General features: G+C 41.0%; 2 protein-coding genes across 2 annotated transcripts; one reads left to right on the top strand and one right to left on the bottom strand.

Moving 5' to 3' along the window:
* Positions 1-42,561: 42,561 nt before the first annotated feature.
* CDH17 (cadherin 17) lies at positions 42,562-127,473 on the bottom strand (the record flags this gene model as incomplete). The annotated part of the gene is made up of 18 exons (XM_082601163.1): positions 127,448-127,473; positions 115,936-116,006; positions 110,254-110,352; positions 99,174-99,308; positions 98,093-98,231; positions 95,770-95,928; positions 95,463-95,662; positions 91,331-91,462; positions 90,860-91,010; positions 85,721-85,936; positions 82,037-82,113; positions 79,455-79,646; positions 57,115-57,359; positions 53,932-54,062; positions 51,547-51,786; positions 45,920-46,036; positions 45,672-45,785; positions 42,562-42,662 (listed from the first exon to the last, which is right to left on the bottom strand). Exons 2-18 carry the CDS (start codon positions 115,981-115,983, stop codon positions 42,562-42,564), a joined length of 2,496 nt encoding a protein of 831 aa, XP_082457289.1. The 5' UTR covers positions 115,984-116,006; positions 127,448-127,473.
* Positions 100,761-103,084, top strand: LOC309791799 (formiminotransferase N-terminal subdomain-containing protein-like; the record flags this gene model as incomplete). The annotated part of the gene is given in 5 exon segments (XM_082600912.1): positions 100,761-100,770; positions 102,205-102,554; positions 102,558-102,620; positions 102,623-102,720; positions 102,877-103,084. Coding segments are annotated over 5 exon segments (729 nt in total).
* Positions 127,474-144,179: the final 16,706 nt, after the last annotated feature.

The following is a 144,179-nucleotide window of genomic DNA, read 5'->3' as shown; positions in this document are numbered from 1 at the left end:
ATAGGAGATGGATCAAAAAAGATCTTGCTGCAATTTATGTCAGAGAGTGTTCTGCCTGTGTTTTCCTCTCAATCCCATTTACCAACACATCAAAAAGAATAAAATACCTAAGAATAAACCTACCTAAGGAGGCAAAAGACCTGAACTCAGAAAACTAGAAGATACTGATGAAAGAAATAAAAGATGACAGAAATAGATGAAGAAATATAATATGTTCTTGGATTGGAAGAATCAATATCATCAAAATGACTATACTACCCAAAGCAATCTATAGATTCAATGCAATCCCTATCAACTTACCAATGGCATTATTCACAGAATTAGAACAAAACATTTTTACAATTTGTATGGAAACACAAAAGACCATGAATAGCCAAAGCAATCTTGAGAACAAAAAACGGAGCTGGAGGAATCAGACTCCCTAACTTCAGACTATGCTACAAAGCTACAGTAATCAAGACAATATGTTACTGGAACAAAAACAGAAATATATATCAATGGAACAGGATAAAAAGCCCAGAGATAAACACACGCACCTATGGTCAACTAACCTATGACAAAGGAGGCAAGGATATACAATGGAGAAAAGAGAGTCTCTTCAATAGTGGTGCTGGGAAAATTGGACAGCTACATGTAAAAGAATGAAATTAGAACACTCCCTAACACCATACACAAAAATAAACTCAAAATGGATTAAAGACCTAAATATAAGACCAGCCACTATAAAACTCTTAGAGGAAAACATAGGAAGAACACTCTTTGACATAAATCACAGCAAGATCTTTTTTGACCCACCTCCTAGAGTAATGGAAATAAAAAAATAAATAAACAAATGGGACTTCATGAAACTTAAAAGCTTTTGCACAGCAAAGGGAAACCATAAACAAGATGAAAAGACAACCCTCAGAATGGGAGAAAATATTTGCAAATGAATCAACAGACAAAGGATTAATCTCCAAAATATATAAAGAGTTCATGCAGCTCAATATTTAAAAAACAAAAGAGCCCAATCAAAAAATGGGCAGAAGACCTAAATAGACATTTCTCCAAAGAAGACTTACAGATGGCCAAGAGGCACATGAAAAGATGCTCAACATCACTAATTACTAGAGAAAAGCAAATCAAAACTACAATGAGGTATCACCTCACAACGGTTAGAATGGGCATCATCAGAAAATCTACAAACAACAAATGGTGGAAAAGGTGTGGAGAAAAGGGAACCCTCTTGCACTGTTGGTGGGAAAATACATTGATACAGCCACTATGGAGAATAGTATGGAGGTTCCTTAAAAAACTAAAAATAGGATTACCATATGACCCAGCAATCCCACTTCTGGGCATATACCCAGAGAAAACCATAATTCAAAAAGACACATGCACCCCAATGTTCATTGCAGCACTATTTACAATAGCCAGGACATGGAAGCAACCTAAATGCCCATTGACAGACAAATGGATAAAGAAGATGTGGTACATATATACAATGGAATATTACTCAGCCATAAAAAGGAACAAAACTGGATCATTTGTAGAGACGTGGATGGACCTAGAGACTGTCATACAGAGTGAAGTAAGTCAGAAAGAGAAAAACAAATATCATATATTAACGCATACATGTGAAATCTAGAAAAATGGTACAGATGAACCAGTTTGCAATGCAGAAATAGAGATATAGAAGTAGAGAACAAACGTTTGGACACCAAGGGAGGAAAAATGTGGGGGGGGGGGGCAGTGTGGTGGGATGAATTGGGAGAATGGGATTGACATATATACACTAATATGTATAAAATAGATAATGAAAACCTGCTGTAGAAAAAAAATTTTTTTAATAAAGTAATGACTTTCAGGTCCTTGTCGTAGGGTATATATATGTTATATGTATATATACATCTGAAAAAGTCAGAAGGATTATAATTGTCAGCTTTTTTTTTTTGCAGTACGCGGGCCTCTCACTGTTGTGGCCTCTCCCGTTGCGGAGCTCCGGACGCGCAGGCTCAGAGGCCATGGCTCACGGGCCCAGCCGCTCCACGGCATGTGGGATCCTCCTGGACTGGGGCATGAACCCGCATCCCCTGCATCGGCAGGCGGACTCTCAACCACTGCGCCACCAGGGAAGCCCAATTGTCAGCTTTTTAAAAATAAATGCTCTAAGAGAGGGGAGTCAAGGACCTATCTTTAGGTTTGGCTGAAACAAATTCGTTTGACAGCCCTGAGCTTCTAGACAGGAACTCAGGGGGTGCTGGTGGCTGCTAGAAGCCACGCTAGAGTTTGGTCAAGTCTCTTAGTGCAGGGGTTTGGATGGAGCCATCATGCTGAGAGTTTTTGCCGTTCTCAAGCCTCTCTGTACATGGTATCTCATCCTCCACCAGGCTCAGCCAGGGTAGTCCACATGGTGTCAGAGGATTCCCAAATAAAAGAGAAGGCAAGCTCCAGAGCACAAGCATATTTTAAACCTCTGCTTGCTTCATGTTTACTAATGTCTCGTTGCCCAAAAAAGTCAGATGGCCAAGCCCAGATCCAAGGGGTGGAGACATAGATTCCTCCTCTGGATGGGAGGGGCAGCAAAGTCACATTGCAGAGGCGCATGCGTACAGGGTGGGAGGAATCTTTGCAGCCATCTTTGCAAACAATCTACCAGAAATTTCAGTCTATCACCAATCTGACCTTTCTCCCAAGTCCCTATTCTTTAAGCAGGAAAAATAAAAATTTTAATCATATGGCTATCTCAGCTTAACGCTTAGTGAGTCCTGGTCATTGAAATAGTCCATTTAGGTAAATTGAGTTTCTCTGGAATCCAAATGCTCATAGATAGCCTCTACTCCTCCTAATTCTAAGCTGATATCTGGGGGTAAGGAGGTAGCCAAGAAGAGGTGGGGGTCTAGCTGCTGTGGTCAGTCCATTTGTGTCTTGAACAAAGGAGCCTCAGTGTGCTTGGGGTGTTTCGTTATAGCCCATGCCCTGCTTGCCAAGCCCTGACTGGCTGGAACTGCATCAGCCTGGAGAAGGGGCGATTCTTCCAGCTGAGCCTCCCAGAGGGGTGCCTTTTGCCTTCCCTCTGCCCATAAATGCACCTTATTCTAATAAGCACAAAGTCACCATGTGTGCTAGCAGAGGCCCAGGAAACACGTTCTCCACTAGTCCCCTGGGTGGCATTCCTTAATTAGCTAGTTACATCCTGTTCTCTTGGCCCTTGCAGTGGAACCGTGCAGCTGGAGAACCCAGCTGCTCATGACCCAGCCTCTCACAGCCTGTGGGACCCAGCAGCATGTGCTGACCTGATTGGGTACACCCCTCACCACCACCACCACCACCTCTTGCAGGCACTAAAGACTTCTCTGAGGCCTGGCTATGATCTCGAACTAGAACCTTTCTTGGCCTTTTGCTCAATCCTGGATAGTATTTTCTGAAGAGCTATGTTGACCTTGCTCTGGTGACCAGTCTCTCAGATACTTCTGTGTCCCATCTGTGCTACAGCAGAACCCCAACATATGATTGTGTGCTTCCAGTTGATGTGGCTGCTCCCCAGACAATTCAGGGCAGGCCCCTGCCAGTGGGCTCTTCCCATCATCCTTAAAAGCAAGTGTTCCCTGCCTTGGGTGCTCCCCCTAATTTATTCTACACTCTAGTCTGGAGCTTAGAGAGGGGAAATCAGGGACACACTGTTAAAAAACAAAATTCATCTGAGAAAATATGAAGATCTAATTGGTTTTATTCAACAATTCATCAATTAGGGAGCATCCCATTTAGCAACTAGAAGGGCACATCTCTGAGGGGTTGTACAAAATGAAGGTTTTTATAGGCAGAAAGAGAGTGGGGCAAGAAAATATTAGCAAAAGAAAAGAAAGGATTACTCCAGGCCAGGCCATCATCTTTTGGGAGAAGGGAATGGCAGGGATCTTTATCATGCAAATCACCTCACTAGTGTTGATCAAGAAATTTCAGATTCACTGTTTTAAAGGTCACATTTCTGGGAGGGGTTGAAACTGCAATTGTCTTGCTTTGCTGTAGTGGGGGATGGGAGGGAGGACAAATGATGTCATTTTGAGCTAGTTATTTCTTTTTACCAACACATATCTCTCAATTCCCAATTTCTTTCTACAGTTGAAACTGAACCGGACCCTGTGGTGCCCTCCCAGGTACAAAATCCCCTCCATGTCCCTTGTTTCTTATTTGTTGAAAAATGCTTTAGTCTCCTAAGCCTTCCCTGAGTTCCAAAGAGCAAGCTCAAGCAGTTACTAATTAGGGAAGTGAAGGAATGCAAAAACAAAGGAAAAGCAATCAAACAAGAAAAGTAATAATAGCTTAAACAATAGTTCAGGGATAAAACATAGTCCTACTTCCTCCTCAAAGATATACATAACAATCTGATGCATGTCTTTGAGTTGTTTGGCAAGAACTAAGACTCCCCCACCCAGGTGGAGGATGGTGACTGCACACAGACAACAAGCACGTAGACCCCAGACTGGTTGGAACCAGAAGGGTGATGGTTAAGATTCCCAAAACATCACCCTTTACCTCACCACCAACCAATCAGAAGAAATTTCATGAGCTGCAACCCTTACCCCAAAGTTGACTTTAAAATCCTTCCCTGAAAGCCATTGAGGATTTAGGGTCTTTTGAAAGTTAGCTGACTGCCCATTCTCCTTACTTGATGCCCTGCAATAAATGCTGTACTTTCCTTTACCACAACCCAGTATCAGTAGATTGGCCTTGCTGCTCATAGGCGAATGGACCCACGTTCGGTTTGGTAACACAATCCCTGGGTCAGATAATGGGCAAGGCTTCCCTATGTCATATCCTCCTTGCTCTCTGATTCCACCTAAGTCTTCATGGTGGTTATGGCAATTCCCTCTATTCTATAGACAGGTATATCTGCTAAGGGCTTCAAGTTTGATTTTACTTTTTATGTGCTAACAGCAGGTCGTAAGACTGCTGTCTTGTTACATGATTGTACTTTGCATAGTGGAAGCTTACTATGACTGCCCTCTCTCTTTAAATCTCCATCATCCTCTCTCCTGGGAGATGGATGGTGGATTAGAGGAGTGCTACTATAAGTGAGGTCCAGGGACAAGCAGCGTCTGTATCACCAGAGAGCTTGAAGGAATGCAAATTTTCAGGCCCCACATCAGACCTACTGAATCAGAATCTTTGGAGATAGGGCCCAGGAATCTGTTTTAACAATTCTTCCAGGAGATTCTGATGCCCAATATAAAGTTTGCGAAACATTGGACTAGGATATAGGACTTGTACTATGCTCAAAAATGCAAATGAGAAAAATGCATTAACCATGCAAATAAGGAGAGTTTGGCAACTCTCATAGCAGCATGACACAATTGCAGGTTTGTTGCTATACATACTCAAATGGGAATGAGTACCACACTGGGAATCCAGGATCCCAGAACCCCAGCCTCCAAGCACAAAATGAGATGCAAATTGTCAAGGAAAGGCCACTTCTCTCAGTGGCTGACACACGTAAGTGAATAATTTCCTTATTATCAATGGAACTAGGGACTTGCTCATTCTCATTGAGATCATAGGTGGAGCCTCGTTTTAATTTGGTGCTTCAAAGATTCTCATACTCTGCTCATGGAAAATGCTGGATCATTCGGGATGAGGATCAGTACAGTGCTACTTGTTAGTGACTGTCTACTCACAAATATACCACCTCTCAATAACTGATCCCAAATGGCAAATGCAATAAACAAAGGATCTTTCTCTCTCTTCTGTGCAAAGTTCTCTCTCAGGACAAAAGGTGATACAAGAAAAGGAGGTCAGACCATAATCTAGGGGATTTCTGTTATTCAGAGAGGAGATTATGGTCCCATGATGACTCATTTGCCTCCTACTCTTCTATTTCTGTCCTGCAGAAGCATGTATGGGAGGGAAGTGGCTGTGGGCCTATCAGGCCTTATGCAGTGTTTATGGAGCACCAGTGCAGGAAGGACCCAGGTCCCACGACGCTGCCGTCTCAGGCCAGAGTGGTGCTTTTAAGCAAACCTAGTGAGAAACAGCTGGGCCTGCACAGGAACCTGGATCCTGGTAGGCCTTTAAAAGATGGTCCAGCTCCCAGGAGTTAATTGTGCATCCTGGTGCTTCAGTGTCATTTGGGGTGACTAGGGGGCAGAAGAGGAGCCGGTGTCCCCCAGAGGGCTGGGATGTGTAGGACCCCACTGTGGGAGGGGTTTGCAGCCCAGGGTAGCAGAGCAAGGTGAGAAAAGAGGGCAATGACAAAGAAAGAGGTCACATTTGACAAGTCAAAACACAAGAGTCAGGACCTGGTGCTGAAATACCATTAAACTCAGGGGAAATTTTAGAGGCCAGAGCAAGAGCCTCCAGGATAAGAGAAGCCAGAACCGAGGTTAGAAATGCAGAGGGAGGAGGAGACCTGTCAGCCAGAGGGAGGCCGGGGCCAGAGATAACAAGCTAACTCCTGTCCCAGATGATGGGCTGTGTGCCCTTGGGGGGTCTCTGGGAAACCCAGCTCTAAGAACATGCTTAGTTCCTCACACAACCTCTGCCTCTGAATTTATCCTTTTCTTAGTTTGCTCTCTGACAATATGCTGTGTTCCCACTGCCAACTCGTCTGTTTCACCACAAGAAGTCTTAGAACTTAGTGATGCAAAGCTCTTTAGCAGATCTGAAATGGAGGTAACCCACTGTCAGAGGCTGCCCCCAGCCAGCCGGTGCCAGGCAGAAGGGTGGTACCAACACGGGATCTGTCTTAGGGTCAAGATTAGGGGAAAGACCTCCAGGGAAGCTGCAGCTCTGCTGCTGTAGAGGCGCTCCCCAGAAAGGTGGCGCAGTGGTTAACAGCACATACTTGGAAGGCTAGGGAGGTAAGTGTACAAAATATAACCCCTGTGTAGATGTGTCACTGTGCTGCAGGGTGACAGGCTGTGAAACATCAGTCTCAGAGGTGTGGCCATATGCAGCACAGCCTTCCTGAGTCTCCTTAAAGGGAAGATGCTCTTTCTTGAATCAAAAGCTCTAGCAAACACTCCTGTTTTCTCTTCCATTCCCCTCAACAGCCTAAGAATAGTATGGTAAGCAAGGAAGCACTGTCTTACACATTGGCTAATAGAACAAGAAAGAAAACTGAGAAAGGCACTATTCCTAAATATTACTGCCAGGAAGCCTCCACAAATGACAAAGAATCATTTCAGTGACAAGATGAAGTCTGTTCAAGGAGAAAGCACCCAGAGGAGCAGCAGGCTATAAGTGCCTCTCACCTCCTGCACCCTCCCTCCCACGTCTAATGACTTTGCATGGTCCCCAGAACGTAAACAAGGCTAACATTCCAGCCAGCATGCCAGGAAAAGCAAAGCAGACAGCTCTGACTCTTGGCAGGAAAACCTACATCAAATGTTTATCTAATATTTTTGTTTAGCTTTTCAGGAGCATTTAGGATCTATGCACAGAACCTCAGAGCTACAGACCAATTAAGTTAATGCAGTAAAAAAAGGTATTGGTCTCGGGGAAAAAGTAACCAAACCAATTATTTGATATACCACTAGGAAAACAACCATTAAAATTTTTTTCTTTTTTACGTTTGCCAGCTAATCATTTCAATGTCTGCTTTAATATGACATCAGAACATAAAGGCACCTACCATACGTTTAAATGTAAAAATAGTTGTACCCACATAGTGGAATACTACTCTGTTATACAATTATGAGTGATAGTAGTATATTTCCAGATATAGGAAGACATTTACTTGAATATTATTAAATGCAAAAAGCAAATCACAAAATAGTTTGCATTATATGAACCCTTTGTAGGGAGAGACGAAAAGATTTAGAAGGACATGAACTAGTGTATTAACTAGGCAGATAAGATTATGTTTCTTGTTTTCTTCCTTTTACTTGTTGACTTCTAAGTTTTGTAAAAGATCATATATACTTTTGTAAAGTTAAAAAAATCATTTTTTAAATAGTCAAAGCATCAGGGAGAGGGCTGCTGCAGCAGAATTTTTCACTCATGACAAGGTCTAGGATTGCTTCACAGGCCCAAGTCTCAACTATCAGCAGGCGTTCAGATATGAAAAAAATTACTTCTGGAATAGCAGGAATACTTCTTGTGATAGCCAGAAGCTCAAGGATCTCCGAGAAGAATTTGAGAAAGAGAGAGCCTGTGTTTTGAGAGAACTCTGACATGCAGCATGTACTCTGAGAAATGCCAGCCAAGTGGCACAGGAGGGAGCCTGGAAGCACCGCCTGCCTGCTGCCTGTCGCTCTTGGAGCGAACAGTGCCTGGACTCCTGGGACATGCCCTCAGACAGTGTCTTCATTCTTTTGGTCTGTTTCTGCTTCACTGTGGCAGTTCACTCTCATTGTTCTTAGGACTTCAACGAGACCAGTCCACCAGATGTGGAGCTAGAAGTGGCAACAGAATGGGCCCGGAGTTAACAAGAGCACCTGAGGGTGGACTGAGCCCCCTTCAGTTGCTGGGTCGGACCCTGGGCCAGTCCTCTCCTTACATGTGTTATTGGGCTTCATCCTCTGTGATCCACATGGACCAGGGTGGCTTTTGCTCCCCCATTCTATACTCAAGACCATAGAGGTGGAATTTTAAAATTGTAATGCATTATTGAAAAATACCTTGTAAACTGCTGAATGGAAAATTCTAGAAGTAGCTCAGAGATGGTATATCTGCCTTATAAGGATGTTGGGAAGATTAACTATTTCATATAAAGCATTTAGCATAGTACCTGACATATAATAAGTATTTTATAATAAATGCTAGCTGCTAATCATTTCTAACTCAATTTTCCCCTTTTTTAACATAAAATAAATGTGCTTGTATCCCAAATCCTATTTATTTTGAATAGTTAAAAAGTTAGTTTGATTAATTCTTGTCTTTTGGAGATAGAAAGAATTCTCAATCATCAACAAGAAGATGATGAAGCATCTCAATCAGGCCTAATTTGGTTCTGCAAGCATAGATGCCTTTCTTTTTCAAACTGATTACTCCACTTGATTTCATTCAGGGTTCAGAAATTTGAAGATTCCTTGCAGTGCTACCTGGCTCTACTAATCTTAAAACGGGTCTTTTGTGTGCTAGGACCCAATGAGGTTCATTCTTAGTGCTTTTATCCTTTTAAATTTCCATTAATGTCTTTATTCCTTTGGAGATCCTATAGTTGTATTCTACTAGATTTTGCATATTAACCCAGAGAAGTTTGCTCCAGAAAAGAGCTGTGGCCGATGGTTTGCTTTCTTCTGACTGCTGAATGACAGAATGAGACTTCTAGAGACAACAGGGGAAGCTATAAAAAAAAATCTGAGCAATTACCAGCATGGCAATCCATTCCAAAGACGACTCCAAATGACAGCTTTATGCAGGTGATGGATATGTTTTTTGTTTACTGAGGTCTCTTGAGAGAAATATCCCACCCATTCTCCATCCTTGTGGTTTAACCACATGTGACCTGGGCCCATCCAGTGTTCTCCACACCCCACCACAATTATTTTTACCCGGGATAAATCAAAGCTTTACACTCGGTTTTTTCTGGAGCTAGTAAGGAAGAAGCACTCCTTTCTTTTTTCATTAGGATCCTTAACTGCGAGAATTATGTAAGCCTAGAGCTGCTGGTGACTCTCTTTGCCTTTACAAGGAGAGATGGGAGAAAGGTACCCACGAATAAAGCTAACATGGAGCTGAAAAATGGAAAGACAGTCCCCTGCGAGCATCTTCTGAGTCCCTGGGTCTGACCCTGCCAGAAACAAGCTGTGTCCCAGTCTTCACAGTTCTGTGAGCCCATAAAAGTAAGTCTAAATCGGCTTCTGTTGCTTGACAACTGAAGGAGACCCATCTACTGCAAAGCTTATTGAGCAATATTTATTGATCTCTTTCTTTGTGCCAGGCACTGAGCTGTGCCCTGTCTTGAGAGACTTTCATTCTCCTTTGAGGTAAATGAAACAGAAAGTCTTCAACAGGAATGAGTCAGCTCCTAAGAGCCCATGGAACTCAGAATATTGTTTGACCTAATCCTTGAATATTTAGTGAATCTTGAAATATTAATGATGTACTTCTCATCAGCACCATCTTATTATTCGGTTTTACCCAAAAAAATCACACCTGAAGCGTTGCTATTTCCACTGCAGAGCGTCTACACTATTGCACCACATTGGGGCACCTTTAAGAATTCTTAGCTGACTCTGCTCCATTACCTTGGGTATGAAGGTCTCCATTAAGCCATCTGTATTAGTTTCCTAGGAATGCCATAACAAATTAGCACAAGCTGAGTGACTTAAGACACCAGAAATTTCGTCACTTACAGTTCTGTGGGCTAGAAGTCTGAAATCAAGGCGTCAGCAGAGCCGTGCTCCCTCAGAAGGCTCTAGGGAGGAATACTTCTTTGCCTCTTCCTAGCTTCTGGTAGGTCCCAGGGATCTTTGGTGTTCCTTGGCTTGTAGCTGCATCACTCCAATCTCTGCCTCTGTCTTCGCATGGCCTTCCTTCCTCTGTATATGTCTGTGTCTTTGCATGGCCTTCTTATAAGCATACCCACATTGGATTTAGGGCCCACCCTAATCCAGTATGACCTCATCTTTACTAATTACATCTTCAAAGACCCTATTTCCAAAAAGTCACATTCTATAGTTCCAAGTGGATATGAATTTGGGGGTAAGTATATTCAACCCAGTATACTAGCTTACAAAAGCTCTCTTGGAACCAAACTTTCAGAAATAATGGCCCCAGGAAAATTCCTTCTACTGAGATGATTTCTCTTCATGTCTCAAAAAGTAAAGGTAAAATTTCTAATAGAAATTCTATGCTTTTTAAAGTTCACTTTAAGTAAAGAAAGAACTTTAATAAACTGGGCCAGCAGAATGCAGGAAATATGATACCTGCATCTATTTTAGTCAAACTAACTCTGGTCAACCAACAAATAGTCTACTTACAGATGTGGGAAAGAAAATATCATCTGGAAGGAGATTTTCATTTCATAATTACTCATCAGGGAAATACAAATTAAAACCCCAGTGAAGTACCATTACACACCAGACAGAATGGCTAAAACCAAAAGACTGACAACACTAAGTGTTGATAAGGATATGGAGCAATAAGAACTCTCAGTCACTACTAGGGGAAGTTGTAATGGTTCAACTATCTTGGAAAACTGCTTAGCAGTGTATACTAAAGTTAAACATATGTCTACCCTATGACTCAGGAATTCTACCCTAGGTATATACCCCAAAGAAGCGAATGTGTTGTCATCAAAAGACTCCTATAAGATACTTTATTCATTGTGACTAAAACTAGAAATGACTCAAATGTTTATATACAGGAAAATGGTACATAAATTGTGATATATTCACATAATAGAATATTATATACTAGTATAGGGGAAAAACAGCTGGAGACATAGAAAAATATGGATGAATCTCAAAAATATTTATACTGAGTTTTTTTAAAAGTCAGACATAAAAGAGTATATATACTGTATATCTCCATTTACATGAAGTTCAAGAACAGGCAAAATTAACCTGTAGTTATATGTCAGAATACTGACCTGAAGTGACATTAAAAAACTTTCTGTAGTGATGAAAATGGTCTATATCATGACCTAGGTGGTAGATATGTGGGTGTATATGCACATAAAAATTCATCAACCTGTGTAATTAAGATTTGTGTATTTTTATATAGGTAAGTAATACCTCAAAAACAATAACAATAATAGTGAAGGATAAGTTTCCTGCCCTCTTGGAGCTTTCTGATGAGTTGGGGAGATGAACTTTAACGAATAAGCATTCAAACACATCATTAAAATTATAAATGCTCTGATAGGAAAGAATAATGTACTTTGAGAAAGTAACAGAAGAATACAATTTGAACTGGAGTATTATTTTCCAAATAACTCATATGTTACTATTTCTATATCAGATCTCTACTGCAATCTCAGATGGTGTCAGTTATCTGCAGGCATAATAGGAAGTTATTGAAATCCAGCTGACCCCTGCCTGTTTATTGGATCCCAGGAATCCTGGATCTAAAATACAGGATCATTTCTAACAATGAGTCATCCTTTCATTCCAGGAAGTTGAAGAAACTTGCAAACAAGAATTTTACACCAGTTGTCACTGGCCCATCTTCTCTCCTTGAGCAGAGGTTAGATAAGAGGGAAAGGTCACTTGACTGAGAGCCATGATATGGACCTTTGGAAGAAACTGGAAGAAATTATTTCCATTAAGCTCTTGTTAAACATGCTCATCTATACTCAACAAAAGGATTAAGTTCCATTGAATCATTCATGGAGCAATATCTTAAGACTTAACTACTTCCAAGAGTATCCATGTTTCAGGGGATGAAATGGTCACTGACTTACTTGACAAGAAGTTGTAGATTATTAATTACATTAAATGCTTAGGTGAAGAAATAAAAAGCACTACATAATTGAAGTTTTAAAAGGATACCTCCTCATAAAATGTATACAGAAAAAGAAACAAAAATGCTAAAGCTAGAGAAGAACATACCCCTGTAAAGTGTTTGGCTAAAAGAAAAAGACACTTTAAAAATATCAGATAGAAAGTCCCCTCAGACGGGAGAAAATTTGGAAAATCCTGTAGGCATGACAGGGTAAATCTGTCTAAAAGAAGATACCCAATCCAAAAATGCTACTCTGATTATAATGTCTGGAGTGGAAGCACTATGGAATCTCAGTCAAAAGTCTGTTATCTGACAACTTCAGTATCTCCTAATCCCAGCTATTCTAAGGTGCCCCTTTGGGTTTGGTGAGTAATTCCTGTGAATTAATCACAGTATATATTTGGTGTTAGCTTTAGAAATGGATGGTGTCCTTTTAAAATTTTGTGTAATCTCTTGTATATTTTTGAGAATATTGAAAAAATTGGTTACACACATATATATATGTAATATATGAACACTTGTTATTACAAGTGTTCACTAATGGCATTAAGTGGGCACCCCAAGGGAAAGCTAATGAATCTGTGACATAGACTTTTGGGACCAAGAAAGATGCATTCTGGAAGGTATCTTGATTATAATACACTGCTTTTTATTTTTCTGCAGGTGTGAGGGTTTGCTCTCAATCACAGAGTTAGATTAAGAAAAAGGCTTCTTGCCTCCACAACCAATACTGCTTGCTAGTGTTATACAAGTCAGAACACTAATGATGATGTGATATCACCACACTGATCAACTTCAAAAGCGAGAGTGACCTGCCCACAGGAGAATCATTGAAAGCAACATATCTTGATGAGATTTCTGTTGGTTGGTTGGTATGTTTTGCTACATTTCAAAAGGCAGCAACAAATTTCTGAACACCTCTGTCTCTGTTACCTGGTATTTCTATGAAATTACTAGGATAACATCCATTTAATTAGAATGAAGTTTCCAATTAATAAGGTTGGTTGCACCTACCTCATTTTCTACTTACCACATGTATAATTACTATATTGTTGTCCTTAGCATAGACATATATGGCAGAACTTCCACCCACCCTGAAGGAAGGGTGAAATAAATAATAGTAGGCAAGGAAAAAGCAAAGGTAGGTTGAGTAGAAGAATACAACAAAAACAATGAGACCAGAGGAAAGATTGAAGGAATCTAGTGTGGGTGAAGAAGAGGGCCTTCACCAGGGAGTTATTTTGTCATGCTGTTTTCCTTTACCCCCAACTGGGAAATATGAAGAACGTGTCTTCTTGAGAGCAGGCATTTGAGCAAGATGGCCTTGTAAAAAAAATTACCCATTCTAGGCTTTGGAATGTTCTAATGTGGAAACTTATATCCAAGAATGAACTATGAAAAACAGTATCTTTACTATTTTTAGGAGCAAACCACCCTCTTTCTCTGAATAGTAAGCCTAGTGCTCAGACTTATGACTCAAGGACCATAGGCAAGTGAAAAACTATATCAGAATCATATTTTCAAAACAGTGTCCCTATGGTACTTGCAGTTTTGCTCAGAATAATTCTACCAAAAATGATATTGAGGATCACAAGCACATGGTTCCATTGCTAGAAAGAGCTAGCAAATAAAGAGGAGGGAGGGCCCTGGGGGTGGTGGAGAAGGCCATGAGCTCGCAGGCTACCGGGCCAAGCTCCTGCAACAACAGAATAACCTGTGAAGGGATAAAGACACAGACATAGAGAATGGACTGGAGGATACGGGGATGGGGAACGGTAAGCTGGGACGAAGAGAGAGAGTGGCATGGACATATATACACTACCAAATGTAAAATAGGTAGCTAGTGGGAAGCAGCCACATAGCACAGGGAGATCAGCTCGGTGCTTTGTGACCACCTTGAGGAGTGGGATAGGGAGGGTGGGAGGGGATATGGGGATATACGTGTGCATATAGCTGATTCACTTTGTTATACAGCAGAAACTAACACACCATTGTAAAGCAATTATACTCCAATAAAGATGTTAAAAAAAGAAAAAAGGATAACCTGTGAGGACGGTGCCAGGCCCTCTGCTCCTCCAACACAGCAGCCACAACAAGAGGCCTGAGGGGCTGCTTTGAAGACACCTGTGACCAACGTTGGTCCTAAGGAGAACTCTGTACAGTTGTGATTTGAAGGGTTTTGTGTCCCCTCTGCTTAAAAGTCTTGTCCTCACAGTTCTGCTTGATACCAGAAACTGCCACATTTTTAAAGGGTCTGATCACACATCTGGATCTTGAGGACGAAAGATCCAGGATAAAGAAGGTTTGACAGGAGAAGAAAAAAGCAAAGAACAATACTAATGGGTAGCATTTATTAAGCACTCACTACTGTGATACTGAGATATAATAAGTAGGTATTTGGTCTTTGTCCCTATTCCTGGCACAGAGCTCCTAAAACCCTTGTAATTCCCTAAGTGATAAGTGCTCTAAAGGCTACAGGAGCATCATCTGTTTTTCATAACAAGCCCCTTTAACCACATCCGAGTTTATGTTAATGAGGTGACTTTCGGAAAGCCCCTACAGATGGGGGCTGGCTGCTGAGGGAACCAGCCAAGTGATTAGAGGGTTGGAGTTTTCAGCCTCACACCCCTCCACTTCTCAGTAGGTGAGAGGGGCTAGAGATTGAGTTTAATCACCAGTGGCCAATGATTTCATCAATCATGCCTGTGTAATGAAGCCTCCATAAAAATCCCTAAAGTGTGGGGTTCAGAGAGCTTCCCAGGTGCTGAACACATGGAGGTGCAGGAAGGGTGGTGAGCCTGAGACAAAAAGGAAACTCCATACCCCTTGCCTCATACATTACCCTATACATCTCTTCCACCTGGCTGTTCCTGAGTTGTATCCATTTACAATAAACCAATACTCCATAGTAAGTAAACTGTTTTTCTGAGTTCTGTGAGCCATTCTAACAAATTATCAAGCCCAAGGAGGGATCTTGAGAACCTCCTATTTACGGCCCTTCGGTCAGAGGCACAGATGATAATCTAAACTCAAGATTGGCATCTAAAGTGGGGAGTGGGGCAGTCTTCTGGGACTGAGCCCTTAACCTGTGGGATCTGATGCTATCTCCAGGTAGATAGTGTTGGGATTGAGTTAAATTTGTAGCACACCAAGTTTATGTCCACTGAAATTTGGAGAATGGCTTGGTAAGGGAAAAACCCCTCCCTACACTTGGAGTACAGAGGCCTACAGTGAATAGTGAGTTAAGGGAACAAGTGTTTTCCTTTTCATCATCTTATTTTCTTTAACCCTCACATATCCCTGGTAGCATCCTGGCAGGAGAAACTCTTGGTTGCCCACCCAGCATCCATTTTTCCCTTTCTTCTAACTGAATCACAGTTTTGTTCTTCCCCAGTGTAGCCTCAGGAAAGCCAAATGCATTCCCACACCAGTGATAAGCTGGCTTCGTTTCAGAGTAATCTTGTCTCCTTCCCAGAATTCTTCTGGATGTCCTGTTATATAAGATAACCTTACTGCTTAAGCCAGCTTGAGTTGGATTGTTTTGTTACTTGCAGCCCAAAGCTGATACATTGCTATTATTTTTTCCCCACTTGAAAATCAGGACTCAGACAGCTAACTAACTAGCTCAAAAGTTGGAGAACAGAGTTCAAAACAGGGTTTCTCTGACTCTGATGCCAAGGTCTAACCTGCTAACTAGTCTGAGAAGGGGCCATTCATGGAGGGGAGGGGAGCCAAGGAAACAATGATCCAGACCCTCGTGGGGGATGCAACATCATAAGGGAGGGAGTGTAATTCTTCTTTGAATATTCCTCATCAGATGGGGGAGGGATAAGAGGCCAGAGTGGCATAACACCCTAGCCTTTTAACAGGGGTGGGGGGGTGGGGGGGTTGTGTAGAAGAGGACCCTGGAGGTCCCTTTAAAAGCATGAAATTCGTCCCTTGACCAATTTCACAGCATTAGAAATAATGTTTTCAGTGTACAAAGTACTTTTCTGATACATGATTTTAGTTGATTTGATTCTTTTAAGGATACTATTGAGGCAATACATACACCTCCAGAGGAAACTGAGGCTTTTTGAAGTTACAGGACTTGCCCAAATTCTTTCAGCCAAGCGGTGGAGCTGTGGCTTGATCCAAAGTCCATCTGATTCTAAATCCATGCTCTTTCATGTCACTGTGTTTGTCAGTATGACTCTTGTTCCTGAAGGTGACACACTCAAGACCATTTACTTTAAAAAAAAATGTGGCAGCACTTTGGGAATGGTAGCTTGCATGGTTTTTGCAATGACTGTGTGATTTAGAGGGAGGTCTATACTCTCACCCTTCTAGAGAGCACAAAAGGAGCCAACTGCCTTGAGAGTTCACAAGAAAAATTCAGCCCTGGAGCCAAGAATCCTTATCGTCTGGAAACAGGAGAAGCACTTTAGGGCAGGTCTCATAGACAAACCTCCCACAGGATTAGAATTCTGCAGTGCTCAACCTTTAGATGAAAAGTTCTTTGCCTTCCACTAGTACCCTTCCGTCATGAGAGAAGACATTCCCAGTATCTCTCTTGGTACCTGGCAAAAGAGTCATGCTGAGAAAAGCTATATCATAAATCAGTGGAGAAATTCAAGCTATTGGCCTCCTAATGTTACTTGCTGAGGATTTTCTTTGGTTGTTTATAAAGATGATTATAAATTGGGTTTCCTCAAGCAAGCACACACCTACCCAGAACTATTCTGTTTTCCTTACCAGCAGCTGTGTGAACTGGGGGATTCTGTGTGGGCCCCCTCCCTGATGTTGCTATGAAACCACAGAAATGCAGCTCAGGGGCTTCAAGGAGCTCCAGTTCTTTATGTCTCAGTGCAGAAAGAATTCAGCAAGAAGCAAAGTGATAGAAAAGGAGTGATTTATTAGAATAGGACACTTGTGAGGTTTACAAGCAGGTGGGCAAGAGGGTGCCACCCCAAGAACTTAGTGGGCTACAGTTTTATAATCAGAGGAAAAGTGGGGGCAGGGGAGAAGACCACCTTCTTCCTCATTCTTGTGTAGACAAGCTTCCATTATCAGTTCCTCCTCCACATTGGGTGGGGGAGTTTTCTTGTCCCTACATGGTCAAACTGGGATTGTCATGGTGCAACTGAGATGAGCAAAAAGGCAAGTAACATATACTAAAATATGGTAAACTATCTCAGGCTTCACTATAATGTCACCTTTTCCTTATATTTTTGTTTTTAGTGTGCACAGAGGAGTATGTCCTAGGAATCATTAACTTACTGACCTCATTGGGCACAATGTGCATCTCATTACACCATTGTTTAAATGTTTCAGGACATGTCTCATGCTTCTGTTGCATGGTTTTATTGCTAAGCAAGCCTGCTTGGTTTTGTTGTTAAGCAAGCCTGCTTTCTTGAGTGATCATTAACTTACAGGGGTCTCCCATACTTTTTTTTTTTTACTTACTATCCCTTAGTGGGATTAACTATTTAATCACCTACTTTGTCCCTTTACTCTGTCCCTATCAGCTATGGGATAATCTACTTGTGATTCTAGTTTCTTAAAACATTTATTGAGCACTGACCTAGTACCAAACACTAAGCATACCTTTAATCCTAACAACACTGTGACAGCAGGTATTATTATTCCCACTGAATAGATGAAGAGACTCGGTTCCATGCTGACTTGTTCAAAGACCCCCAGCTAGAAAGTAGTAGAGAAGACACTGATTCTGTGATGATCAGCTTCCATTGCAGGTGCATGCACTAACTCCATGACTAGCCCATAGTGACCAGGATGGCAAGAGCAGATTTCATGGAAGTTCTTGTTTATGAACCAACTATGCATACATATTATGCTAGTACTTAGTGGAATAAGTGTTGCCAAAGACCCGATCTTCCATGAGCTTTCAGTGTATTGGAAACAGCTGTTGTAAAACAGACTTCCAGATGAAATCCAAAATTCATTCTCCCCTTCTCCTAGGAAAGAGAATGTGTATGTGGGTGCATTATAACCAAGCTAAACACTGTATTTCCCAGCCTCCCTTGTAGCTAGGAATGGTGCTATAACAAAGTTCTGGTCAATGGGATATAAGAAGAAGTGGTCTTCACAGTTTCTTAATTGTGCCTTTAAAAAGAAGCGATGATGGCAAAGTAGAAAAACCCTGAGCTCACCTCCTCTCACAGGTACACGAAAATCACAACTATTTGCAGAGCAAGCATTGGTGTAAAAGGCCATAACCTACCAGAAAAATATCTCCTACAACTGAAGATAACTAAAGGAACCACAAGAGATGAGTAGGCGGGCGGAATCACTATGTAGTCAAGTCCCATACCCTTGGGTAGGCAACCCACAAATGGGAAAATAATTACAATTGCAGAGATTCTCTCCAAGGAGTGAGAGGTCCAAGACCCATGTCAGGCTCTACAGCCTGGGGAGTCCTGTGCCAGGAAGATGAGCCCCCATAGCGTTTGGCTTTGAAGGCCAGTTGGGCTTGCTTTCAGAAGTCCCAGAGCTGGGGGAAATAGTGACGTCACTCTTAAAGGGCACATACTAAACCTCACACCCTCTGGGACACAGGACAGAAGCAGTAGTTTGGTAGGAGCCTGGGTCAGACCAATCTGCTGATCTTGGAGAGTCTTCTGGACATGCAGGAGGCAACTGCAGCTCATCCCGGGGACATAGACCCTGGAAGCTGTCATTCTGGGGAGCTCCTCTACCATGTGGACAATGGTGTTGGCAAATGTCATTTTGGAATCCTCCCTCTAGCTCATTAGTCCCAGGACCCAGCCCTGCCCTGGCCCAAAGGTCTGCAGGTGCCAGTGTTGGGATGCCTCAGACCAAGCAACTAATTGGGCATGGACACAACCCCACCCACCAGCAGACAGGCTGCCTGAAGACCTTCTGAGCCCACAGCTTCCTCTGGACATGACCCTGACCACCAAAGGGCTCAGGACCTGGCCATATGCACCAGTGAACAGGCGCCAGACATGAGACCAAACCCCCCACACCAGGGGCCTCCAGCCAGAGACCCCAGGACAGAGCTCTACCCACCAGTGGGCAGTCCTCAGCCCTAGATCCCCTGGGCCCTGGCCCCACCCTCCAGGGAACCTGCTCTAGCCTTGGGACAAGACTTATCAAGGGGCAGACACCAGCCACAAGAAAACTGCAGCCCTGCAGTCTATGGATCTGGCCCACTGACCAACAGGCCAGATCCTGCCCTGGGACCAGCTGGTCCCCAGCCCTACCCACTAGTGAACTTCTTCTAGCCTCAGGCCCAGGTTTACCCACCAGTGGACAGACACTACCTTCAAGAAACCCAACATCCCATAGCATGCTGACCCAGCCCACCCACTAGCAGGCCAGATCCTGCTCTGGGACCAACTGGGCCCTGGCCCAGCCCAGTAGCAGGGCAAAACAATCAACTTCAAAGAAACCCCTGCAAAAACACAAACACATGGAGTCTAAAAAGTATGCTACTAAATAACCAATGGATCACTGAAGAAATCAAAGAGAAAATTTAAAAATACCAGGAGACAAATGAAAACACAATGATCCAAAATCTATGGGATGCAGCAAAAGCATTTCTAAGAGGGAAGTGTATAGTGATATAGGCTTACCTCAGGAACTAAGAAAAATATCAAATAAACAATGTAACCTTACACCTAAAGGAGCTAGAAGAAGAAGAAACAAAACCCCAAATTAATAGAAGGAAAGATATCATGAAAAGCAGAACAGAAATAATAGAGACTAAAAAGCAATAAAAAAGATTAATGAAACTAAGGACTGGTTCTTTGAAAAGATAAACAAAATTGATAAACCTTTAGCCAGAATCATCAAGAAAAAAAGAGACAGGACCTAAATCAATAAAATCAGAAATGAAAAAGTGGTTACAACCAACACCACAGAAATTCAAAGGATCATAAGAGACTACTACAAACAACTATTTGCCAATAAAATGGACAAACTAAAAGAAATTAACAAAGTCCTAGAAATGTACAGTCTCCCAAAACACAACCAGGAAGAAATACACAATATGACCAGACCAATTACCAGTACTGAAATTGAATCAGTAATAAAAAAACCTCCCAACAACAGAAGTCCAGTACCAGATGGCTTCACAGGTTAATTCTACCAAACATTTAGAGAAGAGTTAACACCAATCTTTCTCAAACTATTCCAAAAAATTGCAGAGGAAGGAACACTTCCAAATGTTCATTCTACAAGGCCAGCATCACCCTGTTACCAAAACTGGACAAAAATATCACTAAAAAAAGAAAACTATGGGCCAATATCACTGATGAACATAGATGCACAAATTCTCAACAAAATACTGGCAAACCAAATCCAATAATACAGCGATCCCCAACCTTTTTGGCCCCAGGGACCGGTTTCATGGAAGACAATTTTTCCACAGCCTGGGTTGGGGGGTGGTTCAGGCAGTAATGCTAGTGATGGGGAATACCAGATGAAGCTTCACACACTCGCCCACAGCTCATCACCTGCTGTGTGGCCCAGTTCCTAACAGGCTGTGGACTGATAGCGGTCTGCAGCTCAGGGGTGGGGAAACCCCTGCAATAATATATGAAAAGGATCATACACCATGAATACGTGAATTTACTCCAGGGATGCAAGGATGTTTCAATATCTGCAAACTCAATCACTGTGATATAACCACATGAATAGATTGAAGAATAAAAACCATATGATCATCTCAAATGATTCAGAAAAAGATTTTGATTAAAAACTTGCCAAAAAAATGGACACAGAGGGTATGTACCTCAACATAATAAAAGCCATATACAACAAATCCACAACAAACATCATTCTCAATGGTGAAAAACTGAAAGCATTTCCTCTAAGATCAGGAACAAGACAAGGATGTCCATTCTCACCACTATTATTCAACAGTTTTGGAAGTCCTAGCCACAGCAATCAGAGAAGACAAAGAAATAAAAGTAATCCAAATTGGAAAGGAAGGAGTAAAATTGTTACTGTTTACAAATGACATGATACTATACATAGAATATCCTAAAGACACCATCAAAAAACTACTAGAGCTCATCAGTGAATTCAATAAAGTTGCAGGATACAAAATTAACATACAGAAATCTGTTGCATTGCTATACGTTAACAAAGAACTGTCAGAAAGAGAAATTAAGGAAAAAATCCCACTTACCATTGCATGGAAAAGAATATAATACTTAGGAATAAACCTGGCTAATGAGGTAAAAGATGTGTACTCAGAAAACTATAAGAGGCTCATGAAAGAAATTGAAGAAAACATAAACAGATGGAAAGATATACCATGTTCATGGATTGGAAGAATTAATATTATAAAAATGCCCATAATCCCCAAGGCAATCTACAGATTCAATGCAGTCCCTATCAAAATACCAGTGGCATTTTTCACAGAACTAGAACAAATAGTTTTAAAATTTGTATGGAAACACAAAAGACATTGAATAGCCAAAGCCATCTTGAGAAAGAAGAACAGAAGTAGAGGTTTCATGCTCCCTGACTTCAGACTATACTACAAAGCTATAGTGATCAAAACAGTATGGTACTGGCACAAAAACAGACACATAGATTAATGGAATAGAATAGAGAGCCCAGAAACAAACCCAGGCACTTATGGCCAATTAATCTATGACAAAGGAGGAAAGAAAATACAATGGAGAAGACAGTCTCTTCAATAAGTGGTTCTGAGAAAACTGAACAGCTACATGTAAAAGAATGAAATTAGAACATTTTCTCACACCATCTACAAAAATAAACCCAAAATGGATTAAAGACCAAAATGTTAGACCAAAACCATAAAACTCCTAGAGGGAAATATAGGCAGAACACTCTTTGATGTAACTCAAAGCAATCTTTTTTTGGATCTGTCTACTAAGGCAAAGGAAACAAAAGCAAAAATAAACAAATGATACTGAATTAAACTTCAAAGCTTTTACACAGAAAAGACAAAACAAAAACACAACCTACTGAATGGGAAAGAATATTTAGTTGCAAATGATAAGACTGATAAGAGTTAATATCCAACATATATAAACAGTTCACACAACTCAACATCATAAAAACAAACAAACCAATTTTAAAACGGGCAGAAGACCTGAATAGACATTTTGCCAAAGAAGACATAGAGATGGTCAGCAGGCACATGAAGAGGTGCTCAACATTGTTAATCATCAGAGAAATGCAAATTAAAACCACGAAGAAATATCACCTCACAGCGTCAGAATGACTATCATCAAAAAGAATACAAATAACAAATGTTGGTGAGGATGTGGAGTGTACAACAACACTTGTACACTGTTGCTGATGGGAATGTAAATTGGTTCACCCACTGTGGAAAACAGTTTGGAGGTTTTTCAAAAAACTAAAAAGAGAACTACCATAAGATCCAGCAATTCCACTCTTGGGTGTATATCTGGAAAAAATAAAAACACTAACTCAAAAAGTGCACATGCAGTGATTAACGTAAGTAGCATTACAGGAATAATAAGAGCTACTGTTTACTGAGCACTTAAGGTGGGTCAGGCACATCAAATGAGACACGCTTTAAATCAATATATGTCATTCAATCCTCACAGCAACTTTTGTGAGGCAGGTACTGTTATTCATTTTTCACAGACAAGAAAACCGAGGGTAAGAGAGGCAAGTAGACTTGCCTACACCTACCACCACTCACTAGAAGCCTGGCTCCAGAGCTCACTCTAAACCATTATCTTATTGTTTCTCAAAATGTGTTCTGCATAAACCACCTGCATTAGAATCACTTCAGGTGCTTATAACAAACCGTTGCACCCCATGCTATCTTAGCTGAATCAGAATCTCTGGGAATTCAAGACATGGTCTCTGCCCTATAACACTTACAATTAAGAAGACTAAAGCACTTGAAAAAACTAGAGGACATTTAAACATGTTAAACTGTGGGATGCTGACTTTAAGAGTGAGTAGTAAATAGGAATCTCGAGACAAGTGACAGAACTAGGAAAGGTTTAGCACCTCGTTTGGAGGGCTTCACTGTGACCAAGGACCTTCTAATAGTAACATAAGTGTAGTACTGCAACTGCCGGCACACCTAGCGTTACTGCACTTAGCTTTATTGTGCTTCAAGGATATTGCTTTTTTTTTTTTAACAGATTGAAGGTTTTTAGCAACCCTGCATTGAGCAAGTCTGTCAGCACAAGTTTTCCAATAGCATTTGCTCATTTCATATCTCTGTGTCACATTTTGGTAATTCTTGCAATATTTTAAACATTTTCATTATTATTATTATTCTTATTATGGTGATCTGTGATCTTTGATGTTACTATTGTAATTGTTTTGGAATTTTTAGCAATAAAATATTTTAAAATTAAAATAAAAAGACACATGCACCCCAATGTTCATAGCAGCATTGTTTATAATTGTCAGGATATGGAAGCAACCTAAGTGTCCATCAACAGATAAATGGATAAAAAGAGATGATATGTATACACAACGGAATACTACTCAGCCATAAAAAAAATGAAATTTTGCCATTTGCAACAGCATGGATATATTGTACAACACAGGAAATATAGCCAATATTGTATAACTATAAATGGAATATAACCTTTAAAAATTGTGAGTAACTGCGTGGTACACCTGAAACTTACCTAATATTGTACATCAACTATACCTCAATAAAATAAATAAATATAAAAAATAAATTTATAAAAAGAAAAAAGAAAAAGAAGCAATGTCCCCATTCTTTCCCCCTCCTTTTCCTTCCTGCTGCTTGGAATGCAGACATGATGGCAGGAGCAGGAGGTGCCATCTAGAATCATGATGTGGAAGCCACATATTCAAGATGGCAGAGCAGCAACACAGAAGGAGTTAGGACCGTGATGATTCTGTAGCTGCCATACCAGCCTTGGACTATCATCTCCCTGTACTTTTACCTGAGAGAGAAGTCAACTTATTATCATTTAAGTCACTGTTATTTAGGTCTCTTTGTTAAAGACACCAATTAATAGAAATGTGAACACAAATACCTGTAAATCAGTGCCCAATAACTGGGTAAGCCCCGTTTGCGTAATGGTGTCCCCACTTACTCCTGGGAGCCCCAGAAGGTGCTTTACAAGTGGCCCACAACTAGTTTGTTAATGTGCACACTTCTTCTATCCTTCCTTTTCTGCTCTCTGTCACCCATATTGCCTTCAGTCTGGCCTGCCTTGCCATAGTCACAGCCCATCACAAGATGGCCACTACCCAGGCCAAGAGACTATTTCCCCCACTTCCAACCTCTCCAGCCTTCTGGGTGAAAAGCGGTGCCAAAGTTCTTTACAAAAGTAAGTAGGGACTCTTTTGCAACTCTGGCCACCTTGAGTCTCCTGGGGCATCTGGGCAGCTCTACCCAGAACCCCTCCAGACACTGGTGTCAGCTTCAGGCTCTCCCCCTTCACCATGAGGCACACTCATTCCATAGGGCCAGACCTTGAGGAAGAGACCAAATCATCCTTTCTAATGTCCTCCTCCTCCTCTTCTCCCTGCCCCCACCAAGGCTCCTCCTCCTCTACTGCTCACCAACCAAAAGCTCAGACACATATGAACAAAGGGGAATAGACCCCAAGATGCAATCATGGTGTAGGCAGTCAAAGTTAAACCATATATATAGCCAAAGCTGACTGAAGTGTGTGTGTGTGTGTGTGTGTGTGTGTGTGTGTGTGTGTGTGTTGAGCTTGAGGGTCCTGTATTAGCAGGGACAACCATGGAAGACTTCATGGAGGAAGCATTAGCTCCAGATCCTGGCCAGTTACAGGAAGCTCAGAGAGACTTACCATTTGCCATTCACTCCAAATTCTTAATAGATAGCCAGAGGACAGAGCTGATAGGAAAACTGATGGAGAAATTGAAGAGTCTATCTCTCCTTGATCCAATTGTTTTGGTTCATTTATCAAAAGTTCATAAAACAAAAGTACCTAGAGGGTCCACGAAGGAAATGTCAATGAGTGAAGTGGAAAACTGAGGACATGTGTCCTCCCCATGGTGACAGTGGATGCTCAGATCCTCTAAGTGTTGCCATATAGGAATAGGGACCCAGATCAGATTAAATCAGATTTGTCCAAAAAATGACCAAAACATATGAATATTTGATGCGAAATATCCCAATTTTAAAAAGCTGACTATTAAATCTTTTAAAGTAACTAAGTGGGAAAACTTAAATTAATCTTTGGGCCACATTCACACTTTGGGCCAGTATCCTGACATTTTGAGGCCATGTTTCTATCTGTGCTCATTGTTGCTAAATACTAGCTTTGAGCAGGGCACTGTATTAGTTCTAGGTTGTATGTGTATATATGTATGTGGAGAAAGAGATAAAAACAAAGCCACTGCACTCAAGGAATTAATAATCTAGAACAGATACGACATAGACACATGCAATTGCAGGAAGGAGGAAGTCACATCTCATTTGGGGAAATCAGGGAGAGACAGCTACCCCAAGGAAGCACCTCTGTCAGGAAGAGGAGCCAGAAGAAGGAAGAGAATTTCAGGAAGGGTGTGGTGAGTAAAGAGCACCAAATAGTACTGAGTGCCTAAGGAGGACAAAAACCAGGGAAAGGTTGTTGACGTTGACAAGTAGGAGGTCATGGGTCATCAAGGAGAGGGTATTTTTAAAGGGAAATAAGACTGAGGCAGTGGCAAAGCTGAAACTGCAAGTGATGCCACTTGTTGGAGAGAACTGACCACTGTGGGAAGGAAGTAAGAAGACAGCAGAGGGGGCTAGTGTGTTAAAGGGACAAGAGGTCAATGAGACGGTGGGAAGTGGGGACACAGGAGAGGGAGCGATGGATGATGGTGGAAGAGAAGAGTAAGAGTGGACTCAAAGGGGAAGAAGGAGAGGAAAGAGCCAAGGGTGTGCACAGGAGGTTAACCTTGGTCAGAGGGCAAGACCTCTGGGAAAGGAAGGAGTCATCTCTCTGAGAATATTACAAATCACAGGATAGTTCCCAAAGGTCCCATTTCTAAAATATATCAGAACAGAAAGCTGTGTTGGAGAGTTGTGAAAAAGAAAGAAGAAAAAAACCTTAAAATTATTTCCATGAAGTTCATTAAGGAATAAATCTTTTTGATTGCAGAAAAAATCTTTGAGAAAATAGCTCAGTGAAGAGTTCTAAACTGGGTTGGAGGCGATACAAGTAAAGATGCATAAAATTCAGCTTGGCTAAAGATGAAATCAAGAGTGGATTAGCATTAAGAATATCTTGGGGAATGGAAAAAATGTTCTAAGAGTCCATATTAATAGAAGGGGTTGTCTGGGGAGCAGAAAGATAGCCAGTGACTCTTTAATTATGAAATAGAAAAACAAAAGGATTAGATCACTGTAGATTCTTTTGGAAAGAAGTGGGAATGTGTCTGTTGCAGGGTTACCCACTTTACATTCTCTTATAGCTCCCCTGCCATTGTGAGAATTCAGCATTTGTTTCTCTCCTAAGCTTGACTTTAGTTCTCCATTGACAATGGCTCTGTATCTGGTTTGTGCTGGCTGCTTCTCCCGAAAGGCGTCCAAGAAAACTATTACAACTACCTTACCCAGCATGTTCCTATCCCACTAACTTGGTTTTCAATGAAAAGATTCAGTGCTTTTGGGCCTCCCTGGTGGCGCAGTGGTTGAGAGTCCGCCTGCCGATGCAGGGGATACGGGTTCGTGCCCCGGTCCGGGAGGATCCCATATGCCGCGGAGCGGCTGGGCCCGTGAGCCATGGCCGCTGAGCCTGCGCGTCCGGAGCCTGTGCTCCGCAACGGGAGAGGCCACAACAGTGAGAGGCCCGCGTACAGCAAAAAAAAAAAAAAAAAAAAAAAAAAAAAAAAAAAAAAGATTCAGTGCTTTTATTTGTGGTACTTTCCCTACTCATGGCCTCCAATAGATTCCTATAATTGTTTCTAAGGTGACATCGTGGGCAAAAGGTGACCTAGAAATAACAACTAGCATTTATCATGGCACATACCTACTACGTGCCAGGCAGGGTTTTACATACATACATTATTGCATTCAGTCCTGACAGTCACCCTCTATCTAATCTCTGCCACTTAGGAGCTATGTGACCTCAGGAAGGTTCTTACCCTTTCTTGAATTTTTTTCAACATAAAATACAATAATGATAATAGAGTCTACGTCATAGAGTTGTGAAGATTACAGGAGTTTAACATACTTAATGTGCTTAAAATAGTGTTCCGTATGAAGGAAACACTCAATAAATTTAATATTATTGTTATTATTATTGAGGGGCTATTATTATCCTTATTTTACATATGACAAAACTGAGACACAGGGCTTCCCTGGTGACTCAGTGGTTGGGAGTCTGCCTGCCGATGCCGGGGATGCGGGTTCGTGGCCCGGTCCAGGGAGATCCCACATGTCGCGGAGTGGCTGGGCCCGTGAGCCGTGGCCGCTGAGCCTGTGCGTCTGGAGTCTGTGCTCCGCAATGGGAGAGGCCACAACACTGAGAGGCCCGTGTACCGCAAAAAAGAACAAAACGAAACAAAACTGAGACACAACTTGTTTATTTCCCCAGTATCAACACAGCCGGCTGATAAGTGGTGGAGCTGGGTGATGTCAGAGCCCTTCTTTTTATACAAGAAACCAATTAGACTAGCAAGCTAACAGAGCTCCATGCTTCGAGAAAGAAAGGAAAGGCACCATGGTTGTGTGTATTCCAATCTTATTACCTTTCCTTTTCAACTGGAAGTGGCGCATGACTGCGGCTTGCTCTGTTTGCTTACATGCCCAGTTGGTTTGCATGGATTTCCCTGGGCAGTGGCAGTCTTCTGAAATTCCACGAGCCCTCCTTTCCTCCAGCTGGATAGAGCACAAGCCATTTATGGGCAAAAATCCTCTCTGAACCTTGACCACAAACATCTGCTAAACAAGGAGTTATTCTGGGGGAACCCTGGTGGCTTGTCATGTGAAAAGAAACACGGGTCATGGGATTTGCGGTGAATCACAGAGGCAAAGATTCCTTCATACGGAATATTGTCACAGGCTTCTGTTGGGGAAACACTGAATGTGCTTAATTTACTTTTCCTGTTCCTCTTAGGAGTTGACTCCTTCTTAGTGTCAGTGCCTCTAAAAAATTTCAAGACTCTTCATATTCATACTAAAACCGATGCCTAGTGAAGTTTTATTATGCCACATGGAGAATCAGCCTAGATTTAGCAATTGTGATGTGTAAAAAATTCCTGTATTGACATACTGTCTTTCTTTCTAGTGGCCAAAAGGGATTCTGAAGCCTCTTATTTGTTCCTTCTCTCAGCACTGCTTTGACTAGATAGCTATTATTGTTGTTGTTATTATTTTTATTAATATATTGGTGTCAAAACTCAGGTTCATCGATGCTAAGTAATGGTTCTAAGATTTTGTAGCCAGTCAAGGGAAGAGCTGAATGGTGGCTCCCTTTTGGCCTTAGTTGTTTCCTTCGTTATGGGGGTATATAAATGTGCCCTAGTCTTCTTTGGTTAAGACTGTGTTTAGTTGCAAGTAAATGAAAGCTCAACATCAACTGTTTAAATAAATATTTTTCTCACATAACAACAAGAAAAAATCAATAAGAAGGCCATTATTTCCATTACTGATTCAACAGCTAAAAGATGTGAGGATGATTGTCTCTGCAATTTTCTCATTTGCAAGATGGCTGCTGAACTTTGTTTCCTTTTATCAAGGTGTTTCCCCCACCCTCTAGCAGACATCTGCTTATAACTCTTGCCAGATTGGTGCATATGGCCACCTTTATTTAGCTGCAAGGGAGACTTAGAAAATAAGCAAGGGGGAAGGGGAAAGACTTGAGTAAGCCAACCCACAGTGCCTTCACATCTAAATCTTGAAGGTTAGGTTTATAAAACTCCTAAATAACTGACTCAAGTTGTTCAGCAACTCAGTGAAAAATATTTGATTTGTTTGGTGGTGCAGCCATCAATTGCATTGTATATTTTATTATTTAATGGGTTATTTGGCTTTATTTGGACACCCTAATCTTGTTCAAATCGTCTGTAATTTTGGTCCACTGATATATTTAGATAAAATCTGATCAAAACTAGTCATTTTCAATAGCATTCAGTGAATCAGTGCTAGGTTGACTCCATAAGTATCATCTACTTATTCCTGAGTCAGTTTTGGTAATTTGAGTCTTTCAAGAATTTGTCCATTTTGTCTAAATTTTTTAATTTGTTGGTATAAAGTTGCCCATAATATTACCTTATTATCATTTTAATGTCTATAAGATCTATAGTGATGTTCCTTCTTTCATTTCTGATATTGGTAATTTGTGTCTTTCTCTCTCTCTCTCTCTCTCTCTCTCTCTCTCTCTCTCTCTCATCAGTCCAGCTAAATGTTCATCAATTTCATTGATCTTTCAAAGAATCAGCTTTTACATAAATTGATTTTTGCTATTTCTTTCTATTTTCTAATTTATTATTTTCTGCTCTTTATTATTTTCTTCCTTCTGGTTACTTTAGGTTTAACTTACCCTTCTTTTTCTTGTTTTTTAAGGTGAAATTTTAGGTCATTGATTTTGGCCCTCCTCTTTTATAATATAAGCTTGTAGAGTTATAAAATTCCCTCTTAGGAACTGCTTTAGCTGAATCCTACACATTTTATATGTTGTGTTTTAATTTTCATTTAAATCTAAATGTTTTCTAAATTTTTTGTAGTGGTGTCTCATTGTTTTTTTAATTTGCAATTCCCTAATGACATATGATGTTGACTATATTTTCATGTACATTTTTTTCTGTATATCTTCTTTAGTGTGGTTTCTGTTTAGGTCTTTTGCCCATTTTTAAATCAGGTTCATTTTCTTATTGTTGAGTTTTATGGGTTATTCATGTATTTTGGATAACAATCCCTTTTCATATATGTCTTTTGCAAATATTTTTTCACAGTCTGTGACTTGTCTTTTCATTCTACTGAGTTGCTAATTTTTTACAGTCTTTTTTCTCTCTGCTTCAGTTTGTATAGATTCTATTGTTATGTCTTCAAATTCACTAATCTTTTCTTTGTAGTGGTTCATTGGCTATTAATATCATCCAGTGAACTTTTTAAAATTTCAGATATTGTGGTTTTTATCTCTAGAATTTCCATTTGAGTTCTTATTTATAGCTCTACTGATCTCAATATTTTGTCTTTAAATACTCAAACACAGCTGTTTTACCATCCTTGTCTGCTAGTTCCTTGTAATGTAAAATTTTACATTTTAAATATCATTCTGCAATACTGTGAAGTTGTCGTCCTTACCCAATCCCCAAGTTTCATCCCATCATCAACTTGTACCTGGAAATTAAGATCAAAGTGACCTAGGATGTGGGAGGATCAGAGTAGAAATATCCACTAATTTATTGGGTATATCAGTTGATAATTAAAAAAAATAAACAGTAAGTTTTCATTCTGATGAAGCAACAGAATACTGTGATCAAAACAGTTATATCAGACTTCCCTGGTGGCGCAGTGGTTGGGAGTCCGCCTGCCAATGCAGGGGGCACAGGTTCGTGCCCTGGTCTGGGAAGATCCCACATGCCGCGAAGCAGCTGGGCCCGTGAGCCACGGCCGCTGAGCCTGCCCATCCAGAGCCTGTGCTCCACAACGGGAGAGGCCACAACAGTGAGAGGCCTGCATACCGCAAAACAAACAAACAAACAAAAAAAACAAACAAAAAAAAACCCCAGTTATATAAAAATACTGCCTATATCAAAATAACCACAACCAAATGGCTATGTTAATCAATCCTGTTAAAATGTTTTTCTTCAGGTATTTTTTTTCAAAAGAGAAAGTGACTTTAAAACACATCCCATTTTGGGCCTCCCTGGTGGCGCAGTGGTTGAGAGTCCGCCTGCCGATGCAGGGGATACGGGTTCGTGCCCCGGTCTGGGAGGATCCCATATGCCGCGGAGCGGCTGGGCCCGTGAGCCATGGCCGCTGGGCCTGCGCATCCGGAGCCTGTGCTCCGCAACGGGGGAGGCCACAACAGTGAGAGGCCCGCATACCGCAAAAAAAAAAAAAAAAAAACCACATCCCATTTTAAAAGATCACAATTTCTGAAGTATTTTGTTTTGGTTCTTAGTTATCTATTTTGTCTATTTAGTCAAAACAGTTTGGAATTTTCTAAATGGACATTGAAGCAATAGGTGAAACCATGATTTGGGAGACTAAAGAGTAAATTGAATGTGAGAAGACATACATCTCCTTAGCTCAGTCATTTAGGAGGGATGTCTTCCATAGTTATCCTTAAACCCATAGGGCCACCACTCTTTGCTGTTAGGTGAGAGAATGGCTACCCTGTGATCTTCAGCAATAGCATAGCAGTACTTCTTGAGACCATTGAAAATAATCCATGTCTATTAATACATATTCCTAACAGAGTAAGTGACTGCAGAAATGTGCTTGGGTACATATGGCTGCTGGCAGGCCTCAGGTTCACCCTGGCTACTTGCCAGAAACATTAGGGGTTTTGTCATGTAACTCTCTCCTTAGGACAGCTCACAACGTGGCAGCTGGCTTCCCCAGAAAAAGCAAATCAGAGAGTGAGAATGAGAGGGCAGCCCAAGAGAGAAGCCACAGTCTTTCTGCTACCTAACACCAGAAGAGACATCCATAACTTCTGCCAGATTCTATTCACTAGGATTCTGTCACTAAATCCAGCCCACACTCCTGGTAGGGGATTATACAAGGGTGTGAATGCAGGAAGTTGGAGGTAGTGGTAAAGGCTGCCTACTTAATTTGGTCTTATATGCAAATTGCAACAATCATCACCCAGATTACCACTTTGTTATTAAATCCACTTGACACTTACCAGTCCAAGGCATCTCACTACATTTGAGCTTGTCAACCACTTACTCCTTTTTATAATTTTCTTCTCTGATTTTTGTCAATGCTTTAGTCTGCAAGTTTTTGTCTTACTTTTTTGACCTCTGTTTTTATCCTCTTTCATGGGGCTATCTTACTCTGCCAAACTTTAGGAGTTTTCACCTTATTCTCTTCATCAGATGTTATTCATCCATGTGTTTATGTATCAGTGAAATGAACATTACTGAACATCTACCACGTATGAAGTGTCCTGACATTAACCCCTCTAATTGGCAGAACCATTTAAAGATTAAACTCCTTGGAATCAGTGGTCCAAGCTTATTCACATTATTGGTGCTGAGGGCAGACATACTGGGGATTTCTTTGTATTAAATCTGAAATCACCTGCATAAGCCAGCGGGGGAACAGACCTTTCTGCTTTATTGTTTTCCATTTTACTTTTGGAACATATGATGTAGTTTAAAAGCTTGGTAATGTTTGCTCTGAATTGGCTCATCTGAAAGTGATTTCAGTTGAGTAATTTAATGATTGGAACATTTCAGAGCTTTTTCCAAGGCACCAAAACTTTTAACATGGTTTATGAATTCTGCATCACTCTCTGGCTGACTGTTCCCAGCTGCTGGGCAGAATTTACCAAGTCTCTCTGTAATTCCATAGTTCTGCCCTCACAAAGGGATTTTACCTTGTATTTCCTTAAAATGTTTCCCAGTTGATCTTAGGATCAGGCTCTGATTGTGGTGAAATACCAGAGATAGGAACAGTCCAAAGTGGGTAAATATTACTGCAAACATTTACTTAATAATCACTTGGTGGAAGAGTCCTTGAACCTGGAGTCTGGGAACAGCCACAATTCCTTATGAAGACTTGACAGGGTTCTGTTGAATGAGAAGATTAATGGAGAGGAAACTGCATGAACAAAAGTTATAGGGGTTGTTACCACTGCTTCTGCCTGCTTCGTAGGAATAAAAAAGTAATAAATAGTCATTTGTGGATTAAGTGAACAATGCATGAATCTGAAGAAGATAATCCTTAGCTAAATTCAGAGTGTCCTAATTCAGGGAGCAAATGTCATGTCAATCATTGGGATGACTCTGGATAAGGCTCTCATTGACAGAGCAGTCTCATCATGCACTCTCAGGGTAAATGCTCACTCATCCTCAACAACTGCTTTTTTCCTTACTTTTCTCTCCTTTCCCTCACTCTGAGAATTTTTCCACGCTTCCTTTATATTCTAAACATGATTTTTATAAACAAACTATGAGCATTACTAATGTTAAGCTGTATTAAAGAGCTGGACATATGTCAAGAAGAAAACTATTCAGGGCACAGTTCCAGAAAACACATACCAAAATGACTTCATTCCTAGCTCCATTGCATGGTGTTGTCCTTGGCTGAAAAGTGGCGATTAATATTCCCTACAAATTCTGAAATAACTAGATGCTTTTTAAAGGGTTGATGGCAAAGAGTTTTGCTTAAATTTTTAAACTGTTGTTCCATTATAGCAGAAAGTTATTTTAGTTCATTCTCTGTATTCTTGTTCAATAATGTCGAATCTTGGATAAGGCAAGGCTTCCCAAATTAAGTCACAGATCAATTAAAGCTAAAGTGAGATTTTTGCTCTTTAATAGTCTTTGACAAGGAGGATGCGAATTTGGTTTATATGGTTAACAGGCAACAACCTTGGGCTCAGGTGAATTGAGGCAACTTTCTCCGCTAAAAAGAGAACTGAATTTCTGGAAGGTCTTGGAACTCTTCAATTTAATTCAAATTTACCAAGAAACTTTTGTTAAAGATGCTTTGCTGGCAGCAGAGTTACAATGATAATAAGACATGGTCTCCTGCCCTCAGGAGGTGGGGTGAGGAGAGGTAAACACATGAATAAATAATAAAAATAAGACTTAATACTCTATAGACAGACATCCTTCTAGACATGTAAGATAAATAAGGCAAAACGTGTATAAAATGGTAACAAATCTTGACCTTCAAAATTTATGGTGTGGAAATCCATGAAATTCAAAGTTGTACAAGTACAACTATTAAGAGAGTGAATCAAATGATGTGCTCTATAGATTTGTGTGAGTGGGTGGAGGGGGACAGGAATAGCTGACTGAAGACACTGTAATTGTTGAGCTATGTCTCTGCTTCTAAAATCCTTGAAAGGATTCTAAAATATGCCCATCTGAGGTCCTTTCTGGACATTGGGAATCACTTTGTTCATGATGCTCGAAGTGAGAACAGCATCCATAATGGTTTCCCCCAAACATCCTCATTCCTAGGCTGAGGAGCCATATGAGAGTTCAGTCTCAATGTTGTGTTTGGCCCCTGAAGGGAGTCCACCAAAGCACTCTGGGGAAAGAAGGCTGGACAACTGGCCGCCATGGCTTTCACCCATGTTACAGTAAGTTGAAGGAGAGCTCAGGAAGTAAGGAAAGTTAGGGTGATTCCAGATACTGAAAATAAAGGTGCTTCAAACCTGCAGGAAAGAGAAAACTATTTTTTGTCCTCCCACAGACTGCATTATCTCCGCCAGCTGGTTTTTCTCCAAGACCATCCCTAAGTCTCTGAATTCTGTCCACCCTGTTCAATGATTGCATCTCCTTGACAGTTTCCACCCACATCAATCTCTCCATTCCTTTAGAAGTTCAGCAGCTATTTTCTGTATCATAGATGTACCTCTTGCCTCCATGATTAGATTCTAAGCTAAGCCATTCATCCATTCAAAAAGGGAGTGTCTACTGTATGCCAGCACCATGCTCAGTGCTGGGACACAACAGTGAACAAAATTTCTGCCCCCAAAGATGCAAACTAATAAAGGACATATTATACACTCTGAAAAGTGCTAGGAAGAAATTAACAGGTAGGAAATAACTGGCAGGACAGCTCGGAGGAGACCAACTTTACAGGGACCTAAAGCAAGAGAAAAGGCAAGCCATACAAAAGAGGCTGGAGCTGGGAGAATGTTCCAGGCAAGGCACACATAAAGGAACGAAATGGAAGGCATTCAACCTCCTCAAGGAAGTGCCGGATGGTCAGTGTGGCTAAAGCATGGTGAGCAAGAGGAAGGAGGCAGGAGACCAGGTCAGAGTGCCACACCAGGCAGGCCTGCGAAGGGATTCAATGCTATACTTCTTTCATTCAGCATTGGCTCTCAGGCCACGACTTCCTTCAACAGTCCCCTTAATGCCCGGCACAGAACTTTGCTCAGGATGAGATTTCAGTAGATACTTGAGAGTTGAAATGACTGAGGTCCCAGTCTTGAGGTTCTTCCAGAACCTCCCACCCATCAGTCATTCTCTGCCCAACTTCAGAGTCAGGTCTCCCAGAGGTCTCTCTTCAATCCTTGTGTTTGACAATGTCCAGCCCTCACTCGTGCTAATCCCAGGAAATGGAGAGCTCAGTGAATGAGAATGACTTTGGTGAGCATGTCTCATCACTAACTCTCTTCTTTTTCTTTTTCTTTTTTTCAGTTTTATTGAGATGTATAGTAATTGACAAATAAAATTTGGTTGGCCAAAAAGTTCGTTCGAGTTTTTCTGTAAGTTGTTACAAATGACCTTTTTGGCCAATCCAGTATTCAAAAGTGTACATGGTGATGATTTGAGTTACGTACACATTATGAAAGGATTCCTCCCATTGAACTATTTAAATTAACACAATCATCACCTCACATATTTACCTTTTGTGTGTGTGCGTGAGAACATTGAAGCTCTACTGTCTTCCAAATTTCACTTATACAGTACAGTGTTATCCGACTAATTTACTTCTGAGAGGTGGTCCAGCAGTGTGGTTAAAGTCTGAAACTTGGGAGTCAGGCTTCTGGAGATCCTTATCCTGGTATATTTCCCTCTAGCTGTGCCCTGCGGATGAATTGGTTCACCTCCTTAGCCTCAGGTTTCTTCCTGACAAGAGTGCTTTCTCATAGAGTTTCTGTGGGGATTAAATGGGATGATGCATAGAAAGCCCTTAGGCAGTGCCTGGCACACAGTGAGTGCTTAATGATTAGCTATTGTTAGCTATTGCTATATTATCAGCATTAGCATTATCAACCATGGCCCTTAAAATGCCCCAGATTTCCCATTTCATCCTCCCCTTCTGTATTTGGAGAAACGCTAAGGCACAGCTAGGTGTCACTTCTGTGATGGGTTCCCAGACCCTCAGGCAAAAGTGAAGGTCTCTCTTCTCTCATCACCGCAGCAATCTGTGTGCTCCACCTTGGTGATATCTGATGCTCACCTCATCGCATGATGACTGTTTAGGTTGTCTCTCCTGCGCAATTGTGCAGCCCATGAGAACAGAGACAGTGCCTCTGTGTAACAACTGTCAATTCAAGAATCACATTTTCTCACAATCTCTGAAGTTGAGGCTGCAATCATATAATGGTACAGCAAAGTTAACTGATAGTGCTCTTTTCTTTCTTAGTGTCACATAAAATAACAACACATCTTACAATATACGGTTCCATAGATTAGATGAAATATGGTAACTTTGGGCATGGCCTTCAGAGTAAGACTTCTGGGATCATTTATTTGTGACCTTGAGCAAGTTACATGCTTAAGCTTTCTCTATCACAGTTTCTGATCTGTACAATAGACATAATAATTGTATCTCATTCATACAGTTGTTGTAAGGATTCAATGACAATATTTTGTAAGGCATTTAGAATAGTTCAGGGCACATTATGAATGTTGTAGAATTATTAGCTACTGCTGTTTGTGTTCCTAGTGACCAACTCAGTATCTGGCCATGATGGGGGTTTGATAAATATCTGACAAATAAGCAAAAGAGTAAAACAGCAAACTATGACAGCCATGGGAGGGCAGGCTCAGACCTTCCCTCAAGAGGCCCCCACTGCAGGAGCTGGCTGATTGCCATCTTCACCTTCAGGATCACACCCCTAGTCAGCGACCTGGCGGAGTAGGGGTCCTAAGATCAGTGGTTTCTGCCGAACATGGGCTCTCCTCCATCAGTTTTTGCTTCGGGGCTCGGCTCCTGCCTGGCCCAGGCTCTCTCAGAGCTGTATAATGGGCCTGAGCCTCTTCCCATCAATACCCCCCCACCTTCTCTACTTTAACACCCGTCAACCTGCCATCACAGCTCAAGGTCAAAATCCCTGTGCTAGGATTTCTGTGAGCATACACCAAGCCACGTTTGCTTACTCAGGGGAATCCCTCCCCCTCATAGGCCCCAGGAAGGCTGTCTGAGACCCCATCACAAAAGGCAAAACTCAGCAGGGAACCTCAGCTGGGGCCTCTCCCCTCCTGCCCCACAGTGGACCTTTCCCTGGTTCTTTGTGTCCACCGCCAACCAAGGCCATGGCTGACTCTGGTTGTCCCAGAGCAGAGCCCCCAGAAACTCAGCCTCCAGGATCTCTTCTTGGCCAGGAGCCAAAGAGGCTCAGTTTAACTTCTGTTACTAAAAATATATTCTGTTTCCTCCCTGTCCTGTGCTTAATTCAAGAGACTGACTGAAATGCTGGGTACACACCGGGGCTATTTTTATTCCCACCTCCTTCTGCATACCCTCCTCCCCTTCCAAATTCAGCCCTCCAAATCCTGGACTTATCCTCAGCCCAAGTGCTGCAGTGGAAAAAATGAGAACTCTTTCTTTCAATCAGATGAACACTTGTTTCCATAACCGGCCATTCATCACACCCCTTCCTGTCCCACTGTGCACTCAGTCGGCCCTTCCAGGATAAGGATCACATGAAAAAAGGGCGTTTTGATTTCCATCCAAAGAAACCAATGACTGTTCGAGGCAAGTAACTTGTGGAGGCCTAAAGTGGGACTTGTGCTTTAACCATCGACATTATTAGCCCAGGATTCCAGGGCAGCCCCTTATCCTTTAGAATTATCTACCATCTCAGGAGGCCGTCCTCCTTGTCTTAAGGGCCCAGATGGCTGACACATGACTAACACATAGCATATAGTTACTTTGAAATGTTGAATGGAGCCTGAACTATGCTAGGAGGTAAAAGTGGAAAACCAGTAAAATGGGAAATAATTGTGTTATAAAAAAATGTTATTTATTTTTGTTAACACTGTCAGGAATTTCCCTTTAAATAGCCAGTTGTCCAAGCACAAGCACAAGAAGATCACTTTACAGAAATGTGTGTTTTCACAGTCATTTTTGCTCTGGTCTACAAAGGGGCTACTCTCCTGCAGGTGAAACCAGCTTCTTTCTTCTCAGCTTCGTGGCTGGAGTTCATAGGCTCTGATGTGCTGGCAAGAGTGACCTGGGTCTGGACCCACCAGGCTTCTCTTTGCTGAAGGATCTCTACGGACCAAGGAATGGCTCTCTTGACAGCAGCCCCTCCTACCTTCCCTGAACTCTGGGGCATGGCCCATGTTTGCATCTGAGAAAGGGTCTAAGCAGGCCTGGTTAGGATTAAAGGTGCCCAGAAAGTTGAGAGGATTGGGAAGGTGACGTTCTGAAGAAAGACGCTGATTCAGACCCTACAAAAGATCATATTCCACACCAGACTGGTACTAACCCCTCTGGGGATTGTCTGGAATAAGGGATCTCAGCTGTGGTTGCACATTAGACTCACATGGGGATATTTTTTCAGAATATTAAAGCTAGGGCGCCCTGCCCAGAGATGCTGACTCCGATGGGGATAGGGCTCTGGAATGAGTATTTTTGAAAAACTCCCCCAGGTGTTTCTAACCTGCGTCCATTGAGCACTCCTGTGGTAGAGAGCTGGGCATCCAACACCTGACCACAGTCTTGGGACTCAGTCAGAATGAGAAAGGCTTTGGTGAGAAGAAATTTAGGAGCAATGAGTGGTGTTTGGAGAACACACCTGCATTGTGTCTATGTTGTATGGATATCTTCACAGGTGTGTAAAATGTATATTTAAGTATATACAGTGTGTGACATATTTGAATGCAACAAAATCAAAAATAGCATTAGTCTTGAGACAGTCTCCTCATAAGATAACTTTTAGGTTTGAATGCTATTTTTTTCTCTCTTACTCTTTTAAAACCTGTTTTAAAACATTGATATTATGAACAAATATTGTATGATTCCATTTATACCTAGCACACTCAAATTCATGGAGACAGAAAGTTAGAATAGTGGTTACCAGGGACTGGAGGTAGGAAGGAATGTGGAGTTCTTATTTAATGAGTGGAGTTTCATTTAGGAAGATGAAAAGGTTCTGGAGGTGGATGATGGTGGTGATTGCCCAACAACGTGAAGGGACTTAATGCAACTGTATATTTCAAAACAGTTTGAGTGAGTTTTTAAAACCAAATTGTAAGATATTGTATCTTTTCAGGTAACTTTTAAGGTTCCAAGTTTAACAAGTTCCCATGATGCATCCCATGATGCATATGGCATTATACAGAATCTTGGAAACAAATTATTTCCTTCTTGCCTTAGATACTTCAGAGGTAATCTCAGCTTCCTTCCTGTGAGTTATTTAGACCATAGACCAGCACCCTGAGATCTCTACTCTTAATTTACTGCTCTCCAGAAACCCCTGAGACTTTCTATGTAGCTGCTCACAGGAGTTGCCCCTATACTTCCCACCCCCACCCTGAGACCCTGTCACTCTCCCTGCTACTTCTTAACCATCCAGAAATTCTTGAGGGCTTTGTCACTCACAGCCTCATTCACCACTGCATGCAGCTCTGAGGATGTTTGAACAGAGCATCAGAGTTTGTATGTAGGGAAACGGAGTGTAGTGAAGTGGGAGTTTAAGGCCTCTCTGAGGATACTGTAACTAAAAACAGAGAGTGGATTAGTTTCAATTTTGTCAAGTGGGTGGCTCTAAGATGACAACAGCATAAGTGGCCTACATGAATCAGCTATTTCATGTATTCATTCTTCAAAAACGTATAGAGGAGCCACTATGAGCCAAGACTTGTCATAGAGACATTGAAAGGATTCCAAGAAGTCCCAGACTAGTTGGGGAGATCAAATGGGCTCCAACTGTAGAACATAAGGTCCATAAGCAAGGCACAAATATGCACTCTTGGTTGCAAGGGCAGAAATATATTGAGCTTTAAGTAATAAGGAATGTACTGGCTCACAGAATAGGAAAGTCCAGGGCAAGTTTGCCTTCAGACACAGCTGGATCCAGGCACTCAACATCTTCAGAATCTTCTCTCAACTCTCTGTGGTCCTTGTTCTGGGGTAAGCTTACCTTTTGTGGTAACTAGAATGCTCTGAGTTTATTTTCTACTAGTTTAGCAAATTCCACTTAAAGAGAGCTATTTTCTAAGAGTTTCAACAAAATTCTAGAAGTGAGAGATGGGGAGATGGGGGAAAACAGGAAGTTGACTCTACTCGAACTATACAGACTAGGTGTGGAAGAGCCAGGTGAAGGGGAGGGGAAGATGTTTTCTGGTGGAAATGGAACCATCTTTACCAGAAGAGGGAATAGATTCTAGAATTTTCCTCACCACAGTATAGAAGTTTAGATGAGGTAGTAGCCTGGTCCCCTGTAGTTTCCTAAGAGAAGGCTTCCCAAAGGGACCAGTATATAAATTGGTCTTTAAGCCTTTAGGAATGGGTGGGATCTGGTCATGGAAGGAAGAGAAGATTTAGAGGGAAGGCCCACCCAGAGGAAGAACAGCTCAAGAAATGTGAATACTAATCAGTGATTTTAGACAAGAAGGTTATGTGTGATCAGTCTATTATTCGGTGATACAAGTTGGTCCAGAGAGAACAACCCTGAACTGAGGCAGGAGGCATCCCTAAGCCCTCTGAGCAGACCTGCCTTGGGACTGCCTCAGTCTTTCAGGAATGATAAAGTGATTTCTGGAAAATAAGCAGGCCTAGCAATGATGCAATTTTAAGTGAACTAAATGTCATATCACAGTCACTCTTGGTCAAAAACACACAAGAAAATACTTATAGAAGTTGCTGAGAATGTTAAACCATTCCTTAGGTTGGGATATAATTTGCTGTTGGTGCTCTTAGATTTTTGTTTTCTTGTTTTATCTTTCAGCGTATGGTGAGACAAGAGAGAACCTCGCCCATTATGAGATTTCCGATGAGCCTTTTGTGGGAATAAAACAGGTAAAAGAGCTCAATATTATCCTGAAGCACAGGATAACATTATATCAATACAAGAAAGTAATACTGAGGTCTTAGAAATAGAGTTTGGATATTTTATTTTGTTTTACTTTTTTGCCTTTAAAAAATATACTAAAAGCCCACAAAGAGGATTATTTATGAAAAACAGAACTCCATGGCCTGCTTCAGCCGTCATTGTAGGAGCACCTTTTCAGATACAAGTTGTTTTCCCCAAAATTCTTGAAAATTCTGGGAGGCTGTGTAATGTTGAATGCTTTCAAGCCTCAAATTAGGAGCCAGAAAACAGCTCCAGGGCCTCAAAATGTTTCCAAATCTCTAAGGTTTTCTTATTTAAAATTTTAAAATTCCTAGTGTATCTGCCTTGAACACCCCAATCCACAGTCATGAGCACAGGGAATTTTTATTTCATTGTGGACCCCCTCTTTATGGGTTAATTCTACATGGGAGGCAATTTTGATAAATGATAGATAACCAGTTATCTAGTCCTTCCCTCAGCAAATGCAGAGAACCAGGAAGCAGAGACAAAGAGATCCAAGAAACAAAACCAAAGCCAATGTTTATTCTTGATTTTTGTCACTACATTTTTTGTGCTTCCTTATCTTCCTCAACTGTTAAATATATAATAACCAAAACTTTATTAATATACACATAAAGAAAACATGCGCAGCATGTGAGCATGGTAGGTAGTGAGTAAACACGGTTAGTGGCTGGTGTTTGCACCAGGGTTTATGAAGCAGGCCTCTGCATGGTCTGCAGTGGGCTCATGCTGTTCCCAAGTGCAAAATCCTCCAACGAAGAGCAACATAAGCCACGTGGGGCTAAAGGAGGCTAATAACAACAAAGAGTTTCTGTTCAAACTAAGGGACAGGTCTGCGCTTTAATTTTTTTTCCTGAGACTTAGCTTTGTTCTTTCCTCCAACAAATGTTTTAAAATTAGTGAAATACCAAAGGAGATATGGAGGAAGGAGACGCGGGATGGAATTAGAAAAAGCATAAATGGAATCCAGGATGTGCTGTGATGGATGACTGATAGATCTCTTGATGAAGAAAAAATGAACAGAGTATTTCATCAGCGCCTCTTTCCCTAAGTGGGAAAAGCACATACATTTTTGTGTTTGGATAAATAGCTAAGGCTTTTGCAGAGTGGAAAAGTGTCATGAGAAAATGGAAAATATCTCTAATGTCTACAGCACATGAAATATCTAAGAGTAATAAAATAGTAAAGGGCAAGAGGGTATATCGTAAAAAATTATAGTGTACATGTTGGATGAAAAGCAAAATTATGGGATTAAATGGTTGTGTTACTGAAATAGCACTTGGTACATAGACTCAAATATTCCTTTTCACATTCAGTTTCTCAGAGGCTTGACTTCAGATGCCTGAGCACTTTCAGCATTATTTTGGCCTTTATTCTTCTTTATCTGGAAAAACACAACTGCTAAAATTATACCTAAAAGAGAAAATTCAGAGTCAAATAGATAGAGTCTTAAAATGTACTGTCACGTTCATTTATAAAGCAGCACGTGCATAGGAAAAAATGACTCATATAGTTTCATTTTTGTTTGTGGTTCAACAAAGTTTCATTGTCCTGCTGATTAAGAGATTCTAGGCATGGGCTTTCTTGGATAAGTAAGCTTACCACTTATCTTGTTGTCAGTAAGTATGTAACAAGTCCCAAGTCATATCGAAGCTGGTGGCTATCACTGGGTCTCTATCAAGGAATATAGGACCTAATGCCTGCACTACCCTGAAGACTAAGTATGTGAGCGTCAGACAGAATTCCTGAGCTTCAGACACAGTCAATAAACGTTGATTCCAGTTCTTCTTCCTCTTCCCTAGAGGAAGTAGTCCAATGAGAAAAGCCAGAAAGCTGTTCTTAAACCAATTCACCTACCTAAAGCCTACTTTCACCACTTCCACATCAAGTATTACATTTTCTTTGCCGTGTTCCTCATCACTCCAGCTTGAGTAGACTACCTAACCTCTCTGGTTTTCCCCATCTCTGACCTACTACAAAATTACATTGTGCATTTTAGCACTAAATGTATACTATAAATCAGAGACTCATCTGGAAAAGTAAGTTGTTTTTAAGAAATTAACCTGGCAGTAAGTTTACAAGAGGAAACATGGCAAAAAAGACTGGATGCTCAGAAGCCCGTTAAGAATCTTGCAATAATCCCAACCGTCCTATTTTGAAAAAAGTAAGGATATGAACCTACAAGATCCTATTACTTCTATCTTTAGATCACCAAACTCATCCAATCTTTAACCTGTGGTAAAATTATGAGAGTAAATGGTCATGTTAGAAAACCATGGCATAAAAACTCAAAAATCCTTTCAAAATGAGAGGACAAATAGAATAAGAAAAGGCATAGAGGTAGAGGGGAGTTTGATAAGTGAGTAAACCTCAAAAGCCAGCTCAATTAGTATAAAAGGTGTGCACCAAACTGTGGTTCTCAAAGAGAAATGATGGTCACCATGCAATATTAGGATGCATAATGGTCATGTCACAAAGGCCCTTCTATGTCATAATAATGAGGAATTCGAATGGAAGGGTATAAGGAAATGAGATCCCTTTTAGAGCTGTGAATCAGAGTCCAATGTGGTAGACTGGATGGTGGCAGAAAAGACCAGATGCCAAGAGAGCAATTAAGAAGACTTAGGATAATCCCAGCTCTTCCTTTAAAAGAGAAAGGATGTGGAACTGTATAAACTCTTTACACAGGTGAATTGATGAAGTATCTACTTTTTTATTTTTAATACATCTTTTTTGGAGTATAATTGTTTCCCAATGCTGTGTTAGTTTCTGTTGTACAACAAAATGAATCAGCCATATGCATACATATATCTCCATATCCCCTCCCTCTTGAGCCTCCCTCCCACCCTCCCTATCCCATACCTCTAGGTTGTCGCAAAGCACCAAGCTGATCTCCCTGTGCTATGCAGTTGCTTCCCACAAGCTATCTATTTTACATTTGGTAGTGTGCATATGTCGATGCTACTCTCACTTCACCCCAGCTTCCCCCTTCCCACCCTGTGTCCTCAAGCCCATCCTCTGTGTCTACATCTTTATTCCTGCCCTGCCACTAGGTTTATAAGTACCATTTTCTTTTTTTTAGATTCCATATATATATACGTTAGCATACAGTGTTTGTTTTTCTCTTTCTGACTTACTTTACTCTGTACAACAGACTCTAGGTCCATCCACCTCACTACAAATAACTCAGTTTCATTTCTTCTCATGGCTGAGTAATATTTCATTCTATATATGTGCCACATCTTCTTTATCCATTCATCTGTTGATGGACACTTAGGTTGATTCCATGTCCTGGCTATTGTAAATAGTGCTGCAATGAACATTGTGGTACCTGTCTATCTTTGAATTATTGTTTTCTCAGGGTATATGCCCAGTAGTGGGATTGCTGGGTCATATGGTAGTTCTATTTTTAGTTTTTTAAGGAACCTCCATACTGTTCTCCATGGTGGTTGTATCAATTTATATTTCCACCAACAGTGCAGGAGGGTTCGCTCTTCACCACACCCTTTCCAGCATTTAATGTTTGTAGATTTTTTGATGATGGCCATTCTGACCCGTGTGAGGTGATACCTCATTGTAGCTTTGATTTGCATTTCTCTAATAATTAGTGATTTTGAGCATCTTTTCATGTGCCTCTTGGCCACCTATATGTCTTCTTTGGTGAAATACAAGTAGCTCATGGAGCTCAACAGCAAAAAACCAAACAACTCAATTAGAAAATGGGCAGAAGAAGTATCTACTTCTAATACTTAACTTGTGGTAAGGACACCAGTTGAAAGAGGGTAAGGACTACAGTAGGCACTGAGCTGTTTACAAAAAAGAAGACAGGGAACTCTGCTGTCTAGCCAGGCCAGGGGCCATGGCAGAGTGAGGCCTGTGATGCAGTGGAATTATTCTGAGATAATAAAGAACCAAGGCCCACAGTCACGAAACATAGAAAGGGGAGTTCTGCAACATTTCAGGTATGCCAGCATCTCCACTGGAAGGCTAGCTTCTACCTATTCCAACAATGGCAGACTAGACCATAAGCTCTGTGAGTGAAAGATCTGTGTATGTCTGTCACTGTGTTCCCCACCAAGCACAGTGCCTGACACATAGCAGAGGCACAGCTACTGCATTTCTTTCTCCTTCATCATGGAACCTTGGTAACTAGGCATAAAATACAATAATGTATTCTTTAAAGCCTCTTATGTTGTATTTCCCAAACTAACCAGCAAGGCAGTGATAGGTAGAGGGTGGTACTAAAGCAGTAGCTCCCAATCAGGAAAGTTGGATATGGTTTACTGGTGATCTATATTCTTGGTTATTGCCTAGATTGCCATTTCAGCAGCCCCAGACCAGTCCATGAAGTCAGACCCTGATGTGAGCTAATGTTTCCAAGGCCCAGAACAGAAATCCTTGAATCTGAGAAATTATACTCACCAATGACCAAAAGGGTGGTAAGGAGTATACCAACTGTCATGCCCACAGTGGGTATCCCAGGCATGTGAGCTGCTGGCTGGAAACACCTATCTTCCACACACTTGCAGAAAGTAACTGAAAAAGAGAACAATATTTTGTAGATAAATCTTAGAGCGAACAATTGCAGAATCCTATCTCAAAGACAAGAATTCCTACAAACTACCATATTGACAGACATTATCCCAAGTTGCCTGCAGCAAAATATCTACCTGGTAAAGAGACAGTCCCTTCCAAGGGTGGCCAACCACCATCATTGATGCGGACTGGGATGTGGTAAACTCTCTCCTCAAAGTCCGTGTGCTTGGTGGAGAGGCTGGCATGAGTTCCTGTCAGAATAGGGAAAAAATGACTGACATGGAAACACAACTGCAGGTCCCTGGATGAGCAGGAATAAAGCTCATCTCTGTATCATATAATACTAAAGTTGACTAGGAAATGGTTAGATATAAGTATGAGTTAAACTACCAAAAGTATTACCACTCCACAGGTACCCTTCATAATGTCAAAAAGGATGCTAAAGCATCCTTCAAGTTCTCAATTCATGACTTCTCTGTAGAAATGAATACTAAATATAGTAGGTTGCCATTACTCGTGGTAGTTATGTTCCATATAGTGGCCGCAAACACTGAATTAGAAAGAGAAAACATATTTGAAGAAATAACTGCTAACTTTTTTCCAAATTTGATGTAAAGTCTAAATCCTCAGATCCAAGAAGACAGACAAATCTTAGGAAAAAGAAAAATGAACAAAACTACACCAAGGCACATAATACTCAAATTACTTAAAACTAGTGAAAAAGAAAATCTTAAAGACATCCAGAGAAAAAAGACACATGACATTCAAAGGAATGAAGAAGAAACAATACAACCCAGAACACAATGGAGAAATATCTTTAAAGTACTGAAAGAAAAAAGTCTCAATAAGTTTAAAAGTATTCCAGTCAAATGTTCTCTGGTCACTACAGAATTAAATTAGAAATCAGTAACCAGGAATATGTGGGAAATCCCCACATATATGAGAACTAAATAGCCCACTTCTAAATAACCCATGTGTCACAGGAGAAATCTAAAGGGAAATTAGAACATATTTTGAACTGAATGAAAATGAAAACATATCATAGTTTATAGAATACAGCTAACATGACACTAAGAGATAAATTTATAGCACCAAATGCCTATGTTAACAAAGAAAAAGTTCTCAATTGCCTCAGCTTCCATCTAAATAAAACAAGAAGAACAAGCTAAATACAACATAAGAAGAATAAAGGAAATAACAAAGATCTGAACAATGCGATACAAAACAAAAAAATAGAGCAAAATCAATGAAACCAAAAGCTGGTTCATTGAGAATATATCAACAAAATTAATAACCTCTAGCCAGCTTGATCAGGACCAAAATAGAGGCAAAAATTTCCAATATCAGAATGAGGTGATATCACTACATATCCTGCAGATATTAAAAGAATAATAAAATAACATTATGAATAACTTTGTGCCAATAAATTAGACAAATCAAATGAAATAGAAAAATTATTTGAAAGATACAAAATAACAAGCTCAACCAAAAATAAATCTATAACTTGAGTAGCCCTATATCTATTAAAGAAATTGAATTTGTAGTTAACTTTTGGTAAGGACACCAGTTGAAAGAGGGTAAGGACTACAGTAGGCACTGAGTCCTACTGTAGAAAATTTGGGGCCAGAAGCCTTCACTGGTGAATTCTATCAAACATTAAGGAAGAAATAAAAAACAATTTTACACAAACTTCCAGGTAATTGAAGAGATAGAACCCTTCCTAACTCATTCTATGAAGCCAGCACTACTCTGATACCAAAATCAGACAAAGACACTGCAAGAAGAGAAAAATACAGACCAATATCCCTTATGAATATAGATAGAAGTATCCTTAAAATTTTAGCAGATCAAATCCAACAGCATATAAAAATGCTAATATTTCACCACCAAGTAAGCTTTATCCCAGGAAGAGAAGACTGAATTAACATCCAAAAGTTGATTGATATACTTCTCCAATTAACAGACAAAAACAACATAACCAGGGCTTCCCTGGTGGCGCAGTGGTTGAGAGTCCGCCTGCCGATGCAGGGGGCACAGGTTCGTGCCCTGGTCTGGGAAGATCCCACATGCCGCGGAGCGGCTAGGCCCGTGAGCCATGGCCGCTGAGCCTGTGCGTCTGGAGCCTGTGCTCCGCAACGGGAGAGGCCGCAACAGTGAGAGGCCTGTATACCTCTACCAAAAAAAACAAAAACAAAAAAAACCAAAAAAAACAAACAAAACCCCAAATCAACCATACAATCATCTCAATAGATGCAGAAAAAAACACCCATTCCTAATTAAAAAAACCCAAAAAACACCTCTCAGCAAGTTAAGAATAAAAGATAAAGTCCTTAGTCTGATAAAGGGAATCTACAAAAAACCTATAGCTAACTTTATACTTAATGGTGAAAGACTATGAATGCCTTCTCCCTAAAATTAGGAACAAGCCAAGTTGTTTCTGCTCTCACTACCTTCATTCAACATTGTCCTGAAGATTTTAGCTGCTAAGAAAGCAAGCTAAAGATATAAAAGCCATCCAGACTGGAAAGGAAATAAAACCTATAATTCACAGACAACATGACTGTCTATGTAGAAAATCTATGAAAACGTAAGAAAGAGAGGGAGAGAGAACTTACAAGTGAGGTCAGCAATGTTATAGGCTACAAGATCAATACACAAACATCATCAATTATATTTCCACATCCTGGAATTACTTTAAAATTTAAAATTTTTAAATATTTAAAATAACACAAACATGAAATGCTTAGGGGAAATTCTATAAGGACTACACTTGAAAATTAAAACACATTGCTCAGAGAAAGTAACGAAGACCTAAATAAGTGGAGACATAATCATATTCATGGATTGAAAATTTCAATTTTGTTAAAATGTAAATTCTCCCCCAAATTCAGCTCTAGATTCACACAATCTCAATCACAATCTGCATAGGTTTTTGGGGTAGAAATAGACAAGTTCAATTCTAAAATTTATATAGAAATGCAAAATAAATGTTTTGAAAAATAACAAAGTGAGGACATTTACACTACCTGATTTCAGGTCTTATTATTGAGCTGCAGTAATCAAAACATTAGAGTATTGCTATAAAGACAAAGAGATCAATGAAACAGAAAAGAAAGTCCAGAAATAGACTCATATATATGTGGTCACTTGATTTTTGACAAAGCTGCCAAGACAATTCAATGTGAAAATGATATTTTCAATAAATAGTGTTTATAGCCATGACTGTAAAAGCTAAAACTATAAGACCTCTGGGAGAAAAAAAATTAGAAAAATTTAGTGACCTTGGCAAAAATTTCTTAAACAATACACAAAATAGTCACAAATTATAGAAGAAAAAAATCAGTAAACCAGATGTCATCAAAAAAATTTACTTTGCTCTTCAAAAGGCACTGCTACAAAATAAAAATGTAAGCCATGGCCTGGGAAAAAGTATTTATAAACATATATCTGACAAAGAACTTGAATCTAGACTATATAAAGAATGTTTATGACTCAACAACAGAAGCCAAACTGCTAAATATTTTAAGCAGGCACAATATTTGACCAGACACTACACCAGTGAAGATATATGGCTGGCAAATAAGCATATGAAAAGATGTTAAACACCATTAGTCATTAAGAAAATATAAATTAAAACCATAATGACCCAGCAATTCCACTCCTGGGCATATACCCTGAGAACACCATACTTCAGAAAGCGTCATGTACCACAATGTTCATTGCAGCTCTATTTACAATAGCCAGGACATGGAAGCTACCTAAGTGTCCATTGACAGATGAATGCGTAAAGAAGATGTGCACATATATACAATGGAATATTACTCAGCCATAAAAAGAAGCAAAACTGAGTTATTTGTAGTGAGGTGGATGGATCTAGAGTCTGTCATACAGAGTGAAGTCAGTCAGAAAGAGAAAAACAAATACCGTATGCTAACACATATATATGGAATCTAAGAAAAAAAAAGGTCATGAAGAACCTAGGGGCAAGACGGGAATAAAGACACAGACCTACTTGAGAATGGACTTGAAGATATGGGGAGGGGGAAGGGTAAGCTGTGACAAAGTGAGAGAGTTGCATGGACATATATATACAACCAAACGTAAAATAGATAGCTAGTGGGAAGCAGCCGCATAGCACAGGGAGATCAGCTCGGTGCTTTGTGACCACCTAGAGGGGTGGGATAGGGAGGGTGGGAGAGAGGGAGACCCAAGAGGGAAGAGATATGGGAACATATGTATATGTATAACTGATTCACTTTGTTATAAAGCAGAAAATAACACACCATTGTAAAGCAGTTATACTCCAAAATAAAGATGTTTAAAAAAAAAACCAAGTTAATAAATATGTTAACAACTCATATAACCATATTTAAAAAAACATAATGAAATAACTACACTCCCACTACAATGGCTAAAATTAAAAAGACTGAGCATAGCAAGCACTGGGAAGAATACTAAGCAACTAGAATTCTCATTCACTGGTGGGAATGTAAAATGTTCCAGACTATTCGGGAAGCAATTTGATATTCTCTTAAAAATTTGACTGTATGGCTACCATATTATGACTTGTAGGTATTTACCCAAGAAAAATGAAAGCATAGCTCCTACAAAGCACTTGTTCACAAATGTTCATAGCAGCTTTTAAGCAATTTAAGTAATAATCAATATGTTAATGAATAATGAATCATGATATAGTCATACAATGGAATACTATTCTATAATATAAAGGAGTGAAGTGTTGATATATGCAACGACATGGTGAAATCCCCAAATATGTATACTAAGTGATATTCACCAAACAAAAAAAGAGTACATGTTGTTATTTTATTTAGATAAAATTCTTGAAAATGCAAACAATAGTGACAGGAAGCAGATCAGTGATTACCTGGGGGTGAGGGATAGGCAGTGTGGGGTGGAAAATAGGGATTGCAGCAGAGCATGAATAAAACTTTGGGGGTGGTGGAACTGTTCTTATCTGATTGTGCTGATGGCTTCAATGGTATATACATATATTGATTTTTATAAAATTGTATGCTTTAAATATGTGCTGTTAATTGTAAGTCAATTATATTTCAATAAAGCTCTTTTTAAAAATCATGATGAGTGGGTTTCCCTATTGCGCAGTGGTTAAGAATCCACCTGCCAATGCAGGGGACACGGGTTCAAGCCCTGGTCCGGGAAGATCCCACATGCCGTGGAGCAACTAAGCCCATGCACCACACTACTGAGTTTGCACTCTAGAGCCCGTGCGCCACAACTACTGAGCCCGTGCGCCACAACTACTGAAGCCCTCATGCCTAGAACCCATGCTCAGCAACAAGAGAAGCCACCTCAATGAGAAGCCCGCGCACCGCACCCAAGAGCAGCCCCCCGCTCGCCGCAACTAGAGAAAGCCCGCGCAGCAAGGAAGACTCAACACAGCCAAAAATAAAAATAAATAAAATAAATAAATTTATTTTTTAAAAAGTCATGATGAAACCTGTTTCTCAACTGCCATTGGAAATTTTGCAATGTTGCTCTGATTGTCCAACTATTCATGTACCCTAAGAGAGATGTTGTGTATTAATAATCTTTCTTTCCTCCAAACCCCGGGGGCTTTCAACCCTCTGGAGAGCTTGCCTGTGCAAGTTTCCACAGCATGAACTTTCTTCCTGGAGCGTGGAAGAAAGCTCTGTGTCGAGTGCTGCATGCATACCAAGGCAAAGAAAAACTCATTCCATCGCCCATCAGTGTTTTTCTCGATGTTCTTTTGACAACTCACCATTGATTTTGGAAACTTCCCAGTCTTTTTGTAAGCTTTCACTGCCAAGGGAAAATGTAAAGTGTCGACCCCGAAATGACTGCTGATCATCATCAGTGGCCTCGAAAATGAGGCTTCCGGGTGCTTTAGGGGGATAGCAGAAGAACAAGCCTGTGTATTCCTTGACCAGCCGTGGCGGGTTGTCGTTCACATCCATGAGGGTCAGGTGGAATTGCACCGTGGAGCTCAAGGAGGATCCACCTAAGGAATTGAATCATTGAAATATGGTATCTGCTTTCTCATTCTCCTCTCAATAAGAAAGGATATTTCCTTTTCTTTAAAAAAAAATTTACAATTCAGACCTAGTTTCATTTTCTGCTTAGAAAGTCTTGATAATAATAAGAAGTATGTGCTAATATTTTATATTCATTACTTCAGAACAACACTGGTGTACGTTTACAGATGAGAAGACTGAGCTTCAGAGAAGTTGTGTGACTTGCCCAAGGTCACATAGCGGTAAAGAGACTTCCAACCCAGGGGATCTGACTCTAGAGCCCACACCTTTAATTGCTCAACACTGACTTAGGCATGTTCGTTAAGTTTTCTAAGGCTCATTTCTTCAGCTGTAAAACGTGACTTTATGAGGATCTGACATGTATTCTTAGAAAATTGTACAGAGCTGTACAAATGTTATTTGCTGTGTTATCGTGGAGAAAATTTTGACCTCTGTAGCGTGAACAATTGGTAACTGTGTGATCATGGGCAAGTTACTTCTCAGTACCTTGGTTTCTTCATACATCAAATACGGTCAATAATAGTACCTACCCCATAGTGTTGTATGAGGGGTAAGTGCTTAGAACAGGATGGTCAGTACAACGTAGACACTTACTGTTCTCATTCTCCCTGATGTTTCTACAATTTCTGACTCCGACCTGCTTCAATTCCAGCAAACCCTATTTGCCTGCTTTTCTTGTCGGCTGTCTCCTTAACCAAAGGAGGAAGTCATTTCATCAATGTGTATCATTTCAGGGCCAACAACTGCAAACAGAGCAGGGTTTTGAACCCTGGTTTTGATTCATGAAACTTCTAAAATGTGAGAGGCCTTTAGGACACATCCAAAGCAAAGTGCTGACCCCACATTACATTTTAGCGGAAGGCACAGCACAAAGGCTTAGCCAGAAACTTCCTGCTGATTGAATCAGGAACTTTTAAATTGAGAGTTAAATTTATGGAGTGTGATAGTGGTATGTGCTAGAAGCACATCAACTAGAAGTAAGAGAGAGAGCCAGTCCCCGACCTGCCTCAGCGAGGCCCGTCCACTCACACACCACCATTCCAAGTTCGACACACGCTTCTGCATGTTTACCCTCATTGGTTTAACGTGACTGCAGTACTTTTGTTTTTCTTCATCTTTTCACAGACAGGGACCATTTTCATGATTCCCACCTATTGGAATGTTCCACATTCTAGCTCCCAACCCTGGGCTTCACATTTTGAAAGTTTCCTTCTTTGTTATAAAACTATATTTATTTAGTCATAATTTGTTCAATTCTAATTTTTTGGTAAGCCAGGCAGATATATTTATTGTCTAATTAGAGGCTCTGACCAGCATAAGATCAACAGGATCCCGACTCCAAGTTGGAAAATTCCATTTAAACATAAAGAAACTCAGTGTTTTAATCATGAGCCTTATCACTGGTAGGCATAATATTCCTGTGAGTTTATTTTTATAGCTATATAAGATTCAAACATCCTTGGCTTATCTTTATAATAAATCTTTCCTTTCAAAAGTTCACCTGGTTTCATCAAAACAGATATCCAGGGCCACCCAAATCTACCAAGTCAGAATCTGCAAGGTGAATTCCTATCTGTATTGAACAAGCTCCCGGGTGATTCTGGCATATATAAAGTTGAGAACATTGAACAAAACATTTTATGTTTCAAAAGGATGAGACCTCGGTCACTGCAATTTAAGCCTGAAGGAGCAAGTAATAGTCTAGGTAGGCAGATCAGTGGTTTGACCCTGCTCCCTGGAGAAACCCACAACCACTTTGGAGGAAGGGAGGTAGCTCAGTGGGGACACAGGAACCTTCCTAGAAGCTGTGGTCCCTTCAGGACACCACAGAGTGAGCAGCAGCCCTGAAGCCTAGCCAGCCTCCAGGTGCATCCCTGCCTGAAAGAGCCCTGCTAACGGGCACGGGGGTTCTCATCTTGAACAAAACCGAGAAGGTGTGAACACTTCTCTCCACTTTTGTACCCTTCTCATTTTTCCACTGTAAGATATTCTGACAATTTGACCCAGTTTCCCACCCACCTCACCCTCCTTCCCATTTCTACTGATGTAGCCCCTAATCATTTGTGTTACCTTTTATTTATTATTTTTTAAATTTCTTTATTTAGGCTCACCTACTTCTGTTGCCACCACTTGTACCTGATACAGACTTTCAGCTTCCCTGTCCAGCGGAGTCACACTAAAGATCTCGCCGGTGACGGGGTCAATTTTTAGCCAACCTCTCTTGTCACCTCTTAATGAATAACTTTAGTAAGAGAAAAGAGCAAAAGGAAGCCCACATTACTCTGCATGAAAATGTAAAGACAGTTTATACATCACTATGCTATTATAACAGTACCATGCCTTGCATATTACTGACAACGTATTTAAAGAAGCATGATCTAATATTATTACTGCTTATCTGCATACCATCTGCCTTCAAAGGGAGGATTTGTTCATCCTTACAAAGTGGTTTTTGCACTTGTTTTAAAAGAAAAGGTATAGTCACAAACTCTAGCAGAAAAAAAGTTAAACTTTTCTGGCAATCAAAGAATTTCAATTAAAACAACCTGGAATTATCTTTTAAAATTGATTAGCAAACCGCCCCCTCTCAAAATTTGAACACTCATTGGTGGAAATGTGTGAATGGGTGGGTACTCAGAGGCTACCGGTGGGTGGCGCAGTGAATTCCTCATTCAGCAGACATCTATTGAGGGCTTAGCAAATATCAGGCTGTGGACCAAGAGAGATTACAAAAAGGGGTTCTAGGCCAGTGGAGGAGATAGACACTGAGACAGATAATTCCAGTAAAATGTGGTGAATACGAAGAGGCCATGTGGAATCCCAAATAAGTTAATGGGAATCAGAGAAGTCTTTCTGAAAGAGTAGATGTTAACTAAAGCAAGAAAAAGAAGGATGCTTTAAGCAGAAGGAATTGTATGAACTAAGGCTGAGAGGCCAAGGAGTATCTTAGCGTGTGGAGGCATCAGACATTCCAGCAGTGGTGGGATAAAATATCAACAGGACGCAGTGGATGGCAAAAGATGAAGCCAGAGGTGTTGGAAAGAGCTGGATCATGAGAAGCAGTGGGCAGCCAGGGAATGGTGGTAAGCAGGACAGTGACCTAGTCATGTCTGTGTCTTCAATGGAACTCATTGGTAGGTGTATGAAAGGTGAATTTGAGAGAGACAAGCCTAGAACCACAGGAAAACCCATTTCTATAGCCTTTTGGGAACAACACATCAGAGCCATAGGATGTCTATATCTTTAGGTCAAAGAATCCCACCTCTGGATATGTTCTCCAAGTAAAAAACAATTGAACAGAAGTTAAGAAAAAGAATTAGATACATACATTCAAAACTTTTCTAGAATTAAAAAAAAAATACTGGAAGCAACCTACATGTCCAGTCGTAGGAGAATGATTAAGAAGTTATAATGTGTTAGTTCAAATTAATTTTTCCCCAGTGTTAGAATATTCTATATGCCAAGCACTGTGTTAGGTTATGTGTATGGTCGGTGAATTAAAAATTCCTATGTAGTCGGGATTTCTGAGTGAGATAGACACCCTTTGGAGGGTTTTCAGAGGAGTCACATGATCTGATTTACTTTTTTAAAGACCCACACTCTGACTGCAGTGAATGGACTCAGGGAGGGGTGGAGGAGATGATTTTGGTGACCTGGACCATTGCAGAAGTGGTGAGAAGCAGGTGGATTCTGGATATGTTTCAATGAAAGAATCTCTAATATTTACTGATATATTGGATTAGGAGCCATTGGGTGTTAATGGATTCTAAGTCTGTGGACCTGAAAGAAAGAAAAGAATTAAATTGCTCAGGCTTTGGCAGCTTTGGAGTCATCCTTAATTCTTAACTGACTCATTACTAGCATTTGAACTACTGATTATTCCTCATTCATGAAGTACTTTTTTCATTTGTCTCTTACAGGACACTACCTTTCTCAGTCTTCTTTCTCATCTCCTGATTTTAACTTAATAGTACATATGTTATATCTTTTCCTGGATCCATCTGAGGAATGATCTTAAATGCCTTTGTTTTCTCCACTCATAAACTCAAATTTTTACTCACTTGTCTCTGACTAATAACTTTCATAGCATTCTCATAAGGGAGATAGAATCATTTGTTAAACAACAAATGGTTGTTAAATTAGGAACATTTTGTGCCCCATCATAATTAGTGACATGTATGGAGCAGTATCTACACTATCCATACAGTACAACCCGTCTTCTTTCCTTTCTCATATTTGTCTTTATGAAAGTTGACAAGTGCTTGCAGAGCAAAACAGTAGGTGGGATCTTTACTCTGACAGACAATAAGAAAAAGGTCTTGGAACTGATTCCAATTGCCTAAATGATCACTCAATGGGAGGCAAAACTCCCCTTAAATGTTTAGAGGCACTTAAGGAATTGTCATTCATAACCACATGCATGGGTTTTAAGTCACGCTAAAATATTTGTCATGCCATGGACAGTAGGACTGATGTTATACAATAGAAGCAAAAGATCCGGGTTCAAGTCCTATCTGTGTGCTTATTAACTAGATGATCTTAAAAAGGTTATAGATATTGATACAGATATGGATACATACACATACATGTGTTAGCTTAGAAAAATTAATTATCATTGTACATATTTAAGGCAAATCTGTGTGGGTTCTATTGCACTGAAAAAAAAAAAAGATTGAGAATTGCTAAGATAGAAAGAGTTACACATCTTGTTTAACCTTCTTAGCCCATGTACTCATCTCTCCAGGGCTGAGTTCTGGAATGAGTCTTGTTGCCCCAGACCTGCTCTCTGCAAAGCTGAGGATCCTATACAACCCCCTTTGAGAAGATTCCCTTCACCCTGTCAGGTGGCTGAGTCTGCCCAGTCAGGTTTTTGCTTTATTCTTCTGTTTAGAACTCCAGTTCGCCTTAGGGGCTGGAACTCTTCCCCAGACCCTGGTCCCATGACTGGTCCAGACAGAGGGCCTAGCTGTGGACAGCCCAGTCTCTAGACCCCACTTCCTGAACTCACCAGCTGTCAGCTGGGACCTGCAGTAGGCAGGTTGGGGTGGAATCTGACCCGCTTCCCGCTTGCCCGAGCCTGGATTCTCACTGGTGCCCCCCAGGGTACTGGCACCTGCCAGAACCAAGGGCAGATTCACCAAGTGCACTGGGACATGGCCTCAGATTGCTGGCTGCTCCCTTAGGGGAGAGTCCTGGAGTCAGGCCAGCTTCTCTGCCCTTCCCAGCCCTTCCTCCTCCCCACCATCTGTGGTCACAGCACACGGCTAGGCCTGCCCAGCACTGCTCTCCTCTACCTTATGTCCAGACCTTCCGGATCCTTGGCAGTCACGTTGCCCACTTTAGTGCCTTTAGCCACATCCTCTCTGACTTTTGCTTGGTATACTTGTTGGGAAAATTGCGGTGCTTCATTCACATCTGTCACAATAAGTCTGAATGTAGCAGAAGAGCTGGCATTGTACTGTACACCAGGCACCAGAGGCTCAGGATTTTCTGCTTGGAACACAATATTGTAAACGGCTGCTGCTTCAAAATCAAGAGGCTGTGTAGGGAAAAAAAAAGAAGGAAAATTAATTGGGGGATAATTAGCTCTCTTAAGATTCATTCCCTATGTTCCTTGAAAAACGCTTACAGAGCAGCAGTTCTTAATTTAGTGTCAGCAAAAACTTACTTTTCAGGATACTAGAGCCGTGGAAAAGTTTTTGCTGCAGGACTTTTCAGGACTTTTAATATGCTAATGTGTGTTCCAACTCTCCTAGAAGAGGAAATCAATGCAGCACTCCTCAAATTTATTAACCCTTGAGTAATTCATTCATTCAGCAGAAACTTACTGATTCTCTGAAGATGGTTCTCAGAAGTCATTGGGAAATGCTTATGCAGAGATTTTCACATTGGTGGAGGATGATTTCCCAGAAACCTCAGGACTTAAACCTCAAAATAAAAGACTTTAAACTCATGGAGGGTGGGAGAGTTTAGCAGACACAATCAAGAGATCGATGGTCTGCTCTGGTTCAAGCCATGTCGGACAGGACCAGGAATGAAAATCAAGAAACTAATTTTGGTTTAGTTTGAGGAAGAATTTAACAGTTAGGGCTACCCAAGACAGAAAGAGTTGCTTCAAAAAGCAAGTTCCTAACTCTGGAAGCCTTCAAGAATAAGCTTAGGGGCTTCCCTGGTGGCGCAGTGGTTGAGAATCTGCCTGCCAATGCAGGGGACACGGGTTCGAGCCCTGGTCTGGGAAGATCCCACATGCCGCGGAGCAACTGGGCCTGTGAGCCACAATTACTGAGCCTGCGCGTCTGGAGCCTGTGCTCCGCAACAAGAGAGGCCGCGATAGTGAGAGGCCCGCGCACCGCGATGAAGAGTGGCCCCCGCTTGCCACAATGAGAGAAAGCCCTCGCACAGAAACGAAGACCCAACACAGCCATAAATAAATAAAGCAAACTGTCAACAAGTAAAAGTAAAACACTAAAAAAAAAAAAAAAAAAAAAAAAAAGAATAAGCTTAAACAATACATGTCAGGCTAGCATAAAAGGACTTAAGTATCATTTAAGCAATTGGTTTTTTTAAAAATATCACCACCCAAACGATTGGTTTACATTCTTTGAAGGTTCCTCTCAAGGCAGAATCAATAATTCTATGGGGAAAAAGTCCTAATCCTAGAGACCTGCTGAGGAGTGAGACAACCCTAAAGTAGGGCTTTTAAAGGGGGAAGAAAGGGTTTCCTGGGATCCATGAACTCCTAGAAACCAAAATCTAAATATTGTATTGTTAAAAAGAAACAGGAGGACCCCAGTGGGGTCACTTGTGCTAAACCCCATGTCAACAAACCAAAACTTAATACCTAACCTAATTACAGTCTCAACCCCTGCCCAGAAATGCAACCTTTAACCAATCAACCTGGAATTACTCCATCAGAACTAGTGAGGTAATCTGCCCAATAGGTCCTTTTGTTCCCTTTAGGAGGGCAACCTTGCCTGAAACAATGCATTCTTTGCTAATAATTTCCTTTTTCCGCCTCCTTTCTGCCTTTAATAACCTCTCCTTTTCTACAGCTTGGCGGAGGTTCTTTCTATTTGCTAGATTGCTAATGTCCAATCCATTAATTGTTTACTAAAGCCAACTGGATCCTTAAATTTCCTCAGTTGAATTTTTGTTAACAAATTTGGTGGCAGTGGTGGGATTGAAGGAGATTTACAACAGCTTTGAGGACAATAAGAAACACAGGTGTGGTACCCCTCAAAAACTCTAAGTTCACTGTCTTTTTTGCCATTTCCAAGAGCTGGGGGTAAACCCCTCCAAGCTCCACTCTCTTTGTGTTTAGCTTCTGATCCAGTTGGCTTTCCAGTCCAGGGCTCAGTGGGTCAACTTGAGCTGGCAGATGGTTCCATGCAGTATCTGAGTCCCTAGCCCTTGGTTCTGTCTGAAGTTCCCCTCGGTTGTATAGAATCCTTTTCCTTAGTTCCAGTCCACAGTCCCCATTTACTGGAGTCTGTTGACTTAATCCATGCTGGGAATTGCTGATGGTGTGCACAACCTTCTCTTGGTCAGTCTGCAGTAACATCTCTTGGTTACCTCTGGTGTGTTAAGGTGTACATGTTTGTTTGTCTTATTTTGTGTAGGTAAGGGCTATTGCTAGCAGAGATCTCAGAAGCCAAAAAAAAAAAAAAAAAAGCTGCAAAATTTGGTGGGTACAGATGGAGCATTTAAGGACTGTTAGAGTGCTCACCACCTAACTCAAAGACTCCTGTATTAGGATAAGTTGGTCATAGAACAGGTTAGATTGATACAGACCACCTGCCAACCTAAAGAAAATTTCTGTGCAACAAGGTACAATACATGGTAAAACAACGCACAATTCCCAAGTCAGTGGCACAGCCCTTTTAGGTATTAGTTCAGCATAGCTAATGGGATCCATAAACTCTAAATTTAGAGTTAAGTGCACCACCTTCCAGCATACCTGCTATTTTATGTCTAAAAACTATGTCTCAGGAGCTATAAATACCTACAAAAAAATGGCCAAAATTTTACTAAAGACAACCTAGAATTTTGTGCATAAGAACTTGGCTTGGTAACCATCAGACTGAGGTCCCAAATATGGATGAACAGAAAGTAATGGAAGTTGAACTCCATTTGCTGCTAAGCGTCCTAGCAAACGTTCCAATTAGATAAAAGCATTTAAGAACTGCACTTAGGGCTTCCCTGGTGGCGCAGTGGTTGAGAGTCCGCCTGCCGATGCAGGGGACACGGGTTCGTGTCCATGTCCGGGAAGATCCCACATGCTGCGGAGCGGCTGGGCCCGTGAGCCATGGTCGCTGAGCCTGCGCGTCCGGAGCCTGTGCTGTGCAACGGGAGAGGCCACAACAGTGAGAGGCTCGCGTACCGCAAAAAAAAAAAAAAAAAAAAAAAAAAAAGAATTGCGCTTAAAATCAAGGAATACCTATTTTAATTGGCATGCAGAAGCCTCTAAAAGACTTAAAAATTCCAAAATAGTGTCATTGAAAATTTCATTGCAAAAGGCTAATAAAAAATGAGAGCTATAAAGGGTACCCCAAAAAGACTATAGGACTGACATAATTCCTACTGCTCCCCTCCATCCTCCTTTATTTGAATATTCATTCTGGTAATCTTCTGTCTGAATTGCCTCTCCACTCTGAAGAAACTATTAATTAGTTACCTTTTATTAATAAAACAAGAGCTTGGCTTGGCTTTCTGCCTACCTAGGGCAAGCAGGCTGTCAGTTTTTTCCTTTTGCTATCTTTGGGAGTAACTCTGGATCCTAGAAAGGTAGTAACCTTTGCACCCTCTTTGAGGATACCTCTTGGGTCATGGAGTTCTTTAATACTGCCAGAAACATTTACCATTTAAATAGGCTGAAAACTGACAAGCTATTTATGATGTCATTTAGGTTTCAACCCAATTCCGTGAGGAATCAAGAGCAATTCTTTTCATCTTACAAATCTTTGCAAAACTAGATATGCAGCTCTAGAGGCAATTCAAAGTTCACCTATTCCTTTTACCAATCTCCAAACTGCCCCTATTTTATCTTAAAAGGCTTATAACTTGCATTCCTTCCCTGTGCCTCTGAGATGTAAATGTTAAAGTACAAACTTCAGGGAGGTAAGTTTTATCAGAAGAAAAACAAAAAGGGGAAAGGTCATTTGAAATTTAGGACCAAAAAAAGCAACTTAAATTCAACTCTTTTAATAACTAGTAAAACAGATGTGATAAGATCTCTGCATCCGTCTGTATGTTCATGTGTGTCTACATATACGTGTGTTGCAGATGTATGGTATTGCTAAAATTCATTTACAAAAGAGTTCTATTTAGCTGGCTTAAACAAACAAACATTTATATAAATTTAGTCTTCATAGAAAGTCTCAAAAATATAATAGAGGCTAATCCAAATGTTTTTCAGTTTTATATATTCTGGGAAAATATTTTATATCAAAGTTAATTTAGAGTTACTGGTCTGATTAAAATAGAATGTGTCTAGAATTACACTGAATATAATACAGGCACACAAACTTTATTCTATATGGGTTTATTAGTCAAATAAGTCCATGTTATCTCTGTTACAAAATTTGTCAGCAAAAACTTTTAAAAAACAAAAAAAGCTTGGGGTGATGGCTGACTTTGTCTAATGTCTCATGAAGTTTTCATGGGTAATCTAAACATAATAGTTGGGAGCATGTGATTTAGATAGATGTAAGTGGGATAAGAGTTTTTAGGTAAACTTTTTTCTGCAATAATTATATTTTACATTTTGCTAAATTAAATGATAGAAGTTCATTGAATATCTAGATCACTTCTAAATAATATAAAATACTAAAACATTAATTACTGAACGTAGATTTTTACCTACTTTTGGTTTCCTTTTGCAGAGGAACTAAAGATATTTGGCTCTATTAGTATATATGGTTTGTACCACATTAAAAATTTTACTATGAAGAAGCATGTATTTCTAAAAATTATGAAATGTATTCACAAATTTGCTAATCTAAAGAATGCTAGTGTAATAGTCCACAACTGCTTACTAAATTTTCACTATAAATTAAGGTTTCTAAGGGTTAAGAATTCTAATATATGCAATTTGAAATAATAAGAAACAACTCTGTATGCAAGGAAAATTGGATATGTTTTTTGTTTTGGAGTTGGTTTTTTTTTTTTTTTGGTTAAAAGAGTATGAAGTATGGAGATACATTTTGTTGAGGGAAATAAAAGTGATTTTGCTCTAAAGTAAAACTAGTTATTTCAAAATGGGAAGAAAAAAAAAGGACAAACTATGGACATAGGAAGTTAAGAAGAATGAAAGAGAGAAACAGAAAAAGAGAGGAAAAAAGGAAATCTTGTGTGGTCAAGTTGGCTAAAAATTAAATTGTTATTATAAAGGTTTTAAAATAAGCTTTAATACCAGTAATATACTTATGTAAAACTAAAACTTAATTTTCTTTCCTCTGTTAAAAGGACAGTTTTATTAGATTTACTAATAAATGAGATATACTCTTAATAAGAAATTTAAACAAAGTTTTTTCTTTATCTTTAAAATAACCTGCCTGGAAAGCAAAGATTTTGTGTTTTATCAAAATAACTTTTTGTGTTTTATATCTTTATTATCAGGTCTTTGATTACTTAAGTAAATTGAGTCTTCTCAATATTAAAAGAGCAAAGTTTGGCTCAATTGTGTAACTTATTGCATTTGCTCTTGAAATCTTTTATTGTCACTTTGGATAATTAAGTGGATTATTAAGTATTGTTTCATAATGATCTGTGATCCTTTTTAGCCAAATGTCCAAAACCTTTTGAATTTTTTGGCAAACTTCCCCAAATCAAATTCTAAGTGAAGTCTTTTTGACCTGGAAATAACTTTGGGATTTTCCAGAGGGCCTTTGGAAACATCAGAAAAGATTTCTTCTTTCTCCTTATAAAAAGAGAGATGTTACACTAATTAGGCTTATTTGATATGTTAAATTACATGGGAAAAATCATCAAACAAGTAATACCGAGCCTTCTTTATGTTATATTTGTATAGGTACATGCTATAAGTGTTACAGAAATGGGATAAAATTCCTGGAAATCTATTATTTCCTGGTATGATGTTATCAGTCATAATTGTAATTATTATCTTAAATATTACATATTACAAAAATAACCAAATTTCCTTGTCAATTCCATTATAATGAATTCTCATCAGATCTTTAATAATGGGCATTTTAAGGATTTTGTCATTTACAGATAGTTAATTTTTTTATTCTAATGCTTTTGCAAAAATGTTCCTACAAAATTGCTTCATCTTCAGAGAAATCCGTAAAAAGGACTCTGACAGGTATTCTAGAATACAGGTTTCTGGTCATTTTAAGATCATAAAACTAAACTGAGTAAGAATTTCCAGAACTAGTGGAAAAACTAGATTCAAATAGAGCAAGTATTAATTACATTGGATTAAATAAATTGAGGAGGATGATTGATTATAATTTGTATGACTTTTAAAACACTGCTGTTTCCTTAATGCTTTGGTTTTCCAGATTTAAAGAAATCTTGTCTCTTAAGCAATCTATGACTTACAGCAACTGATACACTATACCTTTGTAAACAAAAATGACATTTTTTTCTACATGATCTCTCCAGAATTCAGAAACTCTTAATGTATTCTTTTCATGGCGACATAGGTAGTCATTCACATAAGTTCAATAAGAATCTGTTCTCCTGTAATGGAACACAACTGGAAACATTGACCATATTACCAAGGCTTGGACTGAATTGTCACATTTGAGAGAGATGTACATAGACTCAGAGAGTACCTTGCTTCCAAGGTTCCAGCAAAGCAACCTTAAAAAGAGTTTATATAGTCAATCACTATTCTTGCTGCACTTATGTAAATAATCAAGGCAAATTTAATGCAAACAAATTAAGTTTTAGTGGGATTATCCTTAAAAAGATTTTTTTAAAAAAGCAGGAATAACTGCTTAAATTTATTAACTGCTTAATAAATTATGTTTGTACCTTTATCTATATTAGATTCTAATCCTGCTAATTGTCTTTAAGGATTTGTTATATACTTGTAAACTGGACTAGATCCTGAATTCTTCTACTTTCCTCAAACATCTGGCTACAACTTTCCAAACTAATGTTTCCAGTTTTCTCCCACCCTTCTGAATTGGAATCACTAAGAACAAAGACTGCCCTTGAATCTCCTTGGAAGGGACTATACCAGGTCCTCCTCACTACCCAGATGGCAGCCAAACTTCAGGGTCTTAAACCTTGGATACACATCTCACAGCTGAAGAAGACTCCACCTGACATCTGGTCTTATACAAATGCTGGAAATCTCCAAATCAAATTGACTGGGAAGAGAAGTAGCTGACACTGAGGTAGATGCTTCCTTCCAAGACACCACATCAAGACTTCACACTTCAACTGAACAAGAAACTTTTTTTTTTCTTTCCCTTTCTTTTACTCTGGCATTGGCCTGGAAAGGTAACACCACCATCTGTATCTTCCAGGCCATTGCTAAGGGAGGTAACCTCTGAAATTTAAAACAATTACTATTTCAGGCTAGGAGAAAACCTAACTGACATCTAGCTTGAACAGGCAAATGCAACTATCCCTGCAAGTGAATCTATTAACAGTGCCACCTTGGTGGAAGTGATTTGTGTCCCGACAGGATTTATCTTTGTCTGTGGTGGTTGTCATTCTTCTTATGTACCTAGACGGCTGGTACATATCAGGCAATGTCTCTTAGGTTATCTGACTGTTCCCCTAACTGTTCACAAACAAACTGAGATACCTCATTGGTTGACTCCCCTGGATTTACATCATTGAGTTAGAAAGGAATTATCAAGAGGTATTCATGATTTAGGATTCACTTCCTTTAACAGGGCCATACTTCCCCGGTTAAGAGTATATGTAAATGAGAGAGAAAAAAAGAGTATATGTAAATGAGACTAGATCAGGAACCTTTCCTTAACTCTTGAAAATATTGAAACATATTGAAAAATTCTCTGTTAGAGCAATAGCTGTCCAACAAAAAAATCTTTAGACTTTCTGGCCAAAGTTGTTCTTGATAATAATATAGCTCTTGATTCTCTTTTAGCTGAGCAAGGAGGTGTCTGCACTGTGGCCAACACCACCTGCTGCACCTGGAGTAACACTTCCGGGGAAGCTGAAATTCAGTTCCATAAGATCACTGAGCAAGCCACTCCTCTTAGCTTAAAAGGGTGACTCCTGCAATGGACTCTCTCTTTTACTTATTTGATTTGATTGGTTTGGGTCTTGGGGACCATGGCTCCAAAGTGCACTCCAAACATTGGGAATTATCCTGCTTGTTAGAATCAGAGTACTCTCCCTCATGTGCTGTATTCTCTCAAAAGCATTAAATGCAGGGTTTCCCTGGTGGCGCAGTGGTTGAGAGTCCGCCTGCCGATGCAGAGGACGCGGGTTTGTGCCCCGGTCTGTGAAGATTCCACATGCCGCGGAGCGGCTTTGCCCATGAGCCATGGCCGTTGAGCCTGCGTGTCCGGAGCCTGTGCTCCGCAACGGGAGAGGTCACAACAGTGAGAGACCCGCATACCGCAAAAAAAAAAAAAAAAAAAAAAAAAAAAAAAAGCATTAAGTGCATGCTCACAACTGCTAACTACAAAGACTCCCTAAGACTAGAACATCAGAAAAGAGACAAAGAGAATGACCAACTTAAAAATTGTGAACCTGAAGCTGATGCCTGTGACTATCACAGAGATTAAGCAAAAAAACATTATGACTTGTGAGTACCACACAGAGGATCAACAGAAGCTGAGAGAACTACAGAGAGGTATGTGGTAGTGGCATTTAATGCCTTAAATTTTGATCACATCCCTCAGATAAGCTGAGAGTCTGATCAAAAGGGGAAAATTGTTAAAAAGAAACAGCAGGTCCAAAATGGAGTCACTTGTGCTAAAACCCATGTAAGCAAATCAAAACTTAATAACTAACCTATTGCAGTTTCAATCCCTGCTCCAGGAATGCAACCTTTAACCAGTCAGTCTTGAATTATCTGGTCAGCACTAGTGAGGTAATCCACCCCATAGGCCCTTTTGTTCCCCTTAGGGGGGCAAGCTTGTCTGAAACAATACATTCTTTGCTAATAATTTCCTTTGTCCGCCCCCTTTCTACATTTAAAAAATATTTTCTTTTCTACAGCTTTGTGGAGCTTCTTTCTATTTGCTAAATGGGATGACACTTGATTTATGAAGTAGTTAATAAAGCCAATTTGATCCTTAAATTTACTCCATTGAATTTTTGTTGTTTAACAATACATATGTTCATATGTGAATCTTTTGGTAGGGAGAGGATATGTAGCTTTTGTCAGAGTCTCAAAGGTACCCATGACCTCAAAAAGATGAAGGAACCAAAATAAAGCCCAAAGGCACCTTATAGATTATGGGAACTGCACTGTTTTATTCACTCTTCCAGGCCTGGAGGACCCAGGATCTCCTGGTGAGCTGTCAGCTCTTTAACTTGAGTTTATATCAGTTTCTCATCAGTTAAACAAAAATGGTAGTATCCTTTCATGAAGAGAAAAACTGACACATGATTGCATTAGCTTGGCCTTCCCTTCCCCAACATCTGAAACAATTCTCCCCCTCAGTCAAACATTGGCTCAATGCTGTCCTCTCCATATTGGTTTCCCTGGACCTTCCTCTCTATCCCCACATGAGTGAGCTCCATGTCCTCTGTAATCTCATCATACTTCACTCAGGATTCTAATTGTTTGGTTATGTATTCTAGGTCCTTATTGACCATGAGCTCTCTGAGAAGAGGAATTGTGTTATATTCTTCTTTGCTTCTCATCACTTCCATGACATGCAGTGCCCATAGTATATCCATTAGGATAGATAAAAATGATAAGGGCTTGGTCCTTCTCAAGCCCTTGCAGACTCCAGTGGGAAAGAGATTCTGGAGAAAATCCCCACTCTCTAGAAACCCTCTCCTCCATGTACACACAAACGCACACAACATCACAACCCAATTTCTAGTTCAAAAGAAAGTATAATAGAAAGTTTGCCCATATCGAAGAGAAAGAATTATGTATGAAGACTCAAGGTCATTTGAGATGGAAAATAAGAATCAATTGACCTTTGTTAAAATACAGGATATAAAATTTTGTAAGCTAACTAAGATGTAAAAAAAGAGGTTTTTCATAGAGATAAGCACCCACTGCCTGCAGGGCACAACCCCATGATGACCTCTTGATCACTACCACACGGTCTGAAAGGGCCGCTCACCTGGGGGGTTGTGGGGAGGTGTGTGCAAGCTGGAGTGTCTGACTCCCAGGGACCCATTCATCATCTCAGGGGATAAGGGCAGGGGTGTCAAATTGAGAAGGTCTGGTTGATGGAGCAGGAAGGCAGCGGCCCCCAGAGCAAGCCTGCCGTGTAGATAAAGAACACAGCACTCTGTTCCTTGTGGGTCCAGCCACACCCAAGCTCAGACAGGCAGCATAGCATTCTATATGCTCAGGCAGAGGATGCACACCCCCCATTCTTACCATCAGGTCCTAAGTCCCCTCCCTGGCTTTTCCATCCCTTCATGTGGTCACCAGAGGTGAAGGGGTAAAGAAATGAGATGGTATATCTGCAGATGAGGAGCAGCCTGTGTTACCAGAACAGACCATGTGCAGCTGAGAGAAGAGAGAGATGACAGAAAAGATGCACATCAAGCTAAGAAGTTGGGACTTTATCTATGATGAGCAGAGAGAGGTGCTGAGCACAAGACTGACAAGGCGGGGGGTTGTGTTGTAGAAAGTTAACTCTGGGAGCAGCCATGGGAGGGATGGATTTGAATTCATGTGACCTGGGCAGGGAGACCAGTGTCAGTCTCTTGGGAGTCACCCTCCTAGGAGAGGGTGTCAGTGCTCCTGAAACACTTACTGAATGGAAGAATCAGCCTGTCATCAATCAGTCTGCTTAACTTTCACACCAGGAAAAACACTGAACCAAATTTTCCAGGGATAAAATTAGAAATGGAAGATGCTAAATTTGCAAATGATAATCAAGGACAAGACTTGTCAAACCACGTATACTGTCTTTCATGACATGGCAGGCCTGCAAAGCCACGTCAAGAGACCCTCGTGGCCTCTTGGGATTACCTCGGGCCCATCTGGGCAACTTACTCATCAGGTAAGCTGAAAACACATGCTCATGCCACAATCGCTCTTCTGCATACAACTGCTCAAAAGGTCAAACCCCATGATTTAGATTCAACCTGGAAGCAGAGATAAAGTGCTGAAGGAAAGGAATTGAGACTGGGGATATTTAATATTTTCACCAGTCATCAGTGATGAGAAAAAAGTGCACATTTGTTTTCCAGATGATACTCTGGCTGGTTAAAAATAAGTCACGTACTAAGAATTAAAAAGGATCAGCCATAATGAAGTAGTGACAAAATTTGTATTAAAAAAACCATTAAAGCCAAAACAAACTCCTGAATTTCAAGAAAGGAGGTGCCAGGAGAGTTATTGATGAGCCAGGAAGGGTTCAAAGAAATAGCCTTCCTGGCTCCTGACACCTGCTTGGTCCCAAGAGTATGATGATCTACCACACAACAAGTGAGAGCTTGGGGCAGCAAGCAGAGAGAGGACAGCACTTCTAAAACTTGCTTAATCCTAAGCATCACTAGGGGCAAGTGAAACAGTAAAAAATGTATATATTGGTCTCTGCCCCTGGTTCCTGACACTGAGCTCCTAAATCCCTTGGAATTTCCTGGATGATAGGAGTGCATTTTATTCTAATGAGGTGACTCTTGGTGGCTCCTTGGATGGTTTCAGGATGGGGGCTGGTTACCAGAAAGACCAAGCCATGATTAGAAGCTTGGAACTTTCAGCCCCCCACCACCCCATCCCCAGAAGGTGAGAGGGGCTGGAGATTGAGTTAATGATCAATCATGTCTACATGATGAAGCCTCAGTAAAAATCCCCAAAGTCAGGCCTTCAGAGAGCTTGTGGGTTAGTGAACACATCCATGTGCTGGGAAAGTGATACACACCCTAACTCCATGGGACAGAAGCTCGTACTCTTGAGGCCCTCCCAGACCTCGCCCTATGTATCTCCTCATCTGGCTGCTCATCTATATCCCTTATCATATCCTTTATTAAATAAAAATTGGTAAAACTGTTTCCCTGAGCTCTGTGAGCTGTTCTAGCAAATGATCCAACCCAAGGAGAGAGTCATGGGAACCTCTGATTTCTAGCCAGTCAGTCAGAAGTACAGGTGACAACCTAGGACTTGCAACTGACTTTTGAGGTGGGGTGGGGGGAGTCTTGTGGGACTGAGCCCTCAACCTGTGGGGTCTGATGCTATCTCCAGGTAGACAGTGTCAGAACTGAGTTAAATTGTAGGACATCAGGCTGGTGTTGGATAATGGCTTGATGTGTGGAAAACCCACAAACCTGGTGTCAAAAGTGAAGTGTGGTAGTAATACAAGAGTAAAGGAGAAACACTTTGCAGGGCACTAAAATTACTGATTTCTAGGTCCTCCCACAGAGAGGCTGAGTCAGCAGTCCCCAGTGGGCACCATTTGGCTCTTGGATTAGACAAGTTTGCTCCCCTTGGCAAGAAGCGAAAACACATCTATCCACAGGCAGAATCCTGGCTTCTGCCCTCACTCTAATTAATTAGAATTAAGATAATGCTGGACATTTATTAAATTGACTGCTACCTGCTGGGGGCTGTGTTAAGAGCTCTATATGTATTTTCACACTGAATCCTCCAATGTCCTTATCAAGAAGGTGCTGCCATTTTACCAATGTTTCAGATCAGAAAACTGAGGTCTGAGGTTACAACATTTGGTCAAGGTCGCAGAGCTAATAAATGGCAATGCCAGGCCCCAACAGAACTCATTTCCTGAAGGGAGTCAGAAGCCTGGGGTCAAGTTCCCAACTCTGCCATCCCTGGGGGACTGGCTGTATCTTGCTGAACCTCATCTGTACAGCGGGGCTATTTCTGCCTCCCTCAGAGTCGGCGTGAGAAGAAAAGGAGCGTGTGCAGAAGTGCTTCATGAAGCACAAGGGGCTTCAGTTGTGGAGTGTGCGCTCCTCAGTGAATTTCACCTGCTGTTAGCACATTTGTAATTCAGATGAACAGGTGCTGATAGAATTGTGATTAAGAAAATATCAGGGAGAGGGCCTTCAAGATGGCAGAGGAGTAAGCGAGGAGATCACCTTCCTCCCCACAGATACATCAGAAATTCATCTACATGTGGAACAACTCCTACAGAACACCTACTGAACGCTGGCGGAAGACCTCAGACCTCCCAAGAGGCAAGAAACTCCCCACGTACCTGGGTAGGGCAAAAGAAAAAAGAAAAAACAGAGACAAAAGAATAGGGACGGGACCTGCACCAGTGAGAGGGAGCCGTGAAGGAGGAAAGGTTTCCACACACTAGAAGCCCCTTCACGGGCAGAGACTGCGGGGGGCAGAGGGGGGAGCTTCAGAACCGCGGAGGTGAGCACAGCAACAGGGGTGTGGAGGGCAAAGCAGAGATTCCCGCACAGAGGATCGGTGCCGACCGGCACTCACCAGCCCGAGAGGATTGTCTGCTCACCCGGGGCGGGCGGGGGCTGGGAGCTGAGGCTCCGGCTTCAGAGGTCGGATCCCAGGGAGAGGACTGGGGTTGGTGGCGTGAACACAGCCTAAAGGGGTTAGTGCACCACGGCTAGCCTGGAGGGAGTCCGGGAAAAAGTCTGGACCTGCCTAGGAGGCAAGAGACCTCAGGGTGCGCGAGGAGAGGGGATTCACAGCACCGTCTAAACAAGCTTCAGAGAAGGGCGCGAGCCGCGGCTATCAGCGCGGACCCCAGAGACGGGCATGAGACGCTAAGGCTGCTGCTGCCACCACCAAGAAGCCTGTGTGCGAGCACAGCTCACTATCCACACCGCCCCTACCAGGACCCTATGCAGCCCGCCACTGCCAGGGTCCTGTGATCCAGGGACAACTTCCCCGGTAGAACGTACAGTGCACCTTGGGCTGTTGCTATGTCACATTGGCCTCTGCTGCCGCAGGCTCTCCCTGCATTCCACACCTCTCCTTCCCCCTGGCCTGAGTGAGCCACAGCCCCCTATTCAGCAGCTCCTTTAACCCCCTCCTGTCTGGGCGAAGAACAGACACCAGAGGATGACCTACATGCAGAGGCGGGTCCAAATCCAAAGCTGAGCCCCAGGAGCTGTGCAAACAAAGAAGAGAAAGGGAAATTTTTCTGTGCAGCCTCAGGAGCAGCAGATTAAATCTCCATAATCAACTTGATGTACCCTGCATCTGTGGAATACCTGAATACACAATGAATCATCCCAAAATGGATGTGGTGGCCTTTGGGAGCAACTGTAGACTTTGGGTTTGTTGTATGCGACTGACTCGTTTCTGATTTATATGGTTATCTTAGTTCAGTTTTTTAGCACTTGTTGTTATGGGTGGATTTGTTTATTGGTTTGGCTGCTCTCTTCTTTTTAAAATTTTTTTATTTTAATAATTTAAAAAGTTTTTTAGTCTAATAATTTTATTTTTCTTTCTTTCTATTTTTTCTCCCTTTTCTTCTGAGCTGTGTTGCTGACACGGTCTTGGTGCTCTGGCCAGGTGTTAGGCCTGAGCCTCTGAGGTGGGAGAGCTGAGTTCAGGACATTGGGCCACCAGAGACCTCCTGGCCCCCACATAGTATCAATCAACAAGAGCTCTCCCAGACATCTCCATCTCAACGCTAATATCCAGCTCCACTCAATGACCAGCAAGCCCCAGTGCTGGATACCCCCTGCAGAACAACTAGCAAGACAGGAACACAACTCCACCCATTAGCAGAGAGTTTGCCTAAGATCATAATAAGTTCACAGACACCCCAAAATACACCACTAGACGTGGTCCTGCCCAACAGAAAGACAAGATCCAGCCTCATCCACCACAGCACAGGCACCAGTCCCCTCCACCAGGAAGCTTACACAACCCACTGAACTAATCTTACCCACTGGGGGCAGACACCAAAAACAACAGGAACTACAAACCTGTGGCCTGTGAAAAGGAGACCCCAAACAAAATGAGCAAAATGAGAAGACAGAGATATGCAGCAAATGAAGGAGCAAGGTAAGAACCCAACAGACCAAACAAATGAAGAGGAAATAGGCAGTCTACCTGAAAAAGAATTCAGAGTAATGATAGCAAAGATGATCCAAAACCATGGAAACAGAATGCAGAAAATAAAGAAACCTTTAACAAGGACCTAGAAGAACTAAAGAGCAAACAATGATAAACACCACAATAAATGAAGTTAGAAATTCTCTAGAAGGAAACAATAGCAGAATAACTGAGGCAGAAGAATGGAGAAGTGACCTGGAAGATAAAATAGTGGAAATAACTACTGCAGAGCAGAATAAAGAAAAAAGAATGAAAAGAGTTGAGGACAGTCTCAGAGACCGCTGGGACAACATTAAATGCACCAACATTCGAATTATAGGGGACTCAGAAGAAGAAGAGAAAAAGAAAGAGAGTGAGAAAATATTTAAAGAGATTATAGTTGAAAAGTTCCCTAATATGGGAAAGGAAATAGTCAATCAAGTCCAGGAAGCGCAGAGAGTCCCATACAGGATAAATCCAAGGAGAAACATGCCAAGACACATATTAATCAAACTATCAACAATTAAATACAAAGAAAAAATATTAAAAGAAGCAAGGGAAAAGCAACAAATAACATACAAGGGAATCCCCATAAGGTTAACAGTTGATATTTCAGCAGAAGCTCTGCAGCTAGAAGGGAGTGGCAGGACATATTTAAAGTGATGAAAAGAAAAAACCTACAACCAAGATTACACTACCCAGCAAGAATCTCATTCAGATTCACTCAGAAATTAAAACATTTGCAGACAAGCAAAAGCTAAGAGAATTCAGCACCACCAAATCAGCCTTACAACAAATGCTAAAGAAACTTCTCTAGGCAGGAAACACAAGAGAAGGAAAAGACCTACAATAACAAACCCAAAACAATTAAGAAAATGGTAATAGGAACATACATATCAATAATTACCTTAAACGTAAATGGATTAAAAGCTCCAACCAAAAGACATAGACTGCTGAGTGGATATAAAAACAAGACCCATATATATGCTGTCTACAAGAGATTCACTTCAGACCTAGGGACACATACAGACTGAAAGTGAGGGGATGGAAAAAGATATTCCATGCAAATGGAAATGAGAAGAAAGCTAGAGTAGCAATTCTCATATCAGACAAAATAGACTTTAAAATAAAGACTATTACAAGAGACAAAGAAGGACACTACATAATGATCAAGGGATCAATCCAAGAAGATATAACAATTGTAAATATTTATGCACCCAACATAGGAGCACCTCAATACATAAGGAAAATGCTAACAGCCATAAAAGGGGAAATCGACAGTAACACAATCATAGTAGGGGACTTTAACACCCCACTTTCACCAATGGACAGATGATCCAAAATGAAAATAAATAAGGAAACACAAGCTTTAAATGATACATTAAACAAGATGGACTTAATTGATATTTATAGGATATTCCATCAAAAACAACAGAATACACTTTCGTCTCAAGTGGTCATGGAACATTCTCCAGGATAGATCACATCTTGGGTCACAAATCAAGCCTTGGTAAATTTAAGAAAATTGATATCATATCAACTTTCTTTTCTGACCACAATGCTATGAGACTAGATATCAATTACAGGAAAAAAACTGTAAAAAATACAAACACATGGAAGCTAAACAACACACTACTAAATAACCAAGAGATCACTCAAGAAATCAAAGAGGAAATAAAAAAATACCTAGAAACAAATGACAATGAATACTCGATGGCTCAAAACCTATGGATGCAGCCAAAGCAGTTCTAAGAGGGAAGTTTATAGCACTACAATCCTACCTCAAGAAACAAGAAAAATCTCAAAGAAACAATGTAACCTTACATCTAAAGCAATTAGAGAAAGAAGAGCAAAAAAAAACCCTAAGTTAGCAGAAGGAAAGAAATCATAAAGTTCAGATCAGAAATGCAGGAAAAAGAAATGAAGGAAATGATAGCAAAGACCAATAAAACTAAAAGCTGGTTCTTTGAGAAGATAAACAAAATTGATAAACCATTAGCCAGACTCATCAAGAAGAAAAGGAGAAGACTCAAATCAACAGACTTAGAAATGAAAAAGGAGAAGTAACAACTGACACTGCAGAAATACAAAGGATCATGAGAGATTACTACAAGCAACTATATGCCAATAAAATGGACACATTCTTCGAAAAGCACAACCTTCTGAGACTGAGACAGGAAGAAGTTGAAAATATGAACAGACACATCACAAGCACTGAAATTGAAACTGTGATTTAAAATCTTCATCAAACAAAATCCCGGGACCAGATTGATTCACAGGCGAATTCTATCAAACATTTAGAGCAGAGCTAACACCTATCCTTCTCAAACTCTTCCAAAATATAGCAGAGGGAGAAATACTCCCAAACTCATTCTATGAGGCCACCATCATCCTGATACCAAAACAAGACAAAGATGTCACAAAGAAAGAAAACTACAGGCCAATATCACTGATGAACATAGATGCAAAAATCCTCAACAAAATACTAGCCAACAGAATCCAACAGCACATTAAAAGGATATACACCATGATCAAGTGAGGTTTATCCCAGGAATTCAAGGATTCTTCAATATATGCAAATCAATAAATGTGATGCACCATCTTAACACATTGAAGGATGAAAACCATATGATAATCTCAATAGATGCAGAAAAAGCTTTCAACAAAATTCAACACCCATTTATGATAAAAACTCTCCAGAAAGTAGGCATAGAGGGAACTTACCTCCACATAATAAAGGCCATATATGACAAACCCACAGCCAACATCGTTTCAATGGTGAAAAACCGAAACTATTTCCACTAAGATCAGGAACAAGACAAGGTTGCCCATTCTCACCATTATTATTCAACATACTTTTGGAAGTTTTAGCCACAGCAATCAGAGAAGAAAAAGAAATAAAAGGAATCCAAATTGGAAAAGAAGGAATAAAACTGTCACTGTTTGCAGATGACATGATACTATACATAGAGAATCCTAAAGATGCTACCAGAAAACTACTAGAGCTAATCAATGCATTTGGTATAGTAGCAGGATACAAAATTAATGCACAGAAAACTCTGGCATTCTTATACACTAATGATGAAAAATCTGAAAGAGAAATTATGGAAACACTCCCATTTACCATTTCAACAAAAAGAATAAAATACCTAGGAATAAACCTACCTAAGGAGTCAAAAGACCTGTATGCAGAAAACTATAAGACACTGATGAAAGAAATTAAAGACAACACAAACAGATGGAGAGATATACCATGTTCTTAGATTGGAAGAATCAACATTGTGAAAATGACTCTACTACCCAAAGCAATCTACAGATTCAATGCAATCCCTATCAAACTACCAATGGCATTTTTCACAGAACTAGAACAAAAAATTTCACAATTTGTATTGAAACAAAAAAGACCCCAAGTAGCAAAAGCAATCTTGTGAAAGAAAAACGGAGCTGGAGGAATCAGGCTCCCCAACTACAGACTATACTACAAAGCTACAGTAATCAAGACAATATGGTACTGGCACAAAAACAGAAATATAGATCAATGAAACAGGATAGAAAGCCCAGAGATAAATCCACGCACATATGGTCTCCTTATCTTTGATAAAGGAGGCAAGAATATACAATGGAGAAAAGACAGCCTCTTCAATAAGTGGTGCTGGGAAAACTGGACAGTTACATGTAAAAGAATGAAATCAGAACACTCCTTAACACCATACACACAAACTCAAAATGGATTAAAGACCTAAATGTAAGGCCAGACACTATAAAACTCTTAGAGAAAAACATAGGCAGAACATTCTGTGACATAAATCACAGAAAGATCCTTTTCGACCCACCTCCTAGAGAAAGGGAAATTTAAAAAAAAATAAAGAAATGGGACCTAATGAAGCTTCAAAACTTTTGCACAGCAAAGGAAACCATAAACAAGACAAAAAGACAACCCTCAGAACAGGAAAAATTATTTGCAAATGAAACTAGTGACAAAGGATTAATCTCCAAAATGTACAAGCAGCTCATGCAGCTCAATATCAAAAAAACAAACAACTCAAACCCCAAATGGGCAGAAGATCTAAATAGACATTTCTCCAAAGAAGATATACAGATTGCCAACAAACACATGAAAAGATGTTCAACATCACTAATCATTAGACAAATGCAAATCAAAACTACAATGAGGTATCACCTCACCTGGGTCAGAATGGCCATCATCAAAAAATCTACAAACAATAAATGCTGGAGAGGGTGTGGAGAAAAGAGAACCCTCTTGCACTGTTGGTGGGAATGTAAATTGATACAGCCTCTATGGAGAACAGTATGGAGGTTCCTTAAAAAACTAAAAATAGAACTACCGTACGACCCAGCAATCCCATTACTGGGCATATACTCTGAGAAATCACAATTCAAAAAGAGACATGTACCACAGTATTCATTGCAGCACTATTTACAATAGCCAGGACATGGGAGCCACCTAAATCCATCGACAGATGAATGGATAAAGAAGGTGTGGCACATATATACAGTGGAATATTACTCAGCCATAAAAAGAAACGAAATTGAGTTATTTGTAGTGAGGTGGATGGACCTACAGTCTGTCATACAGAGTGAAGTAAGTCAGAAAGAGAAAAACAAATGCCATATGCTAACACATATATATGGAATCTAGAAAAAAAAAAACCAATAGTTCTGAAGAACCTAGGGGCAGGACAGGAATAAAGATGCAGAAGTAGAGAACTGACTTGAGGACATGGGGAGGGGTAGGGTAAGCTGGGACAAAGTGAGAGAGTGGCATGGACATATATACACTACCAAATGTAAAATAGATAGCTAGTGGGAAGCAGCTGCATAGCACAGGGAAATCAGCTCGGTGCTTTGTGACCACCTAGAGGGGTGGGTTAGCGAAGGTAGGAGGGAGACACAAGAGGGAGGGTATATGGGGATATATGTATATGTAGAGCTGATTCACTTTGTTATACCGCAGCAAATAACACAACAATGTAAAGCAATTATACTCCAATAAAGATGTTAAAAAAAGAAGAAAATATTAGGAAATAAAACTAGTCTACATTGGGATTTTAAATTTTTAAAAAATGATCAACACAATGGTTCTGAAGCAATGGATGGCTTAATGGGCAGGGAATTAGAAGTAAGGCTAAGCTACACACGAAAAACCACATAATAGAGTCTAATTTATTTAAAATACTGAAAACTGTATGATATATACATCTGTCAATGTGAGTACACACATCCTAGGGGCAGTTGGCTAACATCTAGTGTATCCTCATCAAGAATTCTCACCTCTGGGCTGGCTGTCACTTAGCATTTGACAGATCCTAATCAGAGATCCACACTCTAGAGGCAGCTACTACAGGCTTTGAGCTCACACTATCTCAAGCTGCACTAGAAGGTTTGTTAATTAGCAAAGTGATCTTACAAAGAGATTTTGTGATATTAGTCGTATTGAAGACATGCCGTTTGGTTAAAAATATAGTATATCTCTTGGTCATTAAATGAACAAGAGTGTAGCATCTGGCTAGTCTAGCAGCTTGTACCCTTCATAGTTCCAGGACGCCAGTTCTGTTGTGTGTATCAACACCTTTTCTGTGGACAGTCAGATGAATCCTCTCACTAGAGTACTGTGCCCACAGTGCCTGAGGGACAGAGAGCTGGGACATCACAAGCCTAAAGCACAAGTTGGATGATGATTTTTGTCCCTGCTTGTTATTAATTGTACATGGCACAGAATTCAATTATTTATTCAATGCAACCAATGTTTATTGAACCTCCACTATGTGCCAGGCAATATTCTGGACGCTTGGAATATAACCACAAACAAAACAAGGATGTGACAAAGATTTTGGCCAGAGGCCTGCTGTACTGTAACATACCTCCTCATGTCAAGAGCATGTGGGAGGATACTTACAGCCCTCACTTACTGCTAATCATCAAGGTTACCAATTTTTCCCTATAGGTGCCCTTTAGCCACAAATGGTCCAATTAACTTAAGTTGATTCACAACAAGCCACCATGAAAAATTACTGACACGTGGGACTCATTCATACTGAGATGGACAGGGCTTTATCTTCTCTTAGATGCCTAGAGAGCTCTGGGCCTGTGGAAGAATAGAAGCTATCTGTCCCTACCTCCTGCAAAAGATCACGTATGTTGCCTGGACCACCCACTGCAAACTCTGAAAATTGGCCTTTCCTTCTGGGTTCTTTGTCTCCATGTAGGCAGCCATGAATAGAGGGGGAAGATGTTATGGCACCTTTTCCAAATGTCAGACTCACACAAAATACTAATGTCTTGAGTAGGTCCACACAAAAACCTCGCAGCTAAAACCCAGCGAGGCCCTTTGTCAGAAGTAGGTTATATAGTCATAATGGTATCAGACTTCTGAGATTCTGCCCCAGGGCTTCCTTCAGCATTAGCACTTTTCTCCCTGTGCTTCTATCCATTTTCTGTGAAATTATTCTATTTTGTCTTCATTTTAAGCCTCTACTTCAGCTTTCCTTTATTCTGGGTCAAAACTTTCCTCCAGAGCTTTCTTTTGCAGCCTCCAACACACTGCCCTACAAACCTTCAGCATTCAACCATGTCTGCAAAGTCTCTATTGCTGTAGCTCTGACCCCTTTTAATTCTAACTACATTGGATGACAAGTGCTGCTTCCCATTGAGTCATCTGGCAAACGGTTTACATGCTCTAAAGCATAAATGAGGCAGCCATGGAGGAAAGGGTCAAACTTCAGCTGTACACAGTGGGGGATGGGAGTAGATTGAGGGAAGGATGAGAAGACCCTCTATTAAAAAGCAAGTATCATGGTAATCAAGATTTTGGCTCTAGACTACCCAGTCCTTACAAAGGGAGAGTCTAAGCAAGAGCCAGTGGACTCAGCAATACCATAAAAGATGAAAGTAAGGGGTAGGCAGGGAAGAAGCCATGAAAGAATAGACTTGTTTATTAAAACTTGTCTATTAAAGGAGATCAACCAATTTCCAGTCATTATTAAAGAGGAGCCAATGGCTGGCCCATTAGAATAAAGAGTCTACAGCCTAAAGGGCTCACAGGGTTCATCTAGTCTAATACCCCACATTTGCAAAGAGAGAAGTAAAGCCTGGAGCACCACCTTGCCCATGATTTAGCAAATAAAAATATAGAACAACTGGTTATATTGGAATTTCAGGTAAACAACAAGCAATTTTTTAGTATAAGTATGTCCCAAGTATTTCATGGGACATACTTATACTAAAAAAATTTCTATCTTGTAGTTTATATATTTTATATGTCAATCCTACCTCACTCTGCAAAGGCTACTTGGTCAGTTAGTGACAGACCCAGAACAAGAATCCCGCCTTCTGTCTTTTGGGAGGACAGGAATAACTGAGAGTGTTCCAGGAGTCCATCACACACCTGAGAGGTCACTGCTAATATGTCACCTCTGCTTATAGGTCCTTGAATGGTCCTAAGTAAATTAACCTTTGAAAAAGACAAATTCCATTCAATGTGCTATTTACCTTTTTAACCTTCACATATCCAGTATTGGTTTCGGGATCTGTTTCAATCTCCAAACATCCCTCACTGTCTCCCTGTGTAATTCGGTACAGGATTTTAGAACTTCCCGTATATGGTTCATCAGCATCGGTGGCCTGGATGGTTAAGATGACAGTTCCAATGGCTATATCTTCAGGGAGAGTTAGGTTTCCATACTAAGAAGGAAACAGGGGAAGGAAACAATGAGAATGTCCATTGTCATCGAATACAGTTGTCAAAGGGCAAACTTGTCTCCTTGGTTTCAGAATGGACACAAGTCACAGTTTGCATCCATACTTACCAAGAATGTTTTTTTCTATCAATGAGTGGGTTACATTTGATTTTGACATCAGTCATACTTGTAGACTGACATCCATTGTACCAGGAAACACAACATCTCAGAGATCTACTGATAGGATTCTAAAACATATCCCTCCACTCACATCCAATATGTTTAATAACTGTAATTATCATTATAGTTGAGACAAATAGATAGCTACTATGTATTGCGTACCTACAATGTGGCAGGCACTTTACATTTTTTAATTAATTCTTAAATCAATCAGGGAATAGTGGTTAAGAGCCTGAACTTCAGAGTCAAATGGTCTGGGTATGAATCCTAGGCTTGTCACTTATGACCTGGGTGAACTGAAATAAGTTATCTAATTTTTTAAAGTCTCAGGTTCATCATCTGTCCTTGGAGATGATGATGATAATAATAATAATAATAATAACAGAACCTACTTCATGTGTGCTGTGGTGATTTACAGAGACGATGCATATAAAATCCCTGAATGCCTGGCACATAATAAGTGCTCAATAAAGATAAGCAACGAAACAAAGCACCTGGGCTTCCCTGGTGGTACAGTGGTTGAGAGTCGCCTGCTGATGCAGGGGACACGGGTTCGTGCCCCAGTCCGGGAAGATCCCACATGCCACGGAGCAACTAAGCCCGTGAGACATGGCCGCTGAGCCTGTGCGTCCGGAGCCTGTGCTCCGCAATGGGAGAGGCCACAACAGTGAGAGGCCCGCGTACCACAAAAAAAACAAAGCACCCTACTGAGTAGCTATATTATCATCTCCATTTGACAGAGGAGCAAAAAACTGGAGAGGTAAAACCCACCCAAGACCACACAGCTAGCTGGTCACAGAATTGGGATTCAAATCAATATTTGTCCAACTCCAAAGCAGGTGCTCTTAATTAACACTGACCTAGACCATCTCTCACTCCTCTGCTGAAAATCCTCCAGATCATGTCTCTTGGCATGATGATCATGAAGATGGTAACAGGCAGGGTCCAGGAAAGGACCACGACAATGAAGGAAGTGGACTCACCTTTCTAAGGCCCAGTTTGCCTTTCCAAGCTCTGAGATTCCCAAAGCAGGACTCTTACCCTCAATCTAAAAACACTGTCTAGATGTAATGCAAGGAAACTACAACACACAGAAAGGATCAAACGTCCAAGAGAATGGAGGCAGAGTAGAAATGGGCCCTTAGTCTCACAGTTGCTTAACCTCAGTGCCTACTATACAAGTTATATTGTCACACTTTTTGCCTCCTCAAACCCTCCCATAAATCAATTCCCGTTCTTTGTCACTGCCTTATCCCTGTTGTGATTTATGAACATCATCACAAGGCTCTGGGCCGCCTCATAAACTGACTTCAAACATAACAATCTAGGCTTGCCGGGTGGTGCAGTGGTTGAGAGTCCGCCTGCCGATGCAGGGGACACAGGTTCGTGCCCCGGTCCGGGAAGACCCCACGTGCCATGGAGCAGCTGGGCCCGTGAGCCATGACCGCTGAACCTGCGCGTCCGGAGCCTGTGCTCCGCAACGGGAGAGGCCACGACAGTGAGAGGGCCGCGTACCGCAAAAAAAAACACAACATAACAATCTAGCCAAAAGAGCTTCTCACTTCTCCAGAATAAATAAATAGAGGCATCCATTTTAAGGGAAGCAACGATCAAATTGCCCCCACATTAATAATAAGTTAACTTGAATTCTTCTTGATATACTCAACTGATCTTTTTTCTCCTGCTCTTTTTTCCCAATTCTAATTCTTGCAGATGTCTTGGGCACATTTTTTGGCATAAACCAGAGATTAGTTTTTTCTTCCCCTTTTCTCTTATCCAATAATTACAAAATGAGTTTAAATTGCCAATATCCAAAATTTTAAATTCTGACTACACTTGCTTGTTTGAGACCTAGCAGTAATCTATTTATTGTCCTGCTACACACAAAATATATAATGACAAACTGCAAGCAGCCACTCAACTCCTTTCAATTGGACAAAGATTGTGGTTGTAGCTTCCAAGCAGTCCTTGAAATAAATGAGCTGTTGGCAAAAGTTTTTAATAAAAAAACCAGATGCTCCCAGATACTATAACAGTGAATGTTACTGTTCCCTGGAGATTTCCACTGAAGATGATGTTTGAGTTTGGTACCAGTGCATTGACTAAGATATTAAGTCTGGCATTTTCCCTAACTACTGTTTGTGTCTTTATTCCAGAAGTAGGCGTCAGGTAATATGAACAAAGTAAAGAAAAAGCAAGCTGAAAACTACTCACGTCTGATTTTTCAAAGATGGGGATCTGATTATTGATATCAATAATGTTGATCTGCACAAAGCAGAGGGTCTTGAAATCTGAAAATCAAAGTCATATCACAAAAATTTTCACTGAAAATCATACATTAAAATTAGAAATCTGCAAGAAAAACAGTTGGCAAGTAAAGTGATGGCCATAGCCACAATTTTACTACTGACATGCGATTTGTGTGGTGAGGGGATTCTCTGCTCCCCACCTGCACCCATGAGCAGGTCACCAAGTGCTGCAGAAAACCCCATGAGAGGCTCCCCTGGGCTTCCCACTCCCTCTACCTGCCCCCTCCTCAGTAAGACTTGCCCCTGAGCAAGATGGCTTCTTGTCTATGAAGCAGCCTCTCTTTTCTGGCTAGTGAAATTTATGTAGCCTTCAAAGCCCAGTACAAAACTATCCTTCTAGAAAGACTTCTTTGAGCATCCCAGAGGGTTGTCTTTCCTACCCTGAACACTTCCAGCACTTACTGTCCTGTATCCCTTCTGCCCCCCACCAAAGGGAAGGCCCAAGTGAGGGAGGAAAGGTACAATTATCCCCCTTCAAAAAGCCTGGCTCTCCAGCCTACAGAGGCAGAGGTAGCTCACAGAACTCCGGGAGATGGCATAGGCTTTGAGGGGTGGGTTTGACAATTCAGAGACCTAGTCAGAGACAGCAGGTTCAACCTAGGTCCAAGATGAGCATGGAGTACAGGTGGGGATGGGGTCCCCAGGGAAATATCCACAGTGAGAACCAACATGATAGGTTTTCTGTTGGGGTTTCCATTGTTCTAGCTATGAAGTAGTGTATTATACAAGAGCTAAGACTCTGGGCTTTGGAACCTCACTGTTCAAATTCTGTCTCTGCTACTTACCAGACGTGTGAGAGCTTGGGAATGTCACTCAAAATCTCTGTGTAGTAGTCAGTTTATCTAGAAAATGTAGATTGCAACAGAGCCAAGGTTCTCGTCCTAACTGACATTGTTAGCACTCTCTATGTACCAGGCACCATATTAAGTGCTTTGCTTGCATGACTCATTTCATCTTCATTCTAACTCCGTGATGTAGGTACAATTATCATTCTCATTGAGTTCACAAATGAGGAAGCCAAGGGATAGAGAAGTTGGTGACTTGACCAAGGTCATACAACTAACTAGTGGTCAAGCCAGAATTCAAATCCATGCGTTCCTTTTCCCTCTCTGTCCACTCTCCACCCTTCACCCTGCTTTGTGCCCCAGGGGTTGACCCTAGGAACTGCATCAGTGGGCATCCTGGCCCTCTGGGTAGAATTTGGTTTCCACCAGTGGGAGCACTGGCAGGAGATCTAAGGAAGGGCAGGAGGAACAGGGTCAGGGTCTAGTTCCGCACTGCCAGCAGCCTCTTCTATAGTCATGGGAACAGGCCTTGCTCCTTCAGGTAATGTTACCTTCCCTCATCCCTTCTCACCTTCCGGTAAGAAAGGCTGCCATTGTGCTTCACACCCCCTGTTGGTTTCCCATAACCCCTACCCCAGCCTTTACAAATAATCCCCTCTCTAAACACTTTTTTGTTACTTCTTTTGAGGGGGCTGTCTGTTTCCTGCTGGGATCCTGACAACTATACTCACACAGCCTAGCTCTAAAGCTTGTGCTCGATGCACTGGACACAAAGCCAGGCATGTAATCTAATAATAACAGTGTTACAAATAAGTGGATGTTAACTCAAATTGGGTCCAGTCCCCAGAATATTTGTAGACAGCAAGAATGGCTGAAGATTTCAGGAGGTCCCAGGGCCTGAGCTCACCGGCTCCCTGCTCTGCACAAGCCTTATTTGGGCCAGCAGTGGACCTCCTGGTTAACAGACCTTCCCTGATTTTAGGTAAAACTATGTCAATTACAGCCTACCAGTCTAATTTTCTATAGTATGCAACTGGATGTTTAACTCCATCAATAGACATACATAGTTATATATAAATATACTGTATAATCTGGTCCATATAGTCTACAGATGTACTCAGGTACATAGACAATTTGTAATCTGATGCTCTTGCAGCCTCAAACTGCTTCAGGTCCCCATGCATTTTCGCATGGGCTTTCTTCTCCTCTGTAAGCCTTTACACTGTTTTGTAACTTGTCATATTCATCCATCAAAGTTCAGATCAATGACACCTCTTCCAGAAAGCTTTATCAGCTCTCTACCTCTCCACTGAGTCACTCATTGCCTTCATGGGCTACCTTGTACATATTTCTTACAATTTATTTATTCACATGTCCATCTCCTCTACCACAAATGCTCCTTGAGGACAGACACTGGGTCTTATTCATTTGTGTATCCCCAGTAACTTGAATGGTGCCTCAATCACGGTAAATGCTCAATAACTGCTGAAAGAATGGCTGCCTAATGGTGTGAGATTGTTGGCTCATCATGGACAGGGATGATTTATTATACCCACTTCTGTTGTACCTCTTAACATAATGCTAGACATTATGTTAGGCCCTCAATATTTGCCTAATCACTATGTCTCAAACATTCTGCTTCGGGGGCCTGCTAAACCCCAGCTCTCTTCAGTATCTCAGCAACTGTGTAATGAAAAACAAAATGTCAAGCACAGTATGAAATGGTGCTCTTTACTTCAGCACACCTGTGTAATCTCTCTCTCGTAGCATAACAATTACTGAACTATTTGGTAATCTAAGATTCAGTGCCAGTTAAAGAAAGATTCTTAACCTAGGAGTATTAATGATCTTCAACTAAGCCTGTCCATGAGTTCATGTAAGTTTGTGTGTCTGTGCAATTTGTTGATAATGTGTACATTTGTTGAGGAATTCATAGTTTCCATCAGATTCTCAAAGGGTCTCATGACTTAACAAAGATTAAAAACCACTTGTTTTGAAATTGTATAAGGCGTTAAGGAAGAATATCTCCAGATATCGTCAAATGGCCACCTAGAAGCTAATATAAGAAGACAAGACTTCCCAAATGATACATTTTTCCTTCACTGTCATACAGTAGAATCCTTTGAGTCTGAAAGGGAGACTTGAGAAATACAACAAATTTTCTTGTTTGTGACCATGGTGGCCATGACAACGTGCCTTGCCAACCCCTAACACCAGGGATCTTTATTGACAACATGCCGCCTTGCTCTGAAACCCATTACCGCATTTGCACCAAGGCCTTGCTTCCCATTGGCTGCCCCAAGCCAGTGACAGAGTAAGGCCGGCAGGCTAAGGTAGGCCTGTTTTGGGGATCACAGACTCCTTCCACGGCCAACTTTGGACCCCTAATGACCTTGCTGAGCTTCCCTTTGACTGCTTAGTGGTCTATGGTACTCCCACCACTGTCCTTCCTTCTCTCCTTCACCCAGCGTCCAGCTTTTATTGAGGTCTGATGGCTCTCCCAGCCTTCTCTGTATCCCTCTCCATTTTTTCTCATAGACAATTCCCTTACTAAAATCCTTATGTATTTAATCCCCTCTTGGGCACCTTCTTCTCAGGGAACCAACATAATAACGTTGCCTAAGCTGCAGCTCTGGCCGTTACCCTGTTGGACCTGCTGCCTCTGTGCTGTGTGCTACATAGGAAGCAAGAACTCTTGAACAGCATCCTTCTGTAATACACCCAGGCATTAGAGCAGCCTAACGAATCACAACTAGAAAGAAAACACGTGTTATCGCTCTTGACACAGTGAAGGTGATACTAACCTTTGTCAAACACCTCTACCGTCAAGTTGTACTGCGGAGTGTCTCGCTTCCGCAAGGACTGCACAGCTAACTGGAACATTCCTGAGTAGCTTTGGACCAGGAAGAGTCCATCTCTAGGAACTTTGGGGGTTTGATCCACAATTCTGTATCCTAAAGCACTGTTGATAGTGTTTTCTTCATCCATATCATGAGCAATAAGTGTTCCAATACTGCTCCCTGTAGAGAAGAAAAGAAGGAAACCCATCCATTATAGGCTCTTTTTACTCTATTAAAAAATGATTTCACTGAAGAATCAGGTTCCTAGAAAGCACTGGAAGTAACTTTGAGTAGCAGACTAAAGTTCTTAGATCGATGTTGGTTCTTCTAACCCTTTCAGTAGTGCAGTGTGTGGAGAAGTGTCGTAGTCTGGGGGTACCATAACAAAGTACCACAAACTGGATGGCTTTAACAACAGAAACTTACTTTCTCACAGTTTCTGGACACTAGAGGTCTGAGATCAAGGTGTCATCAGGGTTGATTTCTTCTGAGACCTTTCTCCTTGGCTTGTAGATAGCTGTCTGGTGTATGTGTTTTCACATGGTCTTCCCCTGTACTTGTATCTGTCCAGATTTTTTCTTCTTAGAAGGACACCAGTCATATTGGCTTAAGACCCACACTAATGACATCATTTTAACTTAATTACCTCTTTAAGACCCTATCTCTAAATAATAGTCACCCTTTGAGGTGCTGGAGGTTAGGACTTCACCATTGAATTTTGGGAGGACACAATTCAGGATCTTGAGATGAAATCATCCTGGATTTGCTTTTTTTTTTAATTTACTTTTGGCTATGTTGGGTCTTCTTGTGCACGGGCTTCCTCTAGTTGTGGCAAGGGGGGGCTACTCTTCATTGCAGTGTGTGGGCTTCTCATTGCAGTGGCTTCACTTGTTGCAGAGCACAGGTTCTAGGCACACGGGCTTCAATAGTTATGGCACACAGGCTCAGTAGTTGTGGTTCGCGGGCTCTAGAGCACAAGCTCAGTAGTTGTGGCACTCAGCTTAATTGCTCCGCGGCATGTGGGATCTCCCCGGACCAGGGATCGAACCTGTGTCCCCTGCATTGGCAGGCGGATTCTTAACCACTACACCACCAGGGAAGTCCCTCATCCTGGATTTGGAGTGGGCCTTAAATCCAGTGACGGGGTTTCTTATAAGAGGAAGAGAAGCCACAGACGCCCACGGAGGAGGAGGAGGCAACGTGAAGAGAGCACAGAGACTGCAGCGATGCTGCCACAAGCAGCCAAGGATCCACAAGAAGCCAGAAGAGGCAAGGAAGAATTCCCCCCTAGCTGGCACCTTGATTTCAGACTTCTAGTCTCCAGAACTCTTAGCAAATAAATTTCTGTTGTTTTAAGTCACCAAGTCTGTGGTAATTTGTTACGGCCACCCTCAGACACTAATACACAAGGCAAATGGTAAAACTAAACAAGGACAAGCCAACCATGGTTACTTCTAAGTAACTTTCTGGAAAGATGGCAGAGACTGACTCCACCCCAAAGATAAACACAGGCACGGGACAGAGAGCAGGGACCGTCTCTGCCTTGCTGCAGTTTATGGTTCTAAGTTTTATTTCTGTTGACGTCTCAGTCCAGGGAGTTCCAGAAGTCCGGCTCTGACTCAGTGCTCCACCCAGGTCTGGGTGAGTTCTGATAGGTGCTGGGTCATCTTGCTCTGTGAAATGGGAATTGTGGGTTTCTCTACACACAGCCAGAATCCCATGTGAGGGCTAAAACTTGAATATGTATTCCCCACTTGTGGAGGTCGGTTTCATCCCCTCCCCCACGTTACTTTGCATCTACTGATTTACAGGGAGATTTGGAGGGTTTGTGAGGGGAGGAATGGAATTACCTATGTTATGTCTATAATGGAGCTGGCACGTGCAGACGTGTCTCATGGGCTGGGGAGGAGGGGCAACATGGGTAGCAGAAGAGAACACGTATCTAGTGTTGCAGCTGCTGCCATTTCTGCTTTCACAAACAACCGAGTCACCTTTGGAACATGCATCTGCCCTTGTAAGAAAAGCATCTGTGTGTTGGAATGAAACAGTGTCTTGCTAACTTCTGTGACTGTTTGGTGTCTGAGCAGCCCTGCTCTGGACCTTTCCCCCGGCAAGCGAGCGTACCACAGAGGACACTGTCCTTATCTCACCATGGAGGAAACCAACAGCTGTCAGAGGCACCGTGAAGACTGTTGACATCAGTGACAGGGAAATTCCAGTAAGAGACGCCACTCAGTGGGAGCAGAGAACTTATGAATGAGCCAGGAGTCAAAGAAGTGCCAATTCCCTGAGTGACAATGGCCAGGAACAAGTGGCAGCCGAAATTGATTCAGAGGTTCATACAGCAACTCTTGGGGCACTCAGAAATACTTTAGGGAGGTGGGGCTTTTACGAGAGGATAAAGTTCCTGTATGAACACAAAGGTCTTGGTAGCAGGTGGGATTTCAGAATTAATGTTGTCATTGCTGAGACTTGGGGACATGAGTCCCACAAGATTCTGGCCAATATAAGACACCAAACAGGAGAATATAAATATACTAAGGAATAATTGAGTATTTTATTGAGCTAGACAGTAAGCCCCCAAAAGGCAGGGACATTTTTTGTACCCCTTTGGGCTACATATAGAGAATAGACTCAATCTGTGTTGATTTATAAGAATTCCTGGTCCATTAAGTCCACAATTCAAGACTTTATGAAATATTGTTACAAAATGAATTCTCACTTTTGGAGATGCAAAGAGCATGCTGCATCCCTGAACAATTTGTTTTACCAACAATGACATCCTCAGCAGCTTCAGAAAACTAGTACTGTCCTCCTCCCAAATAAGGCAGGCAGCCTCTACGGTGGCTCCCAGCAATCCCCCCAACCCTGATATTGATGTCTTGGTGTAACCTCCTCCTTTTGAGTGCGAACTGGGCCTAGTGACTCATTTCTAAGAATATGGCAAAAGTTATGGAATGTTACTTCCAAGATTAGTTATAAGAAGACTGACTTTCATCTTACTTGTCATTTTTTGAGCTCTCTCCCTTTCTCTTTCTCTCTCTCTGAATCAACGGCACTCACCTCACATCCAGATTCTGAATCAAAGGCATGCACTCCATATCCAGATTCCTGGCTCACAGAAACTGTGAGATAATAAATGTTTGCTGTTTTAAGCTGCTAAATTTTGGGACAATTTTTTATGCAATATAGATGACTAATACACTAAATGTTAGGCCCTGTGCAAAGAGACTTGAGGTATCATCTACAAAGGTCTTCAAAGGTCTTCTGCCTTCATTCAGCATCACAGACCTTCCCATATTTTCAAAAAGGGTGATGCCATAAGTGTTTCTTGGCTATTGTCACACATTTCATTGTTACTCCACTGTCACCTTAGAAGATTCCTCCTTAAAATTAACTGAAATCCTTCAAACTGTCATTTAATACTTCCTGTTGTAAGAATAACTGGAATAAATGAAAAAGAGAAGACCTAAGCAGAACACACTGACAATAGATAGCCTACATATGACTCTTGACAGCAAGAAGGAAAAAAAGTGAGCACTGAGCAAGCAAGCCATGTGAGCAGTGTCCACCAAGCCACCAAGACAGCACCCACTGTGTGGAAAGTGTGTGGCAAGAAGATTAAAGAGATCAAAAGAAAATGATGAGAATGCCCATGAGGCAGGTGAGGATCTGCCTACAAGGGCAGCCAAGCCCTGGGAATGGTAGTCATGAGAGCCTGCTAACCCTGTAAGCCCTGAAACTTACACAAAACAGACAAAAACATTTCAAGCAATGCCAGCCTCCTCAGCCAATGGGCTCAACACAAAGGGGTAATAGACAATAGGTGTCCCAAATCCAGCAAAGTCATAAAACTCCCAGAAATCACAGTGCTCGAATAGTAATCGTCCCTGTACAAAACTAAAGCTATCCTGGCACAGTACAAGGAAACAAAACAGGTCAAGAACAAAAAGACAAAAACAGATAGGATTTGAACTTCATCTTCCAGCCTCATGAGCTATTATCAGCTTCTTAGAGAGGGACAATCAAGGGTCAATTGCAGAATATCTGACATTGGGTGTGAATGTTTGTTTAAATTATTTAGCAAGTTTGATGGGATTTTACCTGCCACTGAGTTTGTTGAAGGCAAAAAAGAATCTATGGAGAAACCTTGCAGGGGCTTCCCTGGTGGCGCAGTGGTTAAGAATCCGCCTGCCAATGCGGGAGACGCAGTTTCGGGCCCTGGTCCAGGAGGATCCCACGTGCCGCGGAGCTACTGAGCCCCTGTGCCACGACTGCTGAGCCCGCGTGCCACAACTACTGAAGCCCGTGAGCCTGGAGCCCGTGCTCCGCAACAAGAGAAGCCACCACAATAGGCATGCGCACCACAACGAAGAGTGGCCCAAGCTCTCCACAACTGGAAAGGGCACGCACACACCAACGGAGACCCAACGCAGCCAAAAATAAATAAAATAGATGAATTATTAAAAAAAAAAAAAAAAAAGAATCCACCTGCCAATGCAGGGTACACGGGTTCGAGCCCTGGTCCGGGAAAATTCCACATGCCGTGGAGCAACGAAGGCCGTGTGCCACAACTACTAAGCCTGCACCCTTGAGCCCATGAGCCACAACTACTGAAGCCTGCGTGCCTAGAGTCTGTGCTCCACAACAAGAGAAGCCACTGCAATGAGAAGCCCGCGCACCGCAGCGAAGACTAGCCCCTGCTCGCAGCCAATAAATAAATAAATAAGTAAGTAAATAAATAAATAAATAAAAGAAAGTCTAAGAAAAACAATCTTGCAAAGAGATAGCCTGATACACGTATACAGGATACTGGTGTCAGCGGTTGGTAAGGGTGATAGTAGCCGTGGTAATAGTAGTGGCGATACCAGTGCTAGGAGTAGGGGTGGCAGTTGTAAAATCTCCAAGTTGAAAACACTTCCCAGATACTGCTTGAAATTCAGTACTGTACCTACGGGAGTCCCAAAGTCTATTCTACCTCTATGCTGTGCTGGGCATGGACCACTGATCCCCAGTCAGGTCTACCTGCCCACCTTTTACCTGACAAAGAGGAGAAAGGGATTACAGAGTTAACATAGGGAGGACAGATACACGGTTTCTTACCTATTTGTTCATTCTCCTGGACCTCAAGTACAGTCACTGTAGATGGACATGTAGGTGGATTATCATTAATGTCTTTAACTTTCACTTTAATTTGCAGTGGAAGTGCGAGTGGTTTTCCATCCTCATCCCTTGCAGCCGCATAAAAAACATACTACAATGAGATCAGAGTTAAGACATGAATCCTTCATCATCCCTTTTAAAAGGCAGGGAAAACAACTATTTCAATGTTATTTCATTTATCCCCTTATCATCAAGTCGCTTAGAATTGGGAAATGAGAATATATAAAATGGGCTGAATTCGTGAGGGTATTATCATGTCTCTGAGAGCAATAATGCACTGAGGTTCAGAACACAGTTTGGGGGATATTGGTGGGGTGGGGGGGCTGGGTGTTAAGTAAAATTGTTTCTGCTCTCAGATTTCCATGGGCCCAGGATCTCATCACCTGTGAAACTCCTCCTAACTTTACTCACTGCGTCCTTTTCTTCTCGGTCCAAGGGCTGAGTCACATAGATATCTCCTTCCTGGTTGATTGAAAATGGGAATTTTGATGACTTCTCCTTTTCCACTAATGAATATAGTGCACCTGGATCATTCCACCGCACCTACAGGGCCCAAAGTGAATTGTTAGGAAAGGTACATCCAGACAGAGAGAACTGGAAAGGAAATAAACAATTTTCTGGTTCTCAATTTGAAATTTCTGACAACCTTGTTTAGATGTCTGTGGTTTCTTATAACTACTAAATTACATTTTTCGTTTTCAGCTTAAAATAATCTCTCCCCTTTTTTCTCCTTTTTACTAAGTTATATTACTCCAAATAAGCACATAGGGGTATTTTTCTTCTCTAAAGCAATTCTTTGTGAACCCTCTAAAGAGTTTGTGCGTTGTTCTTTTGGAAGTCCGAATGTGAAGACTTCATGTCATGAAACACCAATTTAAGAAACAAAATGTACTTAGTAGCGGCATTATCTGAGCACTAAGCCACGATGGACGACAAGCTCCCAGCTCCCAGAACTCACCAGTGAAGACGATGAGACACTTTCAGTTCTTCACCGTGCTATTATTTAAGCAAGACAAATGACACATAAATAAAGAACATTCCTCCCTTAAATCTTTAGTCTTAAAGACTTCAGGGATAAGAATATCTGCCAACGGACTTCCCTGGTGGCGCAGTGGTTAAGAATCCGCCTGCCAATGCAGGTGACACGGGTCCGATCCCTGATGAGGGAACATCCCACATGCTGCAGAGCAACTAAGTTCACACACCACAACTACTGAGCCTGCACTCTAGAGCCCATGAGCCACAACTACGGAAGCCCGCGCGCCTAGAGCCCATGCTCCACAACAAGAGAAGCCACCGCAACGTGAAGCCCGCGCACCGCAACGAAGAGCAGCCCCCGCTCACTAGAGAAAAGCCCGTGTGCAGCAACAAAGACCCAACACAGCCAAAAAGAAATAAATTAACTAATTAATTACTTTTTTAAAACAAAGAATATTTGCCAACTCCTAGAGTTGTTTTGTAAACAACTTGGCAAAAAAAAATCAATAAAGTAGTGCTGGGAAAACTGGACAACTACACGTAAAAGAATTAAATTAGAACACTTCCTAACACCATACACAAAAATAAACCAGAAGTGGATTAAAGACCTAAATGTAAGGCCAGACACTATAAAACTCTTAGAGGAAAACATAGGCAGAATACTCTATGACATAAATCGCAGCAAAATCCTTTTTGACCCACCTCCTAGAGAAATGGAAATAAAAACAAAAATAAACAAATGGGAAAGGAAACCATAAACAAGACAAAAACACAACCCTCAGAATGGGAGAAAATATTGCAAACCAAGCAACTGACAAAGGATTGATCTCCAAAATATACAAGCAGCTCATGCAGCTCAATATCAAAAAAAAAAAAAACCCAATCCAAAAATGGGCAGAAGACCTAAATAGACATTTCTCCAAAGAAGACATACAGATTGCCAACAAACACATGAAAGGATGCTCAACATCACTAATCAGTAGAGAAATGCAAATCAAAACCACAATGACGTATCACATCATATCGGTCAGAATGGTCATCATCAAAAAATCTAGAAACAATAAATGCTGGAAAGGATGTGGTGAAAAGGGAGCCCTCCTGCATTGTTGGTGGGAATGTAAATTGATACAGCCACTATGGAGAACAGTATGTAGGTTCCTTAAAAAACTAAAAATAGAACTACCATATGACCCAGCAATCCCACTCCTGGGCATATACCCTGAGAAAATCATAATTCAAAAAGAGACATGTACCGCAATATTCATTGCAGCACTATTTACAATAGCCAGGACATGGAAGCAACCCAAGTGTCCATTGATAGATGAATGGATAAATAAGATGTGGCACATATATACAATGGAATGTTACTCAGCCATAAAAAGAAATGAAATTGAGTTATTTGTAGAGAGGTGGATGGACCTAGAGTCTGTCATACAGAGTGAAGTAAGTCAGAAAGAGAAAAACAAATCCCATATGCTAACACATGTATATGGAATCTAAGAAAAAAATGGTTCTGATGAACCTAGGGGCAGGACAGGAATAAAGACGCAGACATAGAGAATGGACTTGAGGACACGGGGAGGGGGAAGGGTAAGCTGGGACGAAGTGAGAGAGTAGCATTGACATATACACACTACCACATGTAAAATAGATAGCTAGTGGGAAGCAGCTGCATAGCACAGGGAGATCAGCTTGGTGCTCTGTGACCAGGTAGAAGGGTAGGATAGGGAGGGTGGGAGGGAGGTATAAGAGGGAGGGGATATGGGGATATAAGTGAATATAACTGATCCACTTTGTTATACAGCAGAAACTACCACGACATTGTAAAGCAATTATACTCCAATAAAGATATTTGAAAAAAAAAACAGTAAACTCAATAGTAAGACCTGTCTACTTGCTACAGACAGAGCCTGGCCTATCTGATAGTCTACTACTAACAACAACACGTTTTGAGGGTTTTACCCCATTCCAGACATAATTCTAAACACTTTTATATGTTATCTCATTAAATCCTCAAACAGCCCCATGAGGTAGAGACTATTGCTATCCCCACCTTATAAATGGGGAAACTAGGGCACAAAAATGTAAGTGACTTGCTTATAGTCTTACAGCCTTTTGAAATTTCCACACTAAACTATTCTCTCAAACCAGCTTGTGAAGGGTATCCCTTTCTAGTTATTTAAGCACACCCTCTGTCCAAGCCAAAGACCATGTTCTTAGTTGTAAGCGAGCTCCTTTTATGCCCTAAAAATTCAGCCTAAGTTCTTCTCTCTTGAGCTGTCCCCCTCCACTCTTTTTCAGTTTCAAGCCACACAAAGTAACTTCCCCAGGCCTAGGTATTGGGTGTGGCTCTTTAGATTTTCTTTTCTTTGACAGCCCTAAGTGAAAACAAGTGTATGTGTTCTTTTTAGCGTTTACAAATCCTTATGAAGGTAACCTAAACAATAAACAGGAAGACTTTAGTAAAGGAACCCAATCTGAAATTCTCACGGTAAAGAGTCCTGACATAGTTTCTTAGCTGGTAAAGCAGAATATTTCTTGCTTTCATTCTTTTTTTTTTTTTCCTCTGAAGGTGAAATTCATTAATTCAATGTTTAATAAATAAAAATCCTTTTAAGTTAGACAATAGATATGGTGGGAGAGGCCATTCCAGGACCCCTTAACAACAACAGTGTCATCTAAAAAAAATTAGGGCTACGACAGACTACAACTCTTTCACAACATTAATACCTTTTATTCACTTCCACAGATACTAATTAATTTCCACAACAACCCAAAGATCTGTTATTATCCCCATCTTATTGGTGAGAAGTTGGGGCTCGTAACAGTTTATCTGTTTCCAAATCCAGTGCTCTCCCACTAACTCACAGCTTTTGTGTCAAGAAACTTCCTGATCTTCCAGAAAAGATCAGATCTGGGTGAACCGCAGAGTAGATTTCCAGGAGCTAAAGAAAGAGGAGGGGGCTCAGGATGAACACCAGCCATAGAGGTGGGACCGGGGGAAGGTTTGAATGGAGGGGAGAGGTACCCACAGGAGATGGAGTTGGCAGGGGTGGGCTCCAAGGGTAAAGGGTCTCTACTCAGCTTTTACACTTGACCAGTCTTATCTCTGTTCCTCAGCCTGTGATGGGTTGAGTCTTTCGCATAGAGATTTTTCCCAAAGGAATAAGAAACAGCCTTTCAAAAATAATTTGCAGCCCCAAATTTGAGTCATGCTCATGTACCATATACAACCCACTCTAGGGCAGCCATATCCTACACTATTGACAGGGAACAACAGTATTATCTATTTGGAAGGTGAAGGTGAGTGAAGTTCTCTTTTAAAACTCATATATATATATATATATATATATATATATATATATATATATATCTGAATCCAAGTTGTAAAGTCCAGAATTTACCCATGATGACAAACTCCAGAGACTTAGGGCCAGAGACCTTGTCTATTTAGTTTGCTTCATAATGATGCTATGCAAAAATGTCAGTGAAGACCATGAGGGTGGCCCCCTACAATGTGAGTGCTGATTGACTGGCTAGGCTCTAGGCATTCCTCGGGCACTACCTGAGTGATTTTAATGGGGTGAGGATTAGTTGAATTTTCTTCAATCTCCACTGGTTCTGGTGTTTTCCAAATATTCCCCTTCACCGTAATATCCACAGATGTGCTGTCACTAAAGGAATGCTCATTCTGGCCTCCCATATCCTTCACTGAGACCACCAGATTGTAGGAAGGATTCTTCAAAGGATCCAGTTCCTGGGATCCTATGGGAAGTAGGAGAGAAAAGAAAAGGAAATGTCTCTGAAGGAGATACAGATCTAGGTCCTTTTTACTGCCTCAGAGAGTCATATGAGGGCATCACTTAACTTACCTTTTAGAGTAAGTGAAATTGCCCCCGTTTTGTTGTTGATCTGAAAGTACATGACATTTTTGACCTTGGGAAGCTGCATGATAATTTGATAAATAAGCTGGCCATTGGGTGTGGCTGGATCATCCAAGTCTGTAGCATTGACATACATAAAGGGCTTTCCTGTTTAACAAAATGTACCCAGAAAAAAAAGATATTAATTGAAACCCAAACCAACCACAGACACATTTGCCTTCTAAGAGGCAGAAATAGAATGGAGGAAGGTGCCATAATTCATATCAGTGGTGGAATAATTCTTTATTCTGCCCCTTTCCTCTAGGATGAGGTTTCTTAAAGTATGGTCCAGGGACCTCTAGAGGTCTTTGAGACTGTTTTTAGGGTCATACATGTGTAAAAGACCCTTTCAAATCACAACATAATTGGATGGATTTTAGCATAAAGGAGTATCCCAAAAAAGGCATTAATATGGTTTCAGATTCTACGTTGCAACTAGCATTTAAGAAACCACCACTTGTTGAGTTTTGGTCTAGTATCAAAGAATATCCACAGTTATCTGAAGCGTTATTACACTATTAACACTGTGTAAGGAGAGTTTTTCTTTAAATGTTTCAACCAAAACAACATATGGCAACAAAATGAATGCAGAAACAGAAATGAGAATCCAACTGTTCTCAATTAATCCAGACATTAAAGAGATGTGCAAAGATTAAAACAATGCCATTCTTCTTAACATTCCTTTTGTCTTTGAAAATAGTTATTTTTATTAAAATATGCTTATTACTTTAAATCAATCACTAAATAAATATTTTTTAATTTCTCAGTTTTAATTTCAAATACAATAAATATTGATAGATATAAGCAGTGACGTATTGGAGTCAACTCGTGAGACATAGTTGAATTTTCAGAAATTTTGTGAGCCAATGTAGCTTAGGTTATGGTGAGAGTACTTATACCACAGAAATTGACAAATTCTACAAATCAGGGTTTTTTTCTCCCCAGAGAGAAAAAAGCTATTAAAAAAGCTATTAAAATTTACTAGCAGGGCTTCCCTGGTGGCGCAGTGGTTGAGAGTCTGCCTGCTGATGCAGGGGACACGGGTTTGTGCCCTGGTCCGGGAGGATCCCACATGCTGCAGAGCGGCTGGGCCCGTGAGCCATGGCCACTGAGCCTGCGCATCCGGAGCCTGTGCTCTGCAATGGGAGAGGCCACAACAGTGAGAGGCCCACGTGCCGCAAAAAAAAAAAAAAAAAAATTTACTAGCACACCACTGGATATAACCAAAAGTTTCTTGGAGTCCACAATAGTTTTTATGAGAATACAAGGGCCCTGAGACCAAAAAGTTTGAGAATCACTGAATTAGAAAACCCTATTGGTAAAGAATAAGACCTGGAAGATTATTACTTGGCAGAGTTTAGTGGTGAGCCTTTGGTATGCAACCTCAGGGACAGAGACACGTGCAATTGCTCCACATAATAAAGTGGAAGGAATATTCTTCCTGAGTTATTGGAAGTGGGCATTGAAGAGTGAGAGATAGCGATTAAGTGACACAGAGGGAAGCTTGACAGTGAGTTGATGGAAATGGCCAAAAGTCTTTCTGAGAACTCACAGTCTAATATTCATGTTTATTTTGTGCACTGTTATGACATGATGCTCCTTCATTCATCTAAATCTTCAGTAAAGCCTGCCACACACACCTATGCTTTGATGAGGGGCTTTTGTAGAAATGAAAAGGAAAAGAGTGAAAGGATGAGCCATAGCTAGGAGCTGAAGTCAGAGAAGAAAAAGAACTGGAAGCCAGCAGTGACCATGAGAATGTAGATTTCTGGGAGGATGCGGGAGAGTAAGCTTACCTTTCCAGAGTGTTCTAGAGTGTTCTAAAGCTGTAAGGGGTTCTAAATTCTCACCCTAAAATGGTGATTCTTAACTAGGGGTGATTTTGCCCCCCAGGGGACATTTGGTGATGTCTAAAGACATCTCTGCTGTCACAATTTGGAAGGGAAGTGTTGCTCCTGGCATCTGGTGCCTTGATAGATGTCAGGGATGCTGCCTAACATCCTATAATGCACAGAACAGCCCTTAACAAAAAAAGAATTATCAGTCCCAAGAGGTCAATAGTGCCAACATTGAGAAGTTGTGTCCTAGAGCAATGGGAATAATAAAACAACTCCCAGAGGATTGCTGTGAAGTTTAAATAAGATAAATAAAATTTAAATAAGATGGCAAGTACTTAATGAATGATAGTTACACATCTTAGCCACACAAATCTGCCCCTCTGCCTGTTACACTTCCATCTTTCCACAGATATCTCCAGGCTCCTGCCTATTACCTGGGCGAGAATTCTGCCTTACTGAGCCTTCATACTTTGGCTGGAGAAACACAGGTCGATTGTCGTTGATGTCCTTCACTTCTATGGTGATGGGGACTGGGCCCTCCACTGTATTGCCATGAACATCCAGGGCTGAGACCTGATGTTGACAGGAAAAGGAAACCTCCTTGGTGAGTCTGGACCTCATATCACACACTCAAAAGTCACTTGAAAGAAATTAGAGCCCAAATAACCAATAACCTGGTCACTACAGGAGAGAAAGACACCCATAAGAGCCCAAATTGGGAGCTGCTAAAATAGAGGCCCTATCAGTTAAACCAATCTAATGACTGTGTTTTTCCAGCAGTGGGGTTTGCTGGACATTGGACATGCTTTTTTTCTAAATAGCTGGAATCAGTAAAATAAGAACACTTTGACCCTTGAGGTATGAAAATATGTCCTGTTACAGAGGCATTTTAGTGGTTGATCTGCAGAGCCAGTAGTAAAATTTAAACAGAAAGTTTTGGCTTGCTCTTTTCCCCACAATTAGCTCTCTATCATTCAGATAGAGATACAAACCATGAAAACTAAGGGGGAAAGAGAGAGAGAAGGGTCTCTCTAGGCAGCCTCTGACTTTGGTCATTGATTACTTCTGCTTCTTGCAAGGCCCAAAGGAGCTCCATCTAGTACTAGTGCTGCCTTCTTTGTGGGTCCAGAGCCCTCCCAACAGCCATAGGCAGACACCAGTGAAATATCAGAGAAGTACTGGCTAGTTTTGATCCAGGTGCCATCATTTTGATCCAGGTGCCATCCAGGTTTCCACTCATTTTGATGAGTAATGCCATCTAAGAGCCTTAGCAATATAAATTGGGTTACTCTGGTCAAAAAGCCTAAAAAAGAGGATACCTTTGCCACATGCCTCTCTAGTTGTTAAAAAATAAAATAAAATAAAAAAAGACAAATGAGATTTGCAAGCATGTCATTAGTGTCAGGAGAGCTGAAACAGGATTCTGTGCTAGGGAAGAAGGTGCCACTGATACTTCCAGGACAAAGAGTGCTCAGAGAGATTAGAGTTAGTGTCCTTTGTCTGGTCTCAGTTCACCTGGAGTTTGTGAACAGCTCTTCTTTCCCTGTCCAGGGCTTTGTTGTGATACAGAAGTCCATCTGGTTGTATCTGAAATATGTCATCTGTCTCCCCAGTTAGATTGAAAGTCACAGCAAGAGGACTGGCCTTAAACTGGGAAAAAGCAAACATTAGATTAGGTTGTAAGGAAAAACAATGTTGTAGAATTTGTAGTAAGTCACCAATTTCAGGTAACATTTTCATTTGTACAATCACTAAAATAAGAAATTCTAAGCTTTTAAAGTGATACATTCTAAAAGTCTGCTTGAACGTTAGCTATGTACATTCAAAATACATTTTCCTCAAGAAACAATGTGTGACATAATTCAGTATATTGACGAAAGCCAATAGATGCTTTAAATTGTAGCTAAACTTAGATGAGATTTTTCTGGGAATATCTGAAAGCTATATAATACTACTAGCTTTTAAGTAACATTAAAAAGGGTAGCTTCATTGCTAGGATAAAAAAGATGTCATTTAGTACTTCTAAAAATTGTGACAAAGATTAAAAGACATTTTAATATTAAGTAAAACAACTTAAAAGTGGCTTTAATTGATAACGTTCTATATGACAATCTCATTTACTTTTTCAGAAGTAAAGAAAATACCAATGATTATTCATGGGATAGCTATAATACTTTTAAGACAACAAGAATAGAAAACTCACATAAAATAAAGCAGATGTAAAAGTTGTTCAACCTCATTAATAATTTTTAATATATTTTTATATATTTAAAAAATAAAAACTAATAGTCAATGTTGTAAAGGATGTAAATAAACACACATATTATTGATGAAAATATAAATTAGCATAATCCTTTTGGAAATAACTTGAGGGATAAAATGTTTGTAGCCTTTGATAGCAAATATTACTAAGCAGAATTTACTCTAAGGAAATGTTTTTTAAACAATAAACTGCATGCTTGTAGTATAGTAGCCTACAATACTGGTAAAGTTGAAAACTCCTAAATGGTCAAAAAAAGAAAGGTATAAAATTATATAACACATAAACTTAATGAATTTTAAGCATTAAAATGTTCATTCTATAAATTATGAATCAGCAAAAGAACAATGGTATGGTGTAAAGTAACAAAAGGAGAACATGAGTAAATCTAGACTATGTAACAGTACCAAGTGTATTCATGTCAGTTGGCAAGAAATGGAATTAAAAAAACAAAACAGCTGATGTGTTACATGGGTAGAACTGTGGGTGAAGAGCCTTTTATGAGTGTTTGCCTGTTGATATTATGTTGTTTATATAATAAATGAAAGTGTTATTGTTTTGCATTTTAATTAAAAAGCCTGGAAATCAGTGGAAAGGTGGAGTAAGGATCTACAAAAACTCCCCCTCCATAAAAGTAATGAGAAATTGGCAAAAGTTGTAAATATCAACTTTTTCAGAACCTTGGAAATTAACCAAATGCTTGCAAAATCCAAGGACTGTTTATTTAAGAAAATCACTGACTATCAGTTAGAACCAAGCTTTGTAGTTGCTTTGACTTGCCCTAATTCCACCATCCTTTTTCAGGATATACAGTGGCCTTGAAAGCCAACAGCCTCACAACCATGGCACTATGTAGGGGGTAGAAGGAGTTTGGAATTTGGAGTTTCCCAGAAGTCCTGTCCCCAAAGAACTGATATTATCTAACCTATCTGGAAGCTCCCTGGAAACACCCACTCATGCAGCTTGTCTTTATTTGACCCAACTCAATGGGGAAAAAATAGTGTTTTCAACAAATGGTGCTGGAACAACTGGATATACACATGCAAAAGAATGAAGTTAGATCCCTACCTCTCATATCATGCAAAAAATTAACTAAAAATAGACCAAAGGCCTAAATGTTAAGAGTTAAAACTATAAAACTGAGAAGAAAATACAGGCATAAATCTTTGTGACTCTGGATGAGGCAATAGTTTTTTAGATGTTATAGCAAAAGCACAAACAAAAAAGAAAATAAATTGAACTTCATCAAAATTAAAAGCTTTTGTACTTCAAATGAACTATCAAGAAAGTGAAAAGTAACCTATAGAATGTGAGAAAATATTTGCAAATCATGTGTATGATAAGGAACTCTATGAAGAATATATAAAGAGCTCTTACAACAATAAAAAGACAAATAATTCAATTTAAAAAGAGGTAAAGGATTTGAACAGACAGTTCTCCAAAGAAGATATACAAATAGCCAATAAGCACATTAAAAGATATTAACATTAGTCATTAGGGAAATGCAAACCCAAACCACAGAGAAATATCACTTTACTCCACTAGGATAGCTATCAATACAATAAAGGAACAGATAAGTAACAAGTGTTGGCAAGGCTGTGGAGAAATCAGAACACTTATACAATGCTGGTGGGAATGTTAAATGGTTCAGTTGTTTTGCAGAACAGTTTTGCAGTTATTTAAAAAGTTAAAAATTGAATTAACTATGTCCCAGAAATTTTACTCCTAGGTATATATCCTAGAGAATGGAAAATATATATCCTCACGAAAATTGTACATGAATGTCCATAATAGCATTATTTATAATAGCCATAAATGTCCATCAAATGATAACTGGATATTCAAAATGTATTATATTCATACAATGGGATATTAATCCGCCATAAAAAAAGGAACGAGGTACTAATACCTGCTACAATATGGATGAACCTTGAAAACATTATGCTAAGTAAAAGAAATTATACACAAAAGGTCACATGTTACATGATTCCATTTATATGAAATGTCTATAAAGGAAATCTCTAGAGACTGCAAGTCGATTCGTGTTTGCCAGGGGCTGGGAGGAGAGGAGAATAGCGAGTGACTGTTAGTTGGTACAGGGTTTCTTTGAGGCTGGTGAAAGTGTTCTGGTATCAGATAGTGGTGATGGCTGTACATTTTTGTGATATATTAAAAACCACTGAATTGGACATTTTAAAAGGGTAGATCTTAGGACATATAAGCTATATCTCACACATTACAAAGAAAAAAGAGGCCGTCCTACAGCGACGTCCTCCGCCCCCGCAGGTGGGTCCCCCCAAAACGCGGAGCTGCCGGCGTGGTCGCAGGCTGGAGGCGGGCCCGGGGCAGCGCCGCCGCCGGCCGCCTCTCGCTCCGGGACCCGCCGCCCGCGGACGCTGATCCCCCTGCTGGAGTCTCCCGGGGCCCTCAGCGAGTCCCTCTGGTTACCCTTCGGCCCACGTGGGTCTGGGCCACTCCACACCAGAACCTGGACGGGACCGCGCAGGGGGTCCCAGCGCCGGTGTCTGCCCAGACCTCGCACTACGACCTCCTCAGAGAGCCTCTGCCGCCCTAAAAGTGCCAACGGTGGTGCGTGCGCAGGACACAGACTGGGGCTCCGTTTGGCTGCCTGTTTATGAAACATTTCAGAAGCCAGAAGAAAATACATTGTTGAGAACGCAGCGAAAGCAGCTTTTCTTGAAAAAAAAATGGACAGAAACATCCTGAGGTATCAGTGCTCAATATATATTCTGATCAAGAGTGCAACAGATCAGTCATTACAATAGCAGCTTCTCTTGCTGAGTTAGGCAATTCCATTCTGACTGCCTGCCTGGAGGCCTTCCAGTCAATTGATATGGAGGTTCAGGAGGGGATCCATCCTTGCCTGGGAGCAGTGGACCTGATTCCCATTTACCCTCTCTCTGGTGTTGAAGTGGAAGAGTGTGGAGCTGTGGCTAGAAGCCTTGCTGAGAATCTGGTCCAAAGTGTTCCTGGCTGCAGTGTGTTTCTCTTTGGTGAGGCTGACCTGCCTGAGAAGCGCACTCTTGTCCAGAGAAAGAAGCAACTGGGCTGGTTCACAAGGAGGGATTTCAGTGTTCTTAAACCTGACCTGGGAGCTGCACCTGCCCGAAGATGTGGTTTAACAGCTTGCTTCAGGGCGTTGTGACAGCTGCGTTGGAATAAAATTGGAATTTCAGCTTTGCAGTGAGGAGATTCATGCTGCCGCTAGAGCAGCCAAGAGCCAATCTGCAGGAGGCAGGAGCTGAGCGAAACCGCAAACTGAGAAACAAACTTTCACATCAGGCATCGTAGCTAGCCCGTATGTGATGAACTGCAATGTTACCAAAGATGATCTCAAGACTTGGCTCTGGGAAAAGAGATCGCTAGTGCCGTTCGGGGCTCAAATGTGAATGGACTGAAGGGTGTCCAAACGATGGCTTTTGCTCACGAAGGGAAAATGGAGATAGCTTGCAATGTAGAGAGTTTTGAAGATCAAGAAGTTATAGAAACCTCAGAAGGCTCTCAATACATGGCTTACAGTGTCCTTGGGGACCATTTTTATAATGTATCTCCTCATTACATAGAAGCTCAAGTTAAAACATTGACAAGTGATCGGGGAATTGGTACTACAGGGGGAGCATTAATTGGATTTACACCCCAAGAGTGCAAGAACTGTGCTGAATATGTTATTAAGGAAGGTATTGGGGAGTTCTGGAAGATACGCGGAGGCATTTTCATGTGGTCCAATCTAAGGCTTCATTGAAATTGTAAGGAAAAAATATCAGCCATTACAAAGTTTTCTTTTGACCAGGGAAGACGAGTGGAAGATCCGAGAGCTTGGTTCCAGCTGTGAATTGGAAAACTGGAAGCCTTCTCTGTCCAGTGACAACAACAGGTGTTTATAGATTGTCCATAGTCATCTTATGATATTTCTAGTCGTCATTGAAACTTCGTGAAATCCTCTGCTGTATCAAGTGCATGCACTTGCATGTACTAGAAGCCCTCCTGAATGAGCTGCGTAAAATGGCCATCGTTGCTGAATCATCTTTAATTATCATGAACAAAACTAAAAAAGGACTCAATTTATTTGGTATTCCTGACCTCTTTATTCCAAAGTCCTGTATTCAACTCTCATTTTTTTAATGTGCACTTTTAAAAATCAAGTACTAAGTAACTAATAAATGGGGAGAATTATAAAATAAAATTACTCCTTTGAAGCAAAAAAAAAAAGAAGAAGAAGAAAAATAATTACCTATCTGAGATATGTATCATACTATCCTTAGATCTGGAAGCCCCTGAGAGTACAGAGCTGGGGATAGTTGAAAATCCTCAGTGAGAGAAGTCTGTAGGTGTTTGGTTCTTTTTTCTTTCTTTCCTTCCTTCTTTCTTTCTTTCTTTCTTTCTTTTTTTTCTTTTTGGAGGACACGTTAATAACCCAAGGATCAACCTCATGGGGCAAAAAGCTTGCTTTGTTCCTCCCTGACTTCAGGTAAGAATATTTCAAGTGATACAGATGAGGGAACTGGGACAACTCCTTCCCACCACTGTAATAAAGAGCTCAAAGTACATCTTACCAAGGCTGGGTTGTTCCACATCATTTCCACATAAGAAGATGGAGAGAGCATGGTATGCTATTTTTTTTTTTGTATATGCCAGATTTCACTTTATTTTTTTGCTATGTAACCTACTTTTTATTTTGGCCTTTTTTTAAATTGAAGTATAGTTGATGTACAATACTACATAAATTATAGGTGTACAACATAGTGATTCACAATGTTTAAAGGTTATATTCCACTAATAGTTACTACAAAATACTGGCTGTATTCCCTGTGTTGTACAAGACATCCTTGTAGCTTATTTATTTTATACATAATGGTTTGTACCTCTTAATCCCCTACTCCTATCTTATTCCTCTCGCCTGCACTCCCCCCACTGGTAACAACTAATTTGTTCTCTGTATCTGTCTTTTCTTTTTTGTTATATTCACTAGTTTGTTTTATTTTTTAGATTCCACATGTAAGTGATATCATACAGTATTTATCTTTCTCTGTCTGACTTATTTCACTAAGCATAATATCCTCCAAGTCCATCTATGTTGTTGCAAATGGCAAAAGTTCATTCTTTTTTATGCTGAATAGTAGTATTTCATTGTGTGTGTGTGTGCACATAGATAGATAGATAGATAGATAGATAGATAGATAGATAGATAGATTACATCTTCTTTATCCATTCATTCATTGATGGACACTTACGTTGCTTCCATATCTTGGCAACTGTAAATAATACTACTATGAATATTGGGGTGAATGTATCTTTTCAAATTAGTATGTTCGTTTTTTTCAGATATATACCCAGGAGTGGAATTGCTGGGTCATATGGTAGTTCTATTTCCAGTTTTTTGAGAAAGCTCCACACTGTTTTCCTTGGCTGCACCAATTTACACTCCCACCAACAGTGTACTAGGGTTCCCTAGCACAGTGTATGAGGGTTCCCTTTTCTCCACATCCTCACCAACATTTGTTATTTGTGTTCTTTTTAGTGATAGCCATTTGACAGGTGTGAGGTGATATCTCATTGTGGTTTTAACTTGCATTTCTCTGATGATTAACAATGTTGAACATCTTTTCATGTGCCTGTTGGCCTTTTACATGTCCTCTTTGGAAAAATGTCTATTCAGGTCTTCTACCCATTGTTTAATTAGGTTGTTCGCTTTTTGATGTTAAGTTGTATGAGCTCTTTCTATATTTTTGATATTAACCTCTTATCAGTCATATCATTTGCAAACATTTTCCCCCATTCAGTAGTTTGTCTTTTCATTTTGTCAATGGTTTCCTTTGCTGTGCAAAAGCTTTTGAGTTTAATTAGTTTCCATTTGTTTATTTTTGCTTTTATTTCCTTTGCTTTAGGAGACAGATCCAAAAAATATTCCTACAATTTATATCAAAGAGTGTTCTGCTTATGTGTTCTTCTAGGAGTTTTATGGTTTCGGTCTTACATTTGGGTCTTTAATCCATTTTGAGTTAATTTTTGTATATAGTGTTAAGTAGCATGATACGCTTGACTAGAACATGAGAATATCAGTGTTCTAATATCAGTTATGCTATTAACTTATTTAAGCCTCAGTTTCCCTATCTGTAAAACAAGCAATTGGTACAAAAAGTCTCTAAGGTCTTTTTTAGAACAAAGACTCTGAGATTCTAGAAGGAAATCCCCTTCGTTGCCTACACTCCGCCACTCCAACACACACACCCATAAACAAGAAGCATTCAGCCACGGCAGTTGGGCTATCATTTTCTGTCAAGAAGAGACAAGCTTTGTCGTGTGGCTAATGGAAAAAGAACAGAAAAAGAAGTGGAGCAACCCAAGGAATGATCTTACTGGCTGGGCTCCTGAGAGACTGCGGAAGGATCCTATGAAGCAGTTTCCAGGTGTGTAACGTTTGTTAGCTGGACATTGCCTCTAGGTACAGTTCTGATTCTGTTCAGTGGCACGTGAACTTGTACTCACAGAACACCTACTCCATTCTGCTCAAGAGACTCCTCAAACAGAGGTTGCAGAAGTAACCACAGACTCTCTGGCCCACAAATACATTTTACTTAGATTATAAGATGACTTTTTTACTGTGCCAATATTCTTAGATCAGGAAATTTTACATAAATATAAAAATTTCTGACTTTTGTGGAAAAACCATAGAATCCAGTAATACTGTACACAAATTCTGACTTGTGAAATTGTCTGGAATTGAATTAAGGCTGTACCCTTTGATGTACCCTCAGTTTGTCACAGTCCCCACTATTCCCTGTGTCCCACATGCTGGAGCCATGTATCAGAAGACTTTTAATTTCACGTTTGCACAGTTGGGGGTTTTTCTACATCTGTTTTTTGCCACTGCTTGTCTTATCCCAAGATAGCATTATTCACCATTTACCTGGCCCTTGTGGGCCATTGAGGTACTCACTACAGATGGACTTTCACACCCAAGCACTGGGTTAGCACCTGTGTGAGGAAGGCTCCCCAGTCTGTATCTCCAGACCCACCATGGCCACTGTCTCCTCAACATCTCCACCTAGCTAACCCCACATATTACCGTAAATTCAATAAGCCTAACACTTATTTACTGACTTTCCCATGAATCTTCCCTCCCCTCCCCTCCTTCTCTCTCTCTCCTTCCCTCTCTCTCTCTCTCTCTGAATGACACCACTAACCAGCCAGTCAAGCAAGCCAGAGGCCTCAGAGTTACCCTAAACACCTCCTCTCGCCCACTGCACTCATTCAGCAACCAATCCCAGAAGGTGTGACTTCCTTGCATTGCTCCTACCCCTCTCCTTCCCTCCACTCCCCCTTTATACTTACTTAAACCAGGCCTCCACCACCTCCCACTGGTCTATGGCAAACTGTCCCAAGAGGCTTCCCACCTCTAGGCTCACCGCCTTCATCCCACACTTACAGTGACCACAGAGTAGGTCTGTGCAAGCACAGTCTAATTCCTTCACACCTTCTTTAACCCTCCACAGGTGCCCTGCAGCCTACCACAGGTTAAAGGGCCGGTCTGGACACCCACACCCACCACCTGACCTCGGCAGCCTCGCCTATGCACACCCTAAACCACCTGTTATCTTTCATTTTCTTGCTGAGTTGCACACCCCCGTGCTTTTTCCCATACTGTATTCAAGGCCTGCTTTCTGTCTGTGAGTTGCCCGTTCAACTTTAAATACTCAGCTGAGGGGTTAGTGAAACCTTTTCTGTTCAACCACTACCGCCCACACTTAAAATCGAGCTCTCGGGCTTCCCTGGTGGCGCAGTGGTTGGGGGTCCGCCTGCCGATGCAGGGAACACGGGTTCGTGCCCCGGTCTGGGAATATCTTGCGTGTCGCGGAGCGGCTGGGCCCGTGAGCCATGGCCACTGAGCCTGCACGTCCGGAGCCTGTGCTCCATAACGGGAGAAGCCACAACAGTGAGAGGCCCGCTTACCGCAAAAAAAAAAAAAAAAAAAAAAAAATCGAGCACTCTTTCTCCACCTGCGCTTGGTTCCCTCTGCAGCCCACCAGACTCCGATCAGAACCCTTCACTACATTGTTTGCTTACTTGTTAGCCTCCTTCTACTTCCCTATGAGCTCACCGGGGGCAGGGATGGTGTTGGGGTCATTTTGTATCCTCAGTACCCAGCATAGGGCCTTATAACAATGGGCGCCATCAGGAACGAAATTGGGTCATTTGTTGAGATGTGGATGGACCTAGAGTCTGTCATACAGAGTGAAGTAAGTCAGAAGGAGAAAAATAGAGATTGTATCTTAACGCATATATGTGCAATTTAGAAAAACGGTACAGATGAACCTATTCGCAACACAAGAATAGAGACACAGACACAGAGAACTGACGTGTGGACACGGGGCAGGGGCGTAGGGGGGTGGGATGAATTGGGAGATTGGGAATGACATATATACACTACCATGTGTAAAACAGAGAGCTAGCGGGAACCTGCTGTATAGCGCAGGGAGCTCAGCTCGATGCTCTGTTGTGACCTAGATGGGTGGGATGGGAGGGGGAGGTCCAAGAGGGAGGGGATATATGTATACGTATAGCTGATTCACTCTGTTGTACAGCAGAAACTAATGCAATATTGTAAAGCAACTGTACCCCAATAAAAATAAATAAATAAACACAAATATATCAAATTCAAAAAAAAAAAAGATGAACGTGTGCCTAGCTCACAGCATTCTTACCAGCTTATGAAGCATAAAAATACACAAATAAACAGAATGGTTTTTTATTGGAGTATAGTTGTTCTACAATGCTGTGTTAGTTTCTACTGTACAGCAAAGTGGAGTTCCCTATGCTCTACAGTAGGTTCTCATCAGTTATCTATGTTATACATATCAGTGTATATATGTCGATCCCAATCTCTCAATTCATCCCACCCCCCCTTTCCCCCCTTGGTGTCCATATGTTTGTTCTCTACATCTTGAACAGAATTTAAAAAATGTAAACGAGATATCTATAACTAAGTGCTCCCTGGCAAGGGAGGGAAAGTTAGTTAACGAGATCACCTCTTGTGTGAGCCCTGCCATAGACTCCCAGTCAGTTCCTTTGCAACCTCTTCCATTTCCCGCCCCCCTCCAGTTTGTAGGCCTGAATGGAAACTGGATTCAGGCCCGCTGCTTTGGGGAGAAAATCTAAGAGCCTTAGAAGTCAGGGCCCTTCCTGTCTCTGCAGCCTCCTCTCCTACCTTCTTCTTTAGGCTCTCTGCTGGCCTTCTGCCAAAACTCGGGGCGTTCCCTGCCCTCTCCCAGCACAGGGCGGGTGTCCAAGCTGTGCCTTTGCTGGAACACTCTTCTCTTACTAGCCTCCAGCTCTCAAAGCATTTGCTCCTCACTCAGTGCCGGCTTCCCTGACTGGAGAGGTCAAAGCCTCTAAGATACCCACAGCAGGGCACAGAGATACACGTGCACCCCCAACAGCTCATACTTTGGAGCCCCTTTACACTAATTTGGTACCAAATGAGAGAAGGTGGGATGAGACAGCTTTCAGTCTCTCCTCTGGGGACGGGGACTGCTGAAACAAATGCTTGGACAGTTAACAGAAGGCATCCACCTTAGATGGTAGTTTAGCAACCCTCTGTTGCTCCCCCAGTGCATGGGATGGGAGATCATGGGCACACCCAGAGGCTCATCAAAGCATCCGCAGCCACTCCAAGGCCAAGCAGGCTTCCCCAGGGGATTTCTGGTCAATGCAGTAGTATGTTTTTCTCCCTCTCTCCATTATATTTCCAGGATTATTTCAGTGCCCTTAAAGCTGAAGTCTCTTGCAGTCCACCCCTCAATCTGATGCTTTTCTCAGTTAACTAACTAAATGAGATGACTGCCTCCCACTGTGCCTTGCCCAACCCATGGGTGAGGGCCCAGGGATGGGCTCAGAGGAGGTGGTGAGGAAAGCAGGCCATTCCAGCACTAATCCAGAGAACCCGCATCTTCAAATGCTTCAAGCAGCCAGCTCATTGAACAAACAGATACTCAGATGGCCATGTCACTCCAGAGACAGGGTCCCTTCCCACCCTGGGGGAAGAGGCGGAGTCTACAGGCACCAAAGTCCCCACCCCAGAGATGGGAGTACTTGCCCCAGACACCACTGAAGAAGTCCGAATGAGGAAGTCAGGTACAACGTCTTGCAACACTGAAGCCACTCATCTCTGTGTTTAACTTAGCTTCTGAAATCATTCTTGATAATGAGATCTACTATGCCTATATTTTATTTCTGGGTGTACAGTAGATAAAGGAGTAAAAGCCCACTGAGAGAGCCTGTAAAATCAAGATGACAATGATCAAGAGTAGCCATTACCTGGAATATGATTTGACCCGATCCTTGGCCTTCAAAAATAGAAAAGTTCATGGGCTTCAGGGGTCCACTAAACTTTCCCTCTTGGCCATATCCAGTTGTCTGTTAAAAAAAGAAAGAAAAAGAAAATTAGCATCACCATCTACGATGAATGTATATGTGTCACTTGCTGATTTTCTTATGGTTCCAGGACTGATATATGAAACCTAAGATTCTAACCTGGCTCAAAACAATGTGAAATCTAGTCAAAACAGGCAGGAAGGGGTCTAATATTTGTTGAGGCTCTACTATGTCAAAATGGTTTGCTTAGAGCCTAACTCTGCTTTTCTCATTTAACCATTCAAGCAATCACCCTGTGGGGAGAAATTAACACTCCCGTTTTATAAATGAAGCTCACAGAGGTTAGCTACTTGCCCAGAGTAAAACCCATAAGCAGTTGACATGGCACACACACTGGGTTCTAACTGAAGGAAAGCTCATGATCTTCCCACAATGCCACTATGCTGTTAAATTCTACATGGTTTTACATAAGCTTCCTTTTTTTAAAATTTTTTTACTTTTGGCTGCATTGGGTCTTCGTTGCTGCACACAGGCTTTCACTAGTTGCGGCGGGCAGGGGCTATTCTTCGTTGTGGTGCCAGGGCTTCTCACTGTGGTGGCTCTCTTGTTGTGGAGCAGGGCTCTAGGCACATGGGCTTCAGTAGTTGCAGCACATGGGCTCAGTAGTTGTGGCTCGCGGGCTCTAGAGCGCAGGCTCAGTAGTTGTGGTGCACAGGCTTAGCTGCTCCGTGACATGTGAAATCTTCCTGGACCAGGGCTTGAACCCCTATCCCCTGTATTGGCTGGTGGATTCTTAACCACTGCACCACCAGGGAAGCCCCTACACCAGCTTCTTAGAACCCCTCTATTCCACTCCTGTTAGTTTATAAGGAAATCCATGGCAGATTCCCAGCACGCTAGAGTTCAGGCACCTCAAAGACAATTGAATTTTTAAGGGGAAAAAATATGTAGACGTGTTTAGTACAATGCTTGCCTGGCATCCAACAAGAAGAGTTCACACTTGCTAAATTAGTATATGCTGAGCTTTGTCCTAAACACATTGAATCCCGACAACCACCCTACAGGGTAGATTATTACTGCCAGCTCTGTTTCACTGGTGATTAGACTGAGACACAGAGAGGTTAAGTAATTTGCCCAGGTAGTTCAGGAAGCAGGATTCGAACCTGCAACTTCAGACCCGGCCCTCTTAGCCACTACCCCCACTACACAACAGCAAAAGCAGCCGAGACAGCCTGGGGTGGGGGGAGGGGGGTGGGAAGCTGGCAGCATGGGGATGTGCAGGAGGGTGCATTCAGCGGCAGTTCCTGCCATCCCTTCGTCTCCCACCAGGACTGGTCACTAACGGGAGTCACGAGGCAGAGAGGAGCAGGCGGAACGCAGGAAGGGGCAGCCAGCCATAAACCCGCCACAGAGAGCACCCTCTGCAATGAAGGATCTAACACCCACACTGATGCCAATGCCCCCTCCTTCCCAAGTGGTTCTTCAGGTTTCCTACTTGTTATGGGAATCAGGGCTGGGATGGGTTAGAATTAGAAGTATGATACGGAAAGTTAATGGTTTGGGGAACTGGACAGGTAAAACCAAAAAAGAAAGAAGAACTGGCAAGAAGAGAATTTATTTTCCATTTCTTTATGAGGAGCAAGTACACTCTTATCGTATAGAAACACTGGGAATAACCCAAAAACAATTAGGATGAAATCATGGGGAAAAAGGTCTTGTACTATATCCCTTGGTTCACTGAATCTTGATTAAGTTGATCTCGGTTGTCCAACAAAAAAATAGTAACAAACAAGAACACAGAGGACTTCGGAATTTGGTCTCCTCTCCCTCAGAGTTGTGTCAGGCCCTTGGGTTAGCTGCCCCCAGCCATCGCCAGCCTCTCTCCCTTGGGAAGACAAGTGATCTCTTTCCCAGACTCCCTTGCAGCTAGGAGGGTGACCAAGTGACCCAGTTCTGGTTTGTGAAACAAAAGGTGGAGTCTGCTGTGCCTGAGTGGAGGTGGGGGAATGGTTCTGGTCAAGATTTTGTATTCCTGATTAAGAAAGACAGGTGTGGCTGGCATCTGCCCTGTTCGTCTTGCTCAAGCAATGGACCTCATGTCTGTAGCTGTGGCAGCCATCATGAAACCACAAGGGGACAAACCAGCTCAAACAATGGTGGAGCAAAGAGAAAGAAGCCCAGATCTCTGATAACATCACAGAACTGCTAAACCTGCCTGGGACTGCCCATGACAGGCTTCTCCTTGTCTGAGAAAAATAAATCCCTATTGACTGGAGACACTCTAAAGTTGCTTGTAGCTAAAAGCATTCTTAACTGACACAATAATTATATAGACTTCTAGCTCATCAGTTCCTCTCCAAGTGTATTTTCCTCTGGGGGCTCTTCCTCCCTTCCACTCCTTTCCACATCTTCTCCAGCTCCAGCAGTTCCTCTGGAAGGCAGGACACAAGAAGTAGGTGCCATTGTTGGTACAGGATGAGGGCAGTGCTTTTTTGAGGGGCTACTACTTAACAGCAAACGGCTTCATCAACTTTCTGCTCACATCAGCAAGCAGTCCATCTTTCAGCTGATCACACCAGTGATGGCATCTATAAGGAAACTACGTTAGTCAGGCAAACCTCACAAATAAGCCTGCATTTTTCCCAGGTAGACGAGCTGGCTCACCTATGAGAAATAAAGGATAAGTCTCAGTTGCAATGTTCAAAGTTGGGTTGGGTTCTCATATCAGGGCAACAAATCTCTCTTCCTGCCCATTAACCTGGCTATCTGAGCTATAAAGATTTCAAAATGCATGGGCACATCATGAGTCATCAAGCCATACATCCATAACTGGGAAGAATGCTATGGTGGAAATTTGTGAAAAGAGTTGGAAGAATAAAACCCACCATCTTGCATAAAGAGGTGAAAGGTAGGAAGAGAATGGAACTGATATTTTTGAGTGTTTCCTGTATGGCAGCTATGGAACTGGAACCTCCACACATGCCATTTCTTCTGATCCTCAACAATACCAGGGAAGCTCTGGAGAAGTCCCACAGCAGAGGCACATATAACTGGTGCTGCTGTGGGATGGTGCCAGCTCTGTTGGACCACCAAGCCCCAACTCTGCACCACGTTGCTCCACTGCCTTCCAGGCCAGCAAAGGACACATGCTGTTATCAGATCTGCCTGCCTAGTAGCCACCGTCATTGTACTTTCCAGCAAGAGTTCTCTGCATTGTTTATATAGTATGTATGTCAGCTCTTCTTCCTTCCGGAAGAAGCATAGTCTCAGGCAAAACTCCAAAATAGTTGGCTTCTCCTTGATTTCCCTGCCTCCCTACTCAGCACTGTTTCCCAAACCCTCTCTTCAGTGCCCTTACAATATATTCATGCAGTGTTTCTAACCCCCTATGAGAACCAGTTCTCAGGAAAGAACAGGAGAGCCACTCATAGCATAGAATAAATGACTGGCAATCACTTTAAATGGCTACCTCTGCTGAATAAAGCCTTATGCTGAAGGAAAGAAGCTCCAGCTGAACTTCCAGCCTTCACAGGAGAGGGTCTGGGCATAGGGGTCGGCGAAGGCAGAAGAGAAATGGCTCCGTCGCAATGCCCCTGAAATCCCAGCACACAGGCCTCAGCCTCCCTCCTTCACCCAGAGACAGCTGTGCACGTGGCTGTCTCCTGGGCAAGGCTCTTGCTGCCAGCAGTAGTTTGGGCAGTATTTCTTACTCCAGGTAAAAATTCCACTGGGGTGAGAGTAGGGAAAAAGGAAAACTTACTTTCATCCTTTATCTAGGAAGAAAAATGCATGTCCCCTTCTCAGACAAGAAGCTGATGAGCCTGCTAATGTCAAATTATCGTGACAGATCTTCTCTCTTTCTTAGGTTTCACTGTTGTTTCTTAATGTTTCCTAATATAAATCCGTAATTATGTATTTAAGTTCTAAGTTGTTCCGGGCACTGTGCTACGTGCTGAGGCTGCAAAGATGACTAAAACACAGCCCTCCTCATGGAGGTCAGAGTCCATCTGAGTGTAGACGCTGAATTTTTTTTTTTTTTTAAGATGTTGGGGGTAGGAGTTTATTAATTAATTTATTTATTTTTGCTGTGTTGGGTCTTCGTTTCTGTGCAAGGGCTTTCTCTACTTGTGGCAAGCGGGGGCCACTCTTCATAGCAGTGCGCGGGCCTCTCACTATCGCGGCCTCTCTTGTTGCGGAGCACAGGCTCCAGACGCGCAGGCTCAGTAGTTGTAGCTCACGGGCCTAGTTGCTCCGCGGCATGTGGGATCCTCCCAGCCCAGGGCTCGAAACCGTGTCTCCTGCATTAGCAGGCAGATTCTCAACCACTGCGCCACCAGGGAAGCCCCGACGCTGAATATTTAAAATGTGGTAGTAATAACAATAGCTAATATTTATCAAGTCCTTAGACAGTGCCAGTCATTGATCCAAGGGCTTTATAAATGCATTATCTCATTTAATTGCCACATAAGGCAAGTACTATTATGAGACCCATTTCACAGGGCAGAAAACTGAGGTTCAGAGCTTAGTAACTCACCCAAGTTCTTACCACCAATCAATAGCAGTGCCAAGTTTGAACTAGGCACTGACTACACCACCATTCTGAGATAATATAGATAGCAAAGGACATCTGAGAGGGTAGGAAGAGGAGAGAAGTCAAGTGGGGATGTTAAACCCAGTCCTTAGGCAGTCTTAGCTACAAGCTTCAAGCCCAGGTCTGTGAGGATGCACCTTGCTCGTAAGGTTTGAACTGCAGATTTTCCCCCCAAGGGGAAAGCTCTGGTAGGTTTACAAGTTTGGCTGTATTTCACTCTAAATATTTTGAACTGTGTGGGCTCTCAGGGGCTCTCTGGAACTTGAAATTCAATATGGTATATTTGGGTTTTAGAAGAAAGGAACCAAGATTAGAGGTATGAGGATCTAGTAGCTTCCTTCTAAGGAGAAAGCAAATGCCTCCCCATAATCTTGCTTCATAATACAACAGATTTGGCAAGTGTATAACCTTTATGAGCTTCATAAGGAAAGTGAAGACGACATCCCTGTCTCTACCCGAGGTTAAGGTCTGGTCTCCCCAGGTTCCATCCAGCTCCAACTTCTAGAAGCCCGAGTCGATAGGGTTAGCTCAGCAAGTGACTAAGCACAAATTTGGTCAGAAAACTCCAAGCCATATACGGGAAGAAAAGTACAGAGCAGAGCAGGGTCAAAAATGGAGCAAATGCTTTTCTTAATTTCGGTGGTAATTTCTCATGGTCAAAGTTAAAAAAAAAAAAAGGTCAAGATTAAGGGACATAGACTAACACATGTATCAGTATACTTTTCTTTCCAGATTCCCTGAGCTGCATGCAATGGTCTAAAGCTAAGTAGATGGATTTGTTTAAACCTTGCCTGTGAAGTGGCATTGGCTTTTAAGAGCTGAGGAGAAAGCACATCTCTGGTAAAAGGTTGGACATATTACTTGTAGCTATTTCAACAGAAATAGTCCATCGGGGCAAAGTGTCCTTTGCTCACAATGAGTTAATTTTGATAGACTATATTTTAAATGATGATAGCCGTTGCTTCCTTGGTACGGAGTAGAAGGACGACTGGAAATATTCTACTAAATAAATAAAGAACATTCTCTTCTCTTACCAAGTAAAGTGTAAAGAGACACAAGCAGTGCAGCTGGGCTTGCATCATCACGGTTTTCTTTATTCAAGCTCCTGTGGATAAACCGGAGATAAGTTGATCAGTTGCCATCCTGTTAAAACCATGTTTCTCCAAGCATAAAGGATCATTGGATGATATTCATTTATAAACCTAGTAGAAGGCATCCCTGAAGCTCAGCCTCTCCTCTGTGGAACAGCCTGGCCTTCCAGAAGCTTCCTGATACCTTGTCCACAGCAACCACAAGTCAACATCCGGAAACAAGCGTGTGCTAATTCCATCTTTACTAACCGTTTCACTTTAGTAGTCTTCTTCATTTAAGAGTCTTAAATGATAGGCAATAAGTATAATTTTCACTCATTAGATGTGTGGGGGATATATGCTTTGGCAAATGCCACAATAACTAGATACTAAAATTTTAGTGGTGCTGATTCAAAGCTACAAATAGATGAGCTTCTTCAAGCAGGAAGAACCCAAGAATGTTCACAACCCTTCATTCAAAGACCTCACCAGCTGCCTCTTTGCTCTTCTAAACCTTGCTGTTAACTATGTAATACATCTAAGGAAAAAATGTACTTCTTATTACTTCAAAAACAACCCAATAAAAATCCAAACTCTGCCCCTCTTCTATTCTGTTCAAAGTTATTTTTCCTTTTTCCTTGTGCTTTGCATTTCACGGAAATTATAACTTTCACCCTAAGACACATCATGACTAACTGATTTTAAGATCTGAGATAAATTTTCCACATGGCCTGTAAAGCAGGGTTGTTGCCTATCATAATATTGGACTGCTAAAACAAAACAAAACAAAAAACCGGGGAAATGAAGAATGCATTCACTTCACTAAAATTCCAATTATTTTATTGCCTCTAGGGATTGTGGATGATCTTGGTTTATTTCTTTATCTTTTTCTTTATTTTTTAAAGTTTTCTACATTGAACTTATATCATCAATATAATCAGCATGGGAAAATGGTTATAAAATTCTAACTACTCTAAAAATTTAGACCCTGAAATTCTTTAATTCCTTACTTTTGGATAGTTTATATTTGAATTTTTTTTTTTTTTGCGGTATATATTTGAATTTTTAAAAGGTCAAAGTACTATCCCATTTTAGCTTCACAAATGCCCTGGGAGATAAAGATAGAAATGAGCCTTTTTATTAAGCATCATTCTATAGGGTAGATTAGTGGAGGGACCTTTACAAACAGGATGACAGAGGTGCCAAAGGTAAACTCTGAGTCAGCCTGGACCGGAAACCCAGCTTGGCCTTTCATTAGCTGTGTGGCCGTGGGTGTACTACTTAATCTCTCGGTGCCTCAGTTTCCTCAAATGGAAAATACATAGCAATTGCGTAATAAAGGAGTGCTCTTATGAGTTTCTCACAGACATAATGAATTAGGAAATGTTACTCTTATTTTGTACATGAGGAAATTGAGGTTCAAAGTTAAGCCATTCACCTAAAGACACATAACTAGGAAGTGATATTGCTGTGTTTCCAACCAGATCTGTCAGATGCCAAAGTCCAAAGGGTCTTTCGAGTCTTTCTGCTATACCCTACACAGTGTGATAGCTGAAGAGACGTAGCTGTAGGTGTAGAGATGTAGAGGCGTATAAAATGTACGTATTGCTTGTACATGCTATATAAATGAAGCAACTTGTCCCAAGGATCTACAGCTATTTTAAGCAAGAGCTAGGACTATAACCCTTCAGTGCAATCAGATCTGTAAATTCTGTGAATGTTTAGAAATGAGCTTTTGCTACAGAATTAGTCTGGTCTATGTGTCCACACATCACTTTAGAATTGGCTCCTTGTCAACACAAGCAAGACAGTTTTCTGCTGCTTTAGACTGCTCACGGGGTTTGGAAACACACTGAAACAAATAACAATTGCAGGTTCTAGCATACTGCAATATGAAATGTATCTAAATGAATAAATTGGTATTCTTAAGTCTAACCAGTCTTTTTTTATATTAGCCAAATAAACATGATCAGCTATCAACCAATATTTGCTTAAGAGAAGTAAAAATACAGACAATAATGACACATTTGAGGATCTTTCTCCTCAAACCCCTCAGTGTTCAAGAACTTTATTTATTTTTATTTTTTTTGGCTGCGTTGGGTCTTCGCTGGCACGTGGGACTTCTCTAGTTGTGGTGAGCTGCGGCTACTCTTCATTGAGGCACGCGGGCTTCTCACTGCTGTGGCCCCCCCACCCCCATTGCGGAGCATGGGCTCCGGGCGCACAGGCCTCAGCAGTTGTGGCTCGCGGGCTCTAGAGCGCAGGCTCAGTAGTGGTGGCCCACGGGCTTAGTTGCTCCGCGGCACGTGGGACCCTCCCGGACCAGGGCTCGAAACCGTGTCCCCTACATTGGCAGGCAGGTTCCCAACCACTGCACCACCAGGGAAGTCCCTCAAGATCCTTTAAATGCTGCTCCCACTTTACTCTTCTGGCCTTATCTCCCACACCCACCACACCCAGTAATGCTGAGCACCCCACGGACTTTGCACCGGGCTTCCCTGTCTCCACGCTTTGTCACTGGTTGTTCTCCCCACCCGGCACAGGGCCCCACCCAGAGTAAATGACAATTGATACTTTCTGAATCAAGCTGGATTGAGATTATCCTTTCTCACTTCTACTTTTATTTCTCACACCCTACCATCTAAGACCAACTTATTCATTTATTTTAAAATCACTGAATTTAATAATTCTATTATGTGCCAGATACTGTGCTAAGAACGGGGATGACAAAATAAGGGGTACAGGGTCTGCTTCATGGAGCTAGAACCTACGTCCTTCATGAAATCTCCCGGATTTCCAGCCAGAAGCATCTTCCTCTCAAGGCCTCTCCTGCCTGCGTTTTATTTTTTATCACGTATTTACACGTCTGTGTTGCTGCCTCTACTAGAATACAAAATCCTTCAAGATAGAGGCCTCATTTTAAAATTATATCTTTTTAACCTCTCATGGCTCTTCATAGTATGGCGTGCACATACTAAGCTCTCAACAGATGTTTGTTAAATTCTAAAACACTGTGATTGTCTAACATCGGTATTCTATCAGTTTGTCCAATCTATAAGAGCTTTCAGAATAAACAGAAAATGTTATAGGAAACTAATTTGAGATCTAAAGATTTATTTTGATGCAAAGTAATAAATTTTTATTGTTGACGAAGAGGATTATTTCTCTTTTAAATACATGAACAGATTTCTGTTCAGTAAATAGGTTAAGAACTGGTTGATATATATACCATCTCCACTTGAAATGATTTTTTTAGCACTTTCAATCTTCCAAAGACATGTAAGTTGAATGATAAAAAGCAAATAAAAATAAAATAAATGCCCTATTTTAGTCAGACGCTCAAACAGGCCACCGTCCGGGGTGTTTTAATGGAACCTAAAAAGTAAACGTAGCATTAGACTTATCCTTTCTTTTGTCATTTACATTTAGTTTCATCCTTCACGGAGGGTTTCTGGTGGGAAACAAAAGTAATTGCTTTCTGCTCCCATGCCTAGGGTCTCGTGATTTCTTTGTGGACAAATCTATCATACCATGTGGTTGTTAGATTGTCTGGTTTGGATCCTGGCTCCTTCACTGACTCATGTCTACTCATCTGTAAAGCAAGGATAATAATAGTATCTACTTTTGAGAGTTATGGGACTCAATAAGTTAATATTTTGAACAGTGTTTGTCAAATAAAAATTCCTTCTGCCACCCAAGTTTGCTTAGTCAGAAATTAAATATTGTCCCACAGGACAGCTCCTATCACAATTCCCAGCTTTCAATGGCCCTGGCCATTGAAATACTCAAGGAGCACCCTTCACAGCAACACCCTCACAGCCAAATGAAGTGGCCAGGCAAAGCCTTCGTCTGAATGATCCAAGGCAAACTACACCACTGCTAGGATTATTCCAGAAGAGGACTTCAGCCTCTCAAACAAGTCTTGCCTATATCTCCTCTTTTTACAGACATAATTTCACTAATGAATACCACGTCCTGGATCATAATGATGCTGGAGGGAAACCATGGTTTATAACTGAAATTGCCTAAAATCACCAAGCCATACACACTTGATAGATTATTTCACAAACCCTACTTGGCAAAGGATTGGAGTAGATTTCCACATAATTCAGTGACATTTCGTCTGAACTACCTGAAATAGTTGATCCAACCATCTGCTGGGAATTTCTGCTATTTGTCAGGGTTTCCTCAGGTACAAAGACTAAATTCAGACAGTTTCTATGGCAACTATCTGAGACGGCAAGTACATCCTTAGCAACAGAGGTCAAAGGTTTAGGGGGAGTTTTGAAAAGCCACCACCACTTGCTTTAATCTTGGACCATTTACAAATGCAGAATCAGGGCTGCTGGACTTGCAGATGAGGGCTGAAGCCTTCGTTTAATTCACCGTAGCCCAGAAAACACTGAAACCCTCCATATCCTGAATCTGTGTCCAGACAGGATAACAACACAAAAGCAGCTAACATCTACTAGAAGCCCTTTGTCTCAGCACATGCTGAGAGATTTATATGAATTATCTTATTGATTTTTCATAAGAACCCTATGAAGCAGGTACTGTTCAAATTTCTCTCTCAAAGATCAAAAATCAAGAGGTGAGGATCAAAAAAGTTACCAGACTTGTCCAAGATCACACTGCCTGGCTAATTTCACACCTCTACTCTTATTCATATATTAGTCTCTCTATGAAAGCACAAGCATCCTGATAAATAAGACATCCAGCAGCACTGAATCTATTACACATCTTTCCAAAAATTCAAAAAGGTTTTTTTTCACTCCATAGCTGCTCTTCTTCTTCAGATGCTGACATGAGTCTGCCTTCTCAGAGGGCCGTCAGTCTAGGAGATTTGGCTCCTACAGCACAGCTATTTCTGATTTGTACCCTCTCTCCTTCTCATTTCCTTCTGACCTTCACCTCAGCAGTCTCTTATTTTTTAACCAAGCCAAGGGTTATGGGTTGAATGGTGTCCCCTGCCTCAAAATTCATGTTGGAGGGCTTCCCTGGTGGCGCAGTGGTTGAGAGTCCGCCTGCCGATGCAGGGGACGCGGGTTCATGCCCTGGTCCGGGAAGATCCCACATGCCGCGGAGCGGCTGGGCCCATGGGCCATGGCCGCTGAGCCCGCACGTCCGGAGCCTGTGCTCCACAACGGGAGAGGCCACAACAGTGAGAGGCCCGCGTACGGCAAAAAAAAAAAAAAAAAATTCATGTTGGAGCCTAACCCCCAAGTACCTCAGAATGTGATCTTTTGGAGACAGGGTCTTTACAGAGGTAATAAAGTTAGAACTAAGTCATTAGGGTGGGCCCTAATCCAATATGACTGGTGTCCTCATCAAAAGGGAAAACTTGGATGTGGAGACACACACAGAGGAAAGACAACATGAAGACACATGGGGAAGACAGCTGTCTGAGAGGCAAGGAGAAAGGCCTCAAACCAATTCTTATGGCCCTCAGAAGGAACCAGCCCTGCAGAGACTTTCGTTTTGGACTTCGAGCCTCCACAAATTTATTGTGACACAATAAATTTCTATTGCTTAAGCCACTCCGTCTGTGGTACTTTGTTACAGCAGCCCTAGCAAACTAATATATCAAAGAATTCTAGTTTTGACTGATAAAGGCACTGCCGTCCCAGGATAGGGTGGCCTCAGATGGGGCTTTATCGAGTTATTATACATGCAGTGCCCACGGCATCCCAGGGGGTCCACTCCAAGCTTGATTGAATCTCCTGCTGGGATCCAGAGACTCCGAGAGGCATTTTTAGACACTCCAGTCATTTCCCCATTTATCTGAGTAAGGACAGGAAATTTCTAAGTCCCAGTTCTCAAAATCTGCAAGTAAATCAATACATAAGCATTGATTTTCCCCCCCTCTTACGAAAGCTAAGTGATAGGCAAACCTTAAATCGAGTCAGTCATGGCTCATCCTTTTTGTTAAAAAAAAAAAAAGTTAAGGGCTTTGAATTAAAACACATCACCATGCTCTAAGGCTAAACCACACATTTCCAAAGAACAAAGAAGGTACGAAGGAGAGGACCGCAAAATTTGTTTTCAGATATCATAGGTGATGTAGACAGGAAAGAATGTGACTAGAATTCATAACATCACCAGAACCAAACAGCACCAAATACCCTGTGTGCCATTTAGGTTACCTCTGCATTGTGTATTGCTAAGAGCAGCATAAATTATACAGCAAGGCCAGATGTGAATAAAGATCGGATAAAAAGCTTGCTCACACCATTGTTCATCAAGTAATGTTCAGATCAATCATGCCCATCTTTGTGTTCTCACTCACAAATCTCTGGCACCAATTACATCACTTAAGGTTTAGAAAAAAATCCCAGGAGGATCTGACCGATTTGTACTCTTGGCAAATTAAGGACCCAATGAAAGTGACCATTAATAAGCTAGAAACAAACAGGCAGGCATAAAATCTGGGCTGCTGCCTTGCAGGGCAGCAAGGAGGGAGGAAGGAAGGAACAAGGAAGGGAAAGGAAGGGTGGATGGCCCCCTCCCCACCCAACATACACATAGATGTAAGCACTTGGTTCTCTCACTAAACTTTGCAATAAGTATGCCAACCTTTCAGCATATGAAAATCTGGATTTACACATATGGAAAATTGAGGGTGATTTCTTACTTAATCAACAGGTTCATGATCAGGTAAATAGTCTTATGAGAGGATAGATGGCTCCTCTTAAAATATTTTAAATTTCTATGATTGACTTAAATACAAATGACAAGCATAATTATTAAAGAAAATAATAATGAATTCTAAGGGATATCACTCTTACTCCCAGCCGGCTATTGTCCCACCCGGCACTCCCCCAGCATGAGCAAGAGAAGGGGCAGGAGGGGTGAGGAGGTCAGAGGGAAGGGAGGCCCCCCACATGGGGACACAGATGGCGACCCTCCCACCCCGTGATGCTTCTCTGACGTCTTAAGCAGGTTGGCGGTAAGGATGTCAGTGTTGAGTTCTCTGAGGTGCACAGGTTTCCACCCCAGAAACTCTACAAGGGAGACAGAGGGAGGACTTTCTTTCTTCCATATCTAGCAGGACAACATCACAAGGGTCTTTTCTGGCCTAAAAAGGAGGGTAGAAATCACTACTTCTCAAAAAAGTGGCTTAATAATTTGTGACAAAGTGTTGCTTCATGCATTATACAACACTTCTTTGTGTATTATAAAGTGCACAGATAAGTATTTTGTCCAGATAATAAAACTACACATTCTGGCCTTAGAAATTCAGTACGAGGTAAATCTCAATTAGATCCCATCCCATATGGTTTAAACACTGAGATTTAAAACAAAACAAAAGACTTGCTATAATACTAGCTCATTTATGAGGTGACCTTGAGACAAGGACTCTAATGACAAAAATGCACGGTCATGCTCGAGTGTAGTAGGCTAACTTTCTGATTTCTGTAATTAAATCATAATTGACAACTGGGATGGGCAAGAGAGTAAGGCGGAAATAAGTTTAGTTTTGTCTTCATAAAGGATGCCATACCACTATGAAATCTCACTCAGTAGCTAGTTTTTTTAATAATTGAAAGTTTAAAAAACTAGCATTTAATGAGCATTTACTAAGCTAAGTACTTTGGAAGACTTATTTCATTTAAGTTTCACAACAATCCTATAGGCAGGTCCTGTTGTCATCCCACAGGGCAGGAAACAGCTCAGCAAGGTTGAGGAAAGGGTGTCAGTCTGACTGCAGAGACCAAGCACAGACCCTCTGTGTGAGGAAGATGTGCTCATCCTTAGTTTGAATATTCTTTAAGGGCATAACTCTACCTTTCTGATTTCTCTTTATCTCTTACTCAGAAACACAAGTCCTAACGTTTTAAAATAATTAACATACGGTAAGAAATCATTGATTCAGAATATCATGGATGAGAGCACTCAGTGTCAGTCTTACAGAATATTTTAAGAGAAATTAAGTTTTCTTTGTGTCACATACACAATAACCAAGGATAGCTTCGTCTGTCATACATGCATAAGTGAAAAAATCATCTTGAGTATGGTTAAAACCTCAAGCACTAGGTGAATGTCTGCTTTTATTAAGTTAATATTTCTTATACCTAAATAAACATTCATGTTTGTTCTCACAAGTAACAAATAGATAGATAGATATTCCCCTAACAAAAGTCAGTACTCTTTCCTTGTTTAATCACTGGGGAGACCACAGAACAACTAGCCCCTTCTAAATTCAACACCAGAGGTTTCTGAAGGAATACAATTTTATGCCAACAAATAAATATGCATATTTCTATCTGTGTAAACTAACAGCCATAAAAGCACTTATTTGTCAGCCTTTGGAGAAAGGGACATGGTGGTGCTCAGCTTTCCTTCTCAGAGTCATCTCTCTTGACCTGGAAGAAAAGCAAGAGCACACTCTCCAGAGAGTTCCTTTGACAAAGGAATAGGAAGTCGAGTTGCTGCCAGGATATATTTTGCCTTTCATAAAAGAATGGAGGAGGTACCAGAAATGCAATCTTCACCTTGAGTGACAGTGACTTTTCCCAGGGGACATCTTAGCAAGTTTCAAAGGATGCCACGCCCACACCTCAACAGAAGGCTTATAGTGAAACATCAGAGGGGCTTTAAAATGTCTCATTAATGTTGTCCCAGATGTCTCTGAGACTGTCCTCAATTTATTTCATTCTTTTTTCTTTATTCTCCTCTGCAGTAGTTATTTCCACTATTTTATCTTCCAGGTCACTTATCCGTTCTTCAGCCTCAGTTATTCTGCTATTGATCCCTTCTAGAAATTTTTTAATTTCATTTATTGTGTTGTTCATCACTGTTTGTTTGCTCTTTAGTTCTTCTAGGTCCTTGTTAACTGTTTCTTGTATTTTCTCCATTGCAGTTCCAAGATTTTGGATCATCTTTACTACCAGTATTCTGAATTCTTTTTCAGATAGACTGCCTATTTCCCCTTCATTTGTTTGGTCTGGTGGGTTTTTGCCTTGCTCCTTCATCTGCTGTGTGTTTCTCTGTCTTCTCATTTTGCTTAACTTACTATGTTAGGGGTCTCCTTTTCGCAGGCTGCAGGTTTCGTAGTTCCCATTGTTTTTGGTGTCTGCCCCCAGTGGTTCAGTGGGTTGTGTAGGATTCCTGGTAGAGGGGACTAGTGCCTGTGTTCTGGTGGATGAGGCTGGATCTTGTCTTTCTGGTGGGCAGGTCCAATACTGGAGAGGGTGTGGAGAAAAGGGAACCCTCTTGCACTGTTGGTGGGAATGTAAATTGATACAGCCACTATGGAGAACAGTATAGAGGTTCCTTAAAAAACTAAAAATAGAACTACCATATGACCCAGCAATCCCACTACTGGGCATATACCCTGAGAAAACCATAATTCAAAAAGAGTCATGTACCATAATGTTCATTGCAGCTCTATTTACAATAGTCAGGACATGGAAACAACCTAAGTGTTCATCGACAGATGGATGGATAAAGAAGATGTGGCACATATATACAATGGAATATTACTCAGCCACAAAAAGAAATGAAATTGAATTATTTGTAGTGAGGTGGATGGACCTAGAGTCTGTCATACAGAGTGAAGTAAGTCAGAAAGAGAAAAACAAATACCGTATGCTAACACATATATATGAAATCTAAAAAAAAAAAAAAAATGGCGAAGAACCTAGGGGCAAGATGGGAATAAAGACACAGACCTACTAGAGAATGGACTTGAGGACACGGGGAAGGGGAAAGGGAAGGGGAAGCTGGGACAAAGTGAGAGAGTGGCATGGACATATATACACTGCCAAACGTAAAATAGATAGCTAGTGGGAAGCAGCCACATAGCACAGGGAGATCAGCTCGGTGCTTTGTGACCACCTAGAGGGGTGGGAAAGGGAGGGTGGGAGGGAGGGAGACGCAAGAGGGAAGAGATATGGGGACATATGTATATGTATAACTGATTCACTTTGTTATAAAGCAGAAACTAACACACCATTATAAAGCAATTATACTCCAATAAAGATGTTAAAAAACCCCTCAAAAATAAATAAATAAAATAAAATGCCTCATTTAAAAAAAAAAGCAAAACTCAAGTGTTTTCTCATCCTCTCATATTATTCGACCCCACTTCTTTGGCATAGAATTAGTTTCTTCCTTGCACAATGAGTGATGTAGTTATTGCAGCATTACTGGGTTTTTCCTCTAGAGAATGAAGCAGCAACTTCTCAGTTTGACCTGTGTCACCTGCTTGAACTTTCTCATGGAAAGAAGGGTTAATATTCATTGAACGTCTGTTGGGTGTCAGACAAGGTACTGAGTTCTTTACACGCTGATCTAATTGACTATCACAATCACTTGGTTAGGCAAATATCTCCATTTTGTAGATGAGAAAATTAAGGTACAGTGAGCTTAAGCAATCTGTTCAGTGCTTGCTGGCTGGTAAATGATGAAACTGGCCTAATCCATCTGCCCAACCCTGAAGACTCATAAACTATATACCCAACAGTCCATGACAAACCCTCACTCAGTAAGACTCATTTGTTTCCTGGTGAGAGCTGAATGCCATCCATTCTCCATGTCACCTAAACATATGCTTTCTTCTTCTTTCAAATTATTCCTCTCTTGCTATCTAAGTTTTTGAAGAAAAATAAAGACAAGAAAACATTAGAGAATACATTGCTCTTCCAATCTCCTGTTTGGCATCCCCCATCACAGAGGGCATCTGTTCCCAGAAAGTCACTCACAATGAAGAAAAAACTGAGACAGAGGCAGGGGCTGGACCTTTGAAGACACCAATAAGCTGTACACGTTTTGACATCTCAAAATAATCACACATTAGTTGATGTTATATCTGCCAATGTGGCCGAAAGAATGAGCGGGATCTGACCAACATACACACCAGCCGTGCTTTCCCAATTGGGAAGGCAGATCTGTCTGTTTTCAAATCTTATTCCACTTCTTTTAAGAAAGGGCTTTTTTCCTCCTATGACTTTCCCCTTCCCTGCTGTGTCCTGGGTAGTCAGTCCTAAGAATCCTAAATTGAATCTCACTCTCTGAGAAGTAAAGAGAATGCTCAGTTTTTGAAGACCACATCTGAGAGATGACACTTTGTGAAAATGAGATTCCAGCCCTGATTTGTAGAGCATAAGAGCCCCAGGGCATCTCAGGGCTAGGAACTTTTTAAATATTTTAATTACAAAGAATGGGTGTAATCCACATTTAAACATCCAAAAGTTTATTCTTTTCTTTAATGTCACTACCAAGCTAGATTCAAGCCAAACCACTTCATCAAATGAATTTATAAAATATATAGACTAATAAAAAGAAACCACGAAAGAAATTATGCTCGGTAAGCAAAACTTATCACACAAGGAATAAACTTTCCTTCTCAGCAAATGATACATAACACCCCTCAAGGAATAAATTTGTCCAGCAACTTAAGTAATCCCTACACCCTCTATTCTGTCATTCTTAAAGAAGTACTCTATCGACATAGTTAAGACATGTCAACGCTTACCTTTCTGTAAGTAACAAAATGGTTGTTAAAAGTTATTTTCTTCCATTCAACTGTTGAGACTCTTGCTGGGACTTGAGTATCTTCCCCAGAGGACACTCCCCTGCTCTGCTCTGCTTCCCCAGCCTCTCCCTTCACCTTCAGTCAAACATTAACCATCGACTGGCTTTATTGATTTTCGGGAACCATCAGGTGTCATAAAAGGTATTGTACTCCAGGAAAAAAATGCGTTTGTACCAAAAGAAGTTAATTCACATCTAATACATCTGAAAACAGGTTTCTGAATTTTGGAATGTAGGTTTAATAAATTAGAAGACAAGAAGAAGTTAAAGTGGAAAAACTGCGTATTCAAGTATCTGTAGAGTGCGAGGTCCATGACATCCAAGAGTTTCATCCATATTTTGCTCCCCCACCACTTAGCACAGAAGACTCAGCTGACATATATTTGTGTAGATTCCGTCTTAAACACAGACAAGCACAGGGTGCCATGTCTGAGCAGTGACTCAGTTCATTGATAACCAGCCACGAGAGACATGGGAAATGACTTGGAAGGTACAGCCAATGATGTGAACGGGATGCACCTGCTTCTGAAACCCAGGGGTCCTCTTCAAAGTCTGCATGAAACAACCAGCAGTAGCCTTCCCCCAAACACAAACCAAGTCCTTTTTCTCACCACTCTGAGAATGGATTTGCCTGAGAGCAAGTTACTACTTTTTTCACTCAGAATGAGGTTTCTGATTAAACAACATGGCCCCAGATTTCTTAAGTCAAGGGCTCTTTTAGACAGATTCCTGATTCCCACACCTCAGTCACTCTTGGAATCTACACTAAAGATGAGAATCAAGGTCACCTTTGTGTCAACTTTGATATCCATTCTGATATTCATTTCTGGGTTTCTCCTGAGCTGTGTTGTGTTTTCCATCTGCCTCTAGGTGTGCATCTAGCACAATGAAAGCACAAGAGCACAGCCCACTGTCTAGATGGGCTTCTTGCTTCCCAGATCCCCTTGAGAAGACTTAGTGATTGCTCTAAGCCTCATTTATCTTGGGGACTGTGAAGTGAAACCACCTAGTTGCATGCCAGTGGTTAGCATACTCAGTGGACCAGCAAGCCCAGGAAAGATCCTTCTTCCTCTGTCTCACAGCCAAGATAAGTACATTTAGGGAAATGAGGTCAGTGAGGCTAAGCAGCTCTCACATTCTTAACACATGTGCCCTCCCCTGAGCTGAATGAAATGACCTTGTTCCACAAAATCAAATAGCTTCCTCTTGTATGTTTCACCTCCCAAATCAATGACAAGAATCTCATGGCATTGCTCTGAAAGGAGTTTGCTTCTTCTTTGGAAATTTTTGGTACTTTTTAATAAGATATGCAAAAAGTACATTTAAATCTATAAAGTTTTCTGTAAAAGAATGTATATGTATGTATCACTTTTAATCCTTGTTTCTTAGCAATATTATACAGCTATGTTCATAGCATATGTTAAAAAAGATGTTTTCTCGTTTAGTCTTTACAACATGGCCTGAAGTGGATTCCATCTTATAAACAGAAAACAAAGGCACAGAGGGGTTTTACCTCTTGCCCAAGTCACACAGCCTGTGATTACAGAATCAGGACTCCAGCCCTCGTCTGTCTGAGTCAAAGCCCAACCTATTCACCACAAGTGCTGAACTTGCCAGATTATTTTCCCTCTGGCTCCAAGTAATAGAAAATCTACAGGAAGAAATCTCTCTGTGTGAGGCCGTTACTAATGGGAGATGGCCAAGTTCTGAACTGGGCTTTCCTATATATATATATATATATTGGTTTTGAGTAAGTTTTATTTATTTTTTATTAGTTTCTGCTTTATAACAAAGTGAATCAGTTATACATATACATATGTCCCCATATCCCTTCCCTCTTGTGTCTCCCTCCCTCCCACCCTCCCTATCCCACCCCTCCAGGTGGTCACAAAGCACCGAGCTGATCTCCCTGTGCTATGTGGCTGCTTCCCACTAGCTATCTACCTTACGTTTGGTAGTGTATATATGTCCATGCCTCTCTCTCGCTTTGTCCCAGCTTACCCTTCCCCCTCCCCATATCCTCAAGTCCATTCTCAAGTAGGTCTGTGTCTTTATTCCTGTTTTACCCCTAGGTTCTTCATGACATTTTTTTTTCTTAAATTCCATATATATGTGTTAGCATACAGTATTTGTCTTTCTCTTTCTGATTTACTTCACTCTGTATGACAGACTCTAGGTCTATCCACCTCATTACAAATAGCTCAGTTTCATTTCTTTTTATGGCTGAGTAATATTCCATTGTATGTATGTGCCACATCTTCTTTATCCATTCATCAGATGATGGACACTTAGATTGTTTCCATCTCTGGGCTATTGTAAATAGAACTGCAATGAACATTTTGGTACATGACTCTTTTGAATTATGGTTTTCTCAGGGTATATGCCCAGTAGTGAATTGGTACAGCCACTATGGAGAACAGTATGGAGGTTCCTTAAAAAACTACAAATAGAACTACCATATGACCCAACATTTCCTATATATTTTATGCTACCTCTAGGCTGTAGCTTCCAAGTCAGAGAATCAGATTGATTAAACTCTAAAAAAGCCATCGAGAAATTAACAGGTGATTGCATCTTTGAATTATAAAGGCTTTTTCTGTGCTTTCCATGATAACAGGTTAGCATGGTTCTCAGAGCTGTGTGTTTCATCGTTTATGTATTAAATTATACATTTATAATTTATAAAATTATCTGGATTTTTATAATTCTAGATTAAATCCAAGGATTAAGAGCATGCATGTTTTGCCCTGTGTTTCGGAGTGAACACCATTGCATTTTAGGAACCCGTTTTCACACAAAAATGAGGCATTTCTAGTTCAGTAGTTTAATACTGACACAGTAATACTAGGAATAATAAGGAAAATCTAATTGATGAAGATTACTAATTCCCTGTATCAGAGCGAAGTACACATAATTTATGTATATGATGGAAACAAGCGAACAATTGGAAAGATTTGGGCAAATACTTCTGACTAACAGCTTCATGGTATTAAAACATATTAGCACTTCTTTCTATAATAATGTTTTAACCATTCCTCAAACATTAGCCCTAGAAAATATGTAAGTAATATTTAATTTATGGAAAGTGCTAGTCAGCAATGAATAAAGTTTGGATAGCCTCCCAGATAAAAACTTTATGAACTTTGGAATGATTCTTAAAATTCAAAGTATGTTACATTTTTAATATTCCTATTACTTAAAACTCATGGTAAACAAAGTCTACGAATGCTAAACTTTTCCATTTTTCATGCACTTGCACTTTTACATGGACTTTATTTGCATTACATATCATGTGTCTTGAGAACATTTTATCATGGGCCTATCAACATACAGCCTCACCTGACAGAAGTTGTATAATACATACATACGTAACAATAATTTTTTTTTTTTTTTGTGGTACGCGGGGCTCTCACTGTTGTGGCCTCTCCCATTGCGAAGCACAGGCTCCAGACACGCAGGCTCAGCGGCCATGGCTCACGGGCCCAGCCGCTCCGCGGCATGTGGGATCCTCCCAAACCAGGGCACGAACCCGTGTCCCCTGCATCAGCACTCAACCACTGCGCCACCAGGGAAGCCCAACAATAATATTTTTAAATTACTCAATATCTGTCTCTTAAGGTTAACTTAATGATGGCAGAAACTTTGTCTTCTATTAGCACTCAGTAAATACTTTTTAGAATTGAACTCCTTTCAGTTGTTTAATTCCATAATTCCAAATAGGATTGCAGGCAGGCTCAACCAAGGCTGATGGGAACCCAGACAAGTGAATGATTTTGTACCCCCTCAAACCAATATTTTACATCTTTTGTTCCATATTTATTTAGTGGGATGAGGTGAAACTAATTTTCTGCTAGTGAATGTCTGAGGCTGAAGCAGAATTTTCCCTAATTCCTTTCACTGGCCAGGACAGTGTCCATTTAAATATAAGCAATACACCCCCTACTTTTACAGCTCTTATATTTGTCTGTGGGTTTGTTTGAGTTTGGGATTCTTTTGATGTTGTTGTTTTGGGCAATTTTCCAAACCAGGCACTTTAAGGAATTATTAAATGATTTAAGACTTAGGTAAGAAAATAAATCACTAATGCCAAGAAACACCAAACCATACATAATGCAGTTGCAAAATCTTAGCTAAGAGTCACCTGTGTTCAACCTAAAAATATTCAAAAAAGACAGTTTGAGGCTAATAAAGAGGTTTTTTCCCCCGCTCTCTATTTTGACAGAAGTAGATCCGGTTTGCAGTTGTTTATTTCAGGAATATTTTTACTCCATCTATAGATGGTTGCTCCAGGCAATTAGACAAGGTACTTGATCTGGCGCTAGTTATCCATGTCAGGAAACTGCTAGAGAATCCTATGACTGGAATGGTTAGTAAATATCCACATCAGCCATACATTGGACAAATTCCTTCTAGAGCTTTCTAAATCTGGAGAGCTTATTAAAATTGGGCCTTATATCATGAGATCTTGGTTCAGTAGGTCTGGGGTGCATCCCAGGGATCAACATTTTTAAAGCCCTCTGGATTCCTTATGTGGGTAATCACATGGACCCTTCTCTGAGAAACACAGCTTAAGGATTCTGTGCTTTATGTGCCAGTAAATATTCTTTAGCAAGGCCTGTGCTTGATATTAACTTCCCCCCATCATTTAGGATCCATTTCTGCAGGATCTGTCTCATACAACACTGCAGTTGGCTTGATGTTGTACATGAAGACTGAACCTGGCAGACACAAAGATGCTCATCTTGCCTCAGACATTTTTTTTCACAGTCTACTGAATGTTTTATTTGACCTCAGTTTTTTCTTAATTCCAAGAAATTACAACAACCTTGTTGGTTTTCTGAAACCTATCTCTGTCTCTCTTATCAGATTTCACCAGCATGGGTCATTCCTCACATCCAGTTCACTGCCCAGACCATTGCATCTTGTTTCCACCTCCTGTACCCCATTGAAACTGCCCTTGCCAAGGTGATAACACCCCCTCATTATAATCAGAGATGCTCTCCGGGCTGCACCTTACCAGACCTCTTAAAACATCTGACACTATCCACAGCTCTCCCTGAATTGCCCTTTACCCTTGGTTTGTTTGCCAGTACTCGGTCCTGGTTTTTCTTCTACCTCTCGAGCTAGTCCCTGGTAGTCCTATTTGTAGCCTCACCAGACGCCTGGGGTCAATCCCAAGTTATCTGGCCTCATCACTCATTCTAGGAGGTTGGATCTGTTCCCATCTGTACACCAAAGTCTCAAGTCTCTCTCACCAGCCCAGATCTCTCTCTTGGTCCGGGCTTCAGTCTTTTTAGTCCAACCAAGTTTTGCTAGAGCACCATCTACACTTCCCAAATGCACAACAAACTCAACATATCCAAAATTCACCACACGGTTTTAATTCCTCCCAAACTGATCCTCCTGGGACAAAACTGCTTCATGCTAGCCCTGGTAGCATGTGTGCTGTGATTGATTAGTAATTCCTGTCATGGGTACAAATAGGAGACTGGCAATGGATATGCCTGGAAATCACCAACCTTGTCTAGGAGGACTCTGTGACTTGGATATTGGGGGCTCAGTAAACATTGGTTTCCCTTCTCTGCTTATGAGTCTCTCACTAGACAACAAAACATTGGGACTGCCTCTGAAAATGTTGTCCTTAAGAAGTATTTCCTGGGGAAAAAAAATAGCCTTTTCAACAAATGGTGTTGAAACAACTGCATATCCACATGCAAAGGAATGAAGTGGAACTCCTACCTCACACCATCCAGAAAAATTAACTCAGAATGGATTAAAGACTTAAGTGTAAGAACTCTGTAAAACCCTTAGAAGAAAACAATGGTAAATCTGTATGTCCTTGGATTTGGCAATGGTTTCTTAGATATAACAGCAAACGCACAAACAATAGAAAAAACAAATTGGACTTCATCAAAATTAAGAATCTGTGCTTCAAAGAATACTACTGAAAAAGTGAAAAGACAACCCACAGGATGGGAGAAAATATTGCACATCACATATCTGAGAAGGGAATTGTAGCTAGAAGACATTAAAAAACTCTTACAATTCAAAAATAAATACATAAAAACCTAATAAAAAAATAGACAAAGAGTAAGAATAGACATTATTAAAGAAGGTATACAAATAGCTAACAAATATATGAAAAGATGATCCACATGATTAGGCATAAGCAAAATGTAAATCAAAACCACAATAAGATACTACTTTATAACCATTAAGATAGCTATAATAAAAAGGACACGCGTAATAACAAGTATTGGAGAGGATGTAGAGAAATCAGAATCCTCATACACTTCTGGTGGGAATGTAAAATGATACAGACACTTTGGGAAAAAAATCTGGAAGTTTCCTCAAAAACTTAAACCATTGGACCTAGCAATTTCATTCTTAGGTATGTATCTAAGAAAAATGAAAACATATGTTCAAACAAAAACTTGTACATGAATGTTCCTGGCAGCATTATTCATAATAACCAAAAGTAAAAACAACCAAATGTCCATTCATCTGACAAATGGATAAACAAAATGTGGTATATCCACATAATAGGATATTTTTCAGCCATAAAAAGGAATGAAACACTGGCATATGCTACAACATGGATGAAGCAAAAGTAGCCAGACCAAAAAAAAGGCCAAGTACTGTATGATTCTATTCATGTGAAATGTCCAGAACAGGCAAGTTCATAGAGCTAGAAAGTAGATTAATGGTTGTCTGAGGTCAGGGAGTAGGGGGATGGGGTGTAGGATTATAGTTAAAGGATATGGGGTTTCTTGCTGTGCTGGTGAAAATGTTCTAAAATTCATTGTGATGATGGTTGCACAATTCTGTAAATATACTAAAAACTATTGAATTCTATACTTTAAATGGGTGCATTTTATGTGCATTAATTTTATCTCAATAAAGCTGTTCACAAAAAAAGGAAGAGGTAAGTCCTGCAGCCAAACCCACCTTGATATGAAATAAAAGACACAGGCTAAACATTTGCAGGTACCTCCGACCAGGCATTTCAGAACAAATTCACTGTGTTCTATTATCATAGATGTTTTGAGGGGTTTTAATCATTTTATTTTCACTTAAATATACCTGTTTTACTTATTTTACTTATTATTTGATCTCCTCTTTTATGTTTTACTTTTAAAAATGTGAATAAGAACATTTCAGTACTTGAAGATTATCTTTGCCCTGAGCAAAGAAGGAGGGAGAAGACAGTGTGACCACAGGCCCTTTAGTCTCTCTCCTAGTGTTTCAGGTCAGGCAGTTCAACACTAGAGAAACCCTTTAAACTCACTGCCCACCCAAAAGGGAAGACAATTTTCTTTCTACATGACCACACCTAGCAACTCGGAAGAAAAAGGAGAATTTTTTTTCTCCCTTTGGTCTTTCCACTCAGGGTAATATTAAGCCTAGTGTCAGTAACAACCCAGGAGAATTTCTGGAAAACCTCTGTTATCTTAAGCCTGAAATTTTCCAGTTGCTACATGAGAAAATCCAGGAACTGAAACCTCACATCTGCGATCCACTGAGTTCCCCTGCCTCTGCCAGTCCTCAGGAGCTTCTCACAGTGCAGAGGAAGGAGGGGGGGAGGAGGGGGGCCACAGGGGAGAGATTCTCGGGGGTCACCAATGAACGCTCAGGAAATGCCAGGTCTCCCTCACAAAGCATGGGGGAGGCCCTGCAGAGCATCTTTAATTAAACTGCTAGAATCCCACTCACCCCCATGCCCCTAATTTAAACCTGATGAGCTTGACTAGTGTGTCACAGAGGCAGGGCTCCAGCGGGACTATTTTTACTCCCATATCCTCCCTAAACATGAGAAACAAAGGGGGTTGCCTAGAACCAGGACTACATCCAAACAGACTTACAAGACAGAGGTGGCTGTACCGTCTCTAAGTTACACATAGAAAAGAAAACTAATAACAGTTAACAACACAGGACTTGACTAAAAGTTAACCAAAACCCACCACTCTTTTCTAACCCCTGAAAGAGTTTTCTGAAGACAAATAATAAATTTTCAGGACTGAGGTTCTTAGCCCTGGCTGCATGGAATCATAGGGATTCTGATAGGATTGGTGTTTGATGACCTGACAGCAACCATCTCTAGGTTCTCCTTGGTACCAAAGGCACAGCTCAGGTTGAGACCCATAGATCTAATGCCTACCTTTGCCGGGCACTTTCCTAATTGGTCTCAGCATAGTACCTCATTTAATCCTCACAACAAAACTGTGAGGTCATTATTTTTATTACTTTACAAATAAGGAAACTGAGGAACAAAGAAGATAAAAATGGACCCTCCAAGGCTTGAATCCAGGTGTGAATTAAAAAAAAAAAATCAAAGCACTTCACAGCTGCCCTGGGCTGAGCTCCTGTAGAATGTGTATCCTACGCAGCTCTACTTACCTACCAGGCACGACAATCAGATGTGCAGCTCAGTCCACCAGGCAGATGCATCAGCTCACAGAGCCACAGCCAAAACATCAACACTTCCACCCCAGCAGCATTCTCACCAGCCGTCCCTCCACTCCACCTTTTCTGAGAGTTACTTCGCTGGGAATCCTGCCCCGGCTGTGAAACCCGCCCAGGTGTCATTTCCATTCACTGCTAACACCAACCACTTTATCCCATAGAGCGCTTTCTACCCAGATCTCTTCCCCAGCTGTATCCTCTTAGATGTCCCCCTGACCTCCCTTGTCATGGAGCAAGAGCATCACCTGGCTGACTTGGATCCAGTCTCACTCTCAGCTGGTCTGGAGGAAGGTCACCCTCTCTCAGAGCTAATGAGGAAGTGGTTAGCTTTACTGGAGCTCAGCTCAGACCAGGCCTAGCAGTCAATATTGTTCAAAGAATTAGGCTTCCCTGGTGGCGCAGTGGTTGGGAGTCCGCCTGCTGATGCAGAGAACATGGGTTCGTGCCCCGGTCTGGGAAGATCCCACATACCATGGAGCTGCTGGGCCCGCGAGCCATGGCTGCTGAGCCTGCACGTCCGGAGCCTGTGCTCCGCAACGGGAGAGGCCACAACAGTGAGAGGCCCGCGTACTGCAAAAATAAAAAAAAAAAGAATTAAACGTGACGCCAGGTGCACCTTGCCCCCAGCAGTAACTCAATTACCGCTCACTCAGTGAGCTTTCTACATGAACCCTCCCCTCAGTGACTGAACATTCTCTCCATTACTGGGGTATCATGTGGCTCCCGGTGCAGCAATGCCAACATGCTGACCTTCCTTCTGGAATTTAACAGGAACCTTGGACTTTGAAAATTAATTTTCTTCTGTCTTTAGAATACAGGACTCTTTGGTCCTTTTTTTTGTTGATCATGAGGGAAAGAATGAAGGGAAAATTACCAGGGAGCCAGTCCCAGGGGGTCTCAGTGTCAATGACACATTTCATGAGATTGACACAGGCAATGAGACCTTATTTCTCCCCGTATTTATTTAGCTCCCTAATAAACAAGTCTACTATTCTTTGAGTCAGAGTGTTTAAGACAACAGATTTGGGGTACTGGCAAATTAGGATCTGAATCCCAATTCCAATGCTATTCTTTGACTTCTATATTTATCACCAACATGGATTTGGAAATCTTAGATTAGACCCTCCATACCTCAGCCCCTAGTCTGTTTGTGCTCATAACTGCAGTGGCCCAAGGGGGTGAAAAACTAAGATGCATTAAGGGTGTTTGTAAGGAGCTCTGAACTCTGTCTAAAAATGGTACCAAGATATTTAAGAATATATCGTCCGTAGAAAGAGGAAATCCCAACATCTTCCATTAATTACTTTTCTAAACAGCCTTTCAACTCTATTCCACCTGCCTTGAGAGTGTTTTTGCCATCTGCCTCCCAAGCCCAGACCAGAAACCAACAGCAATTAGCCTCATCTGTCACAAGCCTAGGAGGCTTGATCACCCTATCTTGTTGTATAACTAAAATTGGTGTCGTTAACATAGCAAACCAAATACAAAGGAAGCCACAGAAAGTTAAGTTCAAATCTTTGTATAAGTTTCTATTTAAAAAGTTAAAATGCAGCAAACATCAGTGAGAAAGCTTGAAATGAGTCATTAGACATCACAGTGAACACAATTTGGACATGTTTCTCACCAAATGACTTCTAGAATTGCGGTGGGAACTCTGATTTCTATTGGTAGCTGACTAGAGAGTTGCCCTGACTTTATAACCCTGCAGCATATTCTTTATATTCTGCATATTCTGCATTCTTTATAACCCTATCTTCATATTCTGTGGACCCTGCAACTCTCCCCAGCAGGAACCTTGCACAGTTTTCAAATGTAGCCCATCCGATTGCTCCAAAAGTTGTTTTGCCACTTAAAGTGTTCATCTACTGAATTTAGGGATGGTCCCCAGTTCCTGCTTAACTGTTTAGTCTGATCATTAAGCAGTTACTTTGTTTCTCTTCCATTTATTTATTTATGCCTTCTCTTTTTTTCCTCCAAACTCCCAGTCCATCCCTCTCCCACCCCACATCCCCCTTGGCAATCACAAGTCTGTTCTCTATGTCTGTGAGCCTGTTTCTGTTTCATAGATAGGTTCATTTGTGTCATATTTTAGATTCTACACATAAGTGATATCATATGGTATTTGTCTTTCTCTTTCTGAATTACTTCTAAACAGTTACTTTGATGATGTCTATTTAGCAAGTGTCTATTCTGTGCCAGGCACTGGGCAAAGTGCTTGACTTATGTTATCTCTAATGTACACAAGTCTGAAAGTTAGGTCACGATCTCCAACCCCACTTACAGTCGAGGAAAGTGAGGTTCAGAGAAGTCAAATACCTTGCTAAAGGACACATAGCTGGTAAGTTACAGAGCTAGGATTTGAACTCAGATGTACTGACTCAAGATCTTTGTCACTGTGAACATTGCTCCTGATTTATGGAGATGTCCTAGTCACAGCTTCTACCCTGGACACTGTGACCCCACCCTTTCTCTCATCACTTGGCCTTGAGTGACTCCACCAATCAGAATAGGCCTTAGTATACAACCAACTTGGTTTTACATAGTCTTAAAAAAAGTTCTAGAGAATTTATGTCAAAACTAAAATTGCTGCTTTGGGTAAACTCACTAACATTCAAGTAGTCAATATTAAACAAGCCCTATTAATTCATCTACTTCTATTGTCCCTCCTGGACATATTTATATGAATTCATCCAGGCTGCTCTGTCCAAATGCCATGCTCTCCACTTCAGAAGCCTCCTGGGCTCACTAAGGCTCTCCTGAGGATGAGGAAGGTGGTAACTTCTCTTTTCCTCTTGTACTGGTTAGGTCCTTGGAGGCTTTTTCCAAGTCTATTTGTGCTCAAGTCTGAAGAGGCACCATGCAAGTTATTCTTAACACCACCCATTTGTTGTAGACAATTTGAGGAATTTTGCTCTCAATCACAGAAGTTGGTGAGTTCTGCCCTTAACTAGGAGTTCATGAGTTCTGACTTTGAACACAGAAGTTCATGAGTTGAACAAATGATCTATAGCTGTCTCCAATCAACAACTTAGAATAACTGACTTCCAGGCTCTAACCAGCTTCTAACCAGCTGAGTCTTGCCTGGCTGCTGCTACCCAGTTCTGATTAAAAACCTGAATGAATATGGGAAAGATTGAATACTCACACACCAGGATGCTCACACCAGGATAAATTTCAAGTAGACCATAGATTGAATTTTTTAAAGGAAACATACAAGTACCAGAAGAAAACATGGCTGAATTCCTCTACAATCAGGAAATGGAAAAACTTTCCTAACTCAAAATCCAGAAGCAACAATGAAAAGACTAATAAACTTAATAATATTAATTTTTAAAATTTTGCATGGAAATGAACACTAAGAACAAAGTATCAAGATATGATAAACTAAGAAAAAAACACATGCAACATATAACAGAGAAAGACTTGAAATATTTAATGTATAAGAGCTTCTAAAAATAGAAACAAAAAAGACCCAAAAGAGTAGACAAATGGACAAGCAATATGAACACTAGTTTACAGGAAAGAAATGCGAATAGCCCTAAAACATATGAGAAAAACACTGTACCTCACTAAAAATTAAAAAAAAATTGTAAGTTAAAGACTATTTCTTAACTATCAGATTAATAAAAACCTAAAATACAAGTCCTGTTGGAGAGGCTATGGAGAAAGAACTACTCTCATATACTGCTAGTGGGAGCAGCGGGAATACGAAATGGTATTACAACGCTGTAGATGGGAATTTGGCAATATTAGCAAAATTACATTTACCCTTTGTCTTAGAAATCTCACTTCTAGGAATATATCCTATAGATACACTGGAAAAATTATCCAAACATGTATGTACAAGGTTATTTATTTCAGCACTAGTTATTACCAAAAGCCAAAAAAACTAGAAGCAACCAAAATATCCACAATAAGGTTCTGGTTGAATAAAGTGTGGTGCACCCACTCAAAGAACAGTTTGCAGTTAAAAGGAACAAGGATGATTTCTATATATCATTATGGAGCAATCTCTAGGATAACTATTAAGTGAAAAAAGCAAGATTGAAAAAAGTATATATAGTATGATACAATTTATCTAATAATGAAGAAGAGGAAGATACATATTTATATATTTGTATGTATATAAAATTATGTACATATATAAACACATGTAAGTGTGCATTTGCTTATACTTCAGAAAATAGAAGGATAAACCATATTTGTTTAATAGTTACCTTAGGGGAAGCAAGGGATCAAAGTGGAGAGAATAAGAACAGAAGCTAGAACTTCTCTGAATATAACTGACTGTATAGATTTGACATTGGAACCATGTAAATTCTTTACATAACTACAAAACAACATTAAATCAAAATGAAAAGAAGCTATTCCTAAAAATAGAAAGCAAATTAAACAAATGAACTTCGCTGCGTATTGAGTCGGAAGCATAACCTGAGAGGAACTAATCCAAGTAATTTAAAAACAGTAATATCAGGCTTCCTGGTGGCACAGTGGTTAGGAGTCTGCCTGCCAATGCATGGGACATGAGTTCAAGCCCTGGTCTGGGAGGATCTCCCATGCTGCGGAGCGGCTAGGCCCATGCGCCACAACTACTAAGCCTGGGCTCTAGCACCTGCAAGCCACAACTGCTGAGCCCGCATGCCACCACTACTGAAGCCCGAGCTCCTGGAGTCCGTGCTCCGCAATAGGAGAGGACTCTGCAATGAGAAGCCCAAGCACCACAGCAAGGAGTGGCCCAAGCTTGCTGCAACTGGAGAATGCCTGAGCGCAGCCCAACACAACCAAAAGTAAATTAAAATAAAATAAAATTTTAAAAAAGAAAGAAAAAAACCAAACAGTAATATTTCTGTGAACCCTTGTGGGTTAGAACCTAAGGACAAAAATCACTTTAAAAATCTTGAACTGTTTTCAGAAATCATTCTGCTAGCAATTATATTAATATCATCATTCTGAAACATAGATAGTAAAGTCAAAAGTAATTATGTTAACATTGTTTGGAACCAAGATTTTAGGCAGAAGAGTGGAAATATACAAATACAAAATCAAAGAAGTTACAGTCCTGCAGTACTAAGTTCAAATTCAAAATATTAGCAGGAACTCATGATGTATTTTCTCCTAAATATTTTTTATCATTCTGTCCACTGAAACAGCCTAGAAACAATGACCAATTCATAAGCAGTGAGCAGCCCTAAAGCCAGCTTGTGATCTTTAAATATTGTTTTTCACAGAAGGAACTAAGCCTCTTTGGAGAAATTGCTGATTCTAGGTCTGGAGCAGGAAATGTACAAAATGTACCTAGAACATTTGTCATAACGGACAGCAAGAAGTTATCAAAAAATACTGGGGTTGTATCAAAGGATTCAGAAGCAAACAGAAAGAGGTTCTCAGAGGCAAAAGGTGGAAATTTTTGAAAACCAACAAGAATAATGACTGCAATGAACTGAAACACATCAAATATGTTAAAATCCATGAGGTTGTAATTATACTTGACAACAAAAACTCATTGATCACCTTTGGAGGATGCCTGAGAACAAATTCATTATTCTGAACACATGTAAGAATCAAGGATTTAACCTGCCCTTGCCATACAAACTGTATCTCAGGGTAACCAAATAGTTTTAAGGAAAAGTTTCTCTTTCTAGAAGTCTTCTAGTGAATAAGTGAAGGAATGATAGAATTAGAATATTACTGTTTTGCAATCCCTACTGAAAAATCGGATCTAATCAAAGATGATAAACTCCAACAAACAGACAACTGGTTGCCCAGTTTGCCTCCTAAAAGAAGTATGCAATACCACTTATGAAGAATTCTTGATGGAAAATTATACTTAAATCAGATCAAACCTTCCATTCTAGACTGTAGGTTTAAAGAATTACTCTATAGGAAATGTTGGTCAGAGGAACAAGGTACCGATGAAATGACACTCGGGGCTGCAAAATACAAAATGTGAGAAACTACAGGACAGATGACTCTGTTTCTTCCATGTATAAATTGAAAAGGAAAAAAAGATTAAAAGATTATAGATTAAAAGAAATTTAAGAGAAGGTGTGGACCTTATTTGGACCTGATTGAAACAAACCAATTCTTTCTCTTTTTTTTTTTTGGCCACACTCTGAGGCTTGTGGGATTTTAGTTCACCAACCAGGGATCAAACCCAGGGCCTCGGCAGTGAGAGCACAGAGTCCTAACCACTGGACTGCCAGGAAATTCCCCAAACCAATTCTTTTTTTAGAAAATATATATAAATAGGGAAGTTCTTTTGTTGTCCATTTTTAGGTGTGAAAATGGTTATGTGGTTTCAGTTCTTAAAAGGTTCTCATTTAGCAATACACATAAAAAGAGTTATGGATGAAGTGGTTTGCTATCTTGTATTTGCTTCAAAAGAATCTATTCCAGCTGTCGGGGAGGGTAGTATGGTAGAGGGTAGCAGAAATGAAACAAGACTAGGCGTGAGCTGATAATTGCCAAAGCAACTGGGCAGTGATGGTACATGGGAGTTTATTACATTATTCTCTCTACTTTTGTTTATTTTTTTAAATTTTTATTTATTTATTTTATTTTATTTTATTTTATTTTTGCAGTACGCGGGCCTCTCACTGTTGTGGCCTCTCCCGTTGTGGAGCACAGGCTCTGGACACGCAGGCTCAGCGGCCATGGCTCACAGGCCCAGCCGCTCCGCGGCATGTGGGATCTTCCAGGACCGGGGCACGAACCCGTGTCCCCTGCATCGGCAGGCGGACTCTCAACCACTGCGCCACCAGGGAAGCCCTACTTTTGTTTATTTTGACATGTTCTATTAGAAAACTTTAAAACGAAAAAATTTGTTACACACACACACACGTCACACCCTGACTTTCCCTACCTTCTTGATCATGTTTTGAGCAAAGGATCTGGGTCAATAATGGGTGAGTGGTGATTTTTTTTGTTCAAACAATCAAGACATTTATTTCTTTAGAGACAGTGATGAGCACATTCTCATTGGAAAGCTGCCGGAGGAGAGACGGTTCCACCGTAACCCCATGTGCTGTTCCTCTAATTTCACATTCTGAATCTGGCCTTTCAGAAAAAGTAAATGAAGATTCCTGAACTGGAAGGTAAATTTGGAGGTCAAAGTACTACAATATTTGTATTGAAACAGAAGAACTGTTCTCCTTTGTTAGTGTCTAAACAGAAGTAGCGCTTGTAGACAGAGGAGCTGGTGACCTGAAAGCAAAGGGGGTGTAGGGGGAAGGAGCAGACTGTCCACTTGAGATTAAGCCTCAGGAATTTGCAGACATCTTGGGGATGTCTTTAGCCTTTCACAGCGTGATTTGAGATTCTGTGTCTCCAGTGGTCAGGGAAATCTGAGCTGATGGCGGGTTTACAAGCAATTAGACTCACTGCCATTCATGAATTATCATTCCAGACCACGTACTAAGCATTTTGTATTAACTACCTCATTGAATCTTCACAGTCCTTCCCCTCCCCCATGGCACAGGAATTATCACCCCAATTTTACAGATAAGAAAAAGGAGCTTCAGAGAGGTCGAATTATCCTCTCAGGGTCACACAGCCAGCAAGTGACTTCATTTGTCCTCGAACCTAGGGAAGTCTGCCTGCAAAACCCTTCCTCCACTGTCTGGGTTTGTTAGGCCTTGGGCAGCACTTTGTGGACACCAGTGATTGGTGTCACTGCAGGCATCATGCACAGAGCATTTCCTGGGTGAAAATCCTACCCCTTGAAATAAGGGCAACAGCACCATCAGGGAAAGGATGAATACCTGTTACAGAAGTTAAGTGAGTTCAGAAGACAATGTATGCCTCTGTCGCCTATCCAGGCAGCAAATCCAGGACAAAAACATCCAGAAAGCCCGACAGGTGCTGGTGGGCAGTGAGTAAGGAGAAAGTATATTTCACAGCTCCTTTTTCCCATTACCTTATAACACTTTTAAATAGACCTCAAATGATATTTTTATAGACAAACACAGCCTCTTTTCCCCTGTGGCAAGTAATGCAATAAAGGCTCATTTATTTAGCATCCTATTGATTAGAAAGTAGTGATGCACATTAGAGAAATGCAAATCAAAACTACAATGAGATATCACCTCACACGGGTCAGAATGGCCATCATCAAAAAATCTACAAACAATAAATGCTAGAGAGGGTATGGAGAAAAGGGAACCCTCTTGCACTGTTGGTGGGAATGTAAATTGATACAGCCACTACAGAGA

Source organism: Mesoplodon mirus (assembly GCF_964341445.2).
Source record: "Mesoplodon mirus genome assembly, chromosome: 16".
Lineage (NCBI taxonomy): Eukaryota > Metazoa > Chordata > Mammalia > Artiodactyla > Ziphiidae > Mesoplodon > Mesoplodon mirus.
Note: the sequence above shows the minus strand (reverse complement) of the source record. Positions and strands in the feature narration are given on the sequence as shown.